The 118050-nt window shown below is 37.5% G+C and overlaps 1 protein-coding gene and 1 pseudogene across 1 annotated transcript; both read left to right on the top strand.

Annotated features, from left to right (window-relative positions):
- Nucleotides 1-16260: 16260 nt before the first annotated feature.
- LOC113074962 (gamma-aminobutyric acid receptor subunit alpha-2-like) lies at nt 16261-77065 on the top strand. Its single transcript, XM_026247672.1, has 10 exons — nt 16261-16570; nt 16936-17012; nt 22234-22349; nt 36351-36418; nt 43015-43235; nt 46265-46347; nt 46451-46594; nt 63386-63538; nt 69541-69743; nt 76461-77065. Exons 2-10 carry the CDS (start codon nt 16951-16953, stop codon nt 76764-76766), a joined length of 1356 nt encoding a protein of 451 aa, XP_026103457.1. The 5' UTR covers nt 16261-16570; nt 16936-16950; the 3' UTR covers nt 76767-77065.
- Nucleotides 77066-104548: 27483 nt separating this feature from the next.
- LOC113074966 (translation factor Guf1, mitochondrial-like) overlaps nt 104549-118050 on the top strand; it is a 21473-nt pseudogene continuing 7971 nt past the window's right edge.

Here is a 118050-nt window from a genome sequence, read left to right as displayed (position 1 = left end):
ATGTATGAACAAAACATCCGTGTGTCTTTAAATGATCCTTATTTCTATATTTTTCATTTCAGCATGTGAGTTAATGAGTGCTGGGATTTATTCTCATTTAAAGGCTGTATTAAAAAAAAAAAAAAAAAACATGAACAGAACATTTCTTTCAAAAATTGCTAACGAATCATGAAACATCGTATTGTCTTGTCTTTCTCTTTGACTGAACTCGCATGTGCAAAATGTCACAATTTCCACGAATTTGCGTTTTTGTAGTTTACTCACAGATATATCTAGATATATCTCTAAACTTGCACTCTGAATCAGATTTTCAGGCCACCAAAAAAGCCGTTGTTGTGTAAATGAACAGCCAATGCACACAAAACAAGTTTTCTTTTTAGTTATTTAGCCCAAACAGTTTAGTTTAGTTTTTAATGTACGTCAACAATTGTTTCACGTCTATTTTTATTACTCCAAATAAATTTGAGAAGAAACATCTTGCAGCTTCACAGAAACTTAATTGAGAACTCTATTAAACCTCATGAGATATGAAAGAATGACCTCTGAGCAACAAAATGTGCCTCTGGGGAGTTACGACAAAAAGAAGACAGTGATTTGACAAATTAGAGTTCGTGTTGAGAGGCAAACCATTTTATCTGATAAAACCAGGCAGGCGCACGTTCATGGCATCAAGCTTTTGACAGAAGCGCGCTTCACCTCTGTAAAGAGACATTAATCAAACAATCAGCATCTATCATTTTTCCCGAAGAAGAATTATCACATTAAAAATATTCTCAGGCAAATCTGGCCTCTTTATTACAGTCAGCCTCCATCCAAAAATAACCGTTGCTGCCATGGCAACAGCTGCTTCAAAGTAATAACAGTAAATAGCTTATTGTGGCTGTTTTGAATGGGCATTTTGCAGGAGGCAATTTCAAGCCAAGCAATTATACTCTGATAATAAGATTTGGCCTCAGATTTGGCCAGCGGAGACCTGAACACACACACACATATGCACTGCAGGCCTTTTCTTGTGTTTATTGTCTTTTTTCTTTCTGTGGCTCGGTGGTAATATCTTTAATGTTGAATTGACTGCGACAACAGCTCAGTGTTAGCGCTAGTGAGTGAGATACACCTCAGTGTGGTTAACTGGGTCTTTGTGAGTATACTTTCTGGGTTTCACTTCTGGTGTTTAATACGTTTGTTGTCTTGGAGAGTATGAGTTTGATGTTCAGCCTGACCAATAAAGATCTGATCACGCTGCATTACAGTTCACAAAGCAGTGAGAGCTCTACTGGTGAAAACCGGTGCTGCAACAACATCAATTCTGCCAAGAGCGTGTTTGTAGTAGTTGTAAGCATTTATGTGTGGCAGTCATTCCATTCCAGACTCATGAATTCACTTCACCCCACCACAGTTTATATATATATATATATATATATATATATATATATATATATATATATATATATATATATATATATATATATATATATATATATATAAATTGTGGTGGGGTGTGCTGGGGTGAAGTGCACAGCAAGTACAGTTCGAAATGGTTTGCAATATCTAGCAGTTTAATTTAAAAATGCATGTTAACTCAACTTCCAACCTACGCTCACGTGGGGAAGTCGTGGCCTAATGGTTAGAGAGTCGGACTCGCAATCGAGTCGTGAGTTTGAGTCTCCGGCCGGCAGGAATTGTAGGTGGCGGGAGTGAATGTACAGTGCTCTCTCCACCCTCAATACCACGATTGATGTGCCCTTGAGCAAGGCACCGAACCCCCAACTGCTCCCCGGGCGCCGCAGCTTAAATGGCTGCCCACTGCTCCGGGTGTGTGTTCACGTTGTGTGTGTTCACTGCTGTGTGTGTGCACTTTAGATGGGTTAAAAGCAGAGCATGAATTCCTAGTATGGGTCACCATACATGGCTATATGTCACTTTCACTTCACTTCACGTCATTACATCATGTTCGTAGACATACAACACTACAGTATTTACTCTCTCAAAATTATAGTAACAATGCAATGTTAGAAATGAACACAACATTTTCCCCCTTTTTAATAACATACTTAGTGGGGTAACTATAGGCAGCAATAAAAATTGCTAATCTACTAATTATTAATCTGAACCAGTCATGTCATTAATTTAACCAGCCTTAAACTCTCTAGTATATAACACTGTAAATCATATTTAATAACAGCAATGGTACAGATTGTAAAAATTCGGTATTATTAGAACTTACTGAGTCGGGATAGCACAACTTGGTAGCATAAGCTATGCAGACACAGTGCATGCAATACATCAGATCTAAGGAACATAGTGATTTAACCAGCTAGGTTTCTGAATATTAAGTTTAGGTCTAAGGGTAGGAATATTGGTACACTGACAGGGTTCTCAGCAGGAGTTGATGTTGTGCATGGGAATGCAGTGGGTTTGGAAGCATTCCAGAACATATGTTCCCACCCCCAGTTTCTTGTTGACTGTGAGTGGATCCGTGAACTTCCTGTGTCCCTTAGGAACATACAGATGGTTGCGATCTCACTTTACCCCCTTCCTGAAAGCAAGGAGTGTGTGCACGCTTGGCATCAGTATACAGTTTAATTTTATGTTGCAGCCGTCCCGTGTAACCCTTTGGTGAACCCTTCTGGTGAACCAGTTGCAGCATGCGGAGTGGCACAGTCAACTTGCAAGAATTCAGTTTCGGCAGGTTTCCATGGCAGATGTTGCTGGATGGCCATTTGGACATAGTCTTTGAGCACACAGTTAAACCTCTCTACAGCAGCATTAGCTGCTGGATAGTAGAGAAAGGTACTATGGTGCCAGTGGTGTTATTCAGTGTTTCCAGAAAAGCAGCGAAGGCAGCAGATGTAAACAGAATGCCGTTGTCAGTATCTATGCTAAATGGATTGCCATGGAGACTGAATACCGATGACTATTGTAAGAATTGGGGGTAGCTGTCAGAAAAGCAGTAAACTCCTCATCCACATCATCACCCTGAGCTAAAGCAACAGCACTGTCTGTGGGAAAAGCAGGTAAGGGCATACTTGACAGATAATCAACAGGAGCATTTTGGGAACCTGGACGGTATACCAAATCATAATGTAAAGACATGAGACGTGCAGACCACCTTGCTACACGAAGTCCAGCACGGCCTACACCTTTAGTGGTAACAGGGTTGTCAGAGCCTGGTGATCTGTACGTATAGTGAAACAGTGGCCCCATAGATAACTATGCCACCTCTCAAATGCCCACACTCATGCTAATGCTTCCTTTTCTACTGTGGCATATTTACACTCAGCAGCATGCAGGAAGCATAGGCTACAGTACGTCGAATACCATCTGGACTGAACTGGAAAAGTATGGCACTAAGACAATAATCAGAAGTGTCTGTGGAGACAATGGTTTGCATTGCAGGGTCAAATAATGCTAAAGAAGGGCTAGGAAATGTTTTAATTTAGTCTGTTTTTATCTCCTCTTTTGACCAGCTGAATCCATTTGGAGCTTGTACGTATGCGTGCACTGGAGCTACAACAGTGGCATAATCAGGAATGAACTTACTGTACCATGACATAAGTCCGAGTAAGGAATGCAAAGTAGATGCATCAGAAGTTACAAGGGCATGGAGCATTGTCTGAACTCGTGACTCATCAGGACAAAGGCCCTCTGCTAACACTGTATGTCCTAAAAACAGCAGGCTGGTTTGCCAGAAACTACACTTGTCTTTATTGAGTTGTAACCCAGCAGCTTGTAGGCATTGTAAAACCATTTATAGTGTTTTGTCATGCAAAGATATGTCACGTTAATGGATGATAATATCGTCCAGATAATTTTCGACCCCTGATAAGCCCTCAAGGATGATGGTCATCGTCTTCTGGAATGTGGAGGTGCTGAAGCTAATCCATAAGGAATAGGCCATCATGGGTAATAAAGGCTGTGAGGTCACGGCTGTCCTCGTGCAGAGGCACTTGGTAGTAAGCATCAGTCAGTTCAAGAGTAGTAAAGACAGCAGAACCTTTAAGAGCAGCAAGCAGTTCATCCATATGCAGCAACGTAAAAAGAGTCCAAGATTACTGCCACGATTTGGCCCTCTGAGGTCAGTACTCTTCCTGATTTTTCCATCAGAAAAAAAAAAAAAAAACATGGGAAATCACATTGGCAGCAGCCATCTTTGCGACCAAAACAGATTTTCATAAATTGGCCTCAGCGCCAATTTGTGGTAACTAGCAGTATAATTTAAAAGTAAAGCGGACGAGACAGGAGTAGCAAGCACTCAGCATGTTTACTCAACTTCCAACCTACGCTCACGTTCAATTTCTTCATACATTATAATTTTGATTTAGTGTCTGATAATTTTGACTTTTAATGTCATAATTATTACTCTTTGTATCATAATTTAGACTTATGTCAGTTAAAGTTATACCTTATCTCATTATGACTTACTGTCTCATAACATAATCGTAATTATTATTATTTATCTATGATTTTGTTTTATGTTGCATACATAAGCTTCCATACTTAGCTGGTACAGACATGTGATCTAATAAATGTAACCTTAAACTCAAAAGGCTGTATGTAAGTCCAAGCTCGGCTGGCTCGCTGTGCTTAAGTGCAGCCTTTTCTGCTTTTATCTGCCAAAAAATTCAAAAAATAAACACTTACATTAAAACATGATTTCATTTAGTACATGTAATTTGCGCTGAAAGATATTGTGCCTGACATTTGAAATAGTTGCCCTCTAGGGGAGCTGTAGTCATACAGTAGCTGGTTAAAAGGTGTTTTTTGTCATAGTTGTTTACTGGTAAACGAATCAATTAGCATCCAGCACCAGAACTATACATTTAGAGAATATGCATTTAGATCTGTAAACGTATTAAGAAAAATAAACTAAATCATTACGCAAACATGACAGTACAGGCTAAAGTTGCACAGCTCATCCTACAGGTAAACTAGAAAGCATGTATTCTCACACAGGCCTTGACAGCAATCCGGCTGTACATTTAGATGTTAAAGGGCTCCATGGGATACAGCTGTGAAGGTTATTTTTGTGCTCTAAATGCTCTTGGTTCAGGCTTCTGAGGGAGAGGATAGTGGTGGGCGTTTGCCTCTGTTAGATCATATGCTGAGCTGTCAAGGGTAGGCGCAGGTTGGCTGCACTTCAGATTGTGTCTGAATCTCAACTCACTTACGGTAACTATGCTCTATGCGGGAAATGTTTGCCGTTCCTTCTTGCACAAGTGCATGAATAACGCACACACACACGCTCAAGCACATGTTCTCACATTCTGCCCCCTCATACACACATTCTTGTTGATTTTAGGATAACCCACTCTCTCTCACACACACACGCACACACAGAGAGAGAGAAGTCACCATAACTACCCACACAGAAGACAGCTCATATAGCTCCTTTCTACTGGTTTCATGGAAATGCATCTCCATGGCAACACTTATGCATATGCATAAACCACATTCATTTATAATATAATGCATAATTCAGTAAGATATAATACAACACGTGTGTCAGAAATCGTGATATTCTAATGTTTTACAGTAAGTCAGCGTGTGTTTTTTTCTGATGGTCTGTTGCTATCATGTGATGCAGCATGTAGCAAAACTCGATAAACTCTGACAGTCATAGTGAGTCCATAGTAACAGTTTCCCTGGAAACCAATCTGAAGTGAATTAGCAATTAAAAGTGCTGAGAAACCCCCATCAGTGAATAGAACTATCTGCATATTATGTGCGTGGATGGATGTGGCTTTTATTAGCAAACGATGAGGAATTGTTCTGTGATTCTGACCAGTGAACCACCATTGTTGGAAATGCAAGGATGATTTTATTTGTTTTACCAGGTTGAATTTGCATCATATGCTCATTAGTATCAAAACTGTAAATGAAGAGAACGAACTAGAGTAGGATCTACTTTGAAACAATTTTCAATCAGAAAGATTAAAAAAATAATTACAAAGAAGTGTCAAGTAACATTGAATTTAAAATGAAAATTTGAGAGAAAAAAACAATATTTTTTGAGGCTGTGAATAAAGATTAAGTTTGTTTCACAAGAAAATTCTATTTCTTTTTTTAAATATATTATTATTTTTCAAAATTGCTGTTTCTGTGTAATTGTTTATCAAATTTACTAGCAATTTATGAGTGAAAATTGCACAGCTAAGTGTAAAACAACTAAACTTTTTTTCTTGTAAAACATACTTAAATTATCTTTTTACAATTCCATTCATTTATATATTTATTTGAGAATATTTTTAGTTAGTGTCCACCAGGGAAAAATCATACGTCTGATTGCTTGGAGAGAAAGTTTTTGGGTGTATTAAAATAACAGCAAAACTTAATGTATTGAAATGTAATAGTCAAAGTGATCACTGAAGCCTGTCAAAGAATTGATTTACTTTCATTATAAGTATATGTTACAGTATATTTATTGTGTTCATAACCAAAAACAATTTTACCCTAGAAGCCAACATAAAAAACACTCTTAAAGAAAAGCATCTGTTATTGTAATTTTGATTCAATTACAGTTAATTACAGCTGAAGACCTTCCGTTTTCTCTACAGTGACGAACCGAGATTCCCTGCTCCATTTAATCACTACCTTTTCTTCCTCGTTTATGCAATGCATTAAAATGACAAAGTACACATGTATCTTGAATGAACACAGTCCATCATTTCTAATGATGATTTATAGCTTTTGTTAAGTACTTGGGTCTGAGTAGAAGGGCTGTAATGTTTATTTGATGATGGTATAGTTTATCTAATGCTGTAGTTTAATGGGAGATTATGGATGAGTGATCCCCCCACCCCCCAACCCCATCGCCTTCACTCTCAGAGTGATGCTGTTACCCAGGCAACAGAGCTGGAAACAGCGGCATCAGTAGCAGAGATCAGCTGATTGCCATGCTGTTCACATGAGCATGTGATTAGAGGACACACTGCATACTTCACATTTGTGCTGATGCTCTGAAGGGTGAATTATGGTGTGATTCTTTGTTTAATGCAAGGCATTCTGCCATTATTGTGATTTTGTTTTTGAGTGTTCAATATAGCGTAGCAGCTCAGGGCAAATGGATCAAACTCAAGTCTATTCTGTAGTCCATCAGTCTCTTGGGAATCAAATGCATGCAGTCTAGAGCAGCTCTCTATGAGTATATGTATATATATATATATATATATATATATATATATATATATATATATATATATATATATATATATATATATATATATATATATATATATATATATATATATATATGGCAGCCTGTCAGAAATGACAAACCAGCTACAGATTTCCATGGATGAAGTGTTTGTGCAAAGATCACCACAATGACATAATGTTGTAGGGCTACTGGGTGGCTGCTAGGGTGATATGGCTGGTTGCTATGGTGTTCACAGTGGTTGTTAGGCTATTGTAACTGGTGTTTTGTGTTCTTAGATCATTGCTAAGGTGTTCAAAATGATTGAAGGGGTGTTCTGGCTGGTTACTAGGTAGATGTTAGGGTATTTTGGGTGGTTATTAAATTATTGCTATGTGTTCTGAATGTTTTTAAGGCATTCAGGGTGGTTGCTGGGGTGTACTTGCTGGTTGTTAGGTGGTTGGGTATTTTGAGTGGTTGTTCAATTGTTGCTAGTGTGTTTAGAGTGATTAACATTCTGGTTGGTTGCAATGGTGGTTGTCAGGGTGTTGTTGCTGCTTTTTAGGGTGTTCTTGTTGGTTGCTAGGTGAATGTTAGCATGTTTTGGTGATTATCACGGTCTTCTAGTTAGTTGCTAGGTGGTTGTGAGGGTGTTTGAGGTGGTTGTAATGTTGTTCTGGCTGGTTGATGAGTGGATGTTAGGCTATTTTGGACGTTTGATGCTAAGGTGTTCTGTGTGGTTGCTATAGTCTTCTGATTGGTTGCTAGGTTGCTGTTTGGATGTTTTAGGTGGTTCTTACATTGTTGCTAGGATGTTCAGGTTGTTTGCATGGTGGTTAGTTAGGATGTTCTAGCTAGTTAGATAGATGTTATGGTGTTTTGGGTGGTTGTTACTGTAGATTGTTTCAAGTTTTTTCATGGTGGTTGCTAGGTTGTTTGATGTTTTGGTGGTCATTAGGGTGTTTTGGGTGATTGTTAGATTTTTGCTAGGGTGTTCTGCTAGTTGCTAGATGGTTGTTAGGGTGCTTTATCTGTTTTTTAGATTGTTGCTAGGATGTTCTGGGTAGTTGCTAGGTTGTTGTGGTTGGTTGCTAGGTGGTCATTAGGATGTTTTGGGTGTTTGTTAGCTTTTTATTAGGGTGTTCTGGCTGGTTTCTTTATGGATGTTTGTGTGTTTGGGGGTTTTATCAGATTTTTGCTAGGGTGTTCAAGATGGTTGCTATCTGTTAGCTTGTTATATTGTTTTGGGTGGTTGTTCGATTGGTGCTAAGTTGTTTTAGCTGGTTCCTAGGTTGGATGTTAGGGTGTTTTGGATGATTGTTACATTGTTGCTAGGGTTTTTAGGGTGGATGCTAGAGTGTTCTGGCTTGTTGCTATGTGGTAGCTTCTTAAGACACTGATCTGAGTGGTTGATCTGGCTGGTTGCTAGGTGGTTGTTTTCTGTCTCCCTACAATGTCTCTATAATGTTGTAGCCTTTAGTTATGAATCAGGTTCCTCAATTTATTGTAAGTGTATGGGATGTTTTTTTTTTTTATTTTGCCTATTTTATAGTCCATCAGTTGATTGTAAATCTGATCAATGTTCAGGGCTGCCTGTTTGTAATATGTACTTTTTTAGTGAAAGCACTAGAGGTCACTGTTTACTCATAGCTTGTAGCAGCACCAGCAGAGGAGCCTGCTGTGTGATTTACAGTCATTGCAACTCAAATGAGAAATGTGGGCCATTATCTCAGAGGTGACCCTCGCTACTATACTGCTGTGATCTGCTAAATTGTAACAAAGTATTTATAGTTGCCACGTTATCATTCCAAACAGGTGTGTTAAGTGGTGCAGATGGTGGTGTAATTTGGTGCGATGTAAAGAGCTGAATGCTTATGATCACAAATGAAGTGTTTATATTCAGTTGCCGTATTTGCTCAGCAGAGGACCCTGGCTCTCAGGTAGGGGGTCGGACCCGAAAACACAGCTTCTCCCGTTTACAGCAGCGGAAAGCCTGAGTGATGTCAAGAAGCCAGTCTCATTGTGAATTAGAGTAATTGGGTAGATTAGAACATTTCATACATAATTGACCATTTCACGTTCAAATGTTTAGTAAGTAGCCTAGTGACATTTGTGCGACAGAGTGGAAATATGACACATCTGACCCAGTATTTAAATAAAAGATTATTCTGAAATCAAGCAAAAGTGACAGGTGTTGCTATTCTTCAGGTTTATTTAAAAGGTAAAATTTCATGTATGAATTGTCACAAATCCAAATTGTATTTGTTTGTCTATTAAAATGTTTAATATTTTATTTTAATAAAGTTGGTGTTAAAAAATGAGACCTGATATATTGAACAAAGAAACTGAAGACTTTTCAGACATTTATTATTATTATTATCATTGATATTGATATTGATTATGGGTATTGGTTGATAGGGTGTTCTGGCTGGTTGCTAGTTATGTATGTTTGTATGTATGTACAGTACAGACTAAAACTTAGGACACACCTTCTTATTCAAAGAATTTTCTTTATTTTCATGACTATGAAGATTGTAGAGTCACACTGAAGGCATCAAGGGCTATTTGACCAAGAAGGAGAGTGATGGGGTGCTGTACCAGATGACCTGGCCTCCACAGTCACCGGATCTGAACCCAATCCAGATGGTTTAGGGATGAGCTGGACCGCTGACAGAAGGCAAAAGGGCCAACAAGTGCTAAGCATTTCTCGGGGAACTCCTTCAAGACTGTTGGAAGACCATTTCAGGTGACTACCTCTTGAAGCTCATCAAGAGAATGCCAAGAGTGTGCGAAGCAGTAATCAAAGCAAAAGGTGGCTACTTTGAAGAACCTAGAATATGACATATTTTCAGTTGTTTCACACTTTTTTGTAATGTATATAATTCCACATGTGTTAATTCATAGTTTTGATGCCTTCAGAGTGAATCTACAATTTTCATAGTCATGAAAATAAAGAAAACTCTTTGAATGAGAAGTTGTGTCCAAACTTTTGGTGTGTATACTGTATGTATTGTATTACATTAGTTATTTGCTCACAATACAATTAATTTAATGGTCCTTAAATAGTTTTTATGCTATATTTAATTCCTTTTTTCACTATGAAATATGAGCCAGACTCTTCTTGATAGGTTTCTAGAGATTCAGCTGATATGGATGCAAGAATAACATCCCCATCTGCTGTGGGTCCATGTTTTATTTATTAGGCTCTTCTGCTGCTCGTGCCACACAGGGCATCTACTCATATGAAAGAGGGAGTAATTGTGAGATGTGGTGGTCAAGCTGAACTCAGACCTGATGAAGTGGAGAATGAGATCTGATTGAATCGTGACTGATAGCATTTAGAATGAAGGTTCCTGGGGTAGGTGTGTCCCCTCCTGAGGGTACAGACAGCCTTCAGGTAAAGCACACACAACACACACACAAACATATAGAACCAGGACCGGATTATCAATGCAGTGGCCCCAAAAGTGTTTTGAGTGTCACTGCAACCAGACTGCAACACATTTCAAGCCAAACATTTGATTTAGATTTTAAAAATATATTTTTTCTTCCCTCGCAGAGTGGCTGCAGAATTACTGTGTTCGGTTGTGCACAATTAGACTTAATGGTTTTCTAAAAGAGTCATCTTAAATTATTTTACACATTATATCTGGTTCAAAAGGAAAAATACTTCATTATTATTATTATTATTACTTTACTATAAATTTTAGTTGAATGAGTATTTGCCTTGTGTTGCTATGTTGTTGCTAAAGTGTTTTTATGGGTTGTTAGGCCATTTCTAGGGTGGCTGCTAGATGGGTTATTGGCCTAAGTTTCTATGATGTGTAGACATCTACAAATTGTTTGAAATCCATCAGGCGAAAATCATAAATCATAAGCTCACATCTATTATTGTTAACTAAAACTATGAAAATCCTTTTTACTAATTGAAATAATACCTGAAATAAAATGAAACATGAATAATTACATTATTAAAAAAAACTTTTTTATGGAAGTCTCTCATCCTCCCCAAAATACACTTATTTGATTAAAAACACATTAAAACGGTACTATTGTGAAAAATTATTACAATTTAAAATAGATGTTTTCTATTGTAATATTAAAATGCAATTTCATAAATTCCACAAAAATGTGAAGCAGCACAACTTCAAAATCAGTTTTTTTTTTTTTTTTTTTTTGAGCAGAAAATCTGTGTGTTAGACTGATTTCTAAAGGATCATGTGACACTTAAGAATGCTGAAATCCCAGCTTTGCATAACAGGAAAAATTATATATATATACAGTGGGGCTCGAAAGTTTGGGCACCCTTTGCAGAATCTGTGAAAATGCGAGTAATTTTCAAAAAATAAGAGAGATCATACTAAATGCATGTTATATTTCATTTAGTACTGTCCTGAGTAAGATATTGTACATAAAATATATTAACATTAGTCCACAAGACAAAAAATTGCTGAAATTAGTAAAATAACCCCATTCAAAAGTTTGGGAACCCTTGGTTCTTAGTACTGTGTTCTGTTACCTGATGATCCTCGAATGTCTTTCTGTTTTGCGATGGTTGTGCATGAGTCCCTTGTTTGTTCTGAACAGTTAAACTGAGCAACGTTCTTCAGAAAAATCTTTAAGGTCCTGCAGATTCTTCAGTTGTCCAGCATCTTTGAATATTTGAACCCTTTCCAGCAGTGACTGTATGATTTTGATATACATCTTATCACACTGAGGACATTTGAGGGACTCACACTCAACTATTTAAAAAGATTCAAACATTCACTGATGCTCCAGAAGGAAACAAGATGCATTAAGAGCTTTTGAACACGATGAAGATGGCCAAATTTGTCTTATTTTTGTTGAAATATAATTTCATTCCATTTTTTTCCATTTAGTTCTGCCCTTCGTAAGCAACAGAAGATACTTGTATGTTTCCCGGTACACAAATGAAGTACAATTTACATTGATCTTCAAATACCCAGCTCTTAATTAGGCTTAGTTTGTATTTCAGTTTACTTTTTTCACCTCTAAAATTAACTCACCCGCCTGCATGCATATGAGCTCAACATTAACACGGCAACAACCTTTTGGCCTGTGTTTGCATATGAAAAATCTTTCATCTTATCAGTCCAAAACTGTGTAGGCATTGGAAATTTAAGATTTCAAACCGTTATCTGAGACACAAACCAATAAAAGATTTCTTATATTAGTCTTCAGATTTTCCTGATATAAGGTATTGCTCAGGGAGAGACAGGAAAAATCAAAGAATACAATTAGGGAAAGATCAAAATTGCATCTGAGCTTGAGAAAAGGAAAACCTTATTTATTAGCCAAGGAGATGATGTTTGGACACCCACGTTCCTTGCAAGAACCAAGGAAGCATGTGTGCTACCGTACTTCAGAGGCATGACAAGACGTTTGCATCGAGTCGTGCAGAAAAACAGCTCCTGTGGGATTTAAGATGAAATATAGCAACTGGAGTCAGATGATGACATATCAAACCAAGGCTGCATTAATTTGATTAATTTATAATACAGTAAAAACAGTACTATTAAAATACAAAAAAACTAACAGTGTGATTAAATGATGATTGAGCTATTTGTGGTTGTTAGACTTATAACTGTGACTCATTGCATTTTTTGATACAATGTTTCTGTGCATGAGCGCTAAGACAGAACACCTATCAACTTCAGTGGTGTTGATAAAAATATAAATGAAAGGTAAATGATTCAAATAAAGCACATTATTAACCAAAAGTTCATATCCTAGTCCCACGCGACCTCATCATTTCAAATTAAACTCTTCTGTTGTGTTCCAGATGCGTCCATCTCATCGTAAATGTCCAGAAGAGTGAGGCCCGTGGCATTTCGGTGGTCAGCGAGTCACAGTGGCTCTGTGGCTAGGACAGTCTGAGCCAGCGATGACATATGTGAAGCTGAACACCTGAGCGCTCGTGCCAGATTTATTTTCTCAAGTGCAGAGTGGCACGCCCAGTTTCCGGGTGACTGTATAATCATTTTGACTCAATAATCCAAAAGGGATCATTTGACCACCACTTTATCCTCAGAAGAGTGGATGTTGTAATTACAAGTCTGTTTCAGTTTCAGGAGATCACACTTTTGATTTACTTCCACGAGGCGTTGAAGCAAAAGTGCCTGTCTTCTCTAATTTACGCAAACCGCCACCCATTTTTTTCTGTGAAGCAAAATACTTGCGTTCTGCCGGGAAGGCGTTGCGAGGGAAAGGTCCTCAAGGTTCATGCTTTTTTATAGTCTGAGCTCATGCAATTACAAGTTTAATTACACACTGCCAGGCAGATTTCACCATACTAACTGCCTCAATTAAATGCCATCATCAACCATGCAGCTTGGACACTTGATTACTCCAATGGAGATGACATTATGACAGCTGAATGGGAGATGAAACTGCGTGGAAAGATGCTTATAATGGCAACATAAAGATCAAGAGATATAGTGAGTTGTTTTCTCAACATGGGTGGGTTTCCCAAAAGCTACTGTGGTCTCAAGTTTAGTCGTTATCCATTTTAGATGTTTTTACCCATTTCTCACATCTAAAAGACTAAAATGTTTAAAAAACTAATTTCTCATAGTATTATAATTTACCAAATAGGCTACTGTAACAACCTAAAAAAAACATTTTCCCTGATGATATTTAAAAACTGTGGCTAACCAGAAATAGATAGAACATTCAAAAATGACGTTTTCATAACTTTATTAGAATGTTAGCAAAACGTCTTTATAACATATTATTCTTAGGTAGTTTGATCCAATCAGTTAAACGAGTTTGCAAAATTTTTTTTCTTTTTTTTTCCTGAGAGTGTAATGATTAATGATTCTGGTTCATTTGTCACACTTGGAAATGTAAGGCATAATTCATTGCATTGCAAAATGGGACACATGCACATTTTGGAAAATTTGCATATTAAGCATCTACTGCAGAAACAGTAGAATGCTATGAACAATAGCAAATCTCACCAAGAGCAGCAACAAGCTTCTTTTTGAAGGTCAGAACAATATTATAAGGAATGGACTCCACAAAATAATTGGAATATTGAAGAATAATTAAATGTAACATTTAAGATGGACTGAAAGCAAACCCATGCATTTGACATAGCATCACCTGAAACACTTAGAAACCCTGTTTTCAAAGCAACACTGTGTTGGATGAAGTGCTACTCCTCTTATACTGTGTAGAATGTGAATTTGCATTGGCTAACATGTTTGGCATTTAGCATTACACTATCATCTGTCTTCTTGGGGCCGCGGGCAGAAAAAGGCTGCCTTTTTGCTTTAAATATTTATGCAGAATCTGGAGGGGACATGGGAGCAATTACAAATTCATCATCTGGACCTGATCAATAGCTAATACAGGTTTCTAAATCAAATTATTTTAAGAGAAGTTACATACTTGCCTGTTTATTGTTGGCAGACAGACACAATTAGTCGACAATGCAGCCATTTGCAATTAAATTTGTGAATATCTGGACTGGCGGATAGTGAGATTATAATTTCATTTTATTTTTAAAGACCCTATATGCAATGCTGGGAAAAGTTATTGGCTGTCTCTTATTTTTATATTAGCATTGCAGGATCTTATTGTGTCTGTTGGATTATTTATGTATGAATGCCACCCCAACATAAATAAACATTACGAGGCAGATAGGGTCATAAAATATTATTAAATGGCATTGTTTATTGCAGATTTCCTAGATTAAGATAAAGTTTGCGTCTGGTTATGTGATGCAACATGCGCCCACACATATGCACAGTTTTTACTGTGATACCCCCTTGTTATTGATATCACTGGGGGACATAAAGTATTCTTGACAGAAAACGCTTGGATGAAAAATGTTTCATGTGGAAATCATTTTATTCAGCATTAATAATGCATAACTAAAAGACCTGATCCTAGACCTCTGTTTAACAGACAAATAGCCAGTGATTTGACTTTTTTTTTAATCCAACCACATCCTGTAGTGCTGATGAATTTAGAATTATAATCTAGATACAGTATGTTTTTTTCTAGATATTATATAATAATTATAATCTTTTTGAAAATAGAAGCTCAATGTAAGCTTTTCATGCCATTTTGGGGTCATTTTTAACCCTGATTAACATAATTCTGGGTCATCTTATTTTATGTTTTACATTGTTAATATTTTACCCTGATGTAGTCATTTGTAATTCGTAAAAGCTGGGTAATCATTCTTATTTGCATATTTATGAGGTTTAAACAATTGATTGGACAAGCACAGAACGTGACCAGTTTAAATAACCACTCATCCGTCTGTGAGGATGTTTATCATTCCTGTTAATGCTGCAATGTGCAGGGCATTAATATTTCTGCAACTATGCAAATGCATTATTGTTCATAAGGCAAGCATTGTTTACATTTATTATTAGTTTCACACTGTATACCTTTGGGTATTTTGTTTATTTAAATATACCAATAAAATTGCAACTTTATTTGACAGCCAGTGATCACCATGTATTTTCATTGTATTTAAAAATGCATTGAATTGTGCAATTAGACTGGTTGTGGCCCACATGAGAACAATCTGTGGAAGGTTTGACTTGACAAGATGTAGAGTCTTTTTCTTCATATTTGAAGAAATTCAGCAATTTCTTCAGTTGCTCACAAATGGACTCTTTGCATTGAATGAGTGCCGTAAGAATGAGAGTTCAAACAACGTATAAAAACATCACAACAATCCACAAGCAAGAAAATAGCTAAAATAACAATAATAATAACCTCACAACATATGGCTTCTGCCAGTGCAAAGGTCCCATCTCCTGTTGTGTGTATGTATGTATATATATATATATATATATATATATATATATATATATATATATATATATATATATATATATATATATATATATATATATATATATATATATATATATATATATATTCTAATCTATACTAATAATAAATTATAATAATAATAATAATATCGTTATACTGCACATTAATGTATACACCATCACACACCGTGTCATTATGTGATTTGTATGTACAGTACCAGAGAGGGAGTGTGAGCGATCAGCGCCCTAATGTAACTGTCTTTAGGACCCAGTTCTCTATCTGTCTCTTTCGTTGTACTTATACCCTCTTTCTTTCTTTCAGGAGAAAAAAAAATAGTGTGCAGTATGAGATTCAGTAAAGAACATCTGAAATCGCGGCGCGTCATGGCGCGTCGGTGCGTTAGTTAGTTAAAGAGAGAGAGAGACGCGGTTGAGGATCAGAGACCCTCAGTGATGCTCATATGCATCTGAATTTATAGTGAATTGTTGTGGGAATTAATTAATGCTCGTTCCTGATCCACATGCGCTCTCTTGAATAACACATTGGCTGGCAATAAACTTGCACAATCCGGTTGTTATCAGCCTTTATCCATAAGAACAAAGCGGAGCTGGTGGATCACAGGTGGGTGTCCTCTCTATAAAGTACAGCATCGTTGTGGATATTGTGTTCCTGGCCATGTGTGTAAATGATACTCAGGCATGTTGCCATTTATGTGGAAATCATCATCAGAGCGCGAGCTGTGGTCATTTGGTGATGGTTTTCTGCTTGTAAAGGGATATTGATATTCATATCATGAATTGTTACACGCTGTAAATATTAATGAAATGTCTGGGGTCCATCATATACTGTAAGATCAGCAGGTGGATTGCACGGAACCGTTTGTGCTACATGGGCCAACTTAACCCATTATAGTGTGTGATTGGCAGTATTTTGCTGAAACAAACCTCGGTTTCTTCAACTGATTTGAGGAATTGTCTTCTACACAGGTTTGAGTGGCAGAAATGAGGGAGAGGTTCGCGTTTCATCTTCTCATCTTCTTGTTGACGCTGTTTTGGCACACCAGGTAGGACTGACAGTCTTGAGTTCGGTTTTTTAATTGGCTTGAGAATGTAATACATAAAAATGATTGCTTCAACCTTAATCTGTGGAGACCGGGATTGACTCGAAACCTCTTTCTTCGTGCGTAAATGGAGAGTTTTACGCGCACTCCGGTGGTCACCAAAAGAAATCGCTCTGCTGACAAAGTCTGACAAATACTGGCTAATTGTTTATTTGAATAGGAATAATTAATTTAAGTTTAATTCATGCAAATTTGATTCGTTTTTGTTTTTTCTTTGAGAGGCTTCGTGATATCATTGGCTTTTGTACATGATCAGTGATTAATCCTCTAGGTGGTGCAGAACAGCGTAGAACCCTGAGGAGCGCTTTCTCATTTAGGGGAGGTACTATATATATAGACTTTGCTGGTTTGTAATTGTCATATCGACTTGACAAAAGGATGTTTATTTTGCAAAAATATTGATAAAAATAAATAAATAAATGTATATATTTGAATATATAAATGTATATGAACATGTTTTTTGTTTTTATTTTGCAATATAAAAGCGTTATTTCATAATATTTCATGAATTTCTAAACCCTCATCTCAGAGGCTTTTTCATAATAGTGAAAAATGCCATTTCAAATAAGGTGTCTCTTGCTATAATAATAAAAAAATTAAATACTGTTCAGTTTGAGAAAGAAAATGGTTTTTCATAGATAGGCTACTGATGCAAATGTTTCAAGGTAAAAGGTGACACAAGATCATTTAAATTAATATGTTTGTATATTCTAACATTCAGTGTGTTTTTAGACAGTTTCTTAATTCCAAAGTATTATAGAAAGTGCAAATCATAAAATCAAACCAAAGTGGTCGTTTACACCTGTAGTACTTTACTTCAAGTGCATAACAGCAATGTGCATATATGTGTGCTTTGGAGTGCCCAGTGAGTGTTTTGGTTGAAATTTAGCTTGCTTTGATCCTGATAAAATAATAACTAAGAGGGTCAACCTTGATGTTTTTACAAACCCTTGTTTAAATACTGACCACATGGATTATAATTACTTTGACTGCTCTGTAACTCAGCACAGGTTGAATGCCAGTTTAGCTTTATCTTAATATGATGGCCTGTTTCCTTTTTATTTTTTAAATCATCAACTTAGACCCTCTCTCAAGAGTGTACATGGTCACATCATGCCTTACCAATCAATAAACCAATATCATTTAAATCTAGATAATGCATGTGATAAGCAACCCGTCCTCCTATATGTGTCATAAAGTTGATTCATGAAATTTGCTTTACTGGTTTCCACAAGCAGTGAATAACTCGAATCGGGACGAGATCAGATAAACCTCTCGCTAATCTGGGTCATGCATTGATGCACCCCACGAAAGGAGTAGAGGAAGCGTAAAAACAGAGTGCTTTCTATAACTCTAAATGGGTCGATAGTATCCCTTCAGGTTCTTTTATGCTCACCCAGATAGTAACAGTAAGACCTGCTTCAATGAAGAATAATTAGCTATAAAATACTCTCAATTTATGTGAGGCTTATGTAGGAATTAGCTACAAATTTGCTCTATAATGAGGTATTACCCCGTGGCAGAGTGCAGAATTGTTCATATGCTGATTTGCCATCTTAACGACTTTGGAACATTTTGGACAGAAGTCACATTCAGAATGATTTCCAGGGCAGCTGTGGCCTAATGGTTAGAGAATCAGACTTGTGACCCGAAGGTTGCAGGTTTGAGTCTCAGTGCTGGCAGGCGTTGTAGGTGGGGGGAGCAAATGAACTGCGCTCTCTTCCACCCTCAATACCCATGTCTGAAGTGCCCTTGAGCAAGGCACTGAACGCCCAATTGCTCCCTGGGTGCTGGAGCAAATAGCTGCCCACTGCTCCAGTGTGTGTTCACTAGTCACTGCAGTGTGTATGCACTTGGATGGGTTAAATGCAGAGCACCAATTCTGAGTATGGGTTACTATACTTGACAAATGTCATGACATTCTTTCATTCAGAAGAACTTGTTCAGTCATGTCCGTTTATGAACTATGGCTTTGTTCCAAAACCTAGTGAGCTGCCTCACTGCTGCCTACATAGACAGCTGCCTTGCACTGCAGCAGAAAAGTGACTGATCTGTAATGCTCTACGTAGGCAACCACTTCATTAGCCTGACAACTCAACTCACGAGTCACGGCTGATTCCAATATCCTCCTGAGAACCAGAAATAAAAAGCTTTGTGAATCTGGTATTTATTTATTTTTGTTCATGTCATTGCATTGTTTAGAGTATAAGAACAAAATGGTAAAATATTTATATATTTTTTTATTATGTTTTTCATATGTTATGCTATGCCATCTGGGACACCAGAGAGGACACCAGGACTCAGTTTTTTTTTTTTTTTTAATTGAATGACAAGAATAGACATGATAAGGCAAAAACTATGGTAATTTATTATTAGTATTATTATTATTTTTGTAAATCAATACATTTCTTCAGGATTTTTTTTTTTTTTTTTTTTTTTTTATATATATATACTTTTTTATATAACTTTGTTTAAGGATGGTTCTCAACAATGTTATAAAATATATAACAAAATAATTTGATATACCATTTTGCTTTATGCAATGTGTTTTTAAAAATTCCATTAACTGGTTTTCCCATTAAGCACAATGTTATCTATACACTGTGTCGAATACTTCTAATATTAAAGTACTGCTTGGACAACATGTTGATAAAAAAAGAAGGGTAATAATGGTAGTAACTGGCCAGATTTTCATAATAACATAATATTTCATAAGAATATTGATATATCATTTGTTTTCGTGTTCAATTCTTTTACCTAGTCCTGGTGTCCTCTACAGTTGACATGGTAAGAAATGATTTCCTGTTTCATAACAGGATGTCATATTTTGATTTGAAACCCCATAACATTTTCCTGTGATGTTGATTTATGATCATTTAAAAACTAATAAGATTTAGAATATGATTACAAATTATTATAAATTATGATTAATTCTATCACTAAATTATAGATAAAGATTGACATTAGCACGTTTCTAGACTAAAGCATAAAATACATACAACATTAAATAGTCAGTTTATTTAGATTTTGAATGCATTTTATTGATACTTTCTGTAAATCTGTATTTTCTTTCACTGTTTAGATGCAGTTAAGGTGCCTGGGTCATGTTTGTTTGCATTTCTTCTGGCGCTGAGCATATTTCTAACCTCTAAATCAGGATTAGGAATAAAATAATGTCTTCAGAATCATTCATACAGATGGCATTTGCCTGAAAATTTTGCAAATAGTTGGCAAGCATGTCTTTGTGTCAGTTTTCTGGTGATTATGGGATAATACAGGAATTCTTCACCCTACAAATGGTTGTTGAAAGCAAAAATGCTACAAAATTCACTGTTTTGTAAGGAAATGTGACATGCTCGAGCAAAACATGCACTATTTTTGGAATTAGCACCCCACAATTTGTAACAAACAAGTATTGGATATTATTCAGCAAATGCAGATGCAGAGCAGTCTAACTGATATTTCTTTTTTCCTTTTTATTTAGCTTGTTGCATTCATGCATGCAGTTTGACCAAAAATTTATTTTTAGAAAATAGCTTTTAAAGAAAATGCATCTAGGATGCCTCAAAATGTTTTCTCAATAGTCAACGCATAGGCTTTAACAGTCAGCTAGCAAACAGATCAAGCTGACGCTCATAATGCATGCATGATTGCTTATGCTAATTAAACCAATTATGCTTAATTGTTAATTATATTCCTGAGCAGCGTTTCACATAAACTTTACTGCAAATAGAACATGTGGAATAGAGTGAAAGCCACTCTAATCACATCACAGAGGTGTTGGGACATTAGCAGCACTAACACATCCAAAAAGGAGATACTTTTCCAAAAAGTAGCAATGTAGCCTGACAGAATGCTTGCTGTTTTCATGTTTCATTGAATTGCACACAAGCAAACTCGGACAGTAATCAAAGCACACTCCTAGATTAGTTCTGTCTCTCTCAAACATTGAGAAAATCCTGTTTGTTTCAACAAAAAGATTCATTTAGATTGGACTGTTCAGTTTAATGCTTTAAAAATAGTCATGGATGACAAAAGTCATAAAATTGCCTGCATGTCATTTTTTTGTTTGTATGTGTTTATGTATGTGTTTGTTTGTTTAAAATGATTTTTACATAATGCTTTTGATTCAGTGTTTAATGAATTGGTTAAAAAATTATAACTTACAAAATAAATGAAATTGTCATTAATTCATTTATTATTATTATTATTATTATTATTATTATTATTATTATTATTATTATTATTATTTTGTAAAATAGCTATTCTATTAAATTCTGTTGTTTAGAATTATTCTTTTGTATGCAGTGTTTTATAACAAAGTGGTTCAATTACTTATCATTACTTTATCATTTTCCTCATGTTGTATGTATGTATGTATGTATGTATTTAAATAAATAATGTTGCCTATCATTATGCTTATGATTCTTGACTTAATGATTTTACACTTACATAAAATCATACTTATAAATATCCTAAATTGCCTGCATGCCATTGTATTCATTCATTTTGTCATTTGATTCCTTTTAAACCATTTTATTCATTTAAACAATTCTATCAATTAGCTAATCATTATGCTTTTTCATTCAGTGTTTTATTAGCTGTGTTTAGTTTGTGTAAATTTACTATACGTGTAAATAGGCTGCATGCACATGAACTTAGATCCTCATGGTTTTTAAGTCAGAAACAAAAATACTTTCTAATTAATTTTTTTAATGATGCAATCAGATTATTATTTAAAACATGTAAAACTTTATTGCAGTTATTGTATTAATTGTATTAATTATAACTTAACTGTAGTAGTTTTTACTAACCTGTATTGCAGCTTATTACTTTTTAAAGACTAGTTTGACTGCCTTCAAAGTACAGTAGCTTCCCCAAGTCTGATAACTAAAATGAGTGTCAAAGTTAAAAGATTAAAACTTTTATTGGAATCCTGTGCAATAATTCTCAGAACATCTTACATGAGAGCTGTAACTTGCAGCTAATGGAACTAAGATCATTTTAGTGCTATAAGAGGTCAAGAGCATTGTGAATATCAGTAATTCGTCATTTCAATCAGTCTGTAGTTTCTCCACCCTCATTTTTGAAGTCTCTAAAGCCTTTCCTATGCTGTTCATGAGACTGTTAAGTTCACACACACTCTATTGGCTTTGTTATGTAGGTCAGTGTCTGCAGATGCCACAGCAGATGCCTTCAAAAATAACATCACCCTGTTCACACGTATCCTGGACCGGCTGCTGGATGGCTACGACAACCGGCTGAGACCCGGACTGGGAGGTGAGTTTGTAGTGTCTGAAATTAATGGGTTGCTTTTGATATCCAGTTAAATATAAAGGATTCCACAGAGCAGATATGAATGCTGAAAACATCTCTGCTCTTCTCTAGAATCGAGTTTATCTTTCCTCGAGAATCACTACATCTGTAGCGTAATGGATTTGAACAAAGCCCTGACAATTAACCTTAAGTGCATTAATCTCTAGTGGTTTTATCAGTGTAGTTTGTGTCTGATGTTGTGATGATGAAGGCAGGAACACATTATAGTGCTTATGGTGACAACAGAAGTACATTAGCCCAGATTAAAGATACTGTGTACGTGTTTTTATTGATTTGTGTGGTCATGTACGCAGTGCTATTATGAAGCAGCTCTCTATTGAATGGCATTAAAGAAGGCATTCTTCAAATGTTTTGCCACTACTTAAGTATCACTGACATTTTTCCATTAGCGGATTAGTTTAGCTAACAAAGGCCATAAAGATATATAGGATTTCACTGAACCTTATGGATTTGTCTGCCACTGTAGTCATTCAACCCTTAATAGGCGTAGAAGGACTGAGCTTACAGCAGTATCATAGAAAAGAAAATCACAAATGAAAATCTTTTTAATGCCTCCTAGACATCAATTAAATGAAATGGTGACTTTCCTGAACTTTTTCTTTTTCTTGACAAAAAGACTCTAATCTAAAAGACTTTATTCTTACTTTTGTCTACTCTCAAACAACATTCGATCTCCAATCAAAAGTCTCATGGACTCACAGTACTCATCAAATTCTTCCAAGACCAAATGATCTGAGCTACTTTTTACCTTCTTGAAGAGATCATTTCACAAGTGCATCTCAATGAATTAGAATGTCGTGGAAAAGTTCATTTATTTCAGTAATTCAACTCAAATTGTGTTGTTTAAGTCTTTGGTTCTTTTAATTGTGATGATTTTGGCTCACATTTAACAAAAACCCACCAATCTCAACAAATATATATGGTGACATGCCAATCAGCTAATCAACTCGAAACACCTGCAAAGAAAGTCGTGACATTTGCCAAGTAGTGAGAAGTGAACACACCACCCGGAGCAGTGGGCAGCTATATATCCATCACCCAGGGAGCAACTGGGGGTTCAGTGCCTTGCTCAAGGGAACTTCAGCCATGGGTATGAGGGTGGAAGAGAGCACTGTTCATTCACTCCCTTCCCTCACCACCTACAACTCCTGCCAGCACCGAGACTCAAACCAGCAACCTTCTGATGACTAGTCCGGCTCTCTAACCATTAGGCCACAGCTGCCCCTAAAGGTTTCCTGAGCCTTCAAAATGGTCTCTCAGTTTGGCTCACTAGGCTACACAATCATGAGGAAGACTGTTGATCTGACAGTTGTCCAAAAGACAATCATTGACACCCTTCACAAGGAGGTTAAGACACAAACAATCATTGCCAAAGAAGCTGGTTGTTCACAGAGTGCTGTATCCAAGCATGTTTAAAGAAAGTTGAGTGGAAGTAAAAAGTGTGGGAGGAAAAGATGCACAACCAACCGAGAGAACCACAGCCTTCTGAGGATTGTCCAGCGAAATCCATTCAAGAAGTCAAGGCATCAAGAGTCACCACACACAGACATGTCAAGGAATTTGCTGATCCACAGAAAATGTCAGAGGCGTCTTACCTGGGCTAAGGAGAAGAAGAGCGAGACTGTTGCCCAGTGGTCCAAAGTCCTCTTCTCAGATGAGAGCAAGTTTTATATTTCATTTGGAAACCAAGGTCCTAGAGTCTGGAGGAAGGGTGAAGAAGCTCATAGCCCAAGTTGCTTGAAGTCTTAATAAGTTTTTTTTTTTGGAAGCGTAAATATGACCTTGGACAACAAAACCAGTAGTATGTTAAAAAAAATTCAAAATTGAGATTTATACAACATCTGAAAGCTGAATAAATAAGCTTTCCATTGTATGGTTTGTCAGGATAACTATTTAAATATCTGGAACCTGAGGGTGCAAAAAAAATCTAAATACTGAGAAAATTGTCCAAATAAATTCTTAGCAATGCATATCGCTACTCATAAATTAAGTTTTGATATATTTATGGTAGGAAATTTACAAAATATCTTCATGGAACATGATCTTTATTTAATAGACTAATGATTTTTGGCACAAAAGAAAAAGTTATAATTCTGACCTATACAATATTGCTAAAAATATACCCCAGCGACATAACACAGTGTTTCTCTCAGCAGTCCGGTCTTCACTCTGTAGTCTTCTGAGGTCAGATTTGGTACCTAAGCTGAACCAGACAGTTATAGAAGTATTCAATGATGGCAGAGTAGAACTGTTTCAGCAGCTCTTGTGGCATTTTGAACTTCCTCAGCTGGCAAAGGAAGTACAACCTCTGCTAGGCCTTTTTCACAATGGACTCAATGTGATTGTCCCACTTCAGGCCAAGGAACCTGAATGTCTCCACTGTTGTTACCGTGTTTATGATGGGAAATAGGGGGGAGAGCAGGGGGGTTCCTTTCTAAAGTCCATGATCATCTACACAGTTTTGAGTGTGTTAAGCTCCAGGTTGTTAAGACTAAGTAATGTTTATTTAACCAAGAAAATGTGTCAGGGACATGAATTTACATGAAACAGGTTCAGAGGCATTAAAAGCGATCATACTTCCTCCATTGCATCGTATTGCATCGAATCTCATCATGCTGAATCGAAATCGAAATTGCATTGCACTGAATCGTGTCATATTGCATCGGTTGCTGCTTCATATGTATCTTTAATGTATCATATTGTTGGCTATGCATTGAGTTGTGTATCGTATCGGCCTTGAGTCGACATGCACATCCCTAATAGGGACCATGAAACATTAAGATGGATTGTGTCCAAACGACACAGAACTACATCAGCAAAGTGACAGCAAGCCTCAATATCTTCTTCAAAGGAAGACCACAGAGAGCTTTACAAAGCCAGAATACATAAAAGAGCTGCATATTTAAAACTTTAATCAGACACATCAATGCAAAAATGTGAAAGATGTGGTGGCGTGTTCATAAAACCTGACCAGCTGGACAGTCCCTCCTCCAACAATTTTTTTTTTTTTATATTTGAATATATAGTCATTCAAATTTAATTACAGGAAATATTATGTACCTAAATGAAATTAATATTAAAATTAAACAAAGCGGCAGAAAGGCTGTAAATTGCTTGCGCTAGGAAAATATCTGAGCATAAAACATTCTTCTAGGCAGGTAAGGGCCTTCACGGTTTCGTGTTTAGAGCTCAAAGGAGGTTCAAGCTGGTCTTTACATATTAAAGAACCAGCTGGTATAAAACGTACCGACCGTTGACACTTTGGTGATGATACGAGAGCTTGAAAAGACAAAGCAGAATGAATAAGTAATTCAATTGTAGCCGTTCAAAGACAAGGTGCATATTTTCAGGAGAGAGGAGGGCTGAATCTTTTCATCTCTTTACTTCCTTAGAACCGTTTTTAACGGCATTGGCTGAATGAGCTGTTTTCATTTGACACGTGTTGTATTTTAATTTTCCTCTGGTCCACCCAGCTGCATTCTCTCGGGTCAGTTTAAATTCATGACCTTTGACCCCAGGTCCGGTCAGACCGGCTCATTAATCCTGAGGTCAAGGGCTAGGTCTGGGTTGTTTGTTCATGTTAACCGAGTGAACCGTCTTGCATCATTAGTGTGATGACACTCAATGCTAATTCATTCACAGTCAAAGATTTGTTTGTAGGTTTCTACCAGCATCCTGTCAACATTTCATCAAAGAATCTATAATCTCATCAAAGACTTAATGTAACTAGTCTCATGTTTTGCAGACCTCAGGGTTCCTCAGGCAAGTGTACATTTTCATATTATCTTTCTCCACCATAGTGCTCTTGGAGTAATAGTGGTGTTTGATTTGTTTGTTTTTGATTCAGTTCATGTGGTTAATTCAGTTGAACAGTTGTAAATTAGTCTAAATGATTCGTAAGAAATTTTTAATTATTTTCGGATTATTTATTAATATTTTTTAATATTACAAAATAAAAATATATTCATGTAGTTCATGTTAGCTCCATGGTAAGTTAAATCTAAAACCATTAAACAAATGTTTCACTTAAAAAAGAAAAACAAACTGAAATAAGTTGGGGAAAAATACAAAAATAACTTTTTCTGCTAGTTGCCATGGCAACATTTGTCATTTTCACTTAGTTTAATTTGATGTACTAAAAAACTAAAACTGAAACTGAAATAAAAAACTAATCAGTTTATACACACAAAAACAGGACTAATAAAAATGACAAAAAAACACTAAAACAATTACTAAAACTTAAAAAAAAAATGAAATTGCAAACAGAAAAAAATTTAAACTAATGAAACATATTAATAATTCTTATAGTTTAACTAAATGTTAACTAAACTCATTTTAAAAAATCTGTCATTTTAAATAAAATAAACAGCAACTGAAATAACATTTATAAAATTTAATTCAGCTAGTTGCCATGGCAAAAAGCAAAAAAAAGCAAAAACTGAAATAAAAATGTATAAAAATTATACAGACATATCTAATAGATAGATAGATAGATAGATAGATAGATAGATAGATAGATAGATAGATAGATTATATTTTTATCAAAATATAATAATTGTATCTAATTAATTCATACAATAATTTACATATTATGAATTTGTTGTAATATTGTTAATTTGTATAATATAAACTTAGTACAACTTACATCATATTAATAATATATCAAATATATTAAAAACACACATAAAAAACATAGTATCTAAATTATACAACAATAACACTGGTTATTAAATAATATGAACAGATAAAAGTTTTAATTTTAATGATAATAATGACTAAATATCTGAATATCAGAATAATGTTATAATGTCTCTTTTCAAATCGATGCACTGACGTTTTAAATCCCTTGTTTTTTGTGTCTGGTATGCATGATGGCTAATCCTGTGAATCATGTGTTTGTTTATGTAAATCTTTTTTGTCATCCTGCATCATGCCCTACACAACACCAGACCCAGGGAAAACAGCCCGAGCGGTCGATAAACTCATCATTCCTGAGGCCAGACCCCATGCTCCTCAATCCAATATAGCCGTCAGTCAATCTCAGGATGGCCGAATGTGAATGTGTTGTTATACCATAAATGTTTATGGCTGATTAACTTTTGCGAGCGAATCTAAGAGCATCTCTCATAGTGTAGAGTAGTTTAACTCATTGTTGGAATGAGGATATAATTACCTAATAAATGGTACATTTGGACTTGGATAATCATTTCGTCGTCAAGAGGCTACTGATTTAGTTCAAGGTGAATTCATGGTGTTGTAACTTGCATGCGAGTGTTTTCTTACATTTCAGAGAGGTTCAGATTCAGAGAGGTTGAATCAAAATGGTTTGCTCTTTCTGATTCTAGGCTGATGAAGACTGAAAAGTAGTTGGTGGCATGTGATAGAGAGCATCATAAAATGAATCAGTCTGAATCATTCACTGTGATCTGACTAGTTAACAAATTTAATCTCTGTTCAAAAACCTATAGTGAGCAGTCAGTGTTGCCAGGGCTTCATTTTTCCCACACATTCGGGCTATTTTGAGAATGTTGTCACAAGAAAACTTACAGATCCACACCACAAACTATAAGTTACATGAGTTACACCCACATCAGCAATTTTAAGGCTGGTTAATTGAGTTTGCCACTGTAGATTCATTGTACAATGATGCTTGTGTTTAGACAAAAGTGTAGAGAAGAAGAGTGAAGCAAGGGGAAAAGAGTATGTAGGCAATAAATGATGGTCTTCTTGACTGGGAAGTGGAAGGATTAGGACCAAGTGCAAAAACTAGCTTCTAGTATTTTACTGATAGAAATGTGGGTGCATCACAATGTGACAGTGTTTTCTATATTTATATCTCACATTTTAAACAAGTTATCATAAAAAGGATATGGAGACTGCATGTGTGTGTGTGAGTGTGTGTGTGCATACATGGTTGTGAGGTGACGACTGTTATAGAACGTTCCCAATCATACAGTCAAGTTCCCTTTCAGTTATGACGTAGTCTTATAGTCTTAAGCCAGCACCTATGTAAATAGTCAACAGCAAAGCAGTTCACAAGGCTTTTGAAGAGCTTTGGTCTTACAGGATGAATAGAAACCTGAAGGAAGAAGAGAAAGAGGTGAGGTCAGACAAAGAGGGCATTCCCTCAGAGGTTATGCATCGCTCTGCTGCATATGTGAATAATGTCATGTATATAAGAGCACTTCTTTATAAACCTCCCCCAGTCTCATTTCAGACAGTCTCTCAACCCATCCCTCTGAGACCCGTCCGAGCCACTTTACATTCACTCAGACACACAGACCACTAACAGCACAACCGTCTAACCCCGCAGAATAATGGCACCTGATAGCCATGCACAACAGAAGCTGCGGTTTATAAAAGCTACTTAAAACAGTAGGTTTTTTTTATGCCTTCATAGCAGTCTTTCGTCTCTGTCAGAGATAACTGTCAATTTGGAATTTCTCATTGTTTTTTTGTTTTGTTTTTTCATTCGTTTTTATCCTTGTTGGGATGGTGCCCAGACGCTTGTAGGGCATTGAGTAATTAGGGCAATTGAAGAGAGTGAGACAACCATTGTTTTATAGATTAAAGTCTTAATTATTAGTGTCATTACTAGACTTGCATTATCATTATTATGTCTCAAAAAAAAAAAAAAAAAAAAAAAAAGACTTACAATTTTCACCTAGCAAATGGACAAAGAAATCTCATAGACTTACACTGAAGGAGGAACCCAAGGACAGAATATCTTAAGAGATGTAAGGGTAAACACTCTTGAGTCAGTAAGCAACATTGTGCTGCAGGATTTGTTGAAAATATTCTTCTGATAAAAATTGTGAAGGTGACCCTTTTATTAAAGAGTTAGAATAAAAAATAAGAGTGATTATTATTATTATTATTATTATTATTAGTATTATTATTATTGTTGTTGTTGTTTAGTATAAAGGAGAAAAAAGAAAACTTTTCTGCAAAACAAAAATGTATTTTATGTGCAAATATTCATATTTATTAATATTAGTAATTGTAAGTATCACATAATAGTAAAAAATTATATCATTATTTTGCATCTTCTTAATTTCAGTTTAAAGCCATTGAGCTTTTGTTTTGGTGGAAAAAAACTGCAAGTCCTTTAAAGCTTCTTATTTGTTGGCACCAGGTTTAAACATTTTTTCATTTCAAATCTGATTAAAAGGTGATGTTGAGACACTGAAAGTATCATAATGAGGTGCCTGTGTGTAAAAGAACATGAAACATGGAATAAATTATTTCTGGCAGCCAGTGTTGGTATTTCAAAACAAACTCGCCCCTATTTTGATAGCTCCGCCCCACACAAACTGTATGTACACAACCCAGGCAACGATTATGGCAGTATTATTATTATTATCTGCAGTATTAAACATATTATCTTACTTTTCGGACACACTTTGGGTGCTGACAGTGGAGGAGGTTTAGACGCTCCAGGCTTATAGGGTGTGGAAATTAATGCGTCTATATCATAGCTAAAGGGAACGACAATACGATTGCAGATGAACAAACAAGGGAACATGACACACAAGCATATTCAAACAAGAGCCAGGATATTAGTTCTGTGAAACAAAGCAAAACCAGTGTTACTCGCCTATCGAGAAGAAACAAAGCATCCTTGTATCCGATAACAGGCCTTCCCGCTCCTTGAGTTCTCTCCAACACCGGAAAGCTGATCTGAAATTTACACAGGTCATACTTCTTGCCTTATCATAAGCTTTCTTTTGATCTGATGACGTTTTCCCCTTTAGTTTTGTTTCCGCCATCTCTATTGTCCATCCTGTGCACTGAGCGCTCTCTCATCATGAGTAGACACGCCCCTTACTACTGATTGGCTACAAGTTTGTTTTAGTACTCGGTCCGACTCGGTTTTCTAAAGCGTTTTTGAAAAATAAAACTTCAATATATGTCTGTTTTTCTTTTTATACTTTCCCTGTAGTCTATAATTTCTGGGCAGAAAAGGCATGCAAAATCTATAGCCAGAGATGAATAATTTTTTTTTTTTTTTTTTTTTTTTTTTTTTGCTCATTGGGTTGGTGCCCAGACGAGCAATTGACATTGTATAATTAGGGCAATTTTAGAGACGTTAAAGAGACAGACAGAAAGAGAGAGTGATATTGTTTTTATATTGAGCAGTCTTAATTTCTTCTTGTTTGTTTGATTGCAGTTGTCATCGGTTGATTACTCAGTATTTTTATCAGCTTGGGTTTGCAAAACAGGAGAATAAGTGAATAAAAATCCCACAGAAAAGACATTCAAGCATTTTGGTGTCTCAGAGCATCTCTCCTCCTACTCAGCTCTGAATAAACCACCCCTACATTAGACAGCTATTAATACAGTGCACCAGCCTCTCCAATCTCAGAATACAATCACAACTTTAAGCACTAAAGAAGAACTTAAGACCCCCGGGCTCTCGCTTTGAACTTATGAGCTCATTTATGAGAATATGTCATTCACTCTGATATTTATCTGCATATGGGACAAAGTGCTGCTCTGGATTTGTTTGCATCTGTGCATGTGTGTGTGTGTGTGTGTGTGTACTGTTATATATGGTCTATGAGGACACAAATGTGTATAATTACATGGGTACTACGTAACACGTAAAACAAAAGGCTTAAATAACATACAAAATGGTGTTTTATTAAATTCAAAAATTGGCAGTAGTTTTCTGTAAGGGGTAGGTTTAGTGAGATAGAAAATACAGTTTGTACAGTATAAAAACCATTACACCTATGGAGAGTCCCAGAGTACGTGTGTGTGTGTGTGTGTGTGTGTGTGTGTATAGCAAAGCAAAATTTTCATAATGTATTTTTTTTTATTTCAAAATCAACTTTTAGAACTGTTGTAAGTAGCTTGCAACCTATGCTTATTAGAAATATGCACACTGTTAAAAATGTATTGTAATTTTACAGGAAATTCCTGGCAACTAATTGCAGTGAATTTACAGCAAGTAATATACAGGTAATATATTGTTTTTTATTACAATAGAGTCCTGTATTTATACAGCAGTGCTTCTGTGATTAAAGTAGCATTATTACAGTAAAATGCTGTAATTTATTTTAATTTACTGTATATTTACTGCAACTCAGTTGCCAGGAATTTCCTGTAATTTTACAGGAGAGAATTACAATTGAATGTTGTAATTCAAAATATATTGTAATTTCTAAATACAATAAAATACTGCAATTTTCCATCTTCCAAAATTAAAACCAAAACAATGGCAACTTTTTATTATTTTTTATTATTAACACACTATGCAACATCACATATTACAAACTTATTTAATCTTTTTTTTTTTCATACAAACAAAATTACAGTTTCACTCAAGAATCTAGCTCACTTCCAGACGTCCAGACAGTCTATCATCAGGGGGAACATGCTAATAAATAACAAAAGGTCCCAACCAGTCTTGAACTGGGGAAGCTGTGGGGTGTGGGTGGGCATCAATACTAGCCCATCAACTCAAAGCCCAGGAGTCTTCTTAATAGGGTGCAGACAGGTGCGTTGATCCCCCGTCTCTTCTCTGCTTTGCTGACATCTTGGAGTTGATTCCACAAAAAGCTCTGAAAACAGAGAGAGTGAAAACAAGTTTTCATATCAGGTAATGATAAATACTGTGTAAAAAAAAAAAAAAACATAAAAAGTAAACTTGCTTGTAGAGAAAAAATGACGTAGATGTATTTATTTAACATCAACACATTTAACAACATATCATTTAGAATTACATTGGCTTTTACTTTGTTTTTCTTAAATATATAATGTCACTTTATGCACTGAAAATTGAATGTCGCTTTGGACAAAAGTGTCTGCAAAATGGGTCATATGACGTTGCTAAAAGAACATTATTTTGTGTATTTAGTGTAATGAAATGTTTAAGCGGTTTAAGGTTAAAAAAACACATTATTGTTTCTCCTCTACAGGTACTGCTCTCCTCGCCTTCTGAAACGTGTTGATTTTTACAAAGCTCATCGTTCTGAAAAGCGAAGTGTGCTCTGATTGACCAGCTATCCAATCTATCTATCATGTGACTGAAATGTTATGCCTCTTAACATACTGTGCCCTGTCCGGCCGAAGCAACGAGACAAACATTTAATTATAATGTTTATTTCATTATAATGTCAAAACCCCTTATAAATGTGATATAAACATGATTTCTAGTCGTGTTCTCTTTTGGAAGGCCAAACAAAGTAGTTTCCTTTTTTAAAGAAACAGCGTTAAGAGTGACGCTTCAATTCAAACTAACAAACAAACACATGAGAGCAATTTCAAAAGCATAAGGAGCTGTCTGTTCTGCTCTCTTTAGCTCTCATGAACTTCACACAACGATCGACCTGCACAGTGCAAACAGCCAAAACCTGGATGTTTTAGGCAATATTAAAATCCTGGCGGGGACGTGTCCCGTATGAACATTTATGGATCTTCTTCATTCACCAAGAGCTTATAACACTCCAAAGAGAAAGGAAAAAGTAAATTCACATCTAATGACTTTAACCCCCAAAATATACTTAATGAAAATTGTAATGTTAAACTGCTGTCTGTCAGACTTTTCTGTGTTTACATTAATGTCTTGCAGGGCAATACCAACTCTATGTTAGACACTTAATAGCAATAGCTTTGTCTCCATCCAGCTTTTTAATGCACATTTTAACATTTTGAAAACAAACAAAAAAAATACTGAATGGAAACGGTTCAAATTCACATAAAATATTCTAATGTGAAGAAAACTTTTTATGTGGATTGACTCGCTAATAAATGCAACATAAATGCACATTTGTTGCAACTCTATCGGCTGTTTTAAGTTGCCCCTTAAGTTTTGATCCCACAGTGTTTCATGACTACTCTCCTGTCCATTTCTAATTTACATAACAGAGCTGATGGAAATGCTCTCCAGTTATAGGGTTTCTTTGCCAAATTTCTACGAATGCGCTTAAAAGGTGCAAAGGAATTGGATGGAAACCTGTCTTTTGACATCAATGCATAGAGTATATCATAGAGTCTATTTTCTTTATAAGTGTGCAAACAGTTTTAACATACCTTTAGTGCTTGAGGCCTCTTTAGGATACTGTTAGTTAAACACGTAGACAGCAAAGGTCGCTGTACTCCATTCAGAAGGCTGTTGTGGAGCCCCATCACAGTTGTCCCTTCCAAAGAGATCATCCATTTGTCTGCACTTAGTGCCTCTCCTGAAATGCATACACAATATGATAACCAAAAGAGCACTAGAACGCTTCACTACATACATACACACATGAGTGGCAGTATTGGCAGGATGGGCAAAAGTTATGGTATGGTTTTTCCTAATTTAGACTAGGCATTTTATGGATGCAATAGGCTTATGTTGAATTACAGCCTTTCCTTTCTTCTTTGACATATAACCATATGACAATTATTAACAGGGCTTAAAGCAAGCAAACGTATGTTCCATCTAGCAGCCAGTGTGCAGCTGATCCTGCGGAGTGTCTACAGCTGTTCCCGCTCAGTCTTTTGCTTCTGCCTTGACCGTTCATGACCGTGGTACAGTTATGCCGCGTTTCCGCCGACCCCCCCCCCCCTCATTTCAATAAGACGAAATATTATATCAAACACCACTGCCTCCTTTCGTTTTCATTTTCATTCGTTAAACATATTAATAGCTGCAGAAATGAAGTTCAGGGAAATGTGTAACGTTACAGTAGGCCTAACTTACATTATATAAAACAAAATATTATACCAAACAGTAGCCTATTGTCTCATTTTTTCATTTCAACATATTAAAAGATTAACTGAATAAAGACCAAAGATTACCTGTTAGGTTCACCCAAAACAAATTATATTGTATGCTTACCCACTAAAGGGACATCAGAGCCAGCTGCAAATGTGATCGCGTGGAGTTGACCATCTCAACTTCCATCTCAGTCTTTATAAATAAACCGCATATTTGAGTTTTAAACAACTACATTCTCGCCTGAAATAGTTAAAACACTATACCTTTCACGACACAATGACAGTAATATAAAAAAAATAATCAAAAGAAATGGTGGTTGAAATTACAATGCTGCATTGCCACTCCCGAAAGTTCAGTAACGTTACCTTTGAACAAGTACCTCGCGAGCAGGGACTTTCTGAGGGGCATTTTTTTTACCCAGAACTTTATTTAGATCATGGTAGCTGCGGTGGAAGCACACCGAGTTCCAGCCCAAAGTCCATAGTTTCTGGGTACTTAAAGTTCTTGCGATGGAAATTTGGATAGAGTAGCCTATGAAGATGCGATTTTAACTAACTTCACCCTATTCCACTGAATTATACCAAATGAAACAATCAGCACTCACTCAGATCACCAGTATTAATATATAAAGACTTATAAAAAAAATTATGTTACATACCTGAGACATGTTCTTTCTTCCAAAAAAAAATGTAAAAATACTTCTGGGACCGTCCGTTGGCCGTGTAATTTCAAAATTCAAACAGCACCGATCCCACAATGCTATGCGGTTGCTGTAAAAAAAATGCTTCTACGGTGTAGTTACAATAATTTTACAGGACTGTCCGTTAATTTCCAATCATGCATTTGCATTTACAACAAAAACATGAATACAGTGCGTTGTTGTAAAATTTATTGTAAAAATTACATCAATTGCTAACAGTGCAGTTCTGCCTACAATTCTGCAAAACTTGAAGTACATTGCTAAGGGTACATTTTGCAACACTTTTTTCATTGATATGTTCATAAGAGGGGCTATAAGCTATATGATGTTTCCCCATTGCAGATGTATGTTTATTTAAAGTCTGTGTGAACCAGAAGTTGCTGTCGACTTTATTTCAGTGTAGTGACATACAGTATTTCCAGCTGAAACGGAATACTGAATAGAGGGCGTGGTTTTAGTTTTCCATTCCTCTCTCTCTCTCTCTCTCTCTCTCTCTCTCTCTCTCTGCAACCTAATGGTTGGAGGGGCATGGTTAAGGATATTCTAACCTAACCAAAAAAGGAATGCCATTCCAGAGCGGAAGTAAATGTTCAGAGACACTGAATATTTAGATTTTTAACCACTTGAGGTGCTATTAATGTTAGGCATGCAAAAAGTATGTATCAACATCCAGTGAGTGGAGTTAAAAGTTTAATGCTCTATTGCACTTTAAAATACCCTCAACCAAGAGTGTTCCCAAAAAGCAAACGTGAGATAAAAATGCATTTGCTAAAGCATTCGTGCCATTTTTGCTTTCCCACTTATAATTATTTGAGCTTAGTACAATTATCTGGATGAAGTGTTGCAAGCATCAAAATCTTAAAGTGTTTTGACGTCATAACATTGTATTGTGCAAGGAAATTCTAGAAAATAAGCCTTTATTCATCAGTATTCTGCTCCTGTTTTCATAATTTGAATGAAAAGCAACAAACATTGTTGGTGTTTTATTGACTAATTTGCAGAGGTCCTTAAAATTAATTTTGAAATCTTGTTGTATTTTATTTGAGTCATGTTTTACAGTTATTTGGTTCTGCTTTTAATGCAGTATGGACATGTGTCCATTTCCCAGACTGTGTTTTGTTGTGAATAGTCTGTGTAGTAGTTCTGTATTCAATATTCCACTGTCTGACTGACTGTTGTGAAGCGCAGCAAGCAGAGGAAATATCAGAAGCTCTTTTAAATGCCAGAAAGAAAGAAAGCTCAGAGAAAGGAGATGGGGAATTAATATATTGAAGCAGGAGCAGAAAGATTTGATTACTAGCCAGCATAACAAGGGGTCAGTAAACGCAAGCACATTTACCTCTGCCTAATGCACGCTTTCATCTCAGGAAAGAAAGATGCTCTTTATGCAGTGAAATTGTAAAAGAAAAGTGTGTAATTCACAAACCATTTCTTCTCTCGGACAATGCAGTTTTACAAAGATGCCCCTTTCAAGGCAGATGAGACAAGGCTGTCGCCATTGCACTCATTTTGATGTCTTTTCATTTTGTTTTCCCAGATCGAGTTACCACAGTGAAGACCGACATTTACGTCACCAGTTTTGGCCCTGTTTCAGACACTGACATGGTGAGTGGAATTCTTTTTTGTGCATTTATTTGTCACAGGCGGACAGATAGCTCTACTTTGCCATCAATATCAGCGTCGTGGACCATCACATCACAGATTTTTCAAGCCAAGAACCACCTACCTAGACAGGAACAGACCGTCTGGCCAACCACAGATTGTTTACCTGTAGAAGGACTAGTACATCTGAAATCATTTACAGCACAATGAAAGACTTTAAACTACACAACAGGGTTATTACAGTTACCTTAAGTACATATCATCTCTTGAAATAAATGTTAACTGAAATAATATATATGTATATGAGATTTTTTTCTGGTTTCCCTGTAACAGCCATTTTGGATAGACTGATGCATATAGCTTCAGCGAGAAAGTGTTTCTTTGTCCCTGTGACACCTCATTTGCATGCTTTATGGCAGGTGTGATTAACTGGTAGTTTTACCCCAAATATCGTAAAAATAGTATGATGCATTTCATGATCACATGAGTACGTCATGGTTTGAGGAATAAAATTCTTAATTTCTTTTACAGTGATGTACCTCAGTCATCTTTGCAAATGGAAAGAGCAAAATCATAGTTTGAAAAATTTGTATGAGTGTAAACTTCGTGGTCTGAATTTCAACCCAGACAAATGTCAACCCTATACGAGCTCTTCTTGGTAGGAAACTCTATTTTCTAGTTAGCGTCAATGTGCAATTACAGCGATTAGTCACTCTATTATAAAAATAAAATAAAATATAATAAAATATAATAATAATAATAGACACCATCCATTAAAATTTGGATCTATTTTTTAGATGTGACGTCTGAGTCTATTGATGGCTCATAACGGCGCTTAAACATTAGATCATGGCCAGGTCATGGGTTTGATTTCCAGGGAATTTGCCTTGAGTGCAATGTAAATCGCATTGCACGAAAGCATCTGCCAAATGCATAAATGTAAATGTGAATCACACAACAGATGATCAGTCTTTTATCTAACTGCTGGCTACAGAGGGCCGCCATCTGTACAGGTGTCATTTTTCACTGCTAATGTATCAATGTCCACACATATCAAGCAGCGTTATCATGCTCTGTTTGGATCCATGTGGGGAAGCGATCAGTGTAAATAACCAGTGGTCCACGGTGACCCGGATGAATTTCATATCCGATGAAACCGAAGCAGGAAATGAAAGGCTTTGACACCTGACTGCATCTGTGACACTCTGAATTAGTGCCTGGGACTCTGGTGACTCACGCCAGCGCTCTGACACTTCTCAATGGATTTAGAGCTTCTTAATGGAGTTTTTGTTCTGGAGAGATAATATATGACTCATGTAAGCCGCGTTGAATATGTGTGCTAACAATGCGCTCTGATTGTACAGTACTTGCACGTGATGTACATTACACACATACTTAACAGCCCACCCTGGAGCTTCAAATAAACTTAACTCAAAAGCCAGTAAAAAAGGAAACTTTGATTCCGCTGCAAACAATCTAACACCAGTCTTGCTTTTCTTTGCAGTATTGCTTTTTCATGCTTTCCATTAAAGTAATGTTGACCACAGTTTCTTCAAAATACCACAGCACTGAATACAGTCGGTGATGTAATACTCCCTGTGTACGATGCTTTCCACCTCTCAACAGTCTTGTTTTGATGACAGTAGTTGTAATATTTGGTTAGAAACTATGGTTACCATACATTTTGTGTGTGTGTGTGTGTGTGTGTGTGGACGTGCTGTGCGTCCATGTGTCCACTCATCAGTGTCTCAGTATGAGCGTCTCAGCCCTGATCTCCTGTGTCTATGAGTCTGGACCCAGATGCTACACCTTCTGCTCTTCAGACTGAAGAAAACAAACCGTTCTTTCTCTTTCCATTCCTTTATTGCTCACTCTCCTCCTCCTTTTGCTTCTGCTCATCAACCCTTCACACTTTTTCTCTTTCTTTCCATTCTTGAGTCAATGTAACTCTGGCTGCTGTTCTGTATTGAAACATACAATGCATGGTATTCTCTATTGTACAGTGAGGTCTTTGCCCTGCCTTCACATGTTAGCATGCTGACCCTGTCTGGCAGGAGGGAGAGCATTTCACAGAGGCACGTCTACATATTTGATAAAGTTATTTTTTTTTTCATTTTCAAAGACAAATTGTTCCATTTCTTTGCCTCTCTACATTCCCCGGAGCTTATCATCCTCCTCTGCCGCACCATCCCTCTCTCTTTTTTCTTTTCAAGTGCTCTGACAGTTGACGGTCAATTTTTTTTTTCTCTATTCCTTTTGAAATAGATTCCCTCTCAATGTAGTAGCAGATAGTCTTTCCTCATTCCATCCTCATCAGTAATTTAAAATAACTCATTCTGCCTCACTGAACCATATTACACTGTCATTATGAATTCAACATGCAAATACACATTTCAGTTTCAACATCAGCTCTGCTTAGAAACCTAGTGACCTTCCTACCTAGAAAGCATTTGTAATGCCAAGACTGGTCCAAAATTCAAAGATTATAAATATGCCTACACTGCCATTCAAAATTTGGGGGCTGGTAAGATTTTTTTTTTATTTATTTTAAGTATGAGGAAGTAAGGAGTAGCAAAGTGGTGACTGCTTAAAGTAAAAATGAAACAAAAAGTAATTTTATAAATATAGTTTTTTTTTTTTTTTTTTTTTTTTTTAAGTTAGTTAATTACTCATAAAGCACATTTAAAAACAACCAAAGGGTTGACCAAAGTGCTGTACATTAAAAGTAATACATAAAGAAAGGGAATTTCAGAAAGCAAATTAAAATACACACAGTAATATTAATTTGTTGTCAAACTCTGTAGATAAAAAAAATATGATTTAAGGTTTGATTTAAATATAGAAAGAGATGATACCGTTCAAATTGACACTGGTAAGTTGTTCCATAGTTTGTGGCCAACCCTTGCAAAGTCTCTGTCAACTGAGTGTCGTCAGCATATAAATGAAACAATACTCCATGTTTAGAAACCAGGGATCCCAGTGGTAGCATGTATAAAGAGAAAAGTGTAGGAGCAAGCATTGATCCATGTGGAACACCACAGGCGAGGTGTACTATTGAAGAAGTATGTTTTCCAATACATACAGCTATTTTCCTATTGGTTAAATATGACCAAAACCTTTTTAAAATGATGTAATGCCTACATTACTTTCCATTTGATAAAGTTTGGAAGTAATTCTTTTTAAAGAAATTAATACTTTCATACAACAAGCACACATTACGTGGCGGTAAAGACATTTAAATGTTTCAAAAGTTTTCTATTTCAGAAAAGTGCTGTTTTTTTTTTTTTACTCTCTTTTCATCAAAGACTGCTGAAAAATCCATCCACAAAAATATTAAGCAGTGCAACTGTAAATTACATTTTAAAATGTCTTTGTGCTAATATTTCACCAATTTACTGTTTTACTGTATTTTTTTATAAAATAAATGAAGCCTTGGTGAGCATAAGATGCTTGTTTTAAAAAAAAATTCAAAAATGTTATATATTATATAATATATATTATAAATTCATTTGTAATTGCATTTTATTTTTATTTTTATTATTTTAGTTATTTTACACAATATTTGTGTTTCCCTCTTTTTTAGAGTATTGTGTTGCTTGCTTCATTTTTTCATCATTCTGTGAGTTGTTGCCTACATAGAGAGCTATGGGTTTCCATTTCAAGATTTGTTGCATACACATGCACTGCAAGAGTCATCCCTGATGAATAATTCATGTCAATAATTTGAAGAAATGGCTACAGTGAGTGCAACATACTCTAAAGCAAATAAAAGTTACCTTATGATACCTTAGCTTGTAAATAGCTGGTAAACAAGTGACAGTATTGTTTACTTATTGTTTTGTGAATCCTTTTCAAGTCAGACTGAGGTCACATTGTTATCGCCGACATATCTGAGCTTTTAGCAAAAGCCTGTGGATTTAGTTTTCAGCCTGTCTCTCTCTCTCTCTGTCTCAATGCCCTATGGCCATGTTAACCCTCATCATTAGAGCTGACCTGCTGGGAAATGTGTGACACTTAGGTAAACAGCTGAGTGAAAAGACTTGTGGTTAATGAGCTAAAGAGGTTTGGTAGGTGTGGCTGCTGTGCAGTAGCATGTTTGCTGTCAGGTTGACATCGGTTATTAGAATATGTGAAGCAGTACCAGGGTATTTCTGTTAGTTGACATAAATAGGGTTCACAGAAGGATTCGGCAGACCAATGTCAAATGAACATCAGGCGTTTTCCAGGTAGCATCAGGAAATCGCAAATTCCCAGAGGAAAATATTATTGTTTAATACATTCTTCTCCTACAGTAAAATTCCTTCTGAGAAATAGAAATGACATGACAACAATGTTAAATAAATTTTTTTATTAGTTTTTATTTTTCTATTTTCCGTTGATTTTAGTACAAAAAAATCTTAATGTTTTGTGTTTTTGTCTTTTTTATTTGTTATTGTTTTTTGTTTGTTTTGTTTATTCGTTTTCATTTTAGCTAAAGTTTTAGTTATTTAATTGCCAGTTAAACTAAATTAAAATGGGAAAAATTACTTTAAGAACACACTGAATGCCCTTCAAATGTTTCTCCTGGGAAAACAAGACCTAAGCAATGTCTGAAACTGTGATTAGATTTGTCAGTTTACCAAAGTCTGCCATCAGAAGTCAGAGATGCTAATTAGATACTAATTAATCTAAGAACTATTCTAACATTTACTTTATAAAGATCAGTCTTTCTTATGGGATCCAGCATCTCTTTTCTTCCATCATTCCTCTTTCTCTTTATAATCATTAGTTTCTGTCAGCCAGTGCGGTGACAGATATGACTTGTGGGTAGCACTAAGAAACTTAAACCAACATCATCCTCATGTGAGATGTCCGGTTGTGATGGATGAGGGTGAACCTGGTAGTTCTGTATTCCAATAATCTTGGTCTGAGCTGAGCCTCCGGTGCTCCTTTATCTGGGCTAAACAAAGCCACGATGCACAAACACACACACAGACACACACCACCACCACCACCACAGAAGGTCATCATGTCTATTAATGCTGTGTGCCTCTGAGCCATGGAGCAGACGGTATAGAATGGGAGGCAAGTGAGATGGAAGCACAACAAGGAAAGTGGAGAGGGAGGTTAGAGAGGGAGTAGTATTTATTTGGCCCCTGTACTGCTCTACAGCCCCAGGAGTCTCCATATACAGCTGGGGTGAGACGAGGACAGCCGAGATTCTGAATAGAACTAAACCGAACAATATTTAGATATTTTTAACATAATAATATTCGACTCACATTTAAATATCTAAATATTTCAAAAGTGACCAACATTTAAATCTCATAATAGAACAAAACTAAAGACATTTATATCTTTTAATGGATCAAAACCGACCAATATTTAAAACCTTAAAAAGCACAATAATTAACCAATAATTGTACAAAACAGACCAACTTTTAGATCTCTTAAAAGGGGCATCAGATAAAATATTCACTTGTTTCATTTTTTATTTATTTTTTTCATTTACTTAGGATTTTGTAATGTTTGCCAGCTCAGAAAAGCTGAAAGGAAAATGCTTGGAGGATGGCCATAGTGTGAAGGCTTGCAAGCGTCTGCTCAAAAAAAAAAAAAAAAAAAAAAACTGTCATATTTTGAATTTATGAATTTTTTTTTTTTTTTTTTTTTTTGATTGATTGAAGTTTTAGTCAACTATCATCATTTGAAATGCCAGGTCAGTGTTTTGACGTGTTTTGTAGCCCTACGCATTGTGAAATGTTATTGGTACAAAATTCCACTCCCCATATCAATATATTACACATCAAATGTGTTTATTTTTATGGTTTAGTTTTTGATAAAATTTTTCAAAACAATGAACTAAAAATAATCTACCACAAACAACTTACGAACATGGAACAGATACAGTCTGCACTGCTTATAATATTGCAAGCATCCATATTACATATTAATATAGAAATAATTGAGTATAAAGCACTTTACAGTTTTATGAAAATATGTCTTACTTGGCTTCGATTGTGTCACTTCACAAAGCAGGTTCACTGTTAGTTGAACAGTTAGTTGGAACTCTGTTACCTTTTCATATCACAATCTAAAGTCAAAACCTTCTCGTAATCATTCTTTAAAGCATTTTAGAAGTTTTTCCTGCTCTACCAGCCAAGATGAGCTTCGTAATGATACCTCTGGGCTGCACAATGTCTCTTATGGAGCCGAGAGTGGCATCTGATCACCCTCAGTACTAGTTAAAGGTTTGAGCGATTTACTCTCCCCTACAGCGCTTGCAGTAAACTCCATTTGCAAATCAGTTGGCGTACTGTGTTTATCCACCAGAGCAAAAATAAGCGGATAGAAAATGTTACACTACGGGTCATTTGAAGGCAAGAAAATGTTTGAATTTGAATTGCATGCAGAGGCTTTGCTTCTGAGGAGGAACACAATCCCAGACTTTTATAAGGTCGTCTAATTGATTGGATTGCTACAGTTGTGAACACAACAGCAAATTCACCACCAGTCAATCAGTGTAAGAAGGTATTGTGCACTTAACTGTCACAAACAAAACACTGTCTGAGCAACAGAACCTCATACAGTCTAAAATGTGCTTTTGTTTCATCTTTATGCAGGAGTACACCATCGATGTCTTTTTCAGACAGAGCTGGAAGGATGAACGGCTGAAGTTTGAGGGACCGATGAACATTCTGCGTTTGAACAACCTGATGGCCAGTAAGATCTGGACTCCAGACACATTCTTTCACAATGGGAAGAAATCTGTGGCACACAACATGACCATGCCCAACAAACTGCTGCGGATTCAAGATGACGGCACCCTGCTGTACACCATGAGGTAATCAAGGTGTTATTTGTACTGTTTTCATATCTCAGCTTCTTCAAGAGTTTCAAAAGATACCACACATAACATAATTTGGAAAGTGCTGTGCTTTCAAAGTTTCAAGTTGAAATTTTGTTCTTGTCTGATAGTGTCAGTGTAGTTAACCCAGTAATATTACAGAATATGTATTGTCTTTAGGGCCGGGACTTTAACGCGTTAATTGAGATTAATTAATTTCACAAAAAATAACGCGTTAACTAAGATTAATTAATTACAGAAAAAAAAATCCCGCATTTTTAATAACTTATTTTTGCACCGCGGAACGTTTCTCACTGGATGTGTTTCGGCGGACCGATTATACTGGAGCACCAACTAGCGTTTGCATCGGTTCGCATATCACCGCAGCACATCCGAGTCTCAAGTATCACCTCAACGCAAAACATATAGCAGCTAGCGTGGACTTTACACTTTATGTTGAACTATGTATTATTTTGTTGGTGCAACTGACACTTTATGTTGAACTATGTATTATTTTGTTGGTGCAACAGTTTATGTTAAACTCTTTATTGTTTTGGCCAAGGTTATTGAGAGTTGGACTTAGTATGTTATGGCCTCTGAAGCAACAGCAACAATGAAGCAACAATGTTCTGAATGTAATTGACAGTATTGTGTTTTACTTAAAAAACACTTTACAGAAGGTTCCAGCAACTATAAGCTTCCTGAATTTCTGAAATGTACTATTTCTAAATTGTTTTATTTGAAAAAAAAAATTGAAAAAAAATTACTTCTCACTGTTCTCAGGTCAAATATTTATATGCGATTAAAATGCGATTAATTTCGATTAATTAATTGCAAAGCCTCTAATTAATTAGATTAATTTTTTTAATCGAGTCCCGGCCCTAATTGTCTTTTATAATACAGTGCTGTTGAATGCTTGAACGTGGCTGGTTATCAAACTAAGGTGTGCAATTATTTTCAGGGAAACGCATGGTGAAACATGGCATTACATGTCCATATCATTTCACCTAATTATTTCAGTTATTTCAAAGATCATTACAGCCTACAGCAGGAAAAGAACCAAAACCCACAATGAAACTGGCCTGTGATCCTGTGCCATTTTTTTTTTTTTTTTTTGATACAAGGAACATATCCAAACTAAAGAAATGTTGCCCTCCAGTGAATTGTCAGTGAATAATGACTTTAATTTTGATCTGTTCCTCACATAATGTTATCAGGAATTTATATTTTTTGGAGAACGATCCATTTAGCTGTGGGTTGCAGATGGAGTCATTCCTCATGTAAATCACTGAATCACCTTGTACTCCCGTGAATTAGAATAATTCATCCCTCACTGGCTCCCACAGTATGACAGGCGGCCGTATTGATTTACCACTAATTAAGATGTTCAATCTCTTTTCAGAAATGTGACCCTCACTTTTGTAGGATCCGATTTTGTTAAAACCAGTGACTTCCTCGTAGTGAAGCGCAGTTCTCATTAAAATTGACATATTCAAGAGTCTGAGAAGATGCTCATCAATCTCCTTAATCACCTGCAGATGAAACAGGAAGAGCAGACTCTGTGACATATTGTTGTGTGTTGTGTACACAACTAACACTGCTTTCATAATGACTCACTTTCGTCCTCTGTTCATCCTGACGCCGCTCCAGAACACATCATGACACTCTCCAACATGTACTCTCAATTTTCTTTCGCTTTTTTCTCTCTTCTAAATCGCTCTCGCTCACAGCTTCTTCTATGAGCACAAATGCTCTTCACCACTCCCAAATCAATGAGAGCCTGACTCAGCCATGAAGTGCAGGAAGAAAAAAAGGAGACAAACTGAGAGAGAGAGACTAAAAAATAGAATGCAGCAGACATAGTGAAACAGAGGAGAAATTGATGTGATGATCTTGCATTTGTAAGACTAATAGTAATTATTAATCTATTTAATATTAAAAATATTATTGAGAATATAGAATTACTATTAATTTATTCACCATCTCTATCACTATCTCACTATTATGACTTTTGCCTCTAAACTCCTGATTTGCTGCTTATAAAGTTAGTAAGATCGTTGTTAAATGTGGGTATGGTGTTGGATTAAGGGATCTTAAATATGGTCATGCATGCAATATAAAACATAAATGTGTGCTTTTTGAGTACTAATAAACAATAGTTATATGCATGCTAATAAGCATATTAATAGTGAGAATTGGAACTAAATCATAGCCATTCAATTTTCTAAATAGCTGAACACTTGTTTCATGAGTATGAGAGTGATAAGAGAAAATAAATATCACAACTGAGTTGTAAACTTAAATTTATTTTGTTCAAAAACGGTCGGTGTTACTGAATCGATTCAAAACTGTGATTCAAAGATTTGTTTGTGTGGCATGATTTTGCAATATATATTTGAAGGTGCGTGAATAAAAATAATTAAATAATATTCCTTGTGATCATTATTTATTTATTTATATATATATATATATATATATATATATATATATATATATATATATATATATATGTGTGTGTGTGTGTGTGTGTGTGTGTGTGTGTGCGTTATACCATATATATATATATATATATATATATATATATATATATATATATATAATGATCACAAGGAATATTATTTCATTATTTTTATTCAAATCAGCATATATATATATATATATATATATATATATATATATGCTGATTTGCTGCTTAAATACGTCTTATTATTATGTTGAAAACAATTGTACTGATTCATATTTCTGTATAAACCGTAATACATTTTTTTTTCTAGGTTTCTTTGATGACGGGTGAATGAGTTCAAAAGCACAGTATTTATTTGAAATATGAGTCATGTTTATCTGTGTAAATTTCTTTACTATCTTTTTCATTGTAATCAATTTAATGTATCTTTGCTGAATAAATAATTTATTTTTCAGTTCCTTCATTACTTACCTCAGACTACATAGAAAATTGCCCAGTCCTGCTAGTAATGGTAATGGCATTAAATGTCTGCTTTAGTTGTGTTTGTGAATGTAAATCACAGGTTGACAGTGCATGCTGAGTGTCCAATGCATCTTGAAGATTTCCCCATGGACTTCCACTCCTGTCCTCTCAAATTTGGCAGCTGTGAGTAACAGCATGGAGTGGCTTTCTTATAGCGATTGGTTTAAAATTTCAAACAATCATCTGCAAAGTTTTAACTGTGGCCCCATTGAAATCATTCCTACAGATGCTTACACAACGACAGAAGTGACGTACACCTGGACAAAGAACGCATCCAACTCTGTGGTGGTAGAAGAGGAAAGCTCTAGATTAAACCAGTATGACCTACTGGGGCAAACTGTGGGGAACGAAACCATCAGATCCAGCACTGGTGAGTCAAGACACTTACAGATTGATAGATATGGTTTCATACTATTGAAAAAGCTAAGATTCATCGGGAATTCTTCCAAAATCAAGTGCATCTATTTGAAACAACATGGCAGTATGTGAATGATGACAGAAGTTACATTTTTGGTTAAGTTTGTCCTCAAAACAAAAGCCCTGAAAGCCACAAAGAATGAACAGACATGTTGGATATATAAGGATTGCCTGATGTCACAGCAGATTTGTCCTTCATTCTGTCATAGTTTATCAAGCACACATCCGTTCTGTTAAGCTAAATCTGCAATGTGCTTTAACACGATCTCTGGGCAAGACTCAACAAATCCTGCCTGTCACTTCCTCTGGTTCGCACTCATTGTCGCTCTCTCTCTTTCTCTAATTTACTTCATTGGTTTGCAGTGGCATTTCTTGTGTGTTGGCATTTGGTAGCTTAGAAAAAGTGAACACATCCTGGACGTGGGGTGAGAACGAAGCCAGAGCACGTACAGTACAAGATATTCCGCTTCAGTTAAACACAGAGACACCAGAGGGACTGTGCAACAACAACACCCAAAAGACACACATTTTAAGTCAGGTTTATAACATTATCTTTACAAATGGATAGCATACTCAAAACTTGCAAGAAATTAAAGCATTTTATTCTTGCACAACAGTAACTGCCAACAGATATGGGATTAAATATGTGGATACTTGTAACTAGAGAAGTGGCAGAATGGCTGATGGCAGATATACTATAAGTAATAGGCCTACACACTATTCTATACTATTCTATATTGAAAGGATAGATTTTTTTAATGCTTTTGTAAGAAGTCTATTGCTCACCAAGGCTACATTAGTTTGAGCAAAAACACAGTAATAACACTAGGGGTGTGCTCAAAGTTGAATGCCTTATTCGGAAAGGCACAAATAATAAATAAATAACATAACATAACAAATCATTCTTCTAGAAAATATTCGGCTGAGGCTGGCACAGCCACTCGTCATATTTGCTGGAAAACTGAGCCAAGGGATCAGCGCGATATTATACATAAACCTCTTAAGTCACTATGCTATAATAAGTGTGTGAAGTGAATGGAAGTTTATGAATGAAATGAGAATCATACAACTGCATTGCTGTTGCCTCTATGTGGATCTCTCAGAAATCAGAGAATATCAACTAAAATACTACATCATATACGTTATACTATTTGTGTATATTTTTATGTCAGTGATTTAAACCTTGTATGATATGATACACAGATTAATGGAATAAGCACAGGGCAAACACCAATCAGAATCAGAATCAGAAAGAGCTTTATTGCCAAGTATGCTTGCGCATACAAGGAATTTGTTTTAGTGACATAAGCTTCACAGACACCAACACACAGACAACAAAACAAAAATTGTAGGCAAATAAATAAGTGTATAAACAATTGTGCTATAAATGATAATGGAATAGGATTAAATAAGATGCAGAGATGTACTAGGATGGAGGGGTAACAAATAAATATAAGGATATTGCACGTTTTTTTTGCATAAGAATAAGTGGGGAACATTTAACTGTTCATGAGGTAGATTGCCTGGGGGAAGAAACTGTTTTTGTGCCTTACTGTTCTGGTATTTGCGATTATCTGGCCAGATGGCAAAAGTTCAAAAATGGGGTGACTTGGATGTGAGGGATCCAGAGTGATTTTTGAGCCCTTTTCCTCACTCTGGATGTATACAGTTCTTGAAGGGTGGGCAGGGGAGCACCGATAATCCTTTCAGCAGTCCGAACAGTTCTCTGTAGTCTTCTGATGTCCGATTTTGTTGCTGAGCCAAACCAGACAGTTATAGAAGTACACAGTACAGACTCAATGACGGCTGAATAGAACTGTTTCAGCAGCTCCTGTGGCAGGTTAAACTTCCTCAGCTGGCGAAGGAAGTACAACCTTTGTTGGGCCTTTTTCACAATGGAGTCAATGTGATTGTCCCACTTCAGGTCCTGAGAGATGGTGTTTCCCAGGAATCTGAATGACTCCACTGCAGTCACAGTGCTGTTCATGATGGTGAGTGGGGAAAGTGCAGGGGGGTTTCTACTAAAGTCCATGATCATCTCCACTGTTTTGAGCGTGTTCAGCTCCAGGTTGTTAAGACTGCACCAGACAGCCAGCTGCTCAACCTCTTGTCTGTAAGCAGACTCATCACCGTCCTGGATGAGGCCGATGACTGTAGTGTCATCTACAAACTTCAGGAGCTTGACAGAGGGGTCTTTAGAGGTGCAGTCATTGGTGTACAGGGAGAAGAGCAGAGGGGAGAGAACACATCCCTGAGGGGCACCAGTGTTGGTGGGGCAGCTGTTTGACATGAATTTTCCCAGTCTCACTAACTGTTGCCTATCTGTCAGAAAGCTGGTGATCCACTGACAGATAGAGCTAGGAACAGAGAGCTGGGTCAGTTTGGTCTGGAGGGTTGTTGGGATGATGGTGTAGAAACCCGAACTAAAGTCCAAAAACAGGATCATCACATAAGTCCCTGTTTTGTCCAGATGTTGCAGGATGAAGTGCAATCCCATGTTGATTGCATTATCCGCGGACCTGTTTGCTTGGTAAGCAAACTGCAGGGGTTCCAGTAAGGGTCCAGTGATATCCTTCAGATAAGCCAGAACCAGTTTTTCAAACGACTTCATGACGACAGACGTTAGAGCCACAGGCCTGTAGTCGTTAAGTCCTGTTTTGTTGGGTTTCTTTGGAAAGAATCAAACAGCCGCTTTGCCATCTCTCAAAAACCACACCAGCTCTCTGTCAAGAGTAGGCTAATAATAAACTTTGATATACAGTATATGCATTTTCTACTAAGCCTACACATTTGTTTAATCTTTTGCTGGTTTGCGTTTTATATTTTTAATTGTAATTTAATCTAGTGATGGCAAAGCTGAAATTTCGCCTTCAGAAATAATTCTAGTATGCTGATTTGGTGCTTAAAAACATTTCTTAAAATTATCAGTGTTGAAAACAGTTTGCTGCTTCATACTGTATTTTTGGGGAATTTTGGAGATTTTTATCAAATGCATTCTCGGCATTGCCACCAGGTGTGCGGATTTGAGTTTAAACTACCTTGTATCTTGAAAAGCAACCGTTATAAAAGAATCTTGCTGAACAAGCTGTTTTTAGAATGAATTCTACAGTGAAAGTAGATGCACATATAACCCAAATTGACTCAAATCAAATTAGCGATCTTTCTGATGTTGTGAGGGCATGAAAGTAATGAGACGAGTCTTAATTCTGTTCATTAGGCTCAAATATACTTGATAACTGTTTCCATTTCATTTCCTAAGACAGTATTCCTATGCCAGAGAAGTGACTTTGCTTGTCAAGTCCTGCGGGATTGGTGTCTTCCACTCAGACCCATTTGTTAAGCTCTGTTTACATCACACATAGCAAGTGGATGTACTAAAACTGGAACCAGCGACACACATGCATGAGCCTGAGGGTCTTTTCTCCTGAGGCTCTTTTCTCCCGAGGGTCATCTGCCACACTTCAGTGTGCACTATATTTTGCATACTTGAGTGTCCGTAATATATCTGAAGGATTTTTAAATGCCTTTCTTCAGTAAGGTCACAGGCTCAGAAAACACTTAGAGTAATATCACTCCAGGTTTGTGTATTTGTGTGTGTGTGTGTGTGTGTTCATTGATTAATGATGCAATGAAGGGGTGTGTTTACAAATGCCAAGTGCAGTGGAAAGGCACAAAAAGCACCCCCATCCCCTCCCCTCCCCCCACCGTTATTACTGTAATATACTTCTGGACATTTTACCAGCAAAGGTTTTTTTTTTTTTTTTTTTTTTAATTCTCATTATTCTCAGTGGAATTTCTCATTAGATTCTCATTAATGTAACAAACTGCTTGATTCTCACGAAAATAATATCATAAAAAATTAATGGTCCTAAAAATAGGTTTTTATGTTTCTTTAAACAAAATATTATTTCAAGCATTTCCTTTCCTGATTTTTGGGGTGAAATATGGCCAGGAAAAAAGATTCACTGATTGTTATTCATCGTTATCATAGTTTGCCCAAAAATGAAAACCCTAATGTCCTTCCAAAACTGTAGGACTTTTGGAACATGACAGAATATACTTTCTTAATTTATAATGTGTGTATACTTATAATACATTAAAATAAATAAATAAATAAATACATATTGGTTAGTGGTTAAAGTGTTCCCCTGTCCTTATCAGGATATTCACTTGTACAAAGCAAATGTTCAAGGTTTACTTCACCCAAAAATGATCATTCTCTTGTTATTTACTCAATCTAATGTCTTTTAAAATCTTAACTGTAAAATGTAATTGAATTTAAAAAATGACAAAACAACACCACAGACATGGGTTTGAAATGACATGACAATGACATTTGTTTATTTTTAGGTGAACCACTGCTTTGCCCCTCTATCAGTTTTGTTCACCCCTTTTCTGTCTATCATGATGTTCACACACTGAGATCTGTGTGTTTTTGTGAGATCATTACTGGCAAACATGCTTGATGGGGATGGTTTCATCAAAAAGGCTGAGTTTCCCCTGCACGAAGAGATGGAAAATGTGAGACAGAGAGAGAATGGGAAAGATCAAATGATGCTGGCATACTGTCAGTGACATCATGCTGAGGAGTTGAGACATCTGGATCCCAGGCAGCATCACCGTGATGATCAGCATGTTGTGGGAGCGAGCGATACATGCTCGCTAGCAGTAATTAGCAGTGCAGATCTCTCATCATTTTTAAGGCTTTTGTGTTTGTGTATGCTGGCTGTAGTCAGACTTTTTTCTGTTAGCATAATGTCTAGTCTACACTGCAGATTATTATGGCCAAGAAAAAAAAAATAGGCATGAAGATATTGATTGATAAACATGTAAAAAAAAGCAACCAGAGTTGGTTTTCTTTGGGCAGTGGAAATTAAATCTGAAATAATGAGACCACAATAATTTGCTATTTTCACACTGCAAAAATTTTCTTACTTAGTATTATTTTTACTTTTTTTATTTTATTTTTTTCAATGAAAATATCTAAACATTTTTAAATCAAGAATTAATGAATTAACAAACTTTAAAGGAGCACTGATTAAAAGTGTTAACAAAAAATTAGTCAATGGGGTTTGAAAAATAAACTTAATTTAAACAAGCTTGTTTCTTACAACAAATATTGTTGTTATGCAGAAACTTAATTTTGACTTATTTTTGATTAAAAAAGAAAATTCAGAAAACAAGATTTTGTTTAAATGTGTCTTGGTTTAAGTATGTTTTAATATTTCTAAGTAATGGTGATATCACTCCAGGTTTGTGTGTTTGTGTATGTGTGTGTGTGTGTGTGTGTGTGTGTGTGTGTGTGTGTTCATTGATTAATGATGCAATGAAGGGGTGTGTTTAGAAAAGCCAAGTGCAGTGGAAAGGCACAGTGTAAAGGGGGGAACTTAAACATGATGTCAGGGTGCGTGATGCCCATGTGTTATTCAGGCTTGTCTTGGATTTAACTATTCCTTTAAGATCTGCTGTATTGTGACATTATTTTCATGATAATTAACACCCCCCCCCCCCCCCCCCATTATTCTCATTGCAGTAATACTTCTGGTCATTTTACCAGCAATTTTTTTTTTTTTTTTTTTTTTTGTAACTCCCATTATTCTCAGTGGAATTTCTCATTAGATTCTCATTGATGTAACAAACTGCTTGATTCTCATGAAAATAATATCATAACAAATTAATGGTCCTAAAAATAGGTTTTTATGTTTCTTTAAGCAAAATATTATTTTAAGCATTTCCTTTCCTGATTTTTGGGGTGAAATATGGCCAGGAAAAAAGATTCACTCATTGTTATACAACACCAAGTGTGCATTTAAAAACAAGATTTTGTTTAAATGTGTCTTGGTTTAAGTATGTTTAAATATTTCTAAGTAAAAAATTATGAAATGTTAAGTACAAACTTTTTTCAGTATAATACTGTACATTGAATGTTGTTGAGAGCATAACATTGTGTTTGAAGACAGATTTGAACAGATGTTTCATTGCTGTGTCACAGCCCTTTTTAAAGACCCACCATATAGTCATGTCTCAGAGGGCCATTTCTTTGTTTTCATTAAATGATGTGTAAAGAAAAAAACCTGTGTTGGTCTTCAGGTCAAGGTGAGGTCAGGATTCTCATTAATGAGAGTCATTGTGTCAAGCGTAGTGTTGCTGTAATATATTAGATCCGTTCCAAATCCTAGGGAGCTGCCTATTGCCAGACAACATGTTTAGGCATTGTGCTTGCTCCCAGCTCTTTGCACTTTCCATTTTCAAATATCCACTTTCATGGATATTAAAGGTTCCTCTTCAGGAACTCGAGCTGCGTCAAAAGCGCTATGGGGAACGCGGCCAGCGTGCGCGACTCTGAATATCGTGTGAAATCAGACCAATGGAAGAGCGTGACGTCACCGGCGGAGTGACGTAAGCGACCAGGAAGCTATAAAAGCACGTGCCACGCAGCTGGCGTCAGCTTCGCGTCTCTCAGCAAGCGCTCTGTGTGTGAATGTCAAACTGTTTGTCTGTGAGTCTTATTTACTGTTGTCTGTCCAGTTTAAGAGCTCCTAGACAATGCCCAAAAGCAAGGCGAAAGTGAAACATTCTGGCGATTCCAAATCGCGTTATAGGCTGTGTGTTCCTCCCTGCCCAAGATATATAACGGGTGGGGATACACACAGCCTTTGCGTGGTTTGCCTGGGTTCGAAGCACGCTGAGTCGGCTCTCGAGGGGGCCGACTGCCCGCACTGTGAGCGTATGTCGGTGCGGCTGCTTCGTTCCCGGAGGGCCCTCTTCGAGGCGGGGGCCTTCGCCAGCATTCCCCGCGGTGCTGGTCCCGCTTCTGCTGAGGCAGAACGGCGGCTGCACTCGTGGGGTTCGCAAGTGGATCTGGTGGAGGGAATGGAGACGGGCCAGTCCCTATCTCCTTCCACTTCTGCCAGATCCGGCACCCAATCCCTAGAGTCGGAAGCACGCTCAGCGGTTCCTTCCACTCAGGGAGAGGGGTCAACGCTCCGCCTCTCTTCCTCCGAGGAGGTTGATGTGGAGTCGCTTGACAGGGATTCGCCACCCCACTCGCCGCATTATGAGGAGCTCTTGGAGGTGGTTAGTCGCGCGGTGGCCAAGTTAAACATCGATTGGCCCGCCGAGAAAGCAGCTGAACCGCAGAGAAGCAAGCTTGATGAACGCTTCCTGCGCGCGAGTCAGCCACCTCCCAGCCGGGCCTGCCATTCTTTCCCGACCTGCACGAAGAGATCTCCAGGTCGTGGAAACGCCCATTCTCGGCCCGCCTCTACATCCCCTCGTCAGACTACTATGGGAACGTAGTGGGGATGGGAGAGCGCGGTTATAGAGCGATGCCCCGGGTGGAACAGACGCTCGCGAGCTATCTGTCCCCCGGTGCGGCGTCGTCTCTAAAGGCCCCGGCGTTGCCCTCAAAGCCACTAAGAGCAACATCGGCTTTGGTGGGCAAAGGGTATGCGGCAGCAGGTCAGGCTGGTGCGTGTCTGCACACTATGGCGGTGTTACAGGCGTACCAAGCCGATCTGCTCAAGGAGCTAGACGAGGGAGAGGAGATCAAGTCCCATGACATCTCAGAGCTAAGAAGGACCGCTGATCTCTCCCTCCGCGCCACCAAGGAGACCGCTCGAGCGATTGGGCGGTCCATGGCAGCTATGGTGGCCGCGGAGAGGCACTTATGGTTGACCCTGTCCGATATGAAAGAGCGGGACAGGGTCTGCCTCATGGACGCCCCGATCCAGCCGACTGGCCTGTTCGGCGACGCAGTCAATTCTGTCAACGACAGGTTTCAGGAGGCCCGCAAGCAAGCGGCGGCGTTCCATAAGTTCCTCCCTCGTCGCTCCCTTGGGGCATCTGGGCGGGAGATGCCCCAGCCGCTCCCTAGCTCCTCGTACCGCGAGGCCCAGAAACACATTCGCTCTCGGCCGAGGACTTCCCAGCCCAAACAAGATCTTAGGGCGGTCATTGAAGCTAAGAAGTCCTCGGCCAAGAAACCCTGACGCCAACAACCCAGGGTTTCAGAGGGCAGCCTCTGCTGGGGTAGAGCGGTACACACCGCAGTACACGGTGCCCGTCTCCCCTCAGCGCCCTCTGGGGGCCGGTCTGCCAACCCTGCCAGTGTTCCAGGGCGCAGCAGGTCCCAGCGAGCTCAGTATCTTCCGCCTGTGCGCGTAGCGGGGCTGAGACGCTCGCCGCCCCTGCGGGGGCCTCTTACACCAGATATCAGTCTCGAGAGACTGATTCCCTTAGTAGATTATTTAGCAGCGTGGAAACTACTGCCAAATGTATCTCGATGGGTCCTGCACACAGTAGAAAAAGGCTACCGCATTCAGTTCGGCTCCGTGCCGCCAGTATTCAACGGGGTCGTTCAGACAGTAGTCGGCCTCAGGCAGGGTCTGGTTATGGAACAGGAAGTGAAAACCCTATTAGAGAAGGAGGCCATCGAGGTGGTCGCTCCTCAAGACAGGGAGTCCGGATTTTACAGCTGGTATTTCATAGTTCCCAAGAAGGATGGGGAGCTGCGTCTGATTATAGACTTGAGGGTCTTAAATCGTTCAGTTATGAGACTAAAATTCAGAATGCTCACAATCAAGCAAGTTGTAGCACAGATCAGGTCCGAGGACTGGTTTGTCACAATAGATCTCAAAGACACATATTTTCACATATCCATCCTTCCACATCACAGGAAGTTTCTGAGGTTCGCTTTCGGGGGCGAAGCTTACCAATATCGAGTACTTCCCTTCGGCCTTGCACTCTCACCCTGCACGTTCACAAAATGTGTAGACGCGGCTCTGGTCCCCCTGCGCATGCAGGGCATCCGCATTCTCAACTATATCGACGATTGGTTGATCTTAGCTCAGTCAGAGCAGGCTGCGGTTCGGCATCGAGATGTCGTCCTCGCACATATGGGGGAGCTGGGTTTGAGACTGAACGCCAAGAAGAGTGTGCTTTCTCCGGTTCAGAGAACCACCTATCTAGGCGTAGTATGGGATTCGACCACGATGCAGGCACGATTGTCCCCTGCTCGTATCGAGTCGATCCGCATCTCAGTTGAGAGAGTCAAAGAAGGCCAGTCACTCACTGTCAAACAATTTCAGAGATTGTTGGGTCTGATGGCAGCTGCGTCCAACGTGATACCTCTTGGCCTGCTGTACATGAGGCCCCTGCAGTGGTGGCTCAAGACCAAGGGATTTTCCCCGAGGGGCATTCTACTTCGCACTATCAAGGTCACGCGGCGTTGCCTACGTGCCTTAGATGTATGGAAGAAACCTTGGTTCTTGAAACAGGGCCCGGTGCTGGGAGCTCTTTGTCGCCGTGTAACGCTAGCGACAGATGCATCCCTCACTGGTTGGGGTGCAGTCATGAGTGGCCACCCTGCCCGTGGTCTGTGGAGCGATTGCCATCGAACATGGCATATCAATTATCTAGAAATGCTAGCAGTTTTTCGTGCACTGAAGCACTTCCTCCCAGACCTAAGGGGTCACCATGTGTTGGTGCGCACCGACAACACATCGGTGGTCTCCTATTTCAACCACCAGGGAGGTCTGCGTTCGCGCCCTTTGTACAAGCTGGCGCACCAGATCCTGGTGTGGTCCCAGAGCAAACTCCTCTCACTAAGAGCAGTATATATTCCTGGGAAACCAAATGTGGGAGCAGACATACTGTCGAGGCAGGGGCCGAGGCCCGGGGAATGGAAACTTCACCCACAAGTAGTGAAGCAGATATGGAGAATATTTGGCAGGGCTCAAGTAGACCTATTTGCATCTCAAGAGACGTCTCAATGCCCCCTTTGGTTATCTCTAGTTCATCCAGCTCCTCTTTGACTGGACGCTATGGTACAGACCTGGCCGAGGCTTCGTCTGTAAGCATTTCCCCCTATTGCTCTGCTCCCGGGAGTTCTGGCGAGAGTGCGCCGGGACGGGGTCCGTCTGTTGTTAGTAGCCCCGTTCTGGCCGGGCCGAGTATGGTTCTCAGATCTAGTCTCGCTCCTCGACGGCTCTCCGTGGGAGATACCGATCAGGACAGACCTTCTCTCGCAGGCGCAGGGTACGATAATTCACCCTCGCCCGGAGTTGTGGAAGCTGTGGGTGTGGCTCCTGAGGGGAAACCTCCAGTACGGTCCCGTATTCCCCCGTGGGACCTGGTTGTGGTGTTAGAGGCAATGTGCAGACCCCCATTTGAACCTATTCAAGATATCTCAGACAGACATCTCACACTTAAAACCTCCTTTTTGTTGGCTATCACCTCTCTGCGGAGAGTAGGATACCTTCAGGCCCTCTCTGTGGCCCCTACTTATCTTGAATTTGCACCAGGCATGACTAAAGCGTTCATATACCCTCGAGCGGGATATGTTCCTAAGGTTCCCTCTGTTACACCACATCCTGTCGTACTGCAGGCCTTCTGTCCTCCTCCCTTTCGGGAGCCCGACCAGGCGAAGCTAAATTGTATGTGTCCAGTTAGAGCGCTGGACGCATACGTCCACAGAGCTGCCCTGTGGAGAAAGACTGATCAATTGCTCGTATGCTACGGTCCCCCCAAGAGGGGTTTTCCTGCTTCTAAGCAGACTATCAGTCGTTGGATAGTTGAGGCTATCAACGCTTCCTATGAGTCCTCTGGTCGTCCCCCGCTGTCGGGAGCCAAGGCTCACTCTACTCGGGGTATGGCGGCCTCCAAGGCCTTCTTAGCAGGTGTATCCATGCTGGACATCTGCAACGCTGCAGGATGGTCCACGCCCTCCACGTTTGTCAAATTCTATGGCCTAGACATGCCAGTCACTCCAGGCGCTTCAGTCCTCCTGACCTAAGCTGTGCTCTTCGGATACACACTAGGCAGGGGTTTGGTAGTCTGGCGGCGTTGGTACTCGTTCCCCAAAGCGCTTTTGACGCAGCTCGAGTTCCTGAAGAGGAACGTCTCTAGGTTACGTATGTAACCCTAGTTCCTCGAGGGAACGAGACGCTGCGTCTCGGAGCCATACCCCCGACACTCCTGCCGGCGCTTGCTGGTACTCGAAGCTGCCAATATAGGAACTGTTTTTTAAGTAAGTGTCAATGGACTTTGTAGAGCATTTTATTTCAGCCACTCATGGGCTTTGACTTTGATTATGATGCTGTCTTATAAAGCATGTGCTTATGTAAATAGTAGACAGCAGAGCAGCTCACTTGGGTTTGGACCAGAGCCAGTGTGTGTTCTGGAACCATGGCATCGGCACGGTCCTGTGACCTCCTGTGACTGATCGTCAACTTCATGCTTTAATTACTGTAACATCTTCATGGTGCACAGACTGCAGCTCAGACACACACTCACACACGCTAGCTCTGTTACAAAACCTGGTGAGTTCCATCGCTGTATAGTGCCTATATAGTGCCTACAGGCAAAACCCTCACTAAAATGGAACCTCATAAGAGACTGATTTGGAACTATCTGCATAGGCTAAACCTATTTGAACCCACAATTGATTCCAGTAGATACTGATATTAGCGTGTTGCTAAGCTAATAAAACACACTAATATGCATAATATATAGCACAAATAGTGTGTTTTTTGTTTTGTTTTTTGTTTTACCTGAAGTAAATATATTTAACATTTCTCTCAGTTAAACCACCATTTCGGATTTTGGTTTTTATTTATTTTTTTCAATGAGCTTGTCGCAATGCATTCTGGGACTGCAAATCTCCTTGCAGGAGTATTATTTTACTATAATGTATATATTATAATAGTTTTTATAAAATAATTTTATTTAGCTATTATCATTAATTAAGTTTCAGTTCATTTTATTTTAATTTATTTAGTTTAATTAGTCATTTGTATTACTATTTTTTACATTTCTTATTTTGGATTCATTTATTTTATTTCAGTCTAGTTTTAGTTCAATTTTAGTTTTCATTTATTTAAATTAAGTCATTTTAGTTCTTGAACTTATTTCAGTTAATTTCATGTACAACTTTTTAAAATTATTTTATCTTTAATTTTTATATTTTGTCAATTTCATTTGTTTATTCTATTGAGTTTTTTTTTATTTTGTTTGTTTTATTTCAGTTTAAATTTTTATTTATCTCCAGTAAGTAATTTTAGTGCTTCAGTTTAAACCTATTTTAGCTGCCAAGGCAACATCTGTGATTTTCATTTTTCATCTAATATATACTTATTTCAGCTTTAGTGTTTCTTTTTTTTTCTTCAGTTTTTGTTTTGATTTTAGAAAAAAATTGTGTCATTTTATCTGTTTATGTCATTTTTTTAATAATAATAATAATTATTATTATTATTATTATTATTTGATATTACTATTTAGGATTCATTTATTTTTATTTCAGTTTTTGTTTGTTTTTTCTCAAATAGTAATTTTAGTGCTTCAACATATCTTAGTTGCTGCCTAGGCAATTTTTCCAACTTTTCTTTAGTGTGGGGTTTAAATCTTATATTTATAATACTTTTAATGAGTTCTCACTTTTTTCTTTTTTTTTTTACAATGCTATTTATGTTTAATTTATTTTTGTATACAATGTGGTATACAAGAAGCCAGCAAGGCTGATGCCTATAATTTGGACCAGTCTTCATATCAAGAGTGGTCTGTATGATACTTTAAAATCCTTTTAAAATCCTGTAAATTTAAAGTAGGCAGCACTCCAGGTTTTCAAAGAGCTATTTCTTTCTCCGCAATACAGTCTCTTAAAAGAGACACATTCTCACACACATACAGGCCTGAACTCTCACTTTCTTTTTTGTGTCTCTCTGTTCGCTCATTTACATTTCATCATGCTGTTTCTCCAGTGGACTGCTGTTGATTAAATTAAATCAGATGTGGCTCAGCCTCATCTGTGCTTACTCCCCCCAACCCCCCCCCCCCCCCCCCCCCCCCCCCCCACAGCTCCGTGCTGAGCTAACTGGTGCTTGTGAATGGAGGAACTCCAAGTGGATACATTGTGCACTTGAACTAGAAAAGAAAAAAGTGGGTTTTACAGGATTAGAGCTTGCTAAAAATCCATCTGTGCTTCCGCTGCAGAAAGGACGAGGAGATCCCCCCTTTTGCCAAATGGCACCAGTGTGGCATCCTCCACAAGATTCAAAGGCACCAGATAGATTTTCTCTCTTCTGTTGCCATGGGCAACCAATGTCTTCCTCCATCTTTCAGGTTATGCCGTCCATCTCTCTCGCTCTCTCTGTCTTGTGGGCCGCTTGCCGGTAGAGATTCTCCATTTCCAGGCGGCTTGCCACATTTCTGTGTCTTTTTATGTGGTTGGGATAATGCTGTGTGATAATGAGGTTAAAAACCTCATGATGATGTCAAGGAGATTTTCTCTCTTTATGCCATTTTGCTCAGTAACAAACTGTAGAGTCGCTGCATACTGACCTGATCTCTTCATCCAGGGTTTCATGAGATCAGGTGTAATTGTGGGATCCCTCAAAGAGCTCCCAGCTTATAATTACATTTATCTTTTCCCCCCCTGCTTTGTGACATCAGCTCTTTCAGAATATCCCCAGTTGCAATATGCGTTTCATAATCCTGCTCTTTGATGTTCTGTTTACAGAGTGCCACTTCTTCACCTGCTCACATTTTGCACACTCTTTTCTTAAGGTTTCCCATCAGTATCAAAAATTTGAATTTTGTCAGCACTTTCTGATGGTGAGTGAATTGCAGAAATTCATCAGCCATACATATTTATTACTGTCCATTTCGAATGGGTATTATGATGCATCCCCTAGAGGGCGCTTTGGGGAATGGTATACCCTTGCCGCCATGCTGAAGGGAACAGTGCTTTATTGGCTGAGCTAAGTCAAAGACCCAAAGGAGTCCTCCCCCCTGCACAAGCAACCTAACCATAGACCAGAGCTTCTCAAGAATGGAGGCCTTAACAGGAGAGTGGAAGCCTAAGTACATTTTTATTCAGGCCAGCATCCAAGGAGGTTCACAGAGAGCCTAATATTAAGAGCTAACTAGCACAACACAAAACGGCAACACGTCATACTAAGGCCAGTAGCCAAGGAGGCTCCCAGAGAGCGTAACATCCTAGCATACTACCCTACTGCCTAGTCGAGCTCTAGGAGCAGAAGCCTTAGCACGACCACTGTGGGATTACAAATGTATAAAATGTTACATTTAGGTTCCACTATAGTAGTAGACATTTTGGGCAAATAAAGCTGTCATCCAAGAAGATCAAATCAGGAAAATCAAGTGTCTGAGACATTAACCTTTTGTCTTCATGCACTTCTTGATGATGGGGCAAGGTCCCAAGATAAAGGTGCCTGCGAAACTCAAGGCACAGCTGTGCCTTTGTTTCTATGATAATGTGAAGGTATGGGTGATACTGTCAGGCACCTCTGTATTTAAATGACACTGTTATGCTGACAAGATCAAAGATGGGAAAATGGCCAGTATCAGGCCGAACCCTGTACAGCATTTTCATGCTTGTTTAAATTGTCTCCACCTCTATGTATCCCCCCTCCTTGAAATGTATATAAACTACAATGTATTAAGGACTAGTTAGACTTTTGATGACTACAGCGTCATGCAGAGCGTTCTCACTAAAGAATTCTGCTGAAGATTACCCAAGAGTCTCCTGGTCTTCGCTTCTGAGTTTCCAACACCACTCTCAAAAAAAGAGCAGGCCTAACTATGCCCAGCATTCAGAATATCATGTAAGGAGACACACAGAGAGCTTCCAACTCACAGATGTTGTCCTAGAGGAACTCTGTCGAGTGTAGGACTCAATGAAGATAACTCTCTGTAGTGAGAGAAGGCCTGATGACCCTCGCAGTAGATGGAAGAACTCTAGCAGTGGAGGCTTTAGCTTGACAAATTTCTAAAATAAATGGAGGTCTAACTACGCCCTTAACGCATATGATACTGTGCAGGGAGGCTCACAGAGAGCCTACAACCTGCAAAATGATGTCTTAGCAGACCACTGGAGAGTGTAGGCCTTAATAAAGATAACTCTCTCAAATGAGAGGAGGCCTTGATGATGCTCACAATGGCCAAGGAGGCTCACAAAGCCTAGCAACTTAGCAAATGCAAACTGAGCTCTGGAAATGAAAGCTTCAGCATGATGACTCTCTAAAGTCAAGAGGAGACTAACGATATCCTACGGTCAGTCCTCAGTAAGATAACGCTCTCCAGCGAGAAGAGGTCTAAGGCTGATGATACACGGGTCAACTTTATGAGCAATTTTGCCATGCAACTTTGTTGGAGCAGTGTTAATATTTTAGATTAGTCATGGGCCCTGTTTCTCACCTGATTGCCCATTGACAGTAACATTAACCAAAGTTGCCCAGCAACATTGTTAAAAAAGTCGCCCCGTGTATCATCAGTGGCTCACAGATAACCTAGTCAACTTGGCAGACCTACTCTGATTAAGAGCAACAAAGCACTCGGCACGTGACCTTACCATGAACATGGATTTTAGAGAAGGCATGAAACAATAGCGCATGCTCTTACCATAAGCATGGATTTTAGAGAAGGCATTTACAAAGGATGTTCACAGAGAGCCTACTGTATAACTCACAATAGCTTTTGTAGCGGAGCTCTAAGGAGTGAAAGCCTGCAAAAAAGATAACCCTCTAAAGTGGGAGGTTTAACAACTCTCACTGTAGAAAAGAAGGCTCACAGAGAGCCTAACACCTTAGGCTTCTACCTAACTACAGCACTTTTCTGTCCCTAATTACTCAGAACTTGACACATTAAGAAAAAGGAGCCAAAATATGAAAACTTTTTGACTCGTCTGTGCTTTGCCTACAACCTCCGCGCTTAATCCTGCCATAATGGCAGCCATAGGACCTGATCACGGGGTGCAGGCACTCAACTCTTATCCCTCAAGAGAGAATCAAGCCCAAGTGGAACCAATTACTGCGACTGCATCACGCAAAGCGTGCATTTAACCTCAAAACATGCTATTTCAAACGACAGATTCTATTACTCTTTAAAGAGTCATCTGAGAACAGATGCCAATGAATCACTGTAAGTCCATTAAACCCCTTTGAGAACTGAACGTGCTTGTGCAAACAGGAACTACTATCCCTCAGGAGACAGCAGAAAGGAAGAAGTTCCTATCTGTCTCTCATAGTCAGTCTTGTGAATGCATCATACCTAGCACATCCATCTTGCTCATAGAGCAGACAGCATTCCACGCAAAAACTCATCCCACATCCCTAAAGAATAGGAATGGCACAAACTAAGCTTTCATTGAGAAATCCTTTCAGTGCACCCATTCTGCTTCCTTGGGAACTAAATGCACACTGTAGTTATTGTGTGTGGATTACTTGTGAATTTTATGTTTTTATCAGCTGTTTGGACTCTTATTGTAACGGCACCCATTCACTGCAGAAGATCAATTGGTGAGCAAGTGATGTAATCTGCAATCTGCACATGAAGAAAAAAACGAATGAGGAAAAGTATATGAGTACATTTTTGTTTTGGGGAGAACTATTCCTTAAATGGAACGATTTCTTTGTAAACATATGATTTCATGTAAATATATGCTATTTATTTTTATAAAAATATCTGTAGGCCAGATAAACATTTAATTGATGAATTTTCCAATAAGATAAAAGTTGTCAGAAGTCACAAAGCTTTATAAGTAAACCACATGTATATCTGACTTGAATCTCTCCCATTACTTACTCATTAATGTTGCATTTATATTATGAATTAATCCATGTCTTTTTTGAGAATGCAAAAGATACCTGCCAGTTGGTGTCAATTACCCAACAAAGCCAATTTTAGACTCATTTTGGACTGACACAACTCTCTTTTTTCCTCACAGGTGAGTACACTGTGATGACGGCCCACTTCCACCTGAAGAGGAAGATCGGTTATTTTGTGATTCAAACCTACCTGCCGTGCATCATGACCGTCATCCTGTCCCAAGTGTCCTTCTGGCTGAACCGAGAGTCTGTTCCGGCCCGGACTGTTTTTGGTGAGTTTAATCTCTGAGTGAATCTCAAACGTAAGTCACAAAGAATGATCTGGGTTTTTGACATACTTAAAACTTTGGACGCTACTTCAAAGAAGTGAAATATGACACCATATCAGTATTGCAAAGGCAAAAGTAAAAATGCTGTCGAGAGCATAATTAATTTTGACAACTTTAAGAGACTTCAATGAGCATGTAGTTCTTCCTCAGTTTTACAGGATTTCACATGGCTCAAGACCCCTTTTTTGGTTAATTGAAGCCTATTTTTCTGTGTATCGTTGCTTAAGAATTCAAATATGAGTTGTTTTATTATCATAAATAGACAGTAATAACCATCATATGGTGATGTCTGAATGTAATGGTTGATTACAATTGCAAACTTTCCACACAGTCCCTGTTGCTGATTTTCTGACTTTATATAGGATTTTCTGATGCACTTTTGGCCTCCAGCCAAACTGATGCAGAAAGTCTGCATATATTAATTTACTGTGAGAGATTAATGGAGGACTAAGGTCACACTGAGCTGAATAACGAAGTGGAGGCATGATTGTAGATTAAAATTGACATGGCTGATATTGAGTTTAGATTTACAATTCTAACAATGGATATATGTGCTCTATGTAGTGTCTGTCTATATATAATTTATGCATGCTGTTGAACAAATTAACTGAGAAATATTCATGGTATATAAAAATCTCAGTTACCATAGTTACCCATTAATTTCTAAGCAGAAAACGGAATAGATGTCTTGGCTGAAAGTACGAAAGAAAGAAGTTTTGGTGCTAAAAAATTGGAGCATGTTTTCCAGTTTAGACGTACACCTGATTCTAGTCTGATCAGGGTAGACTCTATGACCTAAGTTGGTTATTTTAGGTATTGAAAACATCCAAAATGTCGCTGTTCTCCAGGATCCTTAGAAACACTGTTGTAGCTGAAGATGTGACCTTCAAGCCATAAAATGCACAGGGAGCCCTCGGGGCCTCAGGCTCCAGAGTCTTCTGCCCTAGATTATAGACTTTTCACGGGGAAATCTGTCCTTTCTGAGAATTTCTGTGAGGATTTATGGAGCTCAGGTACGGAACAATTCAGTTACCGTGGAGATTTCCTGAGCTCTGTGTTGCTAAGCAGGTAACGCTGAGGAGATGAGCCCATCTGGCATAGGTTCAGATGTCTTACTGCCCCTACCGTCGGTCTCTTTCTTTTTGCCTGTGTCTTTATTCTCTTGTCTGTATCTCTCTGTCCCCTGGAGTCTTTCTGGCAGTTCTTCAGCTGTCCCAGTCACTCTTTCTGTTCCTTATCTTTCTCGCTTAATCCGTCTATTATGTGAGCCTTTTAAACAACCTGCCATCAGGCAAATGTTCAGAGTTAGTGCTCCCAAAAGAGATCTTGCCTTGTCAAATAATAACCCTGAAAAGTCAGTGTATTAATGGGGTGCATTAATTGTAGAACCTGAATTTGTGAAAAAGCGCTATGACATTTTTACCATGTCGTTGATTGCCTATTAGAGTTTTATGAGGTGTTGAGATATCAAGGTGAAATAGAGAGAATGGCATTAAAATGGAGCTCAGATAAGCATGAAGGCAATCGAGAGCTACATAATTGAAAACTTGCTCCAGGCTAAATAGCTCTAGAGCGTTATCTAATGTATAATTTATTATGAGACTTGTACGTACACTGTTTGTTGCATTAGTAAAGTATTAAAGGATTAGTCCAGCTGAAAATGAAAATTCTGTTCATTTGCTTACCTTCATGTTATTGCAAACCCATATGAGTTTCTTTCTTCCGTGAGACACAAAAGCAGTTATATCGCTGGAATACCCAGAGTGCTTTTCATAATGGGACTGGGGCTTTCGAGCTCCAAAAATAACAAAAATGCACCATAAAATCATTCCGTGTGACTCATGCATTATATTCACTAGTCCTCTGATGTGATGCAATAGCTTCGTGAAAGGAGTACACCAAAATGATGAAGCCGTTTGAGGAAAATCTTGCCATCAGCGACAACTCTCAAATCTCCCAACAAGTTCAGTTCAAATATGGTGTCAAAAAAAGCACGTTGCACCACAGGTTTGACGACAGTGATGACAAATGTCTTGGTTATTCATGTTATGAATGATCGCATTGTGACAGATTTTAAGTTAAGGGCTGTGAATATGCTAATTGCTAAACAAAGCTGCCATGTGACTTTAGAAGACTTGTAGTGCATGAGTCATGTTGACTAATTCAGTAGCAATTTGTTTGATAATTTTGGATATTGATAGCAAATCAGTGCACATTTATGTTTGTTGAATGGTAAAAAGCATCCATTTTGCAGTGCGTTTCCCAAAAGCATAGTTAGCTAACTATTGTCATTAATTCCATTGAACTCTATTGGTAATGTTGGAACTTACGACCATAGTTGCTTTTGGGAAATGCCCCTGCCTAGCATCTTATTTTGTGCTTCACAGAAGAAAGAAAGTCATACTGGTTTGGAGCAACGTGTGTGAATTAATCAGAGAAGAATGTTCTTTTTTTCTATGAAAATGCATTCAAATGCTTAAAGGAAATGAAAGCAACATTTAAAGAATAGTTTACCTAGAAATTAGCATTTTACTCACCATCAAGCCATCCAAGATGTAAATTAATTTGTTGAAATGTAGCATCACTTGCTGAGTAATGGATCCTCTGCAGTGAATGGGTGCCATCAGAATGAGAGTCCAAACAGCTGATAAAAACATCACAATAATCCAGAAGAAATCCTCATGACTCCAGTCCATCCAACCCGATCTCACGGCAATTTGTACATTTTTCACAAGGTGGCTTATTCGTACGAATTCGTACGACCACACTCGTACAAATTCATATGATTATTGCCAAATCGTACGTATTTTACGAGTTGCACAATTCGTATGAATTTGTACGAATGACCTACACCTAACCCCGTCCCAAAACCTAACCGTCACTGGGGTTTAGACAAATCTTATAAAATCGTACGAGTGAGGTCGTACAAATTTGTACGAATAAGCCACCTTGTAAAATACGTACGAATTGGCCGTGAGATAGCGTTGGTCCATCAGTTAACATCTTGTGAAGCGAAAAAGCTGCATGTTTACAATAAACAAATCCATCAAGACATTTTTAACTTCAATCCATAATATAGCTTTGTCTGATGCAGAAACAAACTGATCTACATTTTGGATGGCATGAGGGTCCGTAAACTTTCATTATTAGGTTAAATATTTCTTTAATTTGACAGTGGAAAAGAAAGTGTCTGGTCTCGCCATGTAAGATGGCTAAGCTAGGTTTATTTGCAGCTTGGTCAATAATGATACTTGATGGAAACTGAAAAATTATTTCACAGAATTCAGTCATTCTGCTGGTCACTGTGCTATTTTATAACCTAAATTTAGGATGATGGATTTTCAGAGGGTGTTTTGCTTCTTTTAAAAGTGCCAAAGAAAGCATTTGAAGTCGTTTCAGGTAGTTTGGAGTTTCCTTTCATCTCCCTGAAGTGCTGAAGTGTGTTCTATTACATTTCTCTTCATGCCAAAATTGATACTTCTCCATCCTGTGGTCTAGAGTCTGACAACATCTCTACGAATGAGATGATTAAAGATTTGAACATTTCAGTGAGCAAATTACCTGCTACCCAGGCAATCAGGGTTCCTCCTCCCTGTACACCTGTATAATAGACTCCATATTAAAAAATTACAGTATAATCTGCTATACTTGATTTACCCTACAATTAATGACTGTTGTGATGTTTAAATATTTAGATTAATTTACATCAGGTGTCTTTTTACTGTCTTTTTTCCCCCATTACAATTATAATCACATATCTGTTGCACTTTAAACTACTACACTTGACTAGTATTTTATTCATTCATTTATACTTCCCTAGATTTAGTGATGAATGATTATTGTGAAGTTTAATATAAAATAATGATTTTGCTAAAGTGTGTTGTCTTACTGTAAAATTGTATTATTTAAATATTATTTTTATTTTTATTTAAATTAAAATCATAACTTTTGCGCTTTAAACTAGTACACTTGCCTAGTTTATTTATTTATTTAAACCCTAAATGTTATTGATTAATGACTATTGTGATATTTAATATAAGAAAATAGTTAATTGCCCAATTAGTTGTGAATTAGTATGTCTTTTTACTTAAAATTTATAAATTTATAAATAAAATTTTATAAATATTATTTTAATCATATTTTAATAAAATTATAATCACATAACTGGTGCACTTTACTTGCCTGGTAACCATTTGCTTTAGCCATATTTTGAGAAGTAGGCCTAATGATGTGGCTCACAATGACTAATCATTAAATGTCTCTCCACTTCCTGTGTAAATGTGTTCTCTATGATATTTGCAGGCTGAAGTAATGCACTTCCTACGATTTGTAATAACATTTAAGATGGTCAGTTGAAATGTGTCCATTTTGTGCAATTATATATCTCCTTGGCCTTTCACTTTTACTGTAGCGTCTTATTTAGATTTTGACTGCTTTGTCACTGGATGGATACCTGCATTATGGCTGAAGGTTTCTGACAGTCAGGGGAAGGTGATCCATCCTACACTCACTATCTGCACTTCTCTGGTTGTCAGCCCGTTTCAAACTGCTGTCATGCTCGTCCCACCTGGGATTGAATACTGAAGAGTTTGACGGCGATGGAAATTAATTGGAGGCATTTGTTTATGTGCATGTTCACGATTGGCATCCCCAAGCTTGCCGTCTGTCAGGCCGATCTGTCATTGCAGACCTGGAACAGGCACAGGTTCCTCTCCAGAATCCCTTTAGATTTCACAGAGTCTCAGCTGAGAGCATTCAGAGCACTGCAAAGTGAAGGTCGTGAAAGTGCCGGAGATTTCTCATTAAGGTTATTGACCCCCTCAAAAACAGATTCATTCAAGCCCTTCCTTGTAATTCACAAGGCATTTTCTAAAAATACTTTTTATTACAGTAAACACTGCAGAGTTCTTAGATGGTGACAGAAATGTAAAAGAATGAGAACGATCCAGGCGTTAGAGGCCAAAGGTTTTTCTTGTTTTTGGATGATTAGGAAACCATGTGGTACACTGAAGATATAAAGGCAGGGTCCTTACAGACTAAAGCAATAGAGACGTTTGGACTTTCAAAGTCACTGAAGGTGAAGTAAGTCATATTTGTTAAAATACTTTCTCCTATGACACAGAGGATGATGTGTTGGTGCTGATGTAAAAAGCCCTATTGTGCTCAATAAAATAATTGTTTATGTGATTGTTTGGTTAGTTTTATGTATTTATTTATTTATATGTTTGTATTGTCCAACCAAGTGGAGATGTAGAGTGTTTTTGTGAACCAGTTTTCATCAGGAAAAAAAAATTACATATATTGTTTTCATTTAGTTTTGTTTTGTTGTTTTACTTTATTTTATGATTTAATTTTATTTAATTGTATTTAGTTTACTCTTGTTCTTGTTCTGTTCTATATGACTTTTACCAACAAAAAGTGACAGAAAATGTAAATCAATATATTGTTTTCTGTGGGTGAGTAAACAAGATGATTTTCACATAATTTAGAAAGAAATATTCTAGGCTACAAGCTCCAGTTCTCGAAAATCCCGGGAACCATTGTTCTTTATGTGTTTTATGGCCTTATTCAAGTGTTTTAACAATTTTAGTTTTTCACTAACCACGCATAATATTTTTTTTTCTCAAAAACACAATCATGTACATACATGCATTTCAAATATTATTATAGCCCAGTTTGTGCTGACTACAGTGAGATTAGACTTTACCTATTTAGATATCTATAAGAAACTGAAAAAAGCACCAATGTCAGGGCATGACAAAACTTCTCCAGGCCCCAAAAATACCCTTAGACTCCAGAGGGTTAAAAGTAACTCAAAAGTAATGTAACATATTACTTTCCATAAAAAGTAACATAATACGGTACTTTTTTAGGAAGTAATCCAATGTTGTAATGCATTACTTTTTAAAGTAACTTTCCCCAACACTGTTTTGTATTCCTCTCAGGTGTGACCACTGTACTGACTATGACCACTTTGAGTATCAGCGCCCGTAACTCCCTGCCAAAAGTAGCCTACGCCACAGCCATGGACTGGTTCATCGCAGTGTGTTACGCCTTTGTCTTCTCCGCCCTGATCGAGTTCGCCACCGTCAACTACTTCACCAAGCGGGGCTGGGCTTGGGATGGCAAGAGTGTGGTCAATGACAAGGTAATGATCATTAATCATGTCCCAGCATGCTTTGTGTTGTTTGGGTGGGGTGGCGTATGGATCGGATTGATGGATGTGGTAACAGTCCAGTACATTTTTGAGTGATGTGATGTCATGGGGCAAATTAATTGACTGATGGTAATTCAAGAGCACATCATGTTGTTGTGAATTTGTCTGGTCCACAAAAAAATTAGAAAAAAAAAAAATATATATGATCACATAGATATCTCAGTTGTTCCTCCTACACAGCAATGTGATTATCCCTATAAAGCCTACAGTATCTAGTACATGCCTTCAATCATCTTATAGACAGTTTCTACTTCTTTTTAGCAAGTAAAAGACACAGTTGTAAATCTGTCCACATTCAGCTCGTGGTTCACATGTCTGTTCTATATAAAATCTTTACTGAATTTTATAAAGTAAATGTTAGAATAGCTTTGATAGTGTTAGCAATATTTTACGATATTCTCATGCTGGACTTTAGCAATTTATGTTTATTTGATTATCCATACATATTTCTCTCAAGTATCTAAATCTGTGTTAATGAGCACTTCTCCTTTGCCGAGATATCCATCCACCTCACAGGTGTGGCGTATCAAGATGCTGATTGGACAGCATGATTATTGCACAGGTGTGCCTTAGGTTGGCCACATTAAAAGGCCTTTCTAAAATGCGCAGTTTTATCACACAGCACAATGCCATAGGACCTCCACATCCAGCATCTTCACCTCCAAGAGTGTCCCAGACCGGCCACCCGGACAGCTTCTGCAACAATTTGTTTGCATAACCAAAGAATTTCTGCACAAACTGTCTCAGGGAAGCTCATCTGCATGTTCGTCGTCCTCATTGGGGTCTCGACCTGACTGCAATTCATTCTTGAGCTGGCAAATGCTCACATTCGATGGAGTCTGGCACTTTAGAGAGGTGTTCTCTTCACGGATGAATCCCGTTTTTCACTGAACAGGGCAGATGGCATGTATGGTGTTGTGTGGGTGAGCGGTTTGCTGATGTTAATGTTGTGGATCGAGTGGCCCTTGGTGGTGGTGGGGTTATGGTATGGGCAGGTGTATGTTATGGACAACGAACACAGGTGCATTTTATTGATGGCATTTTGAATGCACAGAGATACCGTGACAAGATCCTGTGGCCCATTTGATGTGCCATTCATCAACAACCATCACCTCATGTTGCAGCATGATAATGCACAGCCCCATGTTGCAAGGATCTGTACACAATTCCTAGAAGCTGAAAACATCCCAGGTCTTGCATGGCCAGCATACTCACCAGACATGTCACCCATTGAGCATGTTTGTGATGCTCTGGATCAGCGTATATGACAGCGTGTTCTAGTTCCTGCCAATATCCAGCAACTTCGTACAGCAACATTCCACAGGCAAAAAAAATCAACAACTCTATGTGAAGGAGATGTGTCACACTGAGTGAGGCAAATACTGAGTGTTTATATATAAATATATATTTTATTTAAAATGCATATATAAAAAATATTTTTTTCTTTTTCTTTTTTTTTTTTTTAATAGAAAAATCAGAAAAGCTTTAAAATTTAGAAAAGCTCAGATTGGGCTTTTGATTTTTTTTCCCCCATGAGCTCCATATTCTCATATATCAGACTGAGCCAGAAAAGCCTGATGTATCAAATGTGATACTCAAAAAAAAAAAAAAAAAAAAAAAAAAAACAATTATGCACATGTATTTTTTATTTATTTATTTATTTATTTATTTTTTTTTGTCAAAATATTCAATGAATGTTTTCGAAAAAGTTGTTTTCTTCAGACAGTTATTTAATATGCCAGGCTTTATGGTGATAAACAAAGACTTTTACTGAATTGCTTGGTTTCCAGATATTTCTCCTGAGAAACAGGCCAGAATAATCTTTCTATATGAAATATTTCTTGTCAAATTCATATATTTGACAAAGTTTTTTAGGAGAAACATATGAGAAAAAGTTGATACCTAAATTAATTTTTATATAAATAGTCCATTATTTTCTTTTTATATTTTATGTTTTATTATTGCATTTCCAATATGTTTCTCCATTTGATTAGGACACAAAGCAGTTTGTGTCTCATTATGCTTTAGCTACCTTTTTTAAATAGATGGGGGTTGATTTTATATGCTTAACAACAGCACTTCATTGTGTCTTTTTCTGTAAAGTAATTTTTTCTCCAGCAGTTCCCTGATATCCTGCCTGTAAAGCCATGCTGATAGAATCATACGCCATCTGTGATACATTCAGCTTGCTGTATTTCTGCTCCAGGTCAGGGTGAGATAACTACACATTACTCCATTATGATCTTATCACGGAGCACTGCAGATTTTCACTCATATCTTGTTCATTTGAGCCAGAGTCAGTGTCATATTAAACAGATTACTCATCTTGATCTTATTAGAAACGATTCATTAGCAATTATTCATGCAAACAATCTGAACTGATTGATTTTTATAGTTTGTAAAGAAAATGTGAGTGGTGATTTATTGTGTAAAACTCACTGCCACTATGCCATGTTGCTGTGGGAGGTTGCTAAAGCATTCCTATGCAGTTGCTTATTAATTCTGCAGTAGGTGTTGCTTTGGGTTGCTAATGTGTTCTAACTGTTGCTATAGGGTTGTTAACAAGTTTTAGGTGTTGCTATGGCATTGCTATGTGGTTACTACCATGTTACCAATCTGTTGCTATAGCTTGCTAATGAGCTCTTTGTGTTTCTAGGGCATGTTGTAGGTGTTGATGTGGATTGCTAATGAGTTCTAAGTGTTGTTAGAGTGTTGCTATGTGGTTCATAACATGTTATAGGCATTGCTATGGGTTGCTAATGAGTTCTAGGTGTTGCTAGAGTGTTGCTATGTGGTTTCATAACAAGTTCTAGGCATTGCTATGGGTTGCTAATGAGTTCTATGTGTTGCTAGAGTGTTGCTATGTGGTTCATAACATGTTCTAGGCATTGCTATGGATTGCTAATGAGTTCTATGTGTTGCTAGGGCATTTAGGTGTGGTTGCTGACATGTTTTAGCTGTTGCTTGGGTGTTTGCTAGATGGTAGCTTACTGTTGAGGTCAAAAATCTCTATGATCGTATGGTCTAGATATGGATTATAATGCAGATATGGTGGGAAATGTCATGTTTGAAATAAATGTTCATGAGAAAATAGTGTGGGAAAAGTTACACCCCAAAGTGTAATAGTTAATCTTAGAGATTTTAAAAACTCGATAATGAGAGAAAGATGATCCAAGACCAGTATATACCGGACATTTGTTTGCAGACAAGATTTATGACAGCACTGTCAGTTAAAATTAAGCCCAAGCAAAACTGCATTACATGCTATTTTCCAGTCAAATGATTTTAATGACTATTTGATTTTAGTGATTGAAAGAATTTTTGTAATCCAGTGAAGCCAACCCTGAAATGTACTGTCAGCCTGTCTTTCACACAGACTTATCGTCGTCACAACCACAGAATCCAGTCTTGAGTCTTATTCTCATTATCTGAGATTGATTAATATCAGTTTCATAGGTTCTCTTCCTTCCCCTAGTCAGACTCTGTAGCACAAGATCATTGCTTATTCATAAGCTTTCAAATTTCCACAAATCACATTCTTCCCACTAAAGGTCAGTCAGCCAATCAGAAATGACAGCCTGTAGAATTGGCATGTTTATGCAGATTTTGGCAATGTCTTCCTCCGTCAGTCACAGGGCCTAGATGTCCATTTCTTGGTCCAAGTTTTTGATGTCTAAATCTGATGCACTTGAAATAGATCTAATCAGTCGTTTATTACCTGTCAAGATAATGTAATGCTTTCACTCCAAGAGGAAGAAATACAAAAATGTTTAATTTCTCTTTGCCATATTGCCAATAAACCTGTTTTTAAATTTAGCATGATTGTGGCATAAATGTTGCATAATTGTGATTAAAGTATCACAATACAGTGTGTGTGTGTGTGTGTGTGTATGTGTGTGTGTGTTTAAATGGCCAAAATATGCTTGATATTTATTTATTTAATGCTAAATAAAAAAATATTTATTATATATTTTAAGATTAGAGATTTGTGGCTTATTTTCTTCATACTCACTTCACAATATACACATTGTGTCTCACTTGTTTACTCAGCATCCACCACATGAATTTTCTAAAGCAACGTATAAATAAATGATTTAAGCATGAAATATGCTCTGTGGGATTTTAACTGCCATTTCATTCGTTTCACTGAAGGCTGTTTGAAATGATGTGCTCACATTGTCAGTGTTCACTTAAAAATGCACAGCTAAAGAAGGTTGTATATGGTTTATATTATGGTTTTAGATGCAATCAAACTTGGTATTACATTTAAATCTGAATCTCAGCCCGACCAAAACCTTTAGGAGATCTTCACTGATTTCATTCAAGGCATCCAAACTAGTGACTTCTAAGGAGTAGCAGGCTGTCAAACTCATTTCCAGTGATCATACATGAAGTCCTGAAGTTCAGTAATGTTTGAGCTGACAGTGTATCAAACACAGTAACCATCCTGTGTTTAGACTGATGCATTACTAGTTCCTGTCAGTCTCTTTAATTACCACAGCACTGTTTCCAGTGGCGTCTTCATCAGAGAGAGGTGCTGCTCTCGGGATGAGGGGGAGGTGGAGGTCTGTCTGAGGCGTTTTGAAACACCAGGAATGAGAGCATGGCCTGCAGGCATGTGCTGATAACCCAGCTGGAGAAACAGACTGAACGCTCAATGCATTCACATTCACCTGAGCAAATAAGTTATGCTTCACTGCTGTGTCATCTCGTATCAGTCGGGCCAGGACTTTGTGTTTAAAGTAAAAATCTTATGTATGGTAGTGGTGTTTTAGGATTGTTATAGTTAACTAAAGTAAAAATTATAAATTGAAATAAAATAAACATTAACTGAAATATGTGTTTGTGACATATCAGGACACAACTCTGTATAATGACACGGGTATGACACAGGTATTACAAGGTGAAGGTGACTTATGAGGACATAACCCATATCCCCATTTTTCTAAATGCTTATAAACCATACAGAAGATTGTTTTTTTTTTTTTTTGAGAAAGTAAAAATGCACAAAGTTTCCTGTGAGGGTTAGGGTTATGTGTAGGGTTGGTGTAGGGCCATTGAATATACAGTTTCTACAGTATAAAAACCATTACGCCTATGTAACTTTTCACAAAAACAAACTTGCGTGCGTGCTTGCGTGTGTGTGTGTGTGTGTGCGTGCATGTGTGTGTGTGTGCATTTTCATTTTAACTTTTTGTACTGAAATAGCTAAATCTAAAACTGAAATAAATATGCATAAATATTTATAGATAACAAAAAAAAATTACAATTACAAAAACAACAAAATGACTACAACTTTAGTTAAAATGGGAATGGAAAATATAAAAATAAAGATTTTAATATTAATTTAATATTTTTTATTAATTTAATATACTTTTATATTAATATTGCTTTCTGTATGTCCGTTAACTTTCAGAAAAAGCATGACAAAACAAACAAGCAAACAAATAAATACCAAAGTATTTAAATTAATCAATAACTGAATACGACTTAATAATAATGTCATATATTACCTGTATTTAACCTATATAACCCAGGCATATCTGTGTGAATTTGCATGTGTGTGTTTGTGTGCGCACGCTAATGGGGAGAGAAAGTTGTTATTAATTACTATTTTTCATGTGTGGGATCATGTTGTTTTTCTGTTTACGATCTGCGCCGGCACAACTGAATTTTTTCCTCCTGCTGTTTTGACAAGAACTTATTGAATCATGAATCTTCCCCCCATTCTTCATCATGAGTCTGCTCATCCTCGACACCTCCAGTTGTCCCATCAACTCCTCATCATATTACCGCTCATGTTTTACAACTTGGGTGGTTTTCTCTGGCAAGTGGATGATGTATAAGGCACACATGCTGCATTCCCACAGTGTCTGAGACTGAGACTGTCCTGTTTGTACAACAGGAGACCGGAGCAGATTGAATACTGTCAGTGTGGACAGTAGCCAGTCGTCATCTTTAAATAAAATAGTTTTAATGGTTTTAGTTTTAATATTTAGACATTATATTTATGCATTTTAAGATTTGTACCTTTAATATGTTGTTGTTGTTGTTTGTTTGATTTTTGTCCACATTTGCACATGAATAGTCTTCTACCTATTTATAGATTAGATAGAATAGTCCTTTTTTGTCGTTATTTTAATTTTCAACACTTTTTAATATGAAAAGTTTGTCGTTTCAGAAAAAATGTATCGAGCAGATTTTTGCTTAAAACGAGAAAAATATCTGCAGATGGCAGAATGAATAAATGAAAACAAAAACACTTTCTTATCACATTGATACGTGTTTTACTAGATTTGAGCAAAAACGTAATTTTGTTTGTGTACATTTTTCAGAAAACTTACTTAATATTTGAAGTATTTGTGTTTCTCAAGTAAATATATTTTGATTTAAGAATGATTAGATATTTTGTACTGGAAAACAAAACAAAAAACTAATAATAAAAAAACAAATAAGTATTCCAGTGTAGCTGTTAACTCCACAGCAATCCCCAACCCCGTCCCACTAACTGGTTATAAATTACAGTTTTCGCTCGCTTTCATATACAGTATAATAATCATATTGTGTCAACAGAATTGCATTAAGCACCCCACACATGACAGACAAATGTATTCCATTTTAAAAGTGACAAACTCTCTTTCCTTACAGAAGAAGGAGAAAGCTTCAGTCATCAAGAAGAACAACGCCTATGCCGTCGCCGTAGCGAACTACGCCCCCAACATCACCAAGGACACGGTCCTCCCCACCATCGCCAAGGGAAGCATAGCTGAACAGGGTAAGGCCAAAGCTGATGGGAAACCAGCCGAGGCGAAGAAAACCTTCAACAGTGTGAGTAAAATCGACCGCATGTCCCGTATCATGTTCCCAGTTCTCTTCGGGACATTCAACCTGGTGTACTGGGCAACATATTTGAACAGAGAACCCGTGATCAAAGACATGATGCCCTCTTATTAGACGATGTCCAGGGATGTGATGGGATCCATTAAGCAGGACTAAAGACTAGGCCAAAACCACCCAGGGACTGAATATATTCCCGCTTCGACGCTCTTTCCCATCTGCTCCACACAGACGTGTCGTGGATTGTTGCAAGATGCCTTTCTATCTCTCTCTCTCTCTCTCTCTTCTCTGTCATTCTTTTCTACAGCTTTTTCAGCAGTGCTTTTGAAATGACATTTGCCTTTGTATATATGTATGTAGTGAAAATGACATGTAATGTTTAGTTTGACGTGTTTGGCTCTGTGAGAATCTGACTTTGGACCTCTATCTGTGATATAGATTAGAAAATTATAGTGATTTATATTTATTTATTTGGTGTAAAAGGTAAAATTTTTGTAATGTGTTTGTTTTTAAGTATCCTATTAATATATATTTCTTTTTTTCTTTCTTTTTTTAATAAGACCAAGCTCTTTTATGCTCATGGTCTGATATTTTGTGCTGAGCCCCAAACATATGAGATCAACCGTTTACACACATCACTGTATCTTTACTGTAGGTGATTTTATTTTCTTCTATTGAACCGGGAATGTTCCTTTAACAGCATTTTTGCAAGATCTGTTTACTGTCAGATTTTTGACTCTACATCCCTTTATAAAGGTCTGTAATGCAGTGGCTTCAGTAGCATCAGGGTTGTGTGAGAAGCTCATTCAACCTGAACTCTGAAGTTAAGTAGAAAACACAATTGCAAGCCATATTACTTCAATTACTGTGTCCTGTTTTTTTTATTATTATTGAAATAGGACACATTATGAAAGTAATATGGCATGGTTTATTCTTTTTTTTTCAGAGCTGGAGCAATTTGTTATATTTTGATGGATAAGGAATTAGGAGTACACATTATAGTCTTAAAGGAATTGCTCACCTAAAAATTTTAATTTGCTGAAAATCAGCTCAGGTCGTCCAAGATGTATATTACTTTTTTTCTTTATCAGAACATATTTGGTAACATTACATCACTTGCTCAGTAATGTATCCTCTGCAGTGAATGGGTGCCGTCAGAATGAGAGTCCAAACGGCTGATAAAAACATCACAGTAATCCACAAATAATCCACACCACTCCAGTCCATCAATTAATGTCTTATGAAGTGAAAAGCTTTGCATTTCCAAGAAACATATCCATCATTAATGTGTTTTAACTTTAAACCATAACGTTTGGATTGTTCTTGCTTTTGTAACCTGCAGATGAGGCAACTTTTTCACTGAAGAAAGTGTATTATTTTAATAATATATTTGTTTTGTTTTTTACAAACATTGTATATTATATATATTGTGTATTGTACATTGTGTATTATTGCCTATTATTGTGATGATGTTTTTATCAGTTGTTTGGACTCTCATAATGACGGCACCCATTCACTGCAGACAATCCATTGGTGATGTAATGCTATACTTCTCTCGATCTGCTCCGATAAAGAAACAAACAAATAAATCCACGTCTTGGATGGCCTGAGGGTGAAATACTTTAGGGACATTTTCATTGTTTGTTTACTCTTACTTTAAGAACTAGCCTTAAGAAAGTAAGTTTCATTTCATAAAACTTTAAATGTAACTGGACTTGGTGCTTCATGATTGTTCACAAATGCACTATTTTCTAGGCATTTTTTTTCTTTCTTTTTTTTATTATTCTTAAATTAATAATTAAAAAAATTATTATTAATAATAATTAATAATAAACCCACTATGAATACAACAGCAAGATGGCCTTTCCTCAAACCTTTCCATCGAAGATGAAGTGCATCATTTTCTATACTTCTTTCTTACTCCTTCTCCAGGTGTAATGAGAAAACACAATTATAAGACATCTGTATATGGCCTTCTTAAAGAGTGAAAACACTGTGGCTTTGTCGCACTTTAAGAGCTTTAAGCAGCCTGACACAAGCGGAGCTATTCGTTTTTCAACTAATTGCAGCTGTTTGGTGTTGCTAATGATGCAGAAATGACCCACTTCATATTTCATGCTGGAGCTAAGGAAATTAGTGAACATGTTAAACAATTATGTGTGTGTGTGTGTGTGTGTGTGTATATATATATATATATATATATATATATATATATATATATATAATCATGATGATTTCATGTTCAGTAATATCCTGATTTCTCCACTGTGCTTTACTGTTATTGGACACTTACGGACGATGATTTTTTTTGGACCAAAAGACCGAAGTGCTTCAACTACTGCATGTTTACTACAAGTTTACCCTCTAAAATGAAGCTAAATATTCTTAAAATTGAGTGTGTTACAAAAAATTATATTGTAACTTCATATAAATGTCACTGACTCTGAATTCTGCAAATTTCAATTGCCTATCACAGAGATGACAACACATATATACATATTTATTTATTTATTTATTTGTATATATATGTAAGGAATATTTATGTAGGTGTGGTTGTACACTTGTGTGTGATTTACCATGAGCCTGTTTTATGTTGTCTGTTTGTACAGTTTTATACACAGAAAAATAAGCATTGCAGAGTTTTCAGGCAAGCTATTACGTTATTTATTTTAAGGAAAAGATGTATGATTTTCATTTAAGAATGCTGCAGCATTTTTGGCTGTATAGAAAATGATCAAATTGTTTCAGAATGATATACATACATACATATATATATTGTTTTTGTTTTCTAATATGTTGTTCTTATTAAAGTGTCCATATATGTTTCTCAGTATTTTTAGCTAAAATTTATTTTAAAATATATATTTATTTAAATATATGCATATTAATTTATCATCTTTATTTATCAGTATTACTTGATATGCTATCATCTTTTTTTCTGCATGATTTTAATATAGTTTGAAGCTCTGCTTTAATTTCCACACTGCTTTGATTGTATTAAATGATGGTTGCATCTTTGTTATACATAAACTGTATGAGCAATAAAAAAAGAAGAGGAGAATATGTAAACTTCCTGGCATGGAAAAGAGCTTTCCACACACAGAATGTATAGCTCTCTGTCATTGTCCTGCTGAAAGACGATGCAAATACATCCTGAATGAAAGTTTCATGTGCTGGTTCATGTTTTCAGATGGGATGTTTGAACAGAATGTTTGAATATTGTAGGTGATTTTTTTCTTGATAGGTGCTACAGTACAACTGATATGTCAATCAGCTTTTAATGATAGCATTATTATTTAATGTATTGCATTCAAAATTTTAATTTTGGTCGCATTTAGGCCACTTACATGATGCTCTAAACCCGTATGCTATTTTATTTGTATTTTACATTTTTTTATGTGTACTTTTTGGAGTTTTACAGACATGATTACTATGAAGCTGCATGAAGATCTTTCAGAAAATCTTATTTTGCGCTTTTCAGGCAAAATACTTGCATACAGGTTTGGAACAACATGACGGTGAGTAAATGACAGCATTTTCACTCTGGGTGAATTATTCCTTTGATTGAAAATGTGAGGAAGAATCAATGAGTTGTATGTCTTTAGAAATGAATCACCAAGGCCGGCTAAGTACTCACTAATGTCTGTTATATAATTAATATGTTGTTTCCTATAATGTAAATGTGAATTAAGGCACACGACCAACAACTGAATCGCTTTAGTCCTTTAACTGCTGGGACTCATTTTCTAAATATTGGTACTTTCTCTTTCAAACCTCATTCTACTTACTCTTTCAACAGCTTCTTGCTAAATAAACAACTGGAACAAATATATTTGTGTTTGATTCATTTATTTCTATCTATTTTAGGGCCTTTTCCAGTGTTTAGTGTGGCTAAAACACATGCTGCTGTACATTCTTTTTCTGAAATTTGTCATTGTTTTGTCCCAGGTTGCATAATGACCACATCTTAATAACTACCTTATAAATATTAATTAGCAGCAAATTGGGAGTTTATTGAGGGAAAACTCTTAATCAATAGTGAATATGTGTTCCCTAATCAAAAATGTTACCACATAAATTATCTTGTAAAATACTGTATAGTATGACTGGACGCATCATTAGCAAAAGATGCAAGTGGTGTTTCTTCTTTCGTTTAAAAACTGATTCGATTTTGCTATTATATATAAAAAAAAAAAAAATGTTCTGTGAATTTCGGTTTGAAATGGCAAAGTAAGCTAATTGTTTACATTAATGCGTGGTAACACTTTAGAATAGGGAACACGTTCACTATTAACTGAGAGTTTTGCCTGAACAAATTCCTAAGGTAGTTGTTAATTTTAGGTACAGGGTGGATTATGGGATCTATACGGTTATGCAGAATAAGGCATTAATATGTGCTTTAGAAGTACTAATAAACAGCCAATATGCTAGTAATATGCATGTTAATAAGCAACTAATTAATAGCTACAATTTAGTCCTTAAAATAAGTCTTACCTTATGCATTTACCAGAAACTTTGGTAGCACTTTATTTTACAGTCCTGTTCCCCATGTACATACTATGTATTTATTATAGTAATTACAATAACTATGTAATAACTAGGTACTGACCCTGAACCTACCCCTAAACCTAACCCTATCCCATTGTAGTTACCTTGTATTACCAGAACTTTCTTAGATAAATACACTGTAAGTACATGTATGTACACGTACTGTAAAATAAAGTGCAACCGAAACTTTTATCCAAACAACTTTAGAACAGTACAGGAATAGTTCACCCTAAAATTTACATTTGCTTAAAAAAATAAAAAATAAATAAAGTACTCATTCTCAGACCATCTGAGATGCAGATGAGTTTGTTTCTTCACAGATTTGGAGAGATGTAGCATTACATCAGTTGCTCACCAATGGATTCTCTGCAGTGAATGGGTGCCGTCAAAATGAGAGTCCATTCAGCTGATAAAAACATCACACAAGTAATCCACACAACTGCAGACCATCAATTAATTTTTTTGTCAAGTAAAAAAAGCTGCTTGTTTCTATTAAATAAAGCCATCATTCAGGCATTTTAAATTTAAACAGTCACTTCTGGACAAAATTCTAGTCTGTAACGGGAGAGTGTGTACATTTTCACCAAATGTTCATTATTCCTTTAAAACAAGAGCTTACGCTTCAGAACATGGGCTCATGGAATTACACCATTAGATGGGATTTCCCTCCAAGACTTTCTTGGAAGGGTCAGATAACAAAATATGAGCATGACACACAATACTTCAGCTAAATCCCCATTCAGAGTGATTTTAGTGGAGGGGGCTTCTCTCTGCACTGCAGCTTAACTCTCATCTACTCCGAAGATCGAGATCCACCGTCAATCCATCAGACAATTCCATTAGCGAGACACTGAGAGCAGGAAGTTAATGGCCAACGATTTTTAAGCCAATGCCTCAATTATGTCAGGAATGGTTTGAGTCTGGATTCATTTATTTATTTCATCCCTTTGTCTTGACATCAGTTAATAAAGTGCACAGTCTTTGTCCAGAGCACAGCATACAAAATCTGAAACTTGTCAAGAACTTTGTCTGGATCATATTAAAAGAAAGAAATAATGAGTTTTATTTTTCTTTAACAGATAAAACAGCCCATGTTTAGGAACATTATGAATATTTATATATTAAATTATTTGGTTTTTTTTTTTTTTTTTTTTTTTTTTGCATTGCTGTGCATTTTTTGCAATTTTTACCCCTGAAATTCTCATTCCAATAAATGCAAGAAAAATATAGACCTTAAACCAACAAACTTTAAAATAATTGTAAGATTTATGTGTTTGAATCACATATTCATTTTCCATCCATTTATATATAATATAATATAATATAATATAATATAATATAATATAATATAATATAATATAATATAATATAATATAATATAATATAATATAATATAATACAAAACTGTTTCTGTTGTGTGTGTGTGTGTGTGTGTGTGTGTGTGTGTGTGTGTAAGACTGTTTAAGTGTTAAAGTCATTTATTAATACTATTACAGAAATCTTACCCGTTTCGTTAATGTTTTATTTATGTAGTATGACTGACAAATGTGCATTACAATTAGGTTATTAGTTTATGTTTTACTTTAAGCTAAAATGTATGGACATTATTTATGGGAATTTATATGCAATATATTCAAATACATAAATCTAACATTTAAGGCTAAATATTCTTTTAACTGCACTTTCCTATTAGTTGTGTTGTCTTTAATTAAAAAGAAAAAAAGGTGTATTGGTAATTTTTACTGTAACGTAATGCAACTGAGGATATTAAATATGATAAATTATCATTAAAATGTGAATGCAAGTTATCTTAGTGATCTTAAAATCGGATTTTCTTCATGAAAGAGTTATTGATTTTTTTGCTTTTGATTTGGGGTACAAAATAAGACCGAGACATTTGTTTCATTTCGTCAGATTCCCCTTTTGTTCGTCCCTTTTATGGGATTTAAAAAAAAAATATTTTTAGAACCCAACCTGTTGTATTGGTTGTCAAACCAGATTGCAGAACAAGGCATCCTGGGTTTTTCATACGTGACCTGGCATCACACATGAAATTGAGGGCAGAGAAATCCAGATGAGGTCTCGGTTCTGACAAGGCTGCAGTTTTCCCGAGCAGCACCAGACGGTTTATTCTGACTGATTAAAGAATAACCCTTAAATGGAGTTCTAAAAATGGGTGAGGAGGAAGAGGAAGAGGTCGTTATCCTTCATCAGTCTGCAGAGATGACAGTGAAAGATGGCTCCTGTCTATCAACACCAAGGATTACGGCACTTCATTTAGGCTAGAGAGAATTTATCTATTGACATTGTCAAGCTGCACATTTTACAGTTTATTTAAGCCTAAACCAAATAATTTTTCAGCATAGAGTTAATCAGTACACCTGCATATTAACGTCAAAGGCCAAATTCACTCTGCTGCTACATCTGTCAATGGCTGTTTAAAGTTGCAGGGCGTTAATATGAATTCACATCTACAAAAATCCCTTAAACAGAATCTTAATATCACGTTTTTCTTGCCAAAGTCAGGTTCCGCTAAAGTAGTGTTTGAACTTGTTGACTGAGACTCTGTTAGAAGCCTGTGAGGAATTACCTTATAAGAATCAAATCTTACTAGCAAATGTGCTGCTAGCATTAAGAATTTCAAGATCTTCTGTCCTTCTTTAGAGGAATGTGTGATTGTCATGTATTTCACAAGGTCGTATAGGTCAAAAAAAGCAATTATGTAAGTGTGCTTGTGGAGATTTTCCTCACCCTTGAGAAAGAAAGGAATTTGCCGCCGTTATTGCAGTGTGGCTTTGGTTTGCTCTCACCAGGGACTTCATATGATTCTCACTTGTGACATTTTTGAAAATGTCACCATGAGGAGGGAGTTAAAGATAAGATTTCATACTCTGAATAAGCCAAGCAGCAAATCCAAATTTAAGGACTTAAAGCTCATAAATAATGATTCGTCAAGTGAAGTCAAGTCAACGCAGTTCAAAATAACCGTTTTATATTCGCATATATTTTAAAATGTTATATTTATTATTTTCGATGTTGAAAACAGCTGCCTCATATTTTTCCTGGACACCATAATACACCTTTATTCAGTATTACTTTTCTTTCTTTGGAAAGAAAAATGTGATATTAAGATTCTGCTTAAGGGATATATATATATATATATATATATATATATATATATATATATATATATATATATATAGTAACATTATAAATGTATTCCTTGCTTAATAAATTTTTTTATTTTTATTTATTTTTTAAGACTTGGACTGATATATAGTACATTTTAAAGATATATAAATAATGTAATAATATAAAATAATGTGAATAATATAGTTTTTTTTGTCTAAATTATGGCTCCAGCACACAATTGTTTCAGTCAATGTACTGAACTGCTGCTTTAACAAAGTGACAGTTTGAGTCAAGTAATTTCTCTACACAGATTTCTCTCTTCCGGTTTTTCTATGTAGACTATTTTCCTCCTCTGAAATGCAACACTATGACAAAGTGAGATCCGTCCCTCATAAATAACTGCAAACTCTTCCTCATTTATCCACCGAACGAGCACAGCAGCAGCCCGCCGTACGCCCAGCGAGAGCCGCCCTAAACAGATTGTTGTCTTTGTGCGTCAGCTGGTGCTCGCAAATAGAAGAGTCATTTCCATGGATGTGATAGATGCCTGACGGTTAAGATGTCAGCAGCATAACAGATCCACCCATCTGCTTTTAAAAAGCTCTCAAACGTTTTTGTGTAGCTATCACCGCTATCTGTGGCCTTTCTGGCGAATGCACTGTGCTTCAAATAAATGATTGGCTTCCTTGTGTCTTTTTTCTTTTGGCTTGGCTAGGTTTGTTATCGAATTCTTTTGGGGATTGAGTGACTGTGTGAGATGGATCTCCATGACCGATCAACAGAATGCTTCTTGGCCATTAGCTGCGAGCAAATTAGTGCTGCTATGGTTTTGTTACTGCTTGTTTAATAGACTACATTAAAGATCCATTTAACCAGATTTGTAGCTAAACCAATGGCTTGACTGATCAGCACCCTGCCATTTTAATTTGTTGATTTAATGGAAAACTAAGTGAAATGGAAAGGCTACTGTTTCCGCTGCTCTATCAAGCAACCTAATGAAAATGGCAAATGAATGTGTGGCAGTTTACTTGGCTTTAACGCCACGAGAATGAAACTATAATTAAAATTTCACAAGCTCAGTTAATAGGGCTTTTCCAGTAATTTTGGCTAGGCCGATTAGCTCAAGTAGTGGTTTAATTGCCAAGGTGAATGCAGGTCTATTTTTAGCACCTGGGAGATCTGATTAAAGCAAAATATTTAACATGGTTTTGAAATATAAAGGTACTGTAAGTGCTGTTGCATTTAGTTTCATTTTAGGGCCATTAGGATTAATGCAATATCCGCTAACAATGCAAAATTACCATTGCAATTAAATGAGGGTTTATCAGTGTGAGATTGTTTTGTAAAAAAAAAAAATCAGTAGTAGTCAGTGGTAGACGTCATATTGAATTTAACGCAGATGAAAACAAGGTGGGATTGACTTTATTGACAGATTTTTAATATAGAAGAAAAAAGATGCATCATTTGCATTCAAATTGTCCAGATGATCTCTTTAAGTCTAGTTCGTGTTAAGAAGGGAGGAGTTGAATGTGTTTGTGCGCGTCACAAAAAGCAAAACTCATCCTGTTTCTCGTTAATTATTTTTATCAGCCATGAAAAGTGAAGGAGAACAGAATGGCATATGTGAAGCAAGAACACACTCCATGGTTGCATCTTCACAGTGTGTGTTTGCGTATCTCTTTTCAAGCCAACAGCCGTTTCAAAACCTGACTCATGCATTACATTTGTATCTGTATTGTTGCAGAAATACATGGAGACGGATGCAGCTCCAGTGTTATTAAACTGTGCTTTTCATAGATGCTGAATATTAAGTAATAATATGATATTTTTACTCTGAATATTTCTGATTTTGGAAACAGGTGCATATAATGCAAATACACAAAGATCCCAGCTAACAGTGAATATTCTCAGAACGTTCTAGCACAGTTCTCTCGAATGAACAAAGTTCTTCCAGTAACATTAATAGAATGTCAGTTTCAAGTCTGTTCTTTAATAATGTTCTCTAAACATTATCTTAAAACGTTATTTATACATCACTCATGATTATAATTACATCATTATTATTTATTTTTATTATGATTTATGATTCTTATTTTTTTCTGAATCATTTTAGTTGGATATTTGTCTACATATTTTTTTATATAATTGTTTGTTTCAGAAAGTTCAGAAAACTTTCAAAGGTAACAATTCTATAATGTTTGCTCAATCCAGATCAAATGGAATGTTTACTCAACAATAATGTATAACAAAGAAAAATGTATCTTTCCAATGTTCAAGGAACATTCAGAAATAAAATTTTCATAACTTGAACATTAGCAAAATGTACAAATTTGTCACCAACAACACCAGGGCTGCATCCGAAACCCTAGGCAGTTGACTTACTGCCTCGCTGGCGTATGAGGCAATGACTTTACCGGCAGCGTTTTTGCACGAAGGCACCTCATTAAACTGATTTCATGATGCAACATATTGGTTTAAAGATCTACAACAAAATAGAAAGAATTTTGGTGATAACTAAATGAATATTTAATTACTATAATACTGATATTACTATAATACTAGAAATATCCAAAGTGCAAAAAGTTAGTCAGAAATATACATTTACACACAATCTGACCACCAAACGCAACTTTCAGACACCATCTTTTTTTTTTTAGCTCAACCATCACAGAATGGAATCCACAGGACTGTAGGATATCAAAGGCAGTGAAAGAAACATCTATACTGCCTTGGAATGTTGCCTCCAAAGGCAACATGAAACATGACAAAAAGGTAGATTTCCGATTTATTAATTTGCGAAGAATAATGTTCATACTATGGTGGTTATTCTCTGAAAGACATGCCTTTGTATTGTGCAACTTGATGCATGTACAGTAGATAGACACGGGGATCAGTCTGTGTTTTTGTTTTCGTGCCGCACCACCTACGCAGTGCCATGTAGCTTGATGCTTCATTCCAGAGTTCAGTGCATTAGGGAACAATGACGAGTAATTTTTGCAATTTAGTTTAGTAAAACAGTGTGGGTGGACTGGAGAGGGAGTTGAGTCTTCTGCATAGTACATTGAATTGTTTAATTGCAAATGAGCAAGAAAAATAAGACCCCGTAAAATCGAAATTGGTAATGTGTGGCTTGTTGTCCATTACTTTTTAGATCGATCATATCTGCTAGTGTATATATATTAGAGAGAAACATTTTGTATATATATATGAGACTAGTTTTTCTATAATTTCCATAACTACTGATTGATTTTGTATGTTGATTTTGCCCTCCTGGCAGTAAAGGCAAGTTGTGGACAGATTTTAAAACCCTAGTTATCATACACTTGCTTTTGTAAAAAGTTACAAAGGAAAAACTAGTCATCAAAATCACTGAGGATCACATGCCAAAATACTTTCAAGTCATTCCGAACACAACAAACTCACACAGAAATTTAAAGGAGACACGTGACAAAAATGAAGACATTACATGGTCTAAAATTGGCTCAAAATGTGAAGCATTTGGCAAAAGTCATGTGTGTATTCCAACATTTAGATATTAACTTCCTGTTCCATATAAAAAGTAAACACTGGAAATAAAATGGCACGTTTAAGCCATTTAAAAGGGTTTTTGCGATCAATCAAATATGCAAACTGATCTTCAGGTCTTTTCTGGATGTGTAGAAATGTCTGTGTGTTAAATGTGATTTATTTTAGCCTGTTACTGAAACTTCAGCATTTCCGGTGAGTAGACAGCCTCTCAAGTGTCCATCTTAACGGAAAGCAATTGTGACCGACATAGAGAGGTTGAAAATTGGATTTAACTTGTCAGGGGCTGATGGATCTGAATGTGTTGCCAGATTGAAATCAATATTCTGGCCTGCTCTGTCCAGAAAGCTACACCAACAGGGATACCCTTTGCATATTGCTTACCATTCACTCCACTCAAACTGGGCATTCACATCAGGGACGAGAGGCTTGTAAACTCTACTGCATGAATGTCTTTCTTGATTAATCTCTAGAAAACACTTCCGGCAGAGTCTAAAATTACCTTCCCCACACAGCCAAATGTGGCTTTGGTTAAGTAAATAACACCGGGTTGGCCACCAGTTGGCCGTTACAGCAGAAGGTTAATTTGCGAGGAATATAAAACACGAACAAGGCAACACCGTAGAGAATCCCTGATTGTTTTTGTTTTTTTTTTATGATTGAAACCCGCTCTTCAAAAAACACGCCCTAGCAGCTTGATACTGGAATTGCTTCTGAGATTGTTGGGTTGTTAAATTGTTTCTGCTATATCAGAAAAATAGTTTTGTTTGTGCTCCGACAAATCTATCAGCGCTTGGAGAGGAAACAAATTCTTCAAGACCAGAACACAATGTGTGTGTGTGTGTGGTTTCTAATGCGGTTTGGTAATGGAGATATTATGGGGGGGGGGGGGGGGGGGGAGAGAGAATTGTGCAACATAAATCACTGCACATGTCCATTAGAAACACTTGGGCAGCTGAGTGTAGCATTCTGGGTTAAGTGTAAGTGGGTCATTATCAGGAAATGGTATCATTTTTGCTATAAAAAAAAAAAAACATTTAAAGTTAACTGCAGATAATATAATATTATTTTTTCCACTTTGCTATACATAAAATAAAATAAACATTTTCTGTAAAAACATTTATAGGTATGATAATTTTGTAATATTTCCCCACTTTAGTTTCATAAAAGAAAATATATATTTTCTGTAAAAACATTGGTCAGAATAAAAATTTTACAACATTTCCCACTTTAATATTCATAACAGGAAATTCATATTTTCTGTAGAAATTAATTTATCATTTTGGTGATGCAATAATATTTTTATGCTTTCATAAGTTCATATTTTATATTAATAACATATTTATAACATTTTTATAAAATCCAGTATAATAATTTCCTTTTAATGTTATTAAATATGATGCCAGAATGTCACAACTAAGTTAAAGGGGAAAACATAGAGAGAGAGAGAGAGAGAGAGAGAGAGAGAGAGAGACTGTGATAGCATAATAATTTTATTTCAGTAATTCAGTTCAGCTCTCTAGTGGCAGTGCAGTCAAGTCAACAATGCCAGAAACTGTGTCCCCAACTAAGCAAGCCAAAGGTGACATTGGCAAGGAACCAAAACTCCATCTGTGACAGAAATGAGAAAAAAAAAAAGCCTTTGGAGAAGCCAGGCTCAGTTGGGGGGCCCGCTCTCCTCTGGCCAGATGAAACCAGCATGGTGTGGATTCATTCCAGGCTGCAACACGGCTCAGATTGAGCAGAGGACTCATGGTCTTCTGTCGACGGCCAACAAGGTCTTCACAGGGGATCAGTTTCTACGGCTCCACTGACATTCAGGGCTGTAGAGGTCGTCTCTAGGTGCTGATCCTGTGAGCCACCATCTGGACAGGATATGGACTGTATCCAGGTGACTGTAGTGACCATCTGATGTGGATATGGACATTTTTATATTTTATATACAGACGTTTAATATGTAATTTGTATTTCATGGTGACACACACATCATGTCCTGCAAGAATCCCGGACAGACAGTTTTGTCGGCCCCTGACAGTCCGAGCCAAGTCCATAACCTTGTTTCTTCAGTTTGACCCAGTATAGAAAGTGTGTAGTCAGTGTTCACCCTTAGAAAACAATCTGTCAGCACTCTGATCTGATGGACTTCAAACACATCATGCAAAGATGAGGTACCAGACCTGACATCCTTCACGGCTCCTTTCCCTCCATTTACCTCAGTGTCACCGAAACGCTGCTCCTCTCTATATTTTCTTTTCTCTTTACACACGCACACATCTGACATCTATCTTTTCTCTGGTCCCTTTTTCCTCCCAGTCTGCCTCTTCTTATATGGCAGATAAATGATTCTATCCATCTCCTCCTCAGCACGGATGTGATATAATTCTGTGGTGTGTCATGTTCTACTCAACCGTACTGCGGTCTCTTGTGTATGTGATGGTGTGTGACATGCATTTGTGTGTTTAGGTGCTGCACTTGTCTCAACAGTACTGTCATAAATACTCACTGCTAATCTTTTTACTGCAAACCCACCCGACTGCAGTCATGCTGCAGTGTGTGACATACCTCAAGCCCTAAAATAATGTCTTGATGTCATACCAGATACACTTATGAGAACTCTTCTCCTGGGGCCGTGGACTGGCTGTTATGAGAAAACGATGTGTCTGTGATTTTCATTGACTGCACACCTCCATACAGGACAGAAAACTGAGCACCTTGTCTTTTTTCTTCATTTTCTGACTTTCTGAAACTACCTTGGAAAAGCTACATATATCCATTCTGCAAAAAGAGGAGAAATATGGTCATGATGGCCTGTTTGAAATATGACATGTATGGTTTATTTAAACTGCAAAGTTAAAATTAAAATTATTAAAACAGATGTGAAGGGGGAGGAGAATTTATATGTGTGTCAGGTACAGTATTTAGATGAAAAACACTTACGCAAAGGATACACCTGAGTATCCTCACTTATGACTCCTCTTGAAGCCTCCTTACTCCTCGATCTTCTTGGTGCAATTAGAGAATTGAGATGTCTTTCAAGATGGCTGAGCTTGATCGGTTTTCGGGTCATAGGATAGCGGAGCAAGGAAATGAGGGCTGCATCGGAAAACATATGCAGGTGTCTTGCTGCCTCGCTGCCGTATCAGGCAATGAGTTTGCAGGCAGCGTTTTTGCATGAAGGCAACTCATGAAACTGATTTTGGACAGGCTTCTGAGGCAGAGTAATGTTTTAATGATCTACAGTACACCAAAATATAGAGAGCTTTGGTGATGACTAATGGGTATTGCATTACTGCAATATTAATTTCTCACTAGAAAATAACATAAAAAGTGGAAAACGTTGATCAAAAACATACATTTGCACACAAACTGTCCACCGACCGCAACATGCAGAAGTCATCTTTATTTTTGGGCTTAATTGTCACAGAATGAAACGCACAGGATTCTGGGATATCAATGGCAGTGAAGAATACGTCTATGCTGCCTTCAAAAATTGGCCAGATGAATGCATCTCAGGAGACAGGAGCTGAAGCTAACACTGAATTCGGACGTGCCTTGATGCCTTCCTACCTTGAAATGCATCCTCCGAAGGTAGCCTTTTTCAGTTTTCGGATGCAGCCAAACCCCATTTTGTCAACATGATTGTGTGTAAATTTAACGAGCTGTGGATGAGACGGTGGAAATGTTTATTTTAGTTAAGTTAGGTGCATGTACAATATTTTCCACCATTTATCTTTTTTCGCTCTTTCTTTTCCTCAAGAGACTGTTTGTGATCAGCGAGCATTGTTGTTTGTCTAAACGATGGGACATTTCTCATCTGTTAGCTAACGTTAGCTAGTTTTCTCATGTGCCTGCAGCAGACAAAACCGAGCTTGAACCCTGGACCAGCGAGATCGACTGAGATCATTTTCATCTTTCCTTTTTCTTTTTCACTCAATGTTGTTTATGAGGAGTGTAAGTTAATTTTTGTAGGAAGAAGTAACAGCTAACATCATATAAACATTATCCCCCGGATTCACAGGCCAGTCTCAGACGATAATGCATGTTCAAGCTGTCTTAACTGAAAATACCTTGTACTGATAAATCTTAAAATATGTCAGTGCCATTGTCGTGTCTCAAGATGCACACCAAGTTCTTAATTACTATAAGTGAAGAAACCCTGTCTCTATGTTTAAACATGGAAGTTATACATGAACAAAATAATGTTGTCGTTCCATCAGACATGTACATACATTCAAATTACTTTATTATCTAAAATGGGAACTTATGCCATTAATTTAGGCATCGATAATGTTGCCATAAAAATGCACAGTTCCTGGTCCAAGGACTTGAACAACTTTAAGTAGAACATGGTGTGAACGCAGCATATGATCTTTAGTATTTAACAATTAGGATGCAGATGTTTTTTATCTTGAGCCAATGAAAAATGACTTGCCCTAAACAATATTTTCTATGTCTATGAAAACTAAAATAAAAAAGTTCTCCTAAACTTCCTATCACCCAAGACTTCTCTGCTTGTCATTGCAATGCAATCTGAAATAAAATTTCCACCTTCAATAGCTGAGAGCACTGTGGGAGTAATATATTCCCGACAGAACCTTCAGCTCTGCGGTTCCACGACACGCCTCAGGTGCACCTACGGCATAATCACAAAGCTAATTTCACAATTATAATGGCTCGGAGTGTTTTTTGGGCGACTGTTACAGTGCAATGATGAAGTACCTTCTGTGAGAAGTCATGAGGAGAAAAGACATTAACGTCACAGGTAGATTTATTGAGCGATTTAAGTCGTTAGTCATTGTAGGTTGTAGAACTACCATCATTGAACTCCTCTGATTCCAGCTGAATTTAGAGGAGTCGTTTGATTTAAAGTTGCCCGATTCCCTGAAGAGATGTGGTGAACTCTATAAATGGATGATGCATTAGAGACAGGAAACTTTATGGAGACCGCTAATCGGAAACAAATGATGTTCTTTACCATGACTAACATTACATTTCCTCATTTACCCTGACACTTGACTCTTTTCTTGTAGTTCATGTATTGTATGTCTCAGTCTATGATTTTGAATGTGCTTTTAGCGTAAAGAGAACTAATGTGATTTAATACGTTGAAGGTTTGTTGGTGGCATGAGTTGTTCTTGTGTTAATGTACCTTCTATTAAAACATCAAGCTGAGTACATACTCAAGGTCTTGTCCTGTTTTAAACAGCCTTCAGAATTGTGAGATGAAAAGTCACATTTACCATTTTTATTTTTGTATTTGTGGCAGCAGGTATAAACAGAAAATGGAGATATAAATTCAGAATTCTGAGAAAAAAAAAGTCATAATTCTGAGGTGTAAACCCAAAAGTCCAAGAAAAAAAGAATTGCAGATATAGTTGCAATTAGTTTTTGTTTGTTTGTTTGTTTGTTTTTTTGTGGCAGAAACGGGCTTCCATACATTTTCTATAGGACATCTATTCTTCTTCTGCTAAACAAGTTTTAACAGTCTCTTAAAACCCTGTCAGACATTTGGCAAGAAAACACTCATATATTTTTGCAGCAATCTTGTGTTATTGCCATCACACTAATTGCAAGGACGTTTATCACATCTAGTAGCGGCTGCATTTATGAGTGACCCATAATAACAGCAATAAGTGCTGTTCTCGATATCGTTTGTACTAATAGCTGAAGGTGCATCTACTTGAGATGAGCTTAGGGAACAATAATGAACCATCACATCAAATTATAAGAAGGAGGGATTCCTTTATTGACTGGAGTTTATGTGAATTATGAACTGTAATCTCTCTGGACATTATAACATGTTCCATCAGTGGGGAGTACAGAGGAGGTGACCGGAGGTCAGGTTGCCAGAAATGACCATTGGCTGATGAGGGGTAACATTAAAGAACTTGTCTCTTTGCCATTATTATGGAGCTGAAGCAGTGTTTTTTTTTTTTTTTTTTAAGGAAGCACTGAGACAGTCAGTGAAAGCAGTGTTGGGAATTTGTGCTTAAACTACAAATTAGAAAACTGAACTCTATCACACAAGCCAATCAGATGTTCAGAACAGAAGCAAGATTGTGAGGGTGCTAAATAAACAAGGTAATATTAAAGCACTTACATTTTAGACGTAAAAATTATTTTCTCTACTGCTGCGCCAATGTTGAAAGGTATATCCAAGTTCTAGAACAACATATGCTCCCATGGAAAGAGACGTTGTCTCTTTCAGGGAAGACCTTCCATTTTGCATGACAATGCAATGCCAGACCACATATTGCATCAATTACAACATTATGGCTGCGTAGAAGAAGGATCTGGGTGCTGAAATGGCCAGCCTGCAGTACAGATCTTTCACCCATAGAAAAATTTGGGGCATCATAAAGAGGAAGACGTGACAAAGAAGACTTAAGACATTTAGCAACTAGAAGCTTGTATTAGACAAGAATGGGACAACATTCCTATTCCAAAACTTGAGCAATTTGTTTCCTCAGTCCCCAGACATTTGCAGACTGTTATAAAAAGTAGAGGGGATGCCAAACAGTGGTAAACATGGCCTTGTCGCAACTTTTTTTTAGATGTGTTAATGCCATGAAATTTAAAATCAACTTATTTTGCCCTTAAAATTATTCATTTCCTCAGTTTAAACATTTGATATGTCATCTATGTTGTATTCTGAATAAAATTTTGAAATTAGAAACTTCCATATCGTGGCATTCTGCTCTTATTCACAATTTGTACAGTGTCCCAACTTTTTTGGAATGGGTTTGTATATTAAAAAAAAAAAAAAAATTGGACACTAAAGTGGTCTGAAATGTTGATAAATTTACAACACTGGATATATACTCTTCTTTTTTCAGTCAGAGTTTATTGCTTAGCACTGTTAATTTAATTGAAATGTCTGCTAGTCATGTGTATTGGTCTTATAAAAGCTTGTTGTCTCCACCCACTCATCCTTCACCAATCAAAACACTCAAGTACTAGCTTGAGCCTCTGTTTGGATGTTATCTTTACACTTTTAAGAAGAAACCGTTATATTGTGAGATATGAAGTAGCAACCATGAGATATATTTTTAGACCAAAGTAATATTACACCAACCAAAGCCTAACTATGCTTGTTGATTTTTACCTAAACCATCCCTGACAGCCATCTTGTTTCATGTTTGGAGAGCTGCTTTGCAGAGCATGATCTTGAAGTGTTGCCATGTCCACTTAGGCTGTATTTACACTTGGCAATAACATGCGACCTGTATCCAGATGTTGTCCACATACACACTGAAAAGTGTAAACACACTTCTGATCGGAATGTTATGAATGGGGAAGAAAGGGGATTTAAGTGACTTTAAACATGGAATGGTTGTTGGTGCCAGACGAGCTGATGTGAGTATTTCAAAAACTGCTGATCTACTGGGATTTTCACACACAATCATCTTTAGGGTTTACAGAGAATGGTCCGAAAAAGAGAAAATATCCAGTGAGTGGAGTGTGGACGAATATCGTCTCCGGTTACTGTCACAGTTCATGAATTCAGTGTCTCACCTTTTCTGTGCATGCGGTTGTGCTGGAGGCGTGGTTACTGATTACCTATCACTCTGATCACTGCCACCTGCTGCACTCATCACCGGGGTAATATTAACCTGTCTCTCACCCAGCCGTGTCGTCGGTTCGTTTCAGTGTGTTTGGGGTTCCGGCTGTTCATGTGCTTCCTGGTCTACACTCTCCGTTTCGAGTTCCTGGATCCCACCAGTCTGGTTCGCCCATTGCTTCCCTAAGTTACGGTCCTGAGCGATGGTATCCTCAGCCTGCCTGCCTGCCTGCCTGCCTGCCTGCCTGCCTCAGAGCCCGTCTTCACTCGTCTGTGCTTCGTCCAGCGAAACTGTCATTATCATTTCACGAGTGCTTGAGTAGAACAAATCTGTCATTAACTTGCTATTGGATTCTCTGCCTTTCTTTCCACACCAGACGTTACGAACAGTTACGAAAGTAACCATGGTTCCCTGAGTAGGGAATGAGACACTGCGTCCTTTAGGGGGCACTTTGGGGAACACCTCATCATGACCCGTGTCTGAAGCATACTTTGAAATACACCAATGCGTTGGCTGGCGACAACCTCTGAGGTTACTTCCGGCATGACTATAAATAAGTGCCCGGAGAGCACGTCATTTACTTCTTCATTGAAGCTTGCCAAAGCATGGCAGGGAGCTAAAGGACGCAGTGTCTCGTTCCCTACTCAGGAAACCATGATCACATTTGTAACCTGAGAAGTTCCCTTTCAAGGGAACTTAAACTGCATCCTCTAGGGGGCGCTTTGGGGAACAGTTTACCAATGCCGCCATGCTGAGGGGAGTGCAAGCCATAATCATGGCAAACACTAAGTACCAACTCTACCATTTCCATGGGAGTTGCTCCTGGGATGGTTAGACGGCTGTCAAAGACATTATCCCTTACGGCCAAAGGCATAAGCTACATACCCAGTTTTATCTGTGGGGTAGAGCTGAAGGTATATCTCCCAACCTGTGTGGATAGAAGGAACAACAGAGAAGCACAACAGAAAACGTACCAAGACAAACACTACATTTTACACCAGCAAATGAAATTACACAGACGTCTCTATGGACAGCGTGTAAATTCTTGTGTAAAGGCAAGAATGGAAGACTCACCTGGGCTGCAGGGCTATGGTCAGACAAATAACCCTCATCAAGGTGACCTCGCGGTGTTACTTTGCTTTCACGCTTCCATGGCAAGTCCAACTTTGCTGTGGCACAATCCATAACCTCTAACAGCTCCACATACGCAGGGCAGGAGTATTGAGAAGGCTCAGCCTCAGCTCTTTCGCCATCCTCAGACATCTCCTGCTCTTCCTGAGCAGAACCCAGCAGAGCACTAACTTCAGTATCAGAAAGGGTTAATGACAACACATCTTCCTCCTGAAGTTCACTCTCGTTTGCCGCCGAAGAGCTTGAAAGGGAAAGTGCCTCTCTAAACTCCTCAACGAGATCCACCTGTGATCCCCACAAGCTCATTCTCCTCCGAGCCTCAGCGGTGGCGGGTCCTGAACCGCGGGACATAGATGGCTGTCCCTCTCTCCTCAAAAAGAGAGACAAACGAGAGCGGAGCTGTTTTCATAGAAAAACATTCACAATGCACGCAGATCGCCCCCTCAAGGACATCGCGCGAGTGCTCTTCGCCCAAACAAGAGACGCAAAGACTGTGTGTGTCATCAGGTGTCAAATAACGCCAACATGGATGTACACACTGTTTAAACGCCTTGTTAGTGGATGCCATGATAAACAAAGAAAGATCTCTCTTACCATGGTCGTTTCTCAGATGCACATTTCAAACAAAACAATCAATGAAGATGAAGCCGGTAGTGACGTCAGAGGCTGTCACCGGCCAAAGCATTGGTGTTTTTCAAAGTATGCTTCAGACACGGGTCATTACGAGGTGTTCCCCAAAGTGCCCCTAAGAGGATGTAGTTTAAAGTTCCCTTGAAATGTCAGAGGTCAGAGGAGAATGGGCAGACAATAGTAGAAAGACAATAGTAACTCAAATAACCACTCATTACAACCAAGGTATTCAGAATATCATCTCTGAACGCACAACACGTCGAACCCTAAAGCAGATGGGCTACAGCAGCAGAAGACCACACCGGTTGCTGCTACTGTCAGCTAAGAACAGGAAACAGAGGCAACAATTCGCACAGGCTTACCAAAATTGGACAATAGAAGATTTGAAAAACACTACTTGGTCTGATGAGTCTCAATTACTGCTGCAACATTCTGATGGTAGGGTCAGAATTTGGTGTAAAGAACATGAAAGCATGGGTCCATCATGTCTTGTCTCAGTGGTTCAGGCTGGTGGTGGTAGTTTAATGGTGTGGGTGATATTTTCTTGGCACAGTTTGGGCCCCTTAGTACCAAATGAACATTGTTTAAATGCCACAGCCAACCTGAGTATTGTTGCTGACCATGTCCATCCCTTTATGACTACAGTGTACCCATCTTCTGATGGCTACTTCCAGCAGGATAATGCACCGTGTCACAAAGCTCAAATCATCTCAGACTGGTTTCATGAACATGACATCAAGTTCACTTTACTCAAATTATCTCCACAGTCACCATATCTCATTCCAATAAAGCAGCTTTGGAATGTGCTGGAACGGGAGATTCGCATCATGGATGTCAGCCAACAAATGTGTAGGAACTGCATGATGCTATCATGTCAGTATAGAACAAAAAAAACTGAGGAATGTTTCCAACACCTTGTTGAATCTATGCCACAAAGAATTAAGGCAGTTCTGAAGGCAAAAGGTGGTCCAACCAGGTACTAGCAAGGTGTAACTCAAAATTTTATAAGCAACACTTAAGCAAATAAAGTAGGCAGGTGCAGGTCATTATTTTAAGATAAATCATTTAGATTTAAATTTATTATGGGCTTGTTCTTATTTGTATTTGTTTAGAGAACAATTTAGCAACACTAATGATTCAAGACGTTCCCTCCCTCTCTGTGATTTCTTGCAACGTGCGTACTGAAGAGAGAAAAGACTCTGGTATGTGTTTAAATATGCCATTATAATGGTTGTCCAGTTTGGTTCTGTACAAACTGTGTAGAATTTCTGTAAATGCGGTTATCATTATCTGAAATTTTCAGGCGTTAATTCGGTTGTAGAATGTGGTCACCTCTCCCGTTAATTACTGAACTCTGTGTGTACAGAACATGATTTAGCACTAATATGAACTGACAATCGAATTTAGCTGCAGTGTGTACACGGCAAAAGTTAATTTCTGCTTCATCATTCTTTTGCTTTGGAGAAATGTCTCATTATGCTCCTCATTTCGCTGAGGCAGAACCTTTTCTTTTTACCTTTCATTTTGTTCTGTTGTGTGAGGTGTGTTTATCATGTTAGTGAAACAGAGCACAATCCATTTGAGTGTCAGATGAGGTGAGAGCAGACTTCAGCCCCTGAGGAGAGTTCAGCTGGGACATTGTTCAGATGTTGCTTAGGGGCTGTTTTGAGGTTCCTCAGTTGATTGCAGACATTAGCCAGAGAGGCAGATGTCAAGTGTATCAAAGGGGCCTGCAGGGGATCAGGGGATCCTTGTGTCCTTGTCTAGTTCCCGTGCATAACGCAGACCTTATATACTTTAATAAAACACAAAGAGCAGTGGGCACATGCATGCTTACAGATGCAAACACATCAGCCCATATTGGCTCATGCAAGATTGCACACAAACACACAGGTGAGCGGGTGCTTGAGTGAATGCACACATAGAACATTATTTATGCATAGCATATCAGAGAATACACAAATGTGGGCCCCTTTTCTTCTCCTGGTGTAGAGCTCTCACTTCATGTCTGTTCAAATGATATGTGCTTTGAATATTTTTTTTTTTTTTGAGTAATTCATTACATAATCCTTTGTTAGAATTATTTTAATTACCTTTTAATTTATAAAGAATAGTTCACCCAAAAATAAAAATATGATGAAAAGGTACTCATCCTCAGGCCATCCAAGATGTAGATGAGTTTGTTTCTTCATCAAAATAGATTTGGCGAAATGTAAAATTACATCACTTGTTACTAATGGATCCTCTGCAATGAATGGGTGCCATCTATAAAGTCTATACAGCTGAAAAAAACTTCACTAGATGAAGATCATACATGGCTATACTTCTGCAACAATGGCTATATGAGCAGTTTCTCTGATCAGACTCTCCTTTATTGTTTTCAGTTACTTTATGTCAAATGAAAGCCAGTAATACTTTTATTTTAGCACTAATTGGTATTTTACCCGGACAGATCGATACATTCTTAAAGGCACCACAAACAGAAAAATAGCAGTGGTTATGGTATTCAACAAAAATAAATGAGATTGCGTTGTGAAAAATATTACATCCAAAATTACAGACATTCTTATGCAGTTGGGATTAGATCTACCTGAATAACAAAAACACTTGTGTGTGTGTGTTTAGTTTTTTTGACTCTGATGTCTCTTGACCTATTTTCTTCGATTTGAGCACTGACCCAGATACAGTAGATCCACAAGTCACTCGTACTTATAAATGTTGATGTGGCTTCATTGTTGGTGAAATAATGAAGGCAGTCATTTACAGCTCATGCTCCTTTTCCACAATAATCCTTTAAACCTTTTCAAACCATGACAGAATTCAGAAGCTCATACATGTCCGAGACATCACCAATTACAATCAATTCAGCGTTAGAGGGGGAACACAATAAAAACACGTCAGTTTGTCATAAGTCCTCACAGGCCTGCAATCTTCTGGCATTTCAGGCAGATAATATATTGTGTTTGTAATAGTCTTATTACGCACAGAATAGAAGTAAAAAAGTAACAATTTCCTTGATTTGGAAACTGAGCAAAAATGCTGTGGGGGGGGGAGGGAAAGAGTCTCTGTAAACAGTTTCCTTGGTAACCATAGAAAGAAGGGATTTTCTAGTTTGAGCATCTAAGCTTTCCGTGACAGGAGCAAAGTGAAGAATGACAACAACAACACGAGCGGGGCATTGCTTTTAAGCCCACCATCTTATGAATGCTGCTTTTCTCCTTCAGGAGTGAGATCACCATCAATGTTAGAAAAACGCCCAAAGGTTACGAATGTAACCCTAGTTCCTCGAAGGAATGAGACGCTGTGTTAAATGCTTTGGGGAATGCCTTTGGCGAAACCGATTCTGAATATTGTGTGCAATCTGTCCAACGGAAGGGTGTGACGTCATGGGAGGGGTGACGTAACAACAAGGAAGCTGTAAAAGCACATGCCATGCAGCTGGCTTAAGCTTCGAGTAGGGAAGCAAGCGCAGGCAGAGGTGCTGGGAGTATGGAGATACAACGCAGTGTCTCATTCCTTCGAGGAACTAGGGTTACATTCGTAACCTTGGGAAGTTTCTCTTCAGGAAATCGAGCTGCGTCGAACGCTTTGGGGAAAGATGTGCTCATGCTGCCAGACTTCCAATTCCCTGCCTAGTGTGTATCCGAAGAGCACAGCTAAGGCTAAAGAGCAGAAGAGCCAGGAGTGGCAAGCATACCTCTATTGTAAAATCTGACGAAAGTGGAGGGTATGGACCATCCCGCAGCATTGCAGATGTCCAATAGGGACACACCTGTTAAGAAGGCCTTAATGACATACTTAATGACATACTTACTTGACATACCCCATGTAGAGTGAGCCTTGGCTCCCAACAGCGGGGGAAGACCAGAGGACTAAGTAACGTTGATAGCCTCATGTATCCAACGACTAAGATTCTGCTTAGTTGCAGGAAAAATCCCTCTTCGGGGGGACCATGGCACACAGGGCGTCAGTCCATCTTTGTCCACAGGGCAGCTCTGTGGATGTAATTAGCTTCTTCTAGTCTGACTTTCCGGAAGGGAGGATGAGGGAGTAGAAGGCCTGCTGTACTTTTGGTTGTGGTGTGAGACAAAGGCAACTTTTGTAACATATCCTGCTAAAGGAGTGCTTTGGCCATGCCGGGTGTAAAGTCTAGGTAGGTAGGGGCCACAGAAGGAGCCTACAGTTTAAAGGGTCAGATGTCTATCTGAAATATCTCAAATTGGCTCAAAGCTTACAAAGAGCCTCTATAACCAAAACCAAGTCCCAGGGGGGAACACGGAACTGTACTGGAGGAAACGTGTCACTACCCACTGATTGATCACCGGAAGGGACATAGTAAGCTGCAATGGCCGCCACGTGTGCCTTTAAGGTGGAGTGGGTTAACCCTGCAGAGAGCCTGGCTTGCAGAAACTCCAGAACTGTGCCAACTGGGCAGTTAACAGGGTCAAGCTGGAGGTCTCTGCAACATGGTTGAAGAGTTTCCACCTCAGGGCATATAGTTTCCTCATTAAAGGAGCTCTGGATTGGAGGAGGTTCTCAGCAACCTCGGTTGAGAGACTGGATGCTATAAGTTGTGCACCCTCAGGGGCAACACCCACAGTTTCCACAACTCCGGGCAAGGGTGAATTATCGTGCCCTGCACCTGAGAGAGTAGATCTGTCCTGATCAGAATCTGGAGAGCCGTCGAGGAGAGAGTTTAGATCTGAGAACCATACTAGGCCCGGCCAGAACAGGGCTACTAGTAGAAGACGGACCCCGTCCCGGCGTACTCTCACCAGAACTTCCGGGAGCAGAGCGATAGGTGGAAAGGCATACAGATTAAGCCTCAGCCAGGTCTGTACCATAGCGTCCAGTCCCAGAGGAGCTGGAAGAACTAGAGAGAACCAAAGGGGACCTTGTGATGTCTCTTGAGTCGCAAAGAGGTCCAAAAACTCTCCATATCTGCTTCACCGCCTCGGGGTGAAGCCTCCACTGTCTCAACAGTATGTCTGCACCCACATTCAATCTCCCAGGAATATACACTGCTCTGAGCAAGAGGACTTTGACCTGGGACCACAGAAAGATCTGGTGTACCAGCTTGTACAGGGGTGCGAACGCAGACCTCCCTGGTGATTGATATAAGAGACCACCGATGTGTTGTCTGTGCGCACCAACACATGGTGACCTCTCAGGTCTGGGAGGAAATATTTCAATGCTCGATACACGGCTAGCATCTCTAGACAATTGATATGCCATGTCAGATGGCGACCGCTCCACCGACTGCGGGCAGGGTGGCCACTCAGGACCACACCCCAACCAGTGAGGGACACTGCAACAATGAGCTCCCTGCACTGGGCCCTGATTCAAAACCAAGGTTCCTTCCACATGTCTAAGGCACGAAGGCATCGCCACCTGACCTTGATCGTTCGAAGTGGATTCCCCTTTGGGGAAAATCCCTTGGTCTTGAGCCACCACTGTAGGGGTCTCATGTACAGCAGGCCAAAAGATATCACATTGGACACAGCTGCCATCAGCCCTAACAGTCTCTGAAACTGTTTGACAGTGAGTGACTGGCCCTCTTTGACTCTCTTGACTGACGTGAGGATCGACTAGATCCGAAGAAAGGTGGAGCGGCAAGCTTGCTCCTCGGGGGAAGGACCATAGCTCGGGCTTCTGGAACCAGAGATCGGGCAGATCTGGTGGGTGAGGTAGGAGATAGGGATGCGCAGTCTCCATTCCCTCCAACAGATCTATCTGCGAACCCAGTGAATGCAGGCACCGCTCCACCTTGGCAAAAGCGGGACCGGGACTGGCACCGCAAGGAATGCTAGTGAAGGCTCACTTCTCGAAGAGAGCCCTCCAGGATCGAAGTGTCCGCATCTGTTCTATCATACACAGTGCACTTTGATCCCGGGCAGACCACGCACAGACTGTGTGTGTCCCCACCTCTGATGTAGTGAGAGCAGGGAGGAACATACAATCTGAAACGCAGTCTGGATTCAGCCTTTAGATGCCAGTCTTAGCTTTGCTCTTTGACATATTATTGCGGTTTAAAGGAGCTAAAGTGACAAAAGACAATAAATAAGACTGACAAGACAGACTGACATACACACAGAGAACGCTTGCTGAAAGACGTTGTTTGTTTAAATAGGTAGTTTCACAACCTGCTGGTAGATGTTGCAACTAACCTAACATCAAGAGTTTTTCTCCTTTGCCATCCATTCAAAAATATACATGTATTCTGACCATTTTTTTCTCTCTCACAAACACAGTATTACAGTATAGAAGATCATATTACTAAAATTAAGTTAAGGGGCGAAGGAGAGTCACAGGATGTTCAGATATCGGAAAATGAGTGGCACATCAGGCTGCTGAAGAGGCGCAGTATGCCAGGCAGCGAAGGGGGTGGGGTGGCCAAGGAGGCAGATAGATCAAGAGATAAACAAAACAGTACAGGAGCCTCAAACAAGACAATACACAGCGATTAGACTCGAGAAGAATACAGGCTGAGTTGAAGCACTCCAAAAGGCAAACACAAGAAAAGATAGCAAACACAAGGAAAATATATAAGAGGGCCTCATGAGGAGAGTAAATGATAACAGTTGAGGGGAATGAAGTGATAATGATATGATGAACAGGATAACAAGAGGATGGTGAAAAACACCACAAAGACAGCGAAGCACATGGTGAACTGTGAAAAAATAAATAAAAAGTGCTCCAAGACATCAAAAACATTCAGATAACAACCACAACAGACAGAGCCAGGCTGATCAGGAACAAGATTGAGCCGAACCCCCACTGGACTCAGAACCTTAGTGATGAGGTATGGACCAATGAACCTGGGTGCCTTACTTGCAGGTGAGGCCACCCTTGGTGGACAACCATACCCTTTGACCACAGACATAACGAGTAGGGGGAGTCTGGAGGCTGTTAGACACTGCCTTTGTTCATCTAGAGGTCCGGGCCAGATCCTTCTCAGCCCATCTCCAAGTGCGTAGACACTTCTGAACAAATGCTAAGACAGACAGGACTGCAACAGTGGGTTCCTGTGAAAGAAAAAGAGGAGGTTGATAAACTAAACATTGACCAGAAGACAAAGAGTTCAGAAGATTTGATCAGTCACCACCCAAGCAGTTTTCTTTGCTGAGGGAATTTTGGGCAAAAGGACAGAATGGGCAGCCTTGGAGAAGTGGTCCAACACCGTCGAGATCCCAGTGTTACCTTTCAAGGGTGGAAGGCAAGTGACAATATCAAGGGCCAGGTTTGACATTTTTGAAACCCAGAAACCGCTGCAGAGCCTTACAGGTGTAGGGAAGTGGCCACTTTGCAATGGCCATCACCATAGCAGGATCTGCTTTAACCCCATTAGCTGAGATGACATACCTTAGGAACATGACTGGCTTGGAACTTGCACTTCTTCGCCTTGACAAAGGGCTGGTTCTCCAGCAGGCACAAGACAAGAAGCGCTCCAAGAGGCAAACACTGGTACAAGAAAACACAAGGATAATATATAGGGGACCTCATTAGGAGAGCAAATGATAACAGGTGTGAGGAATGAACTGATAATGATACGATGAACATAATGATAAGAGGGTGGGAAAAACAAAAGCCGGTTGATCAAACCAGAGACATGATCAATTATTAATATTTAAAAATGGTTGTTTTTTTATTGTTTTTGTTGTTGCTATTTATAATAATAATAACAATAGTTTATTTAATAATTGTTATTAATAATAAAAAAAACTTAATAGTATTATTATTCATCCAATTTATAAATCATAACAAAATTTAGTTTGATTTACATGTCAACTTTAAATGATTTATTTATACATGCAGGGAAAGATTGTTTGTTGAAAGATTATCAAATTTATTAATTTATTAATTTAACAATAAAACCTAAAATAATAAATAATAACAAATAGTAATAATAATAAAATAGTTGTTTTTATCATTTGTTTTTATAAGGCATTTATAATGTTCAATTAATTAATTTAGTTTTATTTACATGCAGGGAAAGACTGTTTGCCTTGTTTTTTATGCTAAAACTGGGACAAGCTCAAAGTTTTTGAACATGACTCCAGGACACATGCAGAGCTCAGCTTCTCGGTTAGACAGTTTTTAGTCTCAGACCTTGTTAGTTTTTCATTAGTTCTAGCTGTCTTATCCTCTCTCGCCTGCACCAGGCTGCCTCAGACAAGGACATTAGAGAGTGCTCCCGCTGCCATGCCTTTGTTCTTGGCATCTGGCACAGTGGCATATGGACCTGTTTCACAGGCGCCAGGCAGAATGGATGCCCCAGCTTCTGTGCCCATACAAGATCCTCCATGCCCAGAAAAGCTGACACTTGGTGGGAAAAGATGTTATAAAAGAGCTTTTTTTCCTGAGCTTTAATGAGGACTTCAGGCAGGAAATATTAAAACATGGAGTAAAAGTGTCTTAATGTCATTGACTTGTGTAATTTTAAAATAGTGATTCGTTAATTTTTTATTATAAAATCAATCACTCCTTAAAGGAGCACTCCACTTTTTTTGAAAATAGGCTAATTTACCAACTCCCCCAGAGTTAAACAGTTGAGTTTTACCATTGTTGAATGCATTCAGCCAGTCAGGCGGTAGCACTTTTAGCTTAGCTTAGTATATATCATTGAATCTGATTAGACCGTTAGCATCTCACTCAAAAATGTTCCTATTTAAAACTTGGGTCTTCTGTTGCCACATCGTGTACTAAGACCGACAAAAAATGAAAAGTTGCGATTTTCTAGGCTGATAATGGGTAGGATCTATACTCTCATTCCAGCGTGATAATCAAGGAACGTTGCTGCCATAGCATGCAAATAGTCCACAGCAACTCTGCAACTACCCAAACTAGCTGGACACTATTTTCAGGCACTGCGTAATATCATTGCGCCTGCTGCACCCATGGTATGGCAGCAAAGTTCCTTGATTATTATGCCAGAATGAAAGCATAGTTCCTAGCCATTTCGGCCTAGAAAATCGCAACTTTTCATTTTCTGTCGGCCTTAGTAAGTAAATTTTATTTATATAGCACATTAAACATAGCAAAGCCATCCAAAGTGCTGAGTAATGTAAAATAAAATTAAAAGAGAAAAGGAAACACAGAAAAGAAGCAAACAAGACTTAAAATACAATAAAACAACAATGAAGTGAAATTAAAATGCTAAGGAGAAAAGATATGTTTTCAACCTCGATTAAAAAATGGTAATGGAAGGTGCAAGGCGGCAGTATAGAGGCAATTGGTTCCACAGACGGGGGAAGTGACTGAAAAGTTTTCAAACGGGAATGAGGGACAGATAAAAGAGCCATGTCAGCGGATCTTAAAAGCCTGTAGATGGCAAAGGGATCATAAGATACTTTAAGACACTTTGAAATAAGAGGGAGCTTGATTGTAAATAGCTTTAAAAACAAACAACCGAATCTTAAACTGAACTCTAAAATGGACCGGAAGCCAGTGAAGAGAAGCTAAAATTGGAGTGATATGGTCATATTTCTTTGCCCCAGTCAGCAGCCTTGCAGCTGCATTTTGTACCAACTGGGGGCATGAAAGCAATGACTGACGAAGAATCACCAGCTTTTAACGGTATGTATAACTGTGTATCATCGGCATATAAATGAAAAGAAACATTGTGCTTCCTGATAATATCCCCCAGAGAGAGCATATATAAGTTAAAATGAAGCGGTCCCAGAATAAAGCCCTGAGGTACTCCACTAATAATTGGGACAGATGATGCGGAAAACTTGCCTAGCTCTACAGAAAAAGACCTATCTTTGAGATAAGAGCCGAACCATCACAAGGCTTTGCCTTTCTAAACGGCAAATAAGAACATTATGATCCACGGTATCAAAGGCAGCTGTAAGATCCAGAAGAATCAATACCGCATTTTTACTGGAATCAACTGCAACCAAAATAAAAGTGAACACTTTAAGCAAAGTAGACTCCGTACTGTGATAAGTAGTAAAACCAGATTGAAAAGGTTCTAATAAATTAGCTGTATTTAAGAATGTGATCAGCTGTAACTGGACAACTTTTCAAAAACTTTGACAAAAATTATAACTTTGAGACAGGCCGAAAATTGTTAAAGCAACTGTTATCCAAACCTTGTTTCTTAAGCAAAGGCTGAACAATCGCATGCTTAAAGCAGTTCAGAACCACACCAGTGTCCAAAGATGAGTTAATCAACACTTGGACAGTGGGGCCAATAACTGAAAAGCTGCTTTTATGATCTCGGAAGAAACAACATCCAGTGAGGAGTTAGTACACTTAATTTTGTCAATGAGATCGGAAAGTTCTATTAAAGAGACATGTTGAAAATGCCAAAATAAAAATGGACTAGCAGGCGAGTTCAAAGACATGTCTGAGAGCATGTGAAGTAAAAGATAAGTGAATGGCACTCACTTTGTCAACATAAGATGTAAAAAATTTCTCACAGAGCCCTGCTGACGGCTGCCTAGAGAAATAGGAATTTCAGATTAATTACTGACTTTATTGTGGAGAATCTCAAAAGACACAGTAAGACGATCATGCTTCCATCTCCTCTCTGCTTTAAGGCATGCCTGTCTAAGAGAGCAAGCATTGTAATCCAACTAGTAATAACATTTTATCTTTGGTAGTTTCATTTTAAAAAGAGCAATATAATCTAAGATATTAGAACAAACTGTGTAAAACAGAGAAATCAAATTGTCAAGCCCATAGGACGCCTTTGCAGCATGTAAGATAGATTTGTCAACGGCATTAGCTAGATCGTCATCACTGAACTGAGAAACAGTCAGTGAGTTTATAAAACGAAGATAAAAACAGCAGGCTTATTCACATTAGAAGAGGTTACAGCAGGAACCTTAAAAAGAATGGGTTTGTGATCAACAAAGGAAGCATTATTAATGACAACATCAACCACAGAAGAGCCATATGACATAAGGTCAAGTATGTGACAAAGACCATGAGTTGCTTGATTTATGTTTTGAGAAAAACTGAACGAGTCCAAGATATTACAAAACTCAGCAACCAAAAGATGCCTCTGGCAGCAAAGAAGTATATTAAAATCACCCAGAAACAAAATATGATCATATAACAGGGCAACAGAAGTTAAAAATTCAGAAAACTAAAGTAAAACTACTTCCAACATTAGGTGGCCCATATATGAGAGCACAGAACAGCATGGATGAATTAGACTTTAATGCCACACACTGTACTTCAAACGATGAAAGATTTTGAACAAAAACTGATTGAATAATAAGTGATTGTTTAAACCATTGCAACCCCACCACCTCTACCGGCAGATCTTGGGGTACTAATAAAACAGCAGTTCTTCACAAAAAGTTCTGAACAAAGTTCTTCAAAAGCTGACAACTAACCAGCACCTACCCAAGTCTCAGTCAAGCACAACATTTCCAGATCCCGACAGATAAAAAAGTAATGTAGAATGAAAGTTTTATTGCTTACAGACCTAGTATTTACTAAGGCCATATTCAAAGGAGGCTGTGTTGACAAATATAATCCTGTGAACATCGCAACAGGTGAAGACCCTCCAAGCTTATACTATCCAGAGAAAACTCCATCGAAGACTTTATGGTAGACACAATTGCCCTTATGATTCTCACATGGACACCACCATGATTACCTCTCTTCCTGTGGTGCTTCCTTAAAAGAGGAACACAGCATGGTAACCAGCGAGCACACTCCAGCATGGGTTGGCTGAACAAGGATATAGAATGAGAATGCAGAATGGAGCACAATCCACGGTAATCTACCATACAACTTTTGCTATTAAGTAAAGCTTGGCGATCGTAGGTGAGCACTGATGAGACTGCATGGAACCAGTGCAAAATCATGTATAAAATGAACAGCACAATGTGAGACGAACAGGTACACCAAACTGAGACAAACATGAGACAGAGACGGCAAGCTGGGTACACTGGCGCCATCTTGGTTTACCTCAACAGATAATGTATTTACTAATCCAAAACCTTGTGCGCTACCTTGCCATCTACTGCCAAAAAGTACTCTTCAGCAGTACACAATGTACCTACAGAAGAGTCAAGTTTTAAATTGGAAAAATATAGAAACTCTTCGGTCATTTATGAGCAAGATGCTAACGGTCTAATCAGAGTCAATGATCTATGCTAAGCTAAGCTAAAAGTACTACCGTCAAACCCGGAGATCGGCTGAATGGAATCGAAAACGGTAAAACTCACCTGTTTAACTCTAAACAGGAGTTAGAAAATAAGCCTATTTTCAAAAAAAGCAGTGTTCCTTTAACAAGCCACATGATGTGAGGTATTATTGCATCCATATGAGAAATACAGTAGTAATAATCTTGTATTTATGAGCATAAAAAGGACATTTTATAAATAAACCATTTTTTGTAACACTTTATTATAACTGCACACTATTAATCATTAATTAAGCATTAGTAAACAGATAATTCATAATTTATAAAGCATTAATAGACAGTAATAAGCAGTGTATAAATACAGATATAAATGCTTTATTCTTGATTTAAAAGCATATCTATAATGTGTTTAATAATTGTATTTTCATACTTTATTCATGATCAATTTATCATTTCTCAATGAAGTATAGCATTATTTACAAACCAGTTATTTAGGAGTTGCCAGTGATTCATAAGATCACAAGAAATGTAGTAAATTCAGGTAGTTATAAAGTATTTAGTAGTGGTCAGTTAACTATTTATGTGAGCTCATCTAAAGTGAGGACTAGTTATGCCTTGTAAAGCATTTATAAAAGATATTTAAAGGCTCAGTTATCTTCTAAACAAATAACGGAAACAAACACAACACAGTGATACAGAACATAGAAATATTAACAGCCTTTAAATCTCATTTGTAAAAGCTTTACAAGGCATAAATAGTCCTCACTTTAGATGAGCTCACAAAAATAGTTAACTAACAACTACATATGTTTTATAACTACCTGAATTAACCCTGAATTACAGTAGAAATATATGTTAATAAACCATTTATTAACACTATAAGTAACTATTACTATATGTCTGAATAAAAAGATGTATGAATGCACATTTAAATAGTTTATTAATCATTTACTTACAATTTCTAAGTGATCTTATGAACCACTGACAACTTCTTAATAACTGGTGTGTAAATAATTCTATACTTAATTTAGAAATGATAAACTGATCATTAATAAAGTATGAAAAAACAATTATTAAATACATTATAGATATGCTTTTAAATCAGGTATAAAGCATTTATATCTGTATTTATAAACTGCTTTTAAATGTCTATTAATGCTTTATAAATGATGAATTAACTGTTTCCTAATGCTTAACTAATGATTAATAGCATGCAGTTATTATAAAGTGTTACCCCATTTATTATTAAGTTATACTTGGCACTTCAGTTATTGTTTATGTCTAAACAGCTCTAAAACTTGAAGGATGCTACAATACACTTGAATAACGCTCAAGGTTCAACATTCACTTGAAATGTTTTCCCAGTATGTAAGTATTCTCTTCATGATGGTCTCAAGAGATAAAAGAGCACTAGTTGGTAAATAAAAAGTTTTTCATTCTGACAAGCAGTTGCCATGCCAACAACAGAGCTAAAGTGCCCACATCTTAATTCAGGAAGACATCAAATCTGAGATTAACATGACATGGTCAGCAACTGTGGCGGCAGATGTGGCTTGATTTAAACCAATGATACTTGATTGTAATGTGAAAATATCAGAGGGGATGAGTATAAAATAATAATGTGTGATGACAGCAAAAAGGTAAATCATTTTGGAAGCAAAGCGAGATATAAATTTTATGAAAGATTACAAACATACATTTTAATTATTTTGAATAATGCGCGTGGATTATTCATGCACAATAACATGCATTAAGAATGTAAATGCATCCAATTTGGATTTCAACCGCAATGAAGTCACTGTAAATCATAGCCTCTTCTGGTTTGCATATTTAATTTACTATTCCAAATTAAAATAATTAATAACCAAGACCTCAAACCAAACAATTTTTTTGTTTAATTAGACAGTCAGCTAGAACTGGAACTGGAGATGCCTCGCAGCCTGGAAAGCAGATTTGAGTGTAACCTGTGTGGGGTGTCACAGAATCAGGAACAGATGTTAAAATCATGGATGAGGGAATCCTTCAGAACTGTCAGAGAGAGCCAGACAAGATGGCAGAAGGAATCCCATGAGCAAAAATACAAAATGAAAAGAGACCAAGACACAAGTCACACTTTCACAGCTCTGACAGCTATTGGCCAATCCAAATAAGCAAAATAGATTAACACACCCACACACCAGGGCTAGGCATAACCTATTGGAAGTTATCACCCAACTTTCAAAGCAGAGGAATATGAAACTGAATGTGATAGCGTGAAAGCTGATTCATTTTGACAAAATAATGGGGACCATCTGCTGTTTGGTGCACTCATGCCGAAACTGATTAACTACCAGTACACAGATGTACATACAGCTCGTATATATATATATATATATATATATATATATATATACATATATATATATATATATATATATATATATATATATATATATATATATATATATATATATATATATATACATATATATATATATATATATATATACATATATATATATATATATATATATATATATATATATATATATATATATATATATATATATATATATATATATATATATATATATATATATATATATATTAGAGGTGCTCCGATCACGATCGGCCGATCGTTAATGTGCATCTCGTCAGTAAAGCCGGTTCTCTAATCAGATGTTAATTCCATCAGGTGCGTGATTTCACATAGAGCAGCTGTTACTACACAGAGCCGTTGTTAACTGAGAAGATGCGCCAAAAAACGCTGAAAATGAAGTGGATTTGCGCATCTTCTCTATTAATAACAGCTCTGTGTAGTAACAGCTGCTCTATTTGAAATCACGCACCTGATGGAATTAACCGGTGATTAGAGAACCGGCTTTACTGACGAGATGCGCATAACGATCGGCCGAGCACCCCTAATATATATATATATATATATATATATATATGAAATCTTTAGCTCAGTTGTTTCTCCCAGAGAGCAAACCCATCTAATGGGATGTTCTCCAAATGTTCTAGCAAGGTTCTTTCAAAGTTATAATCAAATGTCTTCCAGTAATGTTAACAGAATGTTTGTTCATTGTTATCTGATTTTTAATAATGTTAACAAAATGTTAGCACAAAAATATTATTTAGACATTGTTCATTTATTTATTTTTTTTTTACTTACTAAAAGAAACAAAAAACAGGTGACAGTCACTAAATCATTAATTCAGCTGAATTGTTTAAAAATCAGGATTTATTCAGCATCTAAGCAGGTGACTGTTAAGATTGATTGATTGATTCCAAAGAAACACTTTATATATTTCAAACTGGGAATAAAATTGCATGAATTGTATCCACCTTATAACCTTAACAAGCTGCACTTGCATAATGTAATTTATTAGTACGTGTAAAACGTTTTTCCTGAAACATTTTTAAACATTACTATTACTTGTTTCAGATGGTTCCGAGAACATTCAAATGAAATATTACCATAACATTTTACTGTATCACACTACAAATAATGTTTTTGAAACATTTAAAAAACTGGATTTAAAAAAAAAAAAAAAAAAACATTGTGAGAACAATAAAAATAACATCTTCAATGTTAATGTTATTTTTGTCCGATGGGAATGTGAATAAATGGATACCCGAAACTCTGGTTTAGTCTTGCTTCCAAGACCAAATTATATGAACTGTAATCCATGTTTATGTGTGTTTATTAAGTCTGGTCACTCTGCAGAATGTTGCAGGTGAGATCCAGACATTTCAATAGGAGCACCATCTGGAATAAAAAATTTTAAAAAGTTCACAGATTCGTCAGGCAAATTCACCAAGCTGATCAACAGAAAGCTGCTTGGTTTGAAAGTGACTTCTGTTTGAGCTGTGCTTCATACATCTCTACTCTATTGACAATGAACCTTTCTTCGTCTGAAAATGTACTGAAATGTCACTTACTATATGTCAGCTATTGTCTTATATTTGCCAGTTTCACTGAATTGTAGCAGAAACATCTGACACATACAAAGCTAGAAGGGCAATATCTGGGCAACAAAATTCAATAGACAAATAGAGTGTAACTTCACGTTTTTTCACTGTGCCTTTTTGCAATTGACAAACATAGACCCAAAACCCCTGGAAATATTAATGCATGCAAGCATTCATGTGTGCAAGCACAAAACACACAAACACACAGTTTACTAACCGGGTGAGATTGTGTTTGCCCTTGCTGCACCTGTCAGGAAGGGTTAGATTACTTCATGGTTCAGTTGGCAGGAATCAAATCGAACTCACATGCAGCTTTCAGAGAACCATGCAGGTGAGCAGCTGCAGGACATTTAGTCTTCCTGTGGCCTTTCAGACCAGCAGATAATGTCACGCTGCTGTGGTCAATAGAGAACGGTTCATAAAGCAATGTAATAAATCCATTCAATTAAATTTTAATTCACAAAACACTGACCTTGTGCAGTATTTCTTAGTTTGTGTAGTACAATATGTCAATATTTTTGTCATATATCATTAAATTGGAGATAAATATTTGGATAGACCAACAGATGGACAAATGAGAATTTTCAGAGGAGATATTTTCACATTATGGCAATATTATTAATGTATAGAAAAATGAGATTGAGATTATGTCTATTAAGTTTCATAAAAAATATCATGATGCAAAATTAGTAGTGGTCTTGAAGTAGTCTTCATTTTCTTTATGAAAAATGTTAATTCTTGTTGAGACTTTTTATTTGACATACACAACTTGCAGTGAAATGTAAAAGTCAGGAATTAATTCAGTAATGATACAAGTGACTGTCTTTGAGTTAGTCATTACAATTTTCATTCAACTGATTTGTTAAAAATCGAGGACTCATTCAGCAACGAAACGAGTGACTTTCTTTGTGAACGAATCATTCATTCACTCCACCAATTTGTTCAAAACACAGGTTTTCAGTTTCTGCTTTGTTTGGAACTGTTTTTAATAGTTTTTACATACTTGTAAATTAAACTGTTGCATAAAAGAAACATTACACTTACAAGAGTGTGTTATGGCCATATTCAACTGTTGTTTTCAACAACGTACAGAAGCCTATTGTGTAAACAGCACACATGGTTTATTTTAAAAGGATTTAGTTTTGTGTCCAAGTATACCTGAAGAGAACAGCAGCTAGATCCTTCCAAATTACTGCAGGCATCAGCAGGACTCAGGTAAGTTAGCATTTCACAAAGTCTGACGTTCCTCTGATCTGAGATCAGTGACAGTGTGGCGTTCTGCATTCTGGCATTGTTCTAATTATAGCAGGTAAGATCTGAGACATGGAGACAATTAGCTAGTGGACCAAATGACTGGAGATCTAGCATAAATCTGGCGAAGCATGAGGAATTTAAGAAACAATCCTCATTTACAGAGTCTATTTATATCCAGCAGTGTTTGGAATGACAGTGAACACCAACGGGATCTATCCTGTTAGAAAGAAAAAAGAAAAAAGAAAGAAAAAAATTCAGTTGTATTGGGTGAAAACATATATGACAGTGCAAGTTCAGTTTTATTTCTGGCCAATATGAAAATAGATATTCATCCAAAGAAAAAGAATGATAATGAGTCCATATGTTCTTATGTGCACACTGTCCTGTTATTTAAACCTCACGTGGCGTGTTCCTATTATGAAGACAGTTTAATTCTCCTGAAATTAATACACATCCGCAACGCTGAACTGGATATTGTCTGTAGTCGTCAGAGCAGGATATTGCATTCTGGGTAGCACCGGGCTGATAAGCATTATGGTGAGAAGGGGGTGGAAGTCATTCAGGAGCAAGGTGTGATGAATGACCTCCATGTGTTTGATATGAGACCGACCCAGGGGATCACATCCACCTCCGCATCCGTATCTGTATTTTCTTTCTGAGGTTTCCATCTGGGATTATAGACATTAGCAGGCAATAGTCATTAGATGAGATAAACATTTAAATGCATGATTACTAATGTATGATAAATGAAATCAATCAAGTCACAATAAGATCTAATATCAGACCTTGAGCAGATACTATATCCTTAAATGAATAGTTCAATGTACTAAGGCCTTCCAAAATGAAGCTCAGATTTTTTCCTTCATCAGAACATATTTGGAGAAATGTAGATGTAGATGATTTTGTTTTTACAGCAAAATAGTTTTAAAGATATTTACTATTACATCACTTGTTCACCAGTGGATCCTCTGCAGTGAATGGGTGCCGTCAGAATGAGAGTCTAAACAGCTGATAAAAGCATCACAATAATCCATTAGTAATCCACTTCCTTCAGTGAAAATGTCATCTTTTATTGTCCTCTCATATCAAAATATGATAGGACAATAATACATATTTGATTAGAATAGTTTTGGACTATTTTCTCTTGTAAACAGTGCTTGATCTGTGCATATTTCTCTCCTGATTAAGATGAGACGCCTGTAGAAAGCAATATTATGGATAGAGAACTTGTAATTTACACAAGACTTTAATTGATGGACTGGATTCCAGATTATTGTGATGGTTTTATCCGCTGTTTAGACTCTCATTCTAACGGCACCCATTTACTGCAGAGGATCCATTGGTGAGTAACTGATGTAATGCTAAATTTCTTTAAACCTGTCTACATCTTGGATGGCCCGGGGGTGAGTACATTTTCAGCTAATTAAATTGTTTTGAGTGAGCTATTCATTTAAAAACAACGCAAGAATTTTCATTTACAAAGTTTCAAAGGTGCTCCATAAGAGGAATGACTCTGATAATCCAGAAAAGCTGCCTGAGGCTTGGTATATACCTATATTCAATCAGTCAGCTAAAACAAAATGTACTGCAGTAATCTAAGAGCATTGGCCGTGTTTGTGCAACATTGGCTGATTACATCAAGACATGGAAATTCTCTTAAAGAAAAAAAACCCTGAGAAAAAGCATGCATCAGTGCATGTTTTGATATACTGTTTATGTATGTGTACCCTTTCATGCATGCATTATTTTTGTGTGTGCGTGTATGAGGATGTAAGTGCTTTGCAGAGATGTGGCCGAGGCAGACAGACCACTTTGCATCCCATTACTCATGCTGTGGTATGCTGCTCAGGTAATTGGGAGTAAAAGCAGAGGGAACAAAGCAAAGCTTTTTTAAGGCAACAAGCACCTTTTTAAATTGACTGATTTGATTTCAAATTCAATATGACAAAGCCCCCCTTTGGCTTGTTTTGTAATAACCCAAGGGAACTGCTCCAGAAAGAGGGAGGAGAGGCAACAGAAATGAACCAACCTTTAGCTTTACTTTCTCAAATGAACAAGGCAAAAGATGCATATTGGCAGGGAGCACTCTGCTGTATCATGCCAGTAACAAAGCACGTTGTGAAAAGTCGAAAAAGAATAATTGTCAAACAGTTTTCAGATAATTAGTTGGCAAAGGTTGTGCAAGAGGGCTGCTTAATCACGGGAAATTAATTTACATTTACAATTAAAGTCTTGGCAGATGCATTTATTTACAAAACCATTTACTAGATAAATCACTTAGTTATGTTCAAATCCTCTGAACAGGTGGATAAAGACTCAAAACAAGCAAAGACCTTTTTCCACAAACTCATGCAATCCATTCTTCAAACCACGTGTTGTATGTTGGGTCAGGCAAACCTGTTAATACATGGAAATGTTAGGAAGTAGGGTTAGGAATCAAGAAACAGTTCATATTCATACCTATTTTTTAATTAGATTTTCTAAAACAAAAATCTATAGCACAATCAGTGTAGTCTGACTCACAAACAGTTGATCCAATGAGTTATCATTAGTGAATCAAACACTAAAGCTTTGCTAATGAAATTTGCATTAATGGAGTTAACTGTTTGTGGTTAAAGATACATATCAGGCGTGTGTGTGTGTGTGTGTGTGTGTGTGTGTGTGTAGTGGGTATAGAAAATAATCTTTTAAAAGAAACCTTTACAATAATCACAATCGCTTTGCAGTCTGAAATGAAGATGGACACAGTTTTGTTTTGTCCAGCTGTATTTATTCAGTGCAACTTATAACATCCAAGTGAAAGATATAACACAACCATCTCAGAAAAAAAAGAAAGGATCACCCCTCTCCCAAAAATGACTTGTAAACTCAATCATCGAAAGCTGATCACATTTAAAATCCGAATGGCTTTGTGTGCCATTGAGAAGGTGATTAGGTGCGTAGGTGGTCATATACTTTTATGGGGGGTTTCTCTGCAGCAGGAACTGGAGCACTTCAGGATAGAAGGGCAAAATACCATCAAATTATTGAGGAAAATCTGCTGCCCTCTGCCAGAAAGTTGTCAATGGGAAGAAGGTTTACCTTCCAGCATAACAACGACCCAAAGCGCACAGCAGAACTGAGCACACAGTGGTTGAAGGCTGGGCTGAACTGGGATTAAATTTCAGGCAATGAAATCTCACTCATCCAGTCCACACAGGGAAGAAAAACAGCTTGTCACTGGAGCAGAAGTCTTAAATAGACATCTTTGTATTCTGTTAAATCAGTGTATCATACACCGATCAAAATACACCGATTATTCACTAATTTAATACCAAATTTTTTTGCCGGATATGATATGAAACCTCTTTAAAGGTGTCATGAACTGAGAAATCTAATTTCCTTTGAGCTTTTGACATATAAGAGGTCATTGTACTATAAAAAAAAAACATCCTGTAAGTTTCAGAACTCAAAACTTTCTCGTTAATCTAAAAACAGTTTATGCTGAAGCCAATCTGCCAAAATGAAAGCTTGTGGAATGTGTCACTTTATGATGTAATAGTGTGGGTTAACCCCGCCT

The sequence above is a fragment of the Carassius auratus genome, unplaced genomic scaffold (assembly GCF_003368295.1).
Source record: "Carassius auratus strain Wakin unplaced genomic scaffold, ASM336829v1 scaf_tig00015876, whole genome shotgun sequence".
NCBI classification, from domain to species: Eukaryota; Metazoa; Chordata; class Actinopteri; order Cypriniformes; family Cyprinidae; genus Carassius; species Carassius auratus.
Note: the sequence above shows the minus strand (reverse complement) of the source record. Positions and strands in the feature narration are given on the sequence as shown.

Coding starts and splice junctions, on each gene's coding strand:
- LOC113074962 (XM_026247672.1), top strand. CDS start 16,951: ATGAGGGAGAGGTTCGCGTTTCATCTTCTCATCTTCTTGTTGACGCTG. Junction 22,350..36,350: donor GCTGAGACCCGGACTGGGAG/GTGAGTTTGTAG, acceptor TTGTTTTCCCAG/ATCGAGTTACCACAGTGAAG. Junction 46,595..63,385: donor AACCATCAGATCCAGCACTG/GTGAGTCAAGAC, acceptor TTTTCCTCACAG/GTGAGTACACTGTGATGACG.